Genomic DNA, 144,179 nt, shown 5'->3' on the forward strand with positions numbered 1-144,179 from the left:
CTAAAATCAGTTTCATTTAAAAGAAGTCAGCTATAGTAACATTACTTGTTTATGATAATTTTATTGAAGAATAAATAGGGGATAAAGAGGCGAAACAAGAGCCGTGTCACTGTAAGAGGTACAGAGGCGAGCGAGAGTGTCAGGGCTTACCTCAGTTCAGTACTACCAGCACCACGTCATCATAAGCTGCCTGCGCTTAACGTACAAAGGATTGCATCATAATCTAAGAGTGAAATTAAAAACTAATATAACTTTCGATAGCTTCATCAGTGTATGCTTAAGTACATTAATATTAACAATAAAACGTCTCAGAACGATTAAATGACTAAGTTAGGCAAAACATCTGATCTTAAAAAAATAAAAGGCTCTGAGTAGTACAATTAGAATTCTAAAAATTGACCAAATGTGTGTCATAATTAAAAGTTACAAGTGTCAACTTTATCAGAGCAAGATTTTGGTTAAAATCAGAGTTATTACGAAAAATTAAAGCCGTTAAATATTGGACTCAAAAAGCTGAAAATTCCTATGTAGCCTCAGTTTGATGAGAAAACATTAAGAATGTGACACAAATAAGCTACCTCTATTAGTTTTCAAGTTACTTACTAAGAATTACATTAGAATGAAAACGTCTTTATTCATGACAGAATATCATTTGTATTTGTAATACAAAGTTCTAATCACAGCAATCGGCTACATTCATGAAATAGTACAGTTGTATCAAGTCTCAAGACTATATTGTAAATAACGTTGGTTACGAGAAATCTTAAAGAGGCAGTTCAGAGGTAATGTTCTAGTTGTTAGAGTTTAAATACAGTCGAGCTAAGACTTTTTCAGTAACTAAAGCATGCATAACTCTATTTATATACAAATTAAGATTGTAAATTGCTAAATGATAGAGCTATTAATTAATATGTGTCCGAGAAAGGCGCTATTTAGATTCTGCTACCTGTGGTAGGGCGGTTGATAGCAGATGTAACTCCATACAAGTACACTCAGAGAGGCAATGGTAGGACACACTTCGCACCGACGTTTCCACTTGTATGAGTCAAACACCCATGTGCATTGTGCCTCGCATGGCGTCAGAGCTGGGCAGACTTGAATGGGTTTTCGGTAAAAGTAGGAAGTGAACTCGACTGTACTCCATCCTGAATCGCTAAGTTTTCGCAGAAGTGATTGTCTACGTACCGCCCTCAATGTTCACAAAGCCAATGAACTGTTCTACATCTACATCCATATTCCGCAAGCCACCTGACGGTGTATGGCGGAGGGTACCTTGAGTACCTCTGTCGGTTCTCCCTTCTATTCCAGTCTCGTATTGTTCGTCGAAAGAAGGATTGTCGGTATGCCTCTGTGTGGGCTCTAATCTCTCTGATTTTATTCTCAGGGTCTCTTCGCGAGATATACGCAGGAGAGAGCAATATACTGCTTGATTCCTCGGTGAAGGTATGTTCTCGAAACTTCAACAAAAGCCCGTACCGAGCTACTGAGAGTCTCTCCTGCAGAGTCTTCCACTGGAATTTATCTATCATCTCCGTAACGCTTTCGCGATTATTAAATGATCCTGTAACGAAGCGCGCCGCTCTCCGTTGGATCTTCTCTATCTCTTCTATCAACCCTATCTGGTACGAATCCCACACTGCTGAGCGGTATTCAAGCAGTGGGCGAATAAGCGTACTGTAACTACTTCCTTTGTTTTCGGATTGCATTTCCTTAGGATTCTTCCAATGAATCTCAGTCTGGCATCTGCTTTACCGACGATCAACTTTATATGATCATTCCACTTTAAATCACTCCTAATGCGTACTCCCAGATAATTTATGGAATTAACTGCTTCCAGTTGCTGACCTGCTATATTGTAGCTAAACGATAAGGGATCTTTCTTTCTATGTATTCGCAGCACATTACACTTGAGATTGTATTGCCATTCCCTGCACCACGCGTCAATTCGATGCAGATCCTCCTGCATTTCAGTACAATTTTCCATTGTTACAACCTCTCGATACACCACAGCATCATCCGCAAAAAGTCTCAGTGAACTTCCGATTTCATCCACAATGTCATTTATGTATATTGTGAACTGTTAATAGTACTGTCTCCGATTGGGATATTAGTTACAGTACTAAGAGATATTTTTTCGGTGTGTACTTTTATAGAATATATTAGTCAGCTAAACCTTAAAATTTTTATTTACAAGAAGTAAGAACATTTTTTTTCAGTAAGCGCAAAGAGTAATGGTGACTAGCAGACTGGAAATTATGGTGAGTATGTTCTGTATGGCTGTCTGGCTGACCGTAAAAATAGTTTTCAAGCTCTTGTAGATGGCAGAGGTAGATGGAAAGCACGCACAGACAATTAAAGAGTCTTTCCATTATGACATAACGAAGTAAAGACCATTTCATTATTACCTGCCGCCCCAGAAGCCCTACTGGTGACGTAAGGCACTAACGAAGTGTAACGGACCTGCACGTGGCAAGAATAATAGTTGTTGGTACTAGTCAATTAGACCATCGGGAAATGATATACAGAAAAAGGGTTTGGAATGTAGTAGGTACGGTTGTGCGAAACAATTCGCGTCCTCGATATGCACAAAGCTTCTTTAAAAGCTGACAGAGGAATCGCTGTATGACGATTAAGACACCAGATACCGTACCACGCACACTATATGTAGCAAATAAAAACAAATACGACTCGACGCAGAATCGAACTCTTGACCTCCCGCATGCTAACTCAAAACGTTATCCACTCCACAAACTCCACAGTACTACTCCTATATGCTGACCTAACTGATTACCGTACATGTGATGAATGTGTTGCGAGATTTCTAATCTTAATGTCAATTTCCTACCAGATATATATACTGCATTACGAAATTTCGTATTAGACATTTTTGTAATGCTAGTATGTGGGGAATCGTGCTGCGAAGTCCGAGTGGGCGAGTTTTTCTTCACCGTGTATAATATCACCCACATTTAAATATATCTCAGCTATACCTTTTTCGTATTTACACCGTACAATAAAGTGCTGGTCTGGTGACGAGTAGTATAGTACTATTAGTCCAATGTTTGTTATGTAACTAATTCATTAGTGATGTGTAAAATTGAATCGAGGTCATGTTTACTGTATGCGATAACGTGTCCCTTGACCACAAAAATGCAGCTGAGTAAAGAGTTGTAATAATTATCTGAAAAACAAAACATCGTACTAACTGTAATGTTACTTCATAACTATCAACACAGAACACGTTTCACAAGGGAAAAAAATTGGAAATTTGTGGTAAGGTCTTATGGGACCAAACTGCTTAGGTCATCGGTCCCTAAGCTTGCACGCTACTTAATCTAACTTATACCAACTTACGCTAAGGACGACACGCACACCCATGCCCGAAGGAGGACTCGAACCTCTGACGGGGGGAGGCGCGTGGACCGTCACAAGACGCCCTGGGCTGCGCGGCTAACCCGCGCAGCAAAACTGTGTGTCGGACCGAGACTCGAACTCGGGACCTTTGTCTTTCGCGGGCAAGTGCTCTACCATCTGAGCTACTCAATCACTTCACAAGAAACAGTTGTCAATCACGGAAGAGGCACAAGCTTTCAAATACGTTCCAGGACATAAAGACACAAATTAGCCGTCACAAACAGTTTTGCATCGAGTATTGGAAACGTTTTGTTGAACGTGCAGTCCACCATGCAGTGACGGGGCCGACCAGTGGTGGTTCTGACAAGTCGGGAGGAAAGGCGCATATAAGATGCTGGATGGACTGGAAGGTGACAGAGGGTGAGACTGTGACAGCCTTATTTACTGAAGTATAGATTAGAGCATGAAGTAAGTAGAAAGCTGCCTCAACCTTCAAATCTACCAATTAATTCTTGTTCATAAACAACTAGAATGAGTGTTAGCCTATTAATGTAAATAAGCGTTGATAAGTGGAGTAGTTATACTTAAATAGAGAATAGGAGACTGATCAACGACTAATTGTGCTGTGGTTTCGTAAATAGCAGATTAGGCCCATCCCTTTGCGGTAGAGGCGAGAACTTGCCCTCTTAAGGTCGTGAAAAGTGCCGGATTAAAGTGCAAGCATATATATATCCTGTCTGAAGTAGGACTGAAGCCACAAGAGCGATTCTTGGTGTTACTAGTAGAGTTCCATGTTGTATCTAGAGTGGGACTGTTTGACGTAACAATCAAAACTGAAGGAAAAGACAGTCTTTTTTACCTAAATGTATACATGTTTCTCCAAGTAGCTATGATTCATATCTTGTTACCATGGATACTTTTCCAGTTGCCTGAACACTTCTTCAGTGTAGAGTCGTAATTACTACAGAAATGTAATATCAGATTTGTAGACGAAGCATTTTAAATGATTCCGTACGGTACTAAAATTCGTGGAGCCTACGAAACGACAATAAAGGTAACCCTCTGCCTACTGCGAATGCCACCTGGATGAAAATGTGTAACAGTATCGCCATCAGGAATCCGAGAAAGTCCTAATTAATGTAAGGAAAAATTGGAGATGGTCGTGTGCAGACAGTAGGACATTATGTAACTATCATCTCCGCAAAAACGACTCTTTCATCTCTTTCATATGTTAGGCTAACCATCTCACTCGTAAAGTCACTTATTAAGTGTCCTCAGAAGTGTAAAAGTCATGTGCTGTTACTCAGCAAATGTGTACTACACTATCTTCATTTTGAACTCTTGCCACTTTAGTTTCTTCTTGACAACTGAAAAGTATGAGGCTGTAGTTAACACCATTTACTATCTCATCTGTATAGATAATGAACAGCAGTGGCGAAACGCTTACCGCAGTTAACCAATAGGAATATACTGTAAACAATACACTTGCCGATCGAAGTCAAACTACTCTCGAAAACTGAATAGTGAGTTTGTGTGTAGTGATATGTGAGATTCATTAAAGCACATACGAATAATATAAACGAGATTATACTTACAAGACTACTGTTAAACCATGTATGGAGACCGAGAGCATAATTTTTACATGTTTATTGCCTTATGTATTACAGAAACTACACTCTTACCTTAAACATGATCCTTGATTCATGCAGGCAAAAGATAGTGATGTGGGATAGTGATTTTATAGGTTCTTCCTGTTTTGCGTTGAGCCATTCTTCTTCTCATTCGTTTGTTTTTGAGGATCATTGTTGCATATTTTGGTTTTAATTTTGTAATGCTCGATTTCAGTATCCTAGTACAGGCAGTATCTGTATGCTATTCTCAGTACAGCTAAGGTCGTGTTTTTGAGCTGCAACAAATGCCGACGGATCTCACCCGTCGTAGTCACTGCAGGCTTCAAGCGTTGTACACATAATTGTACCAGAACGTAGCCCCCACTCTGCAGCGCAGCATACGCTATGATGTAACATCTTGAACTGGGACTGGGTTTCACAGTGGTGCTCTACCGATTGAACCATTCAAGCACTCCCAACAGTTTCAGTCTACCAGAGTACACTCCACTACGCCTCAAAGCTTCAATCTACCAGTATACATTGCAGAGTGGAAGATTCAGTCAAGGAAGTACCCTTCTTCTTTGTCGTTCACCACAACATATAGCTACCTGGAATATACTCTGTAGAGTTTCCTCAAAAGAGCAAGGGACCGTTTTGGACTGCCGGTTTTTATCTTTGTTTTCTTGGATTGTCTCATTTTGTTCGTAATTGTTCGTTGCATTTGTTCGGGGCGGACGTTCCGTGACACTCGTTCAAGTTCATAGTTGATCCAGTCACTCAGTTTTTTTATTCTTATTATTATAGAGGGTAGCTAATTCTTTGACCGAACACGCTGAGCTACCATGCCGGCGGTCAGTTACATAGTTTCAGTTTTATCGGAACTATAAAAGAAGGAGGAGTTACATGATAGTTTGGTTAGTAACATGAACGTGAAAAATGCTTTGGATAACGTGAAATGCAGATAAGTTGTTAATTATTGAGACAGCAAATAAAACGCCTCTTCACGTCGTCTATGTTTTTCCTTTATTTATTTTTGAAGGCGATCAACTACTGTGCGTTTTCTTTGATCCAGTCGACAAACACTGGGACCCTGGTGTAGACGCTCGGTGGTGTAAGGCCTGAACAGTACCGAGAAAAGGAAACTAGGCCCACAAGCTCCTCGTTCACATAAAGAGGTCCTCCAGAATCCCCCTGCAAACATATCAATGCATTATAAAATAGAAATAAACAACAGCAAACTTCAGTCTTATTCACATTATAAGAAAGCACTAATACACTGCGTATTTCGTGGTGCGCTTTGATTGCGTTAATGTTATGAGACCTTAAATTCGAGTATCTATTGAATACCTGTTACTGAGCGATGTACACAGTCAGATAACGCATTTTATCAAACATCTTTGTCGATCTCGACTGCTCATATTCAAACTTTGGCCTTTTTCAGGAGGATTACTACTACAAATTACGTACTGTAATACAAATTAGAACTTAAAAAGCCATATATACGTTGTTCGATATTCTCAAATTTGGAAATTTTTCGCTGTATTCCACCTGATAATATGCAACGACCGAGGGTTCACTTGTGGAAATAATAAATAAATAATTTTTACCGGTGTCTTCTTAACGATGTCTTTTAAAACGCAATCTATATTTTTCTTTTACTTTACTTTGCAAGAACCCCCACTCCTACTAAACCTCGGTTTTGCAGGTGAGTCCGTAGATGGTGGTATAAGGGGCATACAGTATGAGTGGCCACGATTCCCCACTCGAGTTTTGCGATAATTAAGCCACTCCGTCCTTGAACTGACTTAGTGAGCCGCCGCGTAGGAATTCTCCCTATCCGTTATGTGGAGATGCTCTCGTAGTTTTGTGTCCCCTTGCAGAGCCGTAGCAGCGCTGTCGGATTCCGGAAGTGCGATACTGCTGTCTATGTTTTACGTAATGAAGCGGGAAGGTTTTCTTTGAGCAAAAATTTTTTACACAGGATGCCACTATTGTTCGTTTATTTAAGAAACACCATAAAATGAACTTGTTCACACTAATCATAAACTATTAACGGTACGACAGCATGGTCTACCACATGACAAGGTCGAAAAACATCCTATCGACGACTGCCGAATATGACGCAATTCTGTAACACGAGTATACAACCGATATAGTTCACATAAGATCGTACGTCTTCGGTTATGACAAAGTTATTCATTTATTTATTAATGGCAACATTTCCTACCTATGTAAAATTACTGAAAGATAGTGTTTATCACCCCTGGACTCCTACGGTCTGCAAGCAAATTTTGTTAGCAAATATTTATTAATAACAATTACTTGATGTTGTTTACATAGTCCTGCGTAGTCAGTGCATACACAACTTTCCCACTAGAGCATGCCCCTCTAAGCGAAACAGCGCAGGCGCAGCGCTCGTCCCTCTCCGCACTACGAGATGGCGCTGCCTTAGAGATGGACCAAATTCTGCTTCCGCTGATCCACGTATCAATATGTAACGCAGCCAATGAGATTGCTGCTAACGTAAAACCTTTTCTCCTCGCGGATCACCCTCGCGCAGTGGTACCTGAACGCGCAAGGTATTATAACGGGTGTACAGACCTCCGATTAGTCAGTCTGCATTAGTCTGCATTTGTCTGTACCAGCTGATAGTCAAGTTTCAGTCTGTGTCTGGTAAGATTATCATATTCCTGTACATAGCCATGAAGATAAATGTACAGTCACTTTTGTCAAGTATCAGAGATATGTGAGAATAAGATTAACGTACCAAAACCAAAGGAACTTCAGATTGTCAATTGTAAATCGCATACAGAATCAAGTTACATAATGTTTATGCTTGTTATTATTTTAATAAATGTGTGTGAAAATTAATCAAGTTCTGTTTAAAGTTGGTCACTGTCAATCTGCTACTCTAACCGTGCAAATGGCATTTCTATCGTCTGACCTAACGGCAGAAGATAAACACGCCACGATAAGACCACGAGACATATTGCTGACACACGCCTACTTCGTTAGAGCGACAGGTCAAATAATCTGATGGTGTGTGTACCGAAGGTCTTACAGTACGCACACCACACTTGATTTCACGTCAGAATAAATGTACATCCCCTGAGTACCTCTTTGCTGACATCACCGATTTCTGCATTGCCGCCTCATACCACTGGCTCTGAAAGCGCCAGATGCCCAACTGCCTCTCCTAGCCTTACAGAGAAGAGAACTAATCCAATAGAAACTGATTACGATGTTGGTGGTGAACATCTGGAGCACATCACATCCTACAACCATTTAGGAATCATTGTAAGAATCGCTGTTGTCAGTATAAACAAGTAAACTCTGTATTGAGGAAAGGAAAGAGAAGGCTTCGAATAGTCTGAGGGTTCTGCAAGATGGCAACGCAAAAGCTCAGTTTAGATGAAGTAGTGAAGTAAAATGGAAAGAAGACAAGGATTACATTCGTTATGAGTAGGAAAGTAGGGCAGAGAGTGTGTTACTGTGAACAGTTCAGTGATAGGATTGTTCTCATCGGAATCGGTAGCAAACCAACACCGATAACGATATTTAAGGTATACATGTTGACGTCGCAAGCTAAATCTGAAGAGATAGGGAAAGTGTATGAGGATGTTGAAAAGGTAATACAGTACTCAATGGGGGACTGGAAAGCAGTTGTAGGGGAAGGAAAGTTTACAGGAGAATAATGGCTTGGGGTTCAGGAATGAGAGAGGACAAACACTAGTTGATTTCTGTAGTAAATTTCAACTAGTAATAGCAAATACTCTGTTGAAGAATCAGAAGAGTAGAAGGTATATTTGTAAAAGGCCAGGAGATATGGGAAGATTTCATATAGATTACATAATGGTCAGATAGAGAATTCGATATCAGATACTAGATTATAAAGCGTACCAAGGAGCAGATATAGATTCAGGGGAAGTTTAAGAGACTATCCAGGAAGACTCAGTAAGCAAAAAAGTACTACGGAATGACGGGATACGCTTCAAATTCTCGTAGGCTATGGATTCAGCAATAAGAATTTGTTCAGTAGGCAGTACAGTTGAAGAGGAATCGACATCTCTATAAAGGGCAATCGCAGAAGCTGGAAAGATAGACATAGGTACAAAGAAGGTAATTGCGAGGAAGCCACGGGAAAGAGAAGAAATGATTCAGTTGATCGGTGAAAAACGGAAATACAGAAGTGTTTAGGGAAATTAAGAAATTCAGAAATACAAGTCGCCGAGGGATGAAATAAATGGGAAAGGCAGAGAAGCTCAGACGAAATGTCTACATGAAAAGTGTGAAAAAATCGAAAAAGAAATGATTGTCGGACGGTTTGACTCAGGATACAGGAAAGTCAAAATAACCTTCGGTGAAATTAAAAGACAGAGTGTTAATATTAAGAGTGCAACAGGAATGCAACTGTGAAATGCAGAGGAAGAGCGGATGGGTGGAAAGAATACACTGAAGGCCCCTATGAGGGGGAAGATTTGTCTGATGTGATAGAAGAAGAAACAGGAGTCGATATAGAAGAGACAGTGGATCCAGTATTATTAGAATCATAATTTAAAAGGGCTTTGGGGAACTTGAGTTCATAAAAGGCTTAAAGGATAGATAATACACCATCATTATTTCTAAAATCATTTGGGGAAGTGCAAAAAAAAAAGGCTATTCACGTTACTGTGTAGAATGTATGAGCCTGGCGATATACCATCCTACTTTCGGAAAAATATTGTGCACACAATTCCGAAGACTGCAAGAGCTGGGAAGTGCGAGATTTATCACACAAATATCTTAACTGCACATGCATAGAAGTTGCAGACAAGAATAATATACAGAAGAATATAAAACAAATCGGGGATGTGTTACATGATGATCAGTTTGTCTTTAGGAAAGGTAAAAGCACTAGACAGCCAATTCTGAAGTTGCGTTGGTGCGTTGGTAATGGAAGCAAGACTTAAGAAAAATCAAGACACTTTCATAGGATTTGTCGACCTGGAAAAAGCGTTCGACAATGTAAAATGATGCTTTATGTTCGAAATTCTGAGAAAAATAGGGGTAAGCTATAGGGAGAGACGGGTAATATATAATGTGTAGAACAGCCAACAGGGAGTAACAAGAGTGGACAACCAAGAACGAGGTGTTCGGATTAAAAAGGGGGTAAGACGGGGTTATGGTCTTTCGCCCCTTATGTTCAATCAAAGAGGCAATGATGGAAATAAAAGGAAGTTTTTGGAGTGGAAGTAAAATTCAAGGTGGAAGAATAATAGTGATATGGTTCGCTGATGACATTGCTAACCTGAGTGAAAGTGAAGAAGAATTACATGATCTGCTGAATAGAATGAAGTCTAATGAGTACAGAGTATGGGTTGAAAGCAAATCGAAGAAAAGCGAAGGTACTGAGGAGTAGTAGAAATGAGAACAGCGAGAACATTAGCATCTGGAATGATGGTCCGCAGTAGCTGAAGTTAAGGAATTCTGTACCTAGGCAGTAAAATAACCAATGACGAACGGAGCAAGGAGGACTTCAAAAGCAGACTAGCACTGGCAAAAAGGGCATTCCTGGCCAAGAGAAGTCTACTAATATCAAATATCAGCCATAATTTTAGGAAGAAATTTCTGAGAATGTACGTCTGGAGTACAGCATTGTATTGTAGTGAAATATGGACTGTGGGAAAACCAGGACGGAAGAGAATCAAAGCATTTGAGATGTACTGCTACAGACGAATGCTGATAAGGTAAGAAATGAGGAGTGGAGGAGTGCCGCGCAGAATCGGAGAGGAAGGGAATATGTTCAAAATACTGACAAGGAGAAGGGACAGGATGATAGGACATCTGTTAAGACATCAGGGAATGACATCCATGGTACTGAAGGGAGCTGTAGAGGGCAGAAACTGTAGAGGAAGACAGAGACAGAAATACATCCAGCAAATAACTGACGACGCTGGTTGCTAGTGCTACTCTGAGATCAAGAGATTGGCTCAGGAGAGGAATTCTTGGCGGACCTCATCAAACCAGTCAGAATACTGATGACCAGAAAAAAAGTAAGACAGATGTGAAAGCTACAGACAGAAAAACTCATTTGGTAGGATGGCATTGAAAGGTTTGTGGATCTATATTAGATCTGTGATTGAATAGTGGACGTGAAGGATGAAATGGCAGGTAAGGAAGGTAACGCCTGAATAAACAGCTGGCCAGTTAATGCTATAAATGTTGGCAATATAAGTGCTTGTATGTCTGATACTTGTGTCCAGTCATTTACACACACGAACACATTTACACACACACACACACACACACACACACACACACAAATGCGCGCGCTAATCAAGAAATATAAATACAATATGCAGAAATAAGAGAAACATTCTGACGTTGATCTGAAGTTGTACAATAAATTACTTTTGTATCTTCCATTTGGTATCATTTGACAGGTATTTCCTTTGTGATGCCGTTGGACAGAAGTGGATGTAACGTAAAAATGAGACGTGTTAGAAAATCTCAGGAATACGATTTCCATGTATTTCTGTTTAGTTTTAACGAATGTTAGCAGATTATCTTTTAGTATAAACAGTAATTATTACTCCCGCAGTTGTCTAAAATATCCATATGGTTGATTATCAACGTAAAAAAATTGAAAATTACTTACACCACAAATCCCGGAATAACGGTCTCCCGCGCAAACGTGCTCTGGCAGGATGAGATTAAAACTGTAGTCTTTCTGACATTCCTGGTTGTTGACGATTGTTAAGTTGGTTTTCTGAAGCCATGGCGCCAGCGTGTCGTTCCCGTAATCACTCTGTAAAAAAATTTATTACTGGAATTCTGCATATAATTATGAAATATTTTCAAAGGCACTGTCATCATACGTCGTCCTAGAAGTAAAAGACTGCGCTTCTTGTGTAGAAACTGTAATTATATGTGAACACAATCCCATTTAGCTCAATTCTCATTGTTAGAAAGTTTCTGCAGTATGCTGACTCCCTCACTGAAGTGTAGATCGGCAATACTGTAAAATTTATAGCCACAGTTACCATAACCTAATGACTAGACCCAGAAACGGTGGCAACCACAAGCTGTTTAGATGTGGGCAGAGATGGAAGTCATAGGGATCGACATCGAGGTTTCTATGTGGATATTACCCCAATTCGTATTTTAAATTCCTTAGAGTTCTGTGAAAGAAGGGGACTAGCTTTTGACTTATCTCGCAGCTTAAGAGACATTTAAATCAAAACATCTTGATATATTCGCGCTTTTCAATTGTTAGTATTAGTACTCGTGCCATATATTTAATACATTGTATCAAGTAAAGGAGCATGATACGTGATATCATGATGTATAACATGACACATGTGTTCAAGTCATTCAGTATGGCATTTGTCATGTCGTGCAGTAGGACACAAATAGCCATTAAAATTTTGGATGCATGCATCCCCACTCTTGGATACTACCTATTGTAGATTCTTCTCACTCTCTAGAAGCACATAATTTTGTGTCTGCTCTCACACCACTAACAATACGTGTAACAGGGAGTGTATCTGGGGGTCCAAATAGTCTCCTCGCGGAAAACTTAACCATTCCCACCCAAAAAATAAAAAAAATTAGCGTTCCCCAGGAATATATCCACACCTAAATATTTCATCCTCGCAAAAAAACTTGTTTAGCTATTACATGTATGTATGCTCTTTATCCATATGATTTTGTACGAGGTTTGTCCGGAAAATACGTATAAAAGTTGAATAATGCTTTTATTTTACAGGTTGCAGTCACCGCCAGATGGGACTACTGCTGTAATCAATCCCATCAGCGCTCAGTTCGAGTCAGAGCACTGTGGGTGAAGGGGGAGTGTGCGGCAGCTTGTTGACAGTTACCCTTCTTCACCTGCCGTCGGCATGGTGCTCTCTCTGACTGAGAAACAGCGCATCAACATCAAGTTTCTTGCAAAGCTAGGCAAGAACGGTCGTGAGATTTTTGAGTGTTTGAAACAGGTTTACGGAGAAATTTCTCTGAAGGAACAAACCGTGAACAAGTGGTTGAAAAGGTTCCGGGATGGCCGAGAAGAAGTGAACGATGACCCTCGCCCAGGACGCCCGTCGACATCGAGTTCCGATGCAAATGTTGAACGAATTCGGGCTTGTGTTCTTAAAGATTGACAGTCAGAATGATTGCTGACGAGTTGTCAATCCCCAAAAAATCGTTCCCGAAATCCTGACACAAAAACTTGAAATGAAGGAATTGTGTGCGAAAATCGTACCGAAGGTCTTGACGACAGAACAGAAAGCAAAGAGGGTTGAGTGCTGTGAGGATTGGTTGGAAGCAGAGGAACGAGGGGACTTTCTCAACCGAGTCATCACTGGAGACAAGTCCTGGTTTTACGAATCCGATGTGGAGCTCAAATCTCAAAGCAAGGAATGGAAACTAGCAGGAGAACCGAGAACAAAAAGTCGCGAAAATCAAGGTCCAGTGTGAAGACAATGTTGATTGTTTTCTTTGATTCTAGAGGCATTGTTCACGAGGAATTTGTCCCTCCCGGCCAGAAAGTGAACGGAAATTTTTACGTTGAAATTCTGACACCTCTCAGAGCTCGTGTGGCGCGAGTTCGATCGGAGTAGGCAAAAGGGATCCTTCATCACGGCAATGCGCCCGCTCACACGTCGCTCGTAGTGCGCGAGTTTTTGGCCCGAAGCTCAATCACCGTGACAGACTACCCGCCTTATTCACCCGATTTAGCCCCGTGTGACTTCTTCATGTTTCCGAAATGCAGAATGGTGCTTCGGGGGCGGCACTTGGGAGATGTGGAAACCATCAAGTCGGAAACGACAGGGCAACTGAACATCACAACGGAAGACTTTCAGCAATGTTATCAACAGTGGAAACGGCGCTGGCAGAAGTGTATCGCGTCTCAGGGCGAGTACTTTGAAGGAGACCATATTGTAATACCTGAATAATTGTAAAATAAAGTTATTATTCAACTTTTATACGTATTTTCCGGGCGAACCTCGTATATTAGTTACTATGATTGGCAAATATTTTGAGCATCCCCCCCTCCCCCCCAGAAACCATGGACGTCGCAATCGACGATGAGGAGATTAGCATGCCTTAGCGATACGACGAAAGGGTACTTGTTGAGAGGCTAGACAAAAGTATGGATCCTGAAGAGCGGCAGCAGCCTTGACAGTAGTTACAGGGACAATAGTCTGGATGATAGACTGATCTGATCTGACATCAACCGAAACGGCATTGCTGTGCTGGTACTGCGAAACGGTTGAAAGCAACTTCAAACTACAGCCGTAATTTTCCTGAGGGCATACAGCTCTACTATATGGTTAAATGATGATGGTATCCCTCGGGTAAAATATCCCGGAGGTAAAGTTGTCCCCCATTCGGATCTCCGCGCGAGGATTACTCAGCAGGGTGTCGCAATCAGGTGAAACAAAACTGATGTTCTACGGATAAGAGGCTGGAATGTTAGATTACTTATTCAGGCAGGTAGGTTGGAAAATTTAAAAATGAAAATGGATAGGAGGAACTTCGAAATAGTGGGAGTTGGTGAAGATCGGTGGCAGGGGCAACAGAACTTCAGGTTAGGTGAGTACTGGGTCATAAATCTACAATCAAATACGAGTAATGCAGGGGTAGGTTTAATATCGAATAAGCTACTACGAACAGCATACTGAACGCATTATCGTACTCAAGACAGACAGAACAGTACAAATTTATACGCGAAATAGCTCCGCAGATGCGAAGAGATTGAAAAAAAGTGTGCTGAGATGAGAGAAATTATTTAGATAGTTAGGGGACACAAAAATTTAATAGTTATTCTGGACTGGAATTTGATAGTTGGAAAAGAAAGAGAAGTAAAAATATTAGGAGACTATGGACTTCGGGTAAAGGAATGAAAGAGGAAGCCGCCTGGTAGAATTTCGAAGAGAACGTAATCCTCGCCAACACTTGGCTTAAGGATTACGAAAGAAGTATACATGGAAGAGACCTAGAGACCCCGGAAGGTTCCAGATGGATTATACACTGAACGAAAGAAATTGCAACACCAAAGCCTAATTAATGTAGAGTAATAATATTTTGGGAACACATTTATCTAGGTAAACACTGCAAGATCGCAGGTTAATTTAAGAGAGAAATAAGCCCTTGCAAATGTGAAATATTGGTACATTAATAACTAGTGTAATTGCCAGTACGTAATGAAAGCATGCTAACGTGAGCACATTGTCTTGTATAGGCTCCGGATGTCACTTTGTGACATGCTGTTCCATACCTGTTACACTTGGTCAGTCAATACAGGGACAGTTAATGGTGTTTTATGGATGATTCTGGAGTTGTCATCCGCTGATGTCGCATTTGTGCTCGATTTTGGCAGATGGAGTAATCGAGCAGGCCAAGGCAACATCTCGACAGTCAGTAGAGCATATTGGGTTACAACGGCGGTATACTGGCGAGCGGTATTCTGTTAGCTAAACACTGCTGGAACATTGTTCATGAATGACAGCAGAACAGGTCAAATAAATAGATCACACTCCAAATCATAGCTCCAGGTACAGATGCAATGTGTACGCCACGCACGCAGGTTGGTTCCAGGCCTTCAAATAGCCTCTTTTCTAGCACATGACCAACACTGGCACCAAGGCAGAACGAGCTATCAACAGAAAACAAAACCGATCTCCAACCTTTCCTCCTATGCGCTCGCGCTTGAAGTCGCAAATGGTGGTGGTTTGGGGTCAGTGGAATGAGCGCTACAGGGTATCTGGCTCGGAGCTGTCCTTGAAGTAACAGATTCGTAACAGTTCGTTGCGTGACTGTGGGGCAAGCTGCTGGCCAAATAGCTGCTGCAAATGCAGTGCGATCCACCAGAGCCACACGCCGAACACGAGGATCTTCCCTGTCCGAAGTGCTACATGGGCGTCCAGAGCCTGTATCTCTCCCGACCGCACATTCCCGTCACTACCGCTGCCAGCCATCATGTGCAGTGGCTACATTCTCTCCTAGTCTTTCCACTATGTCACACAAAGAACAACCAGCATCTCGAAGACCTGTTTCACGACCTCATTCAAACTCAATAAGGTGTTCATAATGGTCTCCTCTTTGTCGTCTAAAAGTTATTCCTGATTAACATCAACTGAACACGTCAACTCTCAAACGTAACTAATGCTCACGACCGTTACAGCGCGTGTTTAAAGAAAACCTGATTTATATCCTCATAGCGGCGCTACTACCGCCACTGTTATGCGACTGGCGCGAAATCTGAGTGGATATAATCGTTCAAATGTAGAAATACGCCTACCAAATTTCATTTATATCGCACAGCTCTTTATTGGTGTTGCAGTTTTTATCCGTCAGTTTATAATGGTAAGACAAACTTTTCGGTACCAGATTTTAAACTCTAAGGCACATCCAGAGGGTTGTTAATTGTAAATTAAAACTGAACAAATTGGAAAAGGTACGGAAGACCTGGATAAGTTGGATGAACCAAAGATTACGATTCAAAAAGAAGTTTCAGAGGGAGCATTAGACAATAGTTGACTAGAACAAGGGAAGGAGGCAAAGTAGAATACGAGTGGGTAGCTTTCAAAGGAAATAGTGAAGGCAGTAGGGGATCAAATAGGTAGAAAGACAACGCCTAAAACCAAGCGTTGGATAATACAGGAGGTATTTCATTGAACCGACGAAAGGAGAAAATATAAAAATGCGGCAAATGAAGCAGGTGAAAGGGAATACAAACGCCTAAAAATGCGACTGGCAAGATGTGCATAATTTGTAAGCAAGAATGGCTAGATGACAAATGTAATGATTTAAAAGGATATATCACTAGATGAAAGGTAGATACCGTCTACAGACAATTAAAGGGGCCTTTGGAGAAAAGAGAAAAAGCTGCACGAACATCAAGAATTCAGCTGGGAAACCAGTTCTAGACGAAAAGGGAAAGCTGCAGGTTTGAAGGCGTGTACGGGAGGTCTACACACGGGTGATGTACTTTAAGGCAATATTATAGAAATGGAGAAGGATGTAAATGAAAATGAGAGGGGAGGTACGATATTACGAGAAGAATTTGACAGAACACCGAAAGACGTAAGCCGAAACAAGGTCCCTGAAGTAGAAGACACTCCACAAGAACTACTGATAGCGTTGAGAGAGTCAGCCATGGCAAATCTTCACGATCTGGTGCAAGACGAATGAGAGAGGAAAAATACCCTTACACTTCAAAAAGAATATAATAATTTCAAATTCAAAAGTAAGCAGGTGCTGAGGGATGTGTATATTACCGAACTACCATTTCAATGAGTCATGATTGCAAAATGCTAAGAAGAATGGAAAAACAGGTAGAAGACGACCTCAGGGAAGATCAATTTGGATTCCGGAAAAGTGCAGGAACACGAGAGGCAACACTGGCCCTAAGACATCACAAGAAAAGCCAAACCTACGTTTATAGTATTTGTAGGATTCAAGAAAGCTTTTGACAACGTTGACTGGAATGCACTCTTTGAAATTCTGAGGGTATCAGGGGTAAAATACAGCAAACGAAGGGTATTGACAGCTTGTACACAAACAAGACGGCTGTTACAAGGGCATGAGAAGGGAGAGAGACAGGGTTGTTGTTCAGATAACTGGTGGCTGAATTTATGTTTAGGTATACAGAGAGTGTATAATTATATTAAGAAGGCAACTGGTCTAATTGCCAGGAAAACAGCCCCTCTGAAGCCCAAGGCAAGTGAAGTCATTATTGATGTAGGGAGGAGGAGATAAGTGTTTAACGTCCCGTCGACAACGAGGTCATTAGAGACGGAGCGTAAGCTCTGGTTAGGGAAGGATTGGGAAGGACATCGGCCGTGCCCTTTCAAAGGAACCATCCCGGCATTTGCCTGAAGCGATTTAGGGAAATCACGGAAAACCTAAATCAGGATGGCCGGAGACGGGATTGAACCGTCGTTCTCCCGCATGCGAGTCCACTGCGCCACCTCGCTTGTTCCTATTGATGTGGGTCGTTTGCCTATGGCCTCCCGTCGGATAGACCGTAAGACGACGCAAGTCTTTTGATTTGACGCCACTTCGGTGACTTGCGCCTCGATGGGGATGAAATGATGATGATTAGGACAACACAACACCCAGTCCCTGAGCGGAGAAAATCTCCAACCCAGCCGGGAATCGAACCCGGGCACTTAGGATTGACATTCTGTCGCGCTGACCACTCAGCCTTAGGTAAGCAGATGGAACGCTGGGTTGAACACTACCTCGAGTTGTATGTAGCGGAGAATGAAGTTGTCAGGGATAAAACGCTTCAAATGGCTCTGAGCACTATGGGACTTAACATCTGAGGTCATCAGTCCCCTAGGACTTAGAACGACTTAAAACTAACTAACCTGAGGACATCACACACATCCATGCCCGAAGCAGGATTCGAACCTGCGACAGTAGCTGTCACGCGGTTCCAGACTGAAACGCCTAGAACCGCTCGGCCAAAACGGCCGGCTTTCAGGGATACAACTGACGCCATCACACAAATGGTACTTATAGAATAATTACATGCAATGGCTACTATGGAAAACTCAGTAAACCAATAGGTTCTCCTGCTAGTGGAAAGACTCTATGTGAACATGGGATCTCTGCAGATATTATTAAATAAAACAAGTCTGTCCCTCTCAGACACCTACACTTACGTCCCACAACCAGCCAGGAAGAAGGTTACAACTCAGTGAGTATGCGGAATTAGAAGATTTGTGTTCTGTATAAAAAAAAGAGAGCAGAAGTGATTGCAACAGTTACCGACGAACGACACTGCCAACTGTAGCTGGGAAAGAATAAGCAAGATCCATCTTAATATGATTACAGATCTTAGCTTCCAGAATCTATCCAGAATCTCTGTGCTGATTCATACCTGGCCGATCAAACGTGGATATCATCTCTCTACGTCAGCTGCAAGCGAGGAGCCGGGAGAAGCAGTGACGACTTGAAGAACAACGTACGCTACAATGGACTGCTCAAAATAAAAACTAAATTACATGTAAACAATACTTGTTATCAGCACTCTTCTCAATAGCTGTTAAACATGGGCATCCCTTGCTAAGCAAGAATCTCGGCTGAACAAATTCCACCTCCACTGTCTCCGAAGGATTCTTCAGATTACATGGAAGAGATACAGTACGCAACGCGGAAATCGTACAGCTCGCAAGAACAACCACCATTCAAGCCCTCCTGACCCATCGAAATCGAAGGTAATAGGGACATTTTACTATCAAAAACAGTCTTGATCACAATGAATTTTATTGCAGTGTTTTTAACACATTGATTACTGTTTACTCCCACAATGTATTCAAAAGTAATTAACTGGGACATGTCTACAACATGTATGCTGAGCGAATACCGAAAAAACTGCTGTGTGGGGTATTCCAGGAGGGTGCGAAGCCAGTCGGAAGATCGCACCTTCACTTCAAGGATTTCTGCAAGAGAGGCCTGACCAAAGCCGGTATTAATACAAATCACAGGGAGAGTGTCCGCCCGTGGTAGCTGACTGGTCGGCGCGAAGGAATGTCATGCCTAACGGCCCGGGTTCGATTCCCGGCTGGGTCGGAGATTTTCTTATCTCAGGGACTGGGTGTTGTGTTGTCCTTATCCTCCTTTCATCCCCTTCGACACGAAAGTCGCCGAAGTGGCGTTAACTCGAAATACATGCACCACGTGAACGGTGTAGCCGACGGGGGCCCTAGCCACACGGCATTTCCATTTTACCGGGCAAGTACTGCTGATCTGCTGATGATCGTGTCATGTGGCGACTAACTGCGTGAAATGGGGTCAAGCTTGCAGAGGACGAACGCACACATGAACAAATTAGGGAGAGGACAACACGGTAAGGGAGAGCGGCTTCTGTTCGAAGTCGCTCACGTTTCACGTCCTCAAACTGCAATGGGCAGTGACACTCTCGGATGGGACTTTTCAACCTCAGCTGATGCTGCAGTCTTTGAACCACGTATGCTACACCATCATCCTTCGAGGGTGGACGGATTCCACCACACTGAGCAAAGAGTAAAGAAACCGAAGAAGAATTTGGAATATGAATTAAAGTTAAGAGAGCAAAAATATCAACTTTGAGCTTTACCGATGACATTGTAACTGTGTCAGAGACAGCAAAGTACTTGGAAGAGCAGTTGAAAGAAATAGACGTCTTGAAAGGTGAATATAAGATAAACATCAGCAAAGGCAGAACAGGGATAACGAATGTAGTTGAATGAAATCTGGTGATGCTCAGGGAATACATTAACGAACGAGATATTTAAAGTAGTGTCTGAGTTTCACTCTTTGGCCGAAGTAGAGAGGATGTAAAATGTAGAGTGGCAATGTCAAGAAAAGCGTAACAGAAAAAATAAATAATACCAAACTTATAGTCAAGTGTTAGGAAGCCATTTGTGAAAGTATTAGTATGCATTGTTGCCATATATGGAAATGAAACATGGACGAGAGACAGTTTAGACAAGGAGAAAATAGAGGCTTTTAGCCTATAAATTACATGATGCAGGTGTACTAACACCTTGCTGCTTGGAGTACTCACTGTGCTGGGAAAATAGGTTAATTCGTAAAAAAGATCGAATACGTGAAGATGTTTTGTTTAAATAGTTTTGGTACAACCGGATAAGTCGAAAGCCTAGTTTCCTTCTTTAACATCCCGAACTGTGGGCAGGACATAGTCTCCATTTTTTGTGCTATAATGGGAGTATTTCTCATTCTCGGTTCCAACTTTCACTCTGCCGCGAAATGCTGCAACAAAACAGTTCGGATTTCGTATGAGTATGATTGGCTGAAACAATCGGAACTATGAAACAAATTACACACGACAAAATATCGTCAGCTTTTCAGACCTGTATGAAAACTGACGAAGTAAGCTTATCTTGTCTGAAAATAACTTTTCTACGAGACAGCATAGTATTTTTTGAAGATATTACGTGTATTTCATGTGTCACTTTAGACTGCTAATCGTGAGAACGGATGAAGATTTCACAAAACAACAGGGTGACCATTAATTGCATGTATTTGTCTACTTTCTCAGAAAATTTGAACTGATTCGCGCAAGTTTGAAACACAGAAGTGATGCGTGAAAGAATCCTCACGAAAAAATGTTTATTGCACGTAATATCCGAATTAAGCTGGATTTCTGAAAGCGTGTTTTTAATTTTATCGTAATAACGCATTTTTATTTATCTGATACACTTTAAATCGTTTCCGGGTATTTAGTTCACATACGAACGACATTTATGTACTTTGTTCATCTCAACTTTAAGCCATTATATCTGGACGAGGGATGAAGATTACTGGATAGAAAATTTCGTTTTGACTTTATCTCTGGGTCTACCTTCGTGCAAAGTCTGAACTGATTCCTATAAGTTTAAACTATGGAAGAGTATTTTTTTCATTCTGTTGTGCGTAAAATGTGGGTGGTAGCCGTAGTACAAACGGCGCCATTAGCTGAGCATCAATTTTAACACAATTAATATCTTTTGCAAAAGGAATTAATTGATTCGCACTGTTTCCCTTGGCACAATCTCCGGTTCAAGTTCAAACTTTGCTTAATAAAGGGTGTTACAAAAAGGTAAGGCCAAACTTTAAGGAAACATTCCTCACACACAAATAAAGAAAATATGTTATGTCGACATGTGTCCGGAAACGCTTAATTTCCATGTTAGAGCTCATTTTAGTTTTGTCAGTATGTACTGTGCTTCCTCGATTCACCGCCAGTTAGCCCAATTGAAGGAAGGTAATGTTGACTTCGGTGCTCACGTCATCAACACAGATTTTCTGTGAACGTTTGGGCAGGCATTGTTGGCGATGTCTTGATTGGGCCCCATGTTCTTCGACCTACGCTCAATGGAGCACGTTATCATGATTTCATACGGGATACTCTACCTGTGCTGCTAGAACATATGCCTTTACAAGTACGGCACTACATGCGCGATGGAGATCCTGCACATTTCAGTCGAAGTGTTCGTACGCTTCTCAACAACAGATTCGGTGACCGATGCATTGGTAGAGGCGGACAAATTCCATGGCCTCCACGCTCTCCTGTCCTCAACCCTCTTGACTTTCATTTATGGGGGCATTTGAAAGCTCTTGTCTACGCAACCCCGGTACCAAATGTAGAGACTCTTCGTGCTCGTATTGTGGACGGCTGTGATACAATACGCCATTCTCCAGGGCTGCATCAGCGCATCAGGGATTCCATGCGACGGAGGGTGGATGCATGTATCCTCGCTAACGGAGGACATTTTGAACATTTCCTGTAACAAAGTGTTTGAAGTCACGCTGGTACGTTCTGTTGCTGTGTGTTTCCATTCCATGATTAATGTGATTTGAAGAGAAGTAATAAAATGAGCTCTAACATCGAAAGTAAGCGTTTCCGGACACATGTCCACATAACATGTTTTCTTTCTTTGTGTGTGAGGAATGTTTCCTGAAAGTTTGGCGGTACCTTTTTGTAACACCCTGTATATCGTAACATAACTACAGCTAGACAGATATTCGAATGGCTACTAGATGGCGGCTGGTGAGAGCTAAACCAAATGTTCCTGGCTCAAATAAGAACCGAACACCAAGACTCCTACGAAACCTCGATTGTACGCGCGGCCTTTTCAGTCCTATTTGTTACAGTACGGATTCTGTACCGTTCGGTTACATATCTTTTTTCCGTTACTGTTAGTTGCACGTTATCAGTGAGACAGAGCGAAATATGGATATGTTCACTGTTGAAGAGTTTGTCGGTATGCAACTCGTGCACTGTTCATTAAAGCTACTGAAGAGCTTCGCATAGACGCTTTACTAAACTGATCCCACTGCGGTGGCAGTCATATCACAGTAGTTTTTTATCTGCTCATAGACACCTACAGGGAGCCGTATCCTTTTGTGTTAGAATGATTGGCATATTACACAGTTTATCGTTGTGTGAAGACATTTCCAAAGAAACGTAGGTAATCTGTGTAACAAACCGAGTAAATCGTAATTACACTGAAGACTATTTGTCACGTGTACGAAAATACCCAGAAAGTATCCCTCCGGCGCTCAAATATTTTACCGGTAGAGTTCAGCTTCATCCTGTATGGAAATGTCACTTAAAGTACCAACACACCAGAAGGTGGCGTATAGTGGCGTATGTCCAGCCAAACATTGTGACAAATATCACAGGCTTAACTGAAAGGTTAGTGTGCGAGTACCGGATGCTATATGAAGTACCTAAAAGAGTGTTTGTCGCATCTCACGATGAGGACGTTACTTTTCTGCGTATGGGGGACGTTACTGTAATCAGTACGAAAGCCATACTCTTATAGAAGTCATGTATTCTTCTGTATTACTTCTACGTAAAATTTAGCTACTTATTTATGGTGGCATTCCATGTCTACATAATTAGTATTAATTTGGATTTCGTGTTATGTTCCGTGTCGTTAAAATATTTTGATCTTATTCATACTGAAACACACCAACGAGGGTAAATTTCTTTTCCATAACTCTACAACATTCCAAAAGTTTTGTTTTATGTCTCAGTTGTTATTAATGAGGTTATAGAGTTCGTTACTCCTTTCATTGCATAAGGAGCTGAGACTGTTGTCCACACTTAAATCAGTGACTACTGCGCACGGAGTTATTTGTCGTGGACGACATGACCGAATTTAAATACACTAGAGAAGAAGTGTCGTGTCTCCCGTGATGTTTAAGTTGTGTGACCATTACGATATGGATTTATTACTGTACAACAGCTCTTAAGACTATGTAAACACAGAGCAAACCTTTAATGGTATCAACAATGATCAAACCAGAGGGCTGTGTGCTAATACACTTAATTCAAGACAGTAATTTACCTGCTTGATAACGTAAATATCACGAAGTAAAGGTAATTGGAAATGATTAATCCTCAAAACACGGGTAAATCGTCATTTATGTGAATTAGTAACTGTTACAATTCGTTATTTCATATCCAGTACGATCGTAAAAATTACGCTACAATTTTATTTGTAAAATATGTGCATCTAATTCGCCTCTGTTTCAAAAAGTCTTACATCAATAATTATTTTTGTCTTCAATCACTTGCTTACTCGTCGCGACCAGAGGAATGCAGGCTGGCTACGATGGGGAATGCTTCTGCGACAACTTAATACAGCTGCATGTCCACCAGTGTAGAAAACTACTCAGGTCGTGTCATTGGAGAAATGAGATGCTTCCATACGAAATCGATACCAGACAGGAATAAACAAAGTTAGGAGTGCCCCTGTCTTCCTATAAAGACATTTGCCAGTGGAGTATTAGTAGTATCGAACGAGTACAATTTCAAGAATTCTGTTCAGTAAACTTAATGAATAACCCGATGGGGAGATGTAAAAAAATTTGTAAATCAGTTTCCTTGTTCCGGCTGCTTCATGTTTCTTATCCCTTTAACTACCAACTAGCAGCAGAGGCCAGTCTGCCATTTTTTAGCTTTTCTATTAGCAGCTATACATTTCACTTGATCACTTCGCCTAATTTGTCTCGTCAGTCGAGAGTTCCGGAAAATAATTACCAAAATTTGATTATGGCTTTATGTTGACGTGTTGGTTCACGTTTCCACGCCAGCCTGTGTGGTTAGAAGCAATTTTTAAAAACCTGTATGCTCGTAACAGTCTGCTATTATATGTGGACTCTGCTCAAAGTTGCTATAAGAATTATATTATAAAAACACTTACTCAAGGGAGAGTCTTATGTATGGACCACGGCATCTCAGGCCGAAAGTGTTAAGTGATGAAAACACTTACTGTTGAATAAGAATAAACTACATGTCATTAAAAAGCCACCAGTAGAAATATGAAATGGCTTTTTAAAATGCAAAATTTAAACAATCAACGTAATTTTAAATTATTTGTACCTATAAGGTGGTCTACGTCATAAATAGTCAATATGTTTTCAGTTTTTGTCAATTTAAACAACACATGCCCGAGGGGCCCGAGCAGAGTGATATATGTGACGAAGGAAAATGTTATAATATTGTTTAAAAATTTTCTAACGAAGTGTTTAATCATTGTAATAACCTTTAATCTGACAATGATATGCTGTATGAGATTGTCAAAGCTATGTTAATAGCTGTTATAACAGGGAACAAAATAGAACTAATAAATGAAACTGGGAAAGCGAATATCGTCTTGCGTGATTCTCTCTATTGGAACTCCAAAGGAATGAAGATATAAAAAAGAAATGCAGGTGACAATTTTTAAACGACAGGAAACAGGAATAAAAGCAGTAAAAGCTAGTAGATGAGTATCCAGATGTGCAATCAGCTACTGACTCAAAGGAAACAATAGAAATAAAGCTGGGGGATCAGAGAGTGTAACATGGCGGCAAGTCACTTTCCATCGCTCCCAGTGTCGCTGGAGTCACCCTCCTGGTAAACTGTGGCTATGCTTACCGACAGTTTGCCCCATCCAGCAGCGACTGCATTCGCCCCGTCTTCTATCTCCTGTCCCTGAGCCGGCAGCTTCACTGTGGAAACGGTCACTCCATCCAGAGCTAGCGGAGGAGACACCTGCACACGAGATCACAGCTGTACTCAACTACGTGCGGGAAACAGTGTGTTCCACAGCAAGAAACTTTACGAGTGCACAGTTAATCACACATTAATTGGCAATTTCATGAATCTTTTAATCTTATCTACAACGATAATTACCAAAGAAGTCTGAATATTTGCGTCTACTTCAGACGCTCTCAGTATGAAACCCTTGACCAGTATTACAGACGTTAAGGCAGTGTTACATTTTAAACCGGTGTACTCAAGTGGGACAGGGATTTTGTACCTTTTAATTTATACATTATCGTAGCTCGTAATGTTTACCTTTTTCTGTATTTCTACTTCTACGGTTTTTCTTTTTCTTTCTCTCTATAAAGACAGTTTACTAGTAGTATTGGTTCCTTCTTATAATATAAACAGAGTAACATCAGCAATTTTTATTAATTCAAGCTCTTCTATGAGTTAGATTTAGCAGAATACAAACTGAAGTGCCAAAGAAACCGGTACACCCGCCTAATATCGCGTAAAGCCCCTACAAGCAGGCAGAAGTGCCGCAACACGACGTGGCATGGACTCAACTAATGCCTGAAGTAGTGGGAACTGACACCATGGATCCTGCAGGGCTGTCCATAAATCCGTAAGAGTACCAGGGGGTGGAGATCTCTTCTGAACAGCACGTTGCAAGGCATCTCAGATATGCTCAATAATGTTCATGTCTGGGAAGTTTGGCCAGTGGAAGTGTTTAAATTGAGCCACTGGAGCCACTGGACGTATGGGTGTCGCATTGTCCTGCCGGAATTGCCCAAGTCCGTCAGAATGCACAATGGATATGAACGGATGCAGGTGATCAAACAGGATGCTTACGTAGGTGTCATCTCTTAGAATCGTATCTAGACGTATCAAGGTCCCATATTATCTAGACGTATCAAGGTCCCACATCACTCCAACTGCACACACCACACACCATTACCACCAGCTTGAACAGACCCTTGCTGACAAGCAAGGCCCATGGATTCATGAGGTTGTCTCAATACCCTTACACGTACATCCGCTCGCTACAATATGAAACGAGACTCGCCCGACCAGGCACACGTTTCCAGTCATCAACAGTCCACAGTCGGTGTTGACAGTCCCAGGCGAGACGTAGAGCTTTGTATCGTACAGTCATCAGGGATACACATACCACTGATGTTATGTTGAATGGTTCGCACGCTGACACTTGTTGATGGCCCAGCATCGAAATCTTCAGAAATTCGTGGAAGGGTTGCACTTCTGTCACGTTGAACGATTCTCTTCAGTCGTCGTTGGACCCGTTCTTGCAGGATCTCTTCCGGTCGCAGCGATGTCGGAGATTTGATGTTCCACAGGATTCCTGATATCCACAGTACACTCGTGGAATGGACGTACGGGAAAATCCCCAGTTCATCACTACGTCGGAGATGCTGCGTCCCAACGCTCGTGTGCAGACAATAACACCACGTTTAAACTCACCCAGATCTTGATAACCTGTCATTGTAAGAGCAGTAACCGATCTAACAACTGCTCCAGACATATTTTGCCTTACATAGGCGTTGCCGACTGCAGTGCCTTATTCTGGCTGTTTACGTAGCTCTGTATTTGAAAACGCATGCCTATAACAGTTTATTTGACGCTTCAGTGTGTCTCCTCAGGCACAATACAAGAAATTTGAACACAGATATAACAGTTAATGTTTCCTACATTTTCCACAACTTCCAGATAGTTAACTGCTAATGAACTAACAGTATAAGCAGATAAAATATAGTTCACTCGTTTGGTTCTATCTTGTTGTCTTCTGATAATTTGCTTCGTATTCTAGCTAACTTATCTGTATTTCAGGCTCCCCAGTAAACATACTGTACCCATTCCTGAAATATTATACAATAACTATTTCACAATTCTGTTTTTGCTCATTTTTTCCACATTTAATAGAATGGTGCGTAGTAAAATGAGATTATATTTCCCGTTATTTTCTATTAAATTTATAATAAATAGAAATTCTGTGGTGAGTGTCAGCATACGGGACCGAAACGTTGCAAAATTTGTTGTTTTTCACTGTTTTAACTGAAAAACTTATTTTTCTTTCAGGTATGCGTAAAACCAGAAAATTTATTGATTGTGTGTTTGGAAGTGTAGTACTTAAGATATTTGTAGATTTCTGTTTTTTGTTTTTTACAAATATCTAAATGTTTTGAAACTCTGTTTAAAAAATATGGGTTTCTCAAACTTAAAGTTTTGCGGTATTTTACCATTTTTATCTAAAAAAGTCGTAACTGTTCTGCATCTTGAAATTGTGGGTAACAATGTCGAAAACTTATGCGCCACAAATGTATCCACTCGTATTCGTGAATTCAGACTATTAAGACCAGAACCGAGTGAGGTGGCGCAGTGGTTAGACACTGGACCCGCATTCGGGAGGACGACGGATCAATCCCGCGTCCAGTCATCCTGATTTAGGCTTTCCGTGATTTCCCTAAATCGCTCCAGGCAAATGCCGGGATGGTTCCTTTCAAAGGGCACGGCCGACTTCCTTCCCTAATCCAATGAGATCGATGACCTCGCTGTCTGGTCTCCTTCCCCAAAACAATCCAGTCCAATCCAAGACCAGACGAATAATGGTTATGGAATGACTGCAGGCAGAAGGTGCTGTATATATCCGTTATGAGACCACTCCATTGCTCTGGCAAACATCACTTTAGATATACTTGGATGTTTGTTGATTGATGGGGCAATTTTGAAAACAAATTTGTATTTTCTGTTCCCCGTCATTAGTTGTGACTGTACAAATATGTCTCTTGGTACAGAATAATTGGCCAAACATGTGTCATCTAGAAAAGGCACTAATTGTAATTACTTTTGGAAGAAGGAGGAAGACTCAATGGATTTTAACGATGATCATTACAAAAGGCCACAGTATCTGATTGTAAGAGGAATGGAAAGAGATGTCGCCCATGTATTTTTCAAAATGATCATCTAAACAATTAACATGGGCAGTTTATTGAAGCCATTGAATACTAAACGTGAATAACCTGATGGTGATTTGAATAACCACCATCTCATATGTACGTCCACTGAGAACAGTTACAGGAAAGACGAAAGGCAGATCCACACTGCACTATTTTAATAGTTACTGCTAACTGACAATAAAATGGCGAGACTTAAATTTAGCTTTTGCATTTTGGTCTCGAAACAGTGAGTGATCTGCGACATTTCTCCTGCGTATGTGAATACTACAACGGAATGTAAAGAATTATATGAAATCCATCATATTTGTAAACTCACCCTCAGCAAAGCTATATCTGCAGATGAGTCCACCATACCAGTATAGTTCACGTGTACGATGTTCTGCTCCACTCGGTGGATGGAGCCTCCACTCGTCTGTGAGTTTGTGCCGGCCAATATGTACTGCTCAGACGGTGCGCTGGAAACGATCATATTAATTGGCAGAACGAGATATCTGACAGCACACTGCACCCACTTATGCACTAAGAAAACACATTGTCCATAACAAGTGTCTCCAACGATTCACAGTTACTAACTGTTAATATGTATTTATTTACTTTTTTTTTTTTTTTTTTTAGGAAATGCGGAGAGCAGATAGTTAACATATGACCAATCTGATACATACGTTTAAATTTCTCCCGCGGGTCAGCTTCACTGGAGTGAGGAGTTAGACGCCATAGAGAAATGACGCGCCCCGCGATCTGGAGTAGTTTTAAGTAGCGCACAAGCGTGGAAAAGGGGCCTTGTTTCGACTTTCGAGAAGGGAGTGGAGCGTTTGGTGGTCACTGAAGGTAGCCTGCGCTTGTCGGTGTCACGTGCTGGTTTCCACGCACGAGACGGCCGGCAGCGAGGGGCAGGCAGTCATGTAACCGCCGGTGATCGGAACAACACGCGAGAGTGCAGCATGCTGTTGCTGGCCCAACGGGTTGTGGTGCAGGGCGTGTGCAGCCGCACCGTGGGAGCTCGCCAGAAACTCCATTTCGAGTCAAGTTTCTTTAGGTCGACTGAACTGTTAAATGTCATTCAATTTTCACCTTAGGTAACTGAATGTTGACTAAATGCACCAAAGAGTTTTCTTATTGCATGTCTGGAGCAGCTGTGTAGAGTTCTTTTATAAAAACAAATTTTTTGTGACTGTTCCAATTCTTAACTGTTTTAGAGGCCACGATCCATTGTTCCTTCTTAAGATTGGTTTGAACAGTTTTTGCAACTGTTTAAATTATTAATTATTTGAGGGCCAAAACCGGCTGCCTTGTCAAAGGAGATGTTTGAAAATACTAACGATCAAGTGAACCAGCTCCATGATTAAATTCCGCCATTCCACAATATTTCCAGTTACAAACATAAATAACCATAATATTCTAAGAATATTACATATGAAGACAGCACTTGAAAAGATTTTATATGCAAATGGAAACATATTATAACATGCTTGTACGTCGCTCCTTGGAGCCCATTGTGTCGTTGTAAATATTTTGAAACTACATGCACGGGTTTGTTTCATGGCTAGGAGAGTCTTTGTCACTTCTGTTGGGAAACACCGCTCTAAGCGAAAACACAGTGATTGTTGCTTCCTTTTAAGAATGATACGCCGTGTAGGTTGTAGATTATATGTTACAACTGTGTGTCAGAACATCAACACCTGGTTAACCGCCTTTAGAAAGAGAACACTGCTGTCTGTCCATATTCCACAGCGTCGTGGAGAAGTGCGTAAGGACGTTTGGCGGAACTGAGATAAGCCTTCGCTAGGTTGTTGCTTTGAGCTAGTCTCGTGAGGCATTTACGACATGTGCAGCAGGTAACGCATTATGCTCATAGGGCAGCTATACAGGTTCGAGTCATATTCTGGAAACGGCCCGCTATCAAAAGTTACAAATAGAAGTACTTAATTCACTACTAATGGATGACGACACATCTGAAGGTACTAATAGGAAAGCAGCGATACTAGCATCACCTAATGGTCTGATAAATGTGTTACACCTGCTACGGTGAAGCACACGAACAAACCAAGAGAATAATGTAGATAGTCCAGTTTCAAGCAGATCCGTCAATAATCCATAGTACAGCAATCCAAAACATAGTCCAGTTAACGGGCAGGTCACGAAAGTAAGATGTAAGTGAGGTAGAGACTATAGCATAAAATGTTTCGTAGTGACTCGCAGCCGCCCGGTGGCCGGGTTTTATCTCATGTCCGACGTCCATGGCCAGGAATACACAACCACTTGCTGGCCTCTTTTACCAGCCGGCGGTGGTGAAGTTTATAGCGGAGGTCGTTGTATATCGATCTCACTGACGGATGACAGGGATACAGCATCCCTCTCCCTCCCTTTAATCGGCGCTTAGGGCCAGAAGTAGCTCGGTCGATATCGTGATCAGCGTATGGGAAGGGTGGCCAAGTCATCTAAATTTTCACAGGCAATCTCGGCATCTCGACATGTGGAGTCGCTGAGACCTCAGTTGGGCCAGCGGTGGTGGCCGAGCGGTTCTAGGTACTTCAGTCCGGAACAGCGCGACTGCTACAGTCGCAGGTTCGAATCCTGACTCGGGCATGAATGTGTGTGATGTCCTTAGGTTAGTTAGGTTTAAGTAGTTCTAAGTTCTAGGGGACTGATGACCTCAGATGTTAAGTCCCATAGTGCTCAGAGCCATTTGAACCATTTGAACCTCGGTTGGCGGCAGGGAGAGCAGTGTTGATCCTGGAGTACGGGGGAAAGGGGTTTTGAGACGGTGGTGGTTGTGTCGAGGTAGAAGCCGTTAAGTGTAGGCTCAGCTGGTTTTAACATGAGACTGACAGCCTCTTCCGCATCTGCACTTTAATGGTGAGAACTAACCACTCGGCTTTGCAATTTGAGGCTGGCTACAACGACGGCACTGTCAAGAGCACTATGACTTTACCAGAGCGAAACACCAGAAAGATACTGGATAAAAATTGAGGAACGTTGTCCGAAACGATTGTTTCTAGGATCTATTCAATGACAAATATATTCTGCAGTGCACTTTATAGTCTCCTTTTATGTAGTATTTAACGTTCTAACGTGAGGAAATTTGAGTAATAGGTTTATGACGAGGAGTGGCAACCGGGCGAAGAGATCGCCAGCTGGATTCACATGGACGGGATAGTTAGAGCTGGAACCATTGCAGGGGTGCTGATTGGGTTGACGTACAGGACTTGCAAGGGCAGACTGTTCTCTCGATGATTTTCCAGCCTTTAATGGAGCGTATTTGTCATACAGTTGAGTTTAGTAAAGCCGTGAGGATTTTCATTTACTCCTGAGAGAGGAATCGAACGAGGCAGCGCAATGGTTAGCACACTGGACTTGCATTTGGGAGGACAACGATTCAAGCCCGTGTACGGCCATACCGATTTGGGGTTTTCCGTGATTTCCATACATCACTTAAGGCAAATGCTGCGATGGTTCCTCTTAGAGTTCAGAGCCACTTTCCTTCAGCATCCCTTCCTGATCCGAACTAGAGCTCCGTCTTTAATGATTTCTTTGACAACGGGACGTCAAGCGCTAATCTCCTCCTCTTCACCTCCTGAGAGAGTAATAGCAAAAGCCCACAAACTGTTTTCCTCGCTCAGTTACAAGTTCAGGTAAATTAATGTGTCTTAAGTATCGGTATATAGTCAGTTGCAGTTTCTTTCTGGCACATTCTAGCGCATACCAATCACTCTCTTTGGGGATTCCGTTGTAAATATATCTATGAGAGAGTGTGACTGCTGTTCGTATGATGGGCAGGAGAAAGCTGAAGTAGCAACACGTTTTAAAAAGAAAGCACCGACTTAAATTTCATACTGGATGGACTAGTGTATAAATGATTTACGTTAGTGTTACCAGCTGTAATTATATGCTAATATGTCCATCTGAGACTTGAAAGAGCAGTTTCGAAGCAAGCAAACTCGTCCAGTTTAGGCGGTTTGTAGATAGAGCTGTAAAAGAAGGGAACTAGGTACTTGGCTTCTCTGGCTGCTTCAAAGACATTTAAACCAGTATAGCTGGACATATTCGCGCTTTTTTACAAGTTAAACCTACCTTCTCAGCGCACTGAGCTCTCTTAGTTCCAACGTGTTGGTACACCTGCATCTTGCAGTTTGTAGGCTAAAGTCCCTGAAGTTGTTGTTGTTTTGGTCTTTAGTTCGAGGAACTTTTTGATGTAGCTCTCCATGCTACGCTATCTTGTGGATGTCTATTTATCACCGAATAACCATTGTACCGTACATCCTGAATCTGATTTCTATATTCATCTCTTAGTCTCTGCGTACGATTTTTAACCCATCATACTTCCCTCTAATACTAAATTGGTGATCCCTTGACGTCTCAGAATGGGTCCCATCAACCCATAGCTTCTTTCAATAAGATAATGCCACGAACATCTTTCCGCCCCGTTCTAATTAGTATATTTTCATAAGTTACGTACCCTACCCATCTAACCCTCACCACTGTTCTATAACACCACATTTCAAAAGTTTCTATTCCCTTGTTGCCTAAACTCTTTATCGTCCCTGTTTCATATTAATATGTGGATACACTCCATAAAAATATTTTCAGAAAAGGTTTCCTGACGCTTAAATTTGTATTAGATGCTAACAAATTTCTCTTCTTCATTCTCTTCTTTCATTGCCATTCTACATTTTATATCCACTCCACTTCGGCCATCGTCAGTTACTTTGCTGCTCAAATAGCAGTAATTAGCTACTACCTTCAGAGTCTCGTCTCGTAATCTAATTCCCTTGGCATTACGTAATTTAATTAGACTACCTTCGATTATCCTTATTTTTCTGTTGTTTATGTCCATCTTACATCCTCCTTTCAAGACACTATCCAGTCTGTTGAACTGATCTTCCCAGTCCTTTGTTGTCTCTGACAGTATTTCAATATGACAGGCAGATCTCACTTTTTCCTTTTCTCCTTGACCTTTAATTCCTACTCCAAATTTTTCTTTTGTTTGTTTTACTGCTTGCTCGGTGTGTGACCGAAAAACATTAGGGATCGGATGCAACCCTGTCTCACTTCCTTCGCAACCACTGATTCCTTATCAAGCCCCTCGACTCTCATAACTGACGTTTGGTTTCTGTAAAAGTCGTAAAAGCATTTCGCTCCTTGTTTTCTAACGCTGCTGCTCTCAGATCTTCCAAGAGAGTATTTCAGGCAACATTGTCAAAAGCTTACTCTAAGTCTGCAAATGTTATAAAGGTAGATTTTTCTTTCCTTAACCTGTCTTCTTAGCGACCTCGTAGGGTCAGTATTGCCTCGCGTATTCCTACAGTTCTTCAGAATCCGAACTGATCTTCCCGAACGTCGGCTTATACCACTTTCTCCATTTTTATGTAAGGATTTCGTGTTCGCATTTTGGAACCATGACTTACTAAACTGATAGTTCAGCAATATTCACACCTGACTCCACTTGCTTTCCTTGGAAATGGCATTGTTATATTCTTCTTGAACGCCGAGGGTATTTCACCTGTCTCATACAATTTGCTCACCAGGTGAAAGATTGTTGTCATGGTTGGCTGGTTCTCCCAAGGCTAACAGTCATTCTGAAGGAATGTCGTCTCCTCTCAGGGCGGTTTCGACTTCTCTTTTGTGCTCTGTCAAATTCTCCTCGCAGTCTTATATTCCACATCATGTTTACCTACGTCCTCATACAACTTTTCTTTGGAGATGTCTTTAATTCTCCTTTATGCGGTATCTATCTTTTCCCTGGTGATATGCGTCTAACTCCTTACACTTTTCCTGTAGCCGTTCATGCTTAGGCATTTTTCGTTTCCTGTCAATCTGACTTTTAGAAGTTTGTATTCCATATTGCCTGCTTCATTTGTTTCATTTTTATATTTTTTTCATTTCATCAATCAAATTTAGTATCTCCTGCGTTATCCAAGGACATCTACTAGGCCTTGTCCTTTTAAGTACTTGATCCTTCACTATTTTATGTCGCAGAGCTATCCATTCTGCTGTATTTCCTGCCCCTGTTCTAGTCAATTGTTGCTTGGTACTCCCTCTGAAACTATCAACATCCTCTGGTTTATTCAACTTATCCTGCTCCCAGCTCCTAAATTTCCTACCTTTTTGCAGTTTTTAGTTTTAATTTAAAGTTCATAACCAATAAATTGTGATGAGAGTTGACACCTACCCATGGAAATTACTGTTTAAAATCTGGTTCAATAATCTCTGTCTTACTATTAAATAGTCAATATGGATCCTTCATCTGTCTTCAGGTCTTTTCCACGTATTAAACCAATTGTTAGCTGAGATTAAACTGTGCTTTGTGCAAATCTACCAGGTGGTTTCCTCTGTATTTAATTTGCTACAACCCATATTTATCTTTTATTTTTCCTTCTCTTCCTTTCCTGCAATCGAATTTTAGTCACTTGTCACGATTAAATTTTCGTATCCCTTAACTATTTGAGTAATTTCTTTTATCTCATCATTCATTTCTTCAATTTCTTCATGTTGAAAGCATCTAATCAAAATTGTTTCCTTTTTTATTAGTGAAAGTATCAATGATAAGATTGTTCCAAATTAATTATTCAACAAACCTGCATCTGACGACGTCTGTGAACTTGTTTCTTGTACTCCTCCATTTTGCCAAAAATGCAACATGTATTTGACTCAGCAATCAAGTTTAAGAGAATAATGTCATTCGTGCAATGGCATTAAGATGGCCCCGAAAAATTAACTTTTGGCCCTGATGTTTACTTGGTGAAATTATATCTTGGCTGGCATTGTTTTGTCTCTGGTTATGACTTGGATATTATCATTACGATTTGAAAAATTCTGTTGAGTGTTCTGACGAGTGGGTGGGCCATCAAAGGTTTGTCGTCGTTGGTAGTAATCATAGGCTCCGTATGGTTGATGGCGGCTCTGGTGCCACATTTGGTTTCTTTGTAAAAAAGATGTGTTGGAATTATTCCACTAATTCTCCCAGTTTTTCTGGTTGTTACTGTACTGCCGATTATTTTGTGGGATATTGCCATATTGACCATTGCGGAACGACATTGATGGAAGGGGATGATAATTTTGATTCATGAATGGGTAGGCATTCACATCATTCTAACATTCTGCTGTTACTGGGGTTATGGAAGAAAGCGTCTTGAATTTCCATATTGAGGTCTATTATTCGGAAACTGCCTGCCGTTATTACGGAAACGGTTGTGTCTATTCTTTGGGTTTCCGGGAAAGAATGTGACTAGATCGTGGATTGTGTGTTTCACCCAGTTCAAGAAGCCGTAAAACACCACGAAAAGTGTTCAAGTTTTCTGTGCGATTCCCTGTCAGCAACGGAACCTTCAATGATCTAGGTAATTTTGAAATACAAAGCTGAATGAGACCGGAAGGGCTGTAAGGTTCAGTTAAATGATGATACTGTTGAATCATGTGGTCAAAATATTGTGTCAAAGTGCCAAATTGTGAGTTATAAAAATGTGGCATATTTAGCAACTGATCTTTCACATCACGCTGTGAAGTAGGATTCCAGTAAGGATCAAGAAATTGTTGTTGGTATGACTGGAAAGACAAACATTGGCGTGCAATGTATCACATATGTGTTGCAGGTTCGCCTTCCAAGAAACTACAGACAAGTTCTAATTGATGTGCCACTGGCCAATTTGGAGGAAAAGCGAATGTAAATTGCTGAATCCAATCAAGAGGATGTAAATCATTCGGGTTATTCCTGAACATTTTAAATTTCTTGATTGACAGGAAGTGTTTGTAATCTACATTGTCTTGGGTGGAAAAGATGGAGCATCATGGGGCAAAGAAAATTTGCCTGGGAAGGAATTACTATGTACAGGATAATATTGTGCAAATGGAGCCTGTGAAGATGAGATTTGGGGCTGTTGTTGCTGGTATGCAAACGGATTTTGCTGCTGTTCTGGGACAAAATTACGAGGCGCACTGTCGTCCTGTAATTATTGCTGAATATCACAAAGTTTACTATGAATTGAGTTGAGTTCTCGTTTTTGTTGTTCATTAATAGTGATTTGTTTACTCTTAAATTTAGCTAGCGCTTGGTATTCAGTTGTTTCTGAAAAAGGATCTGGGGTTGTCTGATCTAAATCATTTTCTGCATGAGTTTCCAAAGCTGCTACTCTTTCCGTTATGTTTTCTAATTGTGAGTGGAATTGCTCACCCTGTTCTGTGACCTTTGTTTTGAGTGACGTCAGATGTCAGGGATTGGGTACGTGATTCTAAGGCCTGTGTGTGCTCAGAATGAGCAGCGGAAGTTTGTTCCAACTTTTCAATAGACTCAGGTGGAAGTACCACCTTGACTCTGTCCCTAAGGTTAGTAACGTCGCGCTTATGCGTTTCAATTATATCCTGTAATTTATTGTCAGTTATTTCTTTAAATGTGTCGATAGTTTGAGTTAATTTCTGAATGTTACCGGTAAGATATTCGTCACGTTTTGCGTTCTGTTCATCACGCTTAGCACACTCTGCACAGTATTGACCAAATTGTTCATCACGTTTAGCATTGTCTGCACGGCTCATCATGCTTTGCGTCACGTTCTAATTTATCTTCAACTAGAGCTGGGGGTGTCACATCGGAATTTGGGTGTTGCAACTCATATTGCTGGGGAGGGCTGCTAAAAACTGTTTGAGAATTCTCAGATGAAACAATTTCTCTGTCTGTGGAAGAATATTGCAAGAGAAATTGGTTGTCGGAATCAACCACATGACTTTGTGAAGGTTGAATTAACATGAACGAGTCATGGAAAACTGTTTCTAATTGGCTTACTACGTTCTAAGAATCCGAAGGCAGAAGAGGAACCCAGGCAGAATTTTGTGATTTTGTGGCGTCATTACTTGCCACAACTTTGTTATGAAATTCCAGATCACTTTGTGATGTAGGAGGGTTAGCTGACAAAACTAGGTCGTTGTCCGGTAGTTGTTGCTTACGCGATTTTGAGGAACTGCGTAATTGTACTTTATCACCCTGTCGATTTGTTTTGGACATCTTGAGGGAGACAATATGGCGGACAAAATCTCAAAATGGTCGTAATTCACAAGACGATATTTTGTACACAAAAAGTAAAAGAATTAGAATGGACACATAAAATCAGTATAAACAGAAGCTAGAGCTAAAATAAATATTCACAAGCATAGCAGCAAACTCAATATTACGCAACTTGCAATGAGCGCACAGCTGAAACTGTGGTGTAGCAGCAAATGCAATATTACGCAACTAGCAACGCAGCGCACAGCTGAAACAGTGTTGGGGAAAGGAATGCTCGAAAACAAAGTCCACAGTTACGGAAAATATATCCAAGTACGTCACCACAGAGGATGTCGCCAAGTGAAAGTATGTAACCAAAATTGTATCCTTTTTTTTATTAGTGAAAGTATCAACGATGATTGTTCCAAGTTAATTATTCAACAAACCTGCAACGTCTGTGAACTTGTTTGTTATACTCCTCCATTTTGCCAGAAATGCAACATGTATTTGACTCAGCAATCAAGTTTAAGAGAATAATGCCATTAGTGCAAGGGCATTAAGATGGCTCTGAAAAATTAACTTTTAGCCCTGATGTTTACTTAATGCAGTTATATCTTGACTTGAATAATGCCAGTTGTGCAATGGCATAAAATTAGTTATTTGAAATAACTTTGCTTTGATAACATTAGTTATACCAAAATCGATTTCAAACCGTCAACTGCGCATCTATATTGCATAGAGTCCTCATTTTCTTTACATTCTTTCATTGGTGATTAACTTCACTTTACCTCTCATTTTCATATTCAATACAAGCAAAGGATGTGGATTATGATTCAGGCTGTCAGATTTAAACACAATGTTGATATCTCTCTCTCTCTCTCTCCCTTAAGTCATACACAAAACCTACCATTTCCAACACTTTTGTAGTACGAATCACTCTTACAATAAATTTTACAAAACGCGTACTGTGTCATACCTTGGACATACAAATCCTAACTCTGAACATTATCTAACAAAAACCATTTTGAAATCATTATGTATCTTCTGTCATTGACGTGCTAAAGTTTTCTTAGGTAACTGCACAATGAACGCAACTCCTACCTTAAAGTTGTCCGCACACGTCTGCTCCTTCGGGGCATCTAGTGGCGACTCTCGAGTTTTTTACTGAGCGGGCCCGGCTCTCTTAACCATCAAAGATCCTCCTATTCAAAGATATTATACTTTTTTCACCTTGCGGTTGGCAACTAGCGACTTTATTTTCTGGATCTACCCTGATCAGACCTTAGCACATACCTTTCAATGTCTGCGGAGCTGGTAGGCACATAAACTTGTGCTACTGTGGTTGATGTTGGATTCGTGTCTATCTTACCTATGATAATGCATTCACTATGCTGTTCATAGCAGCTTACACACATTCATATTTTCCATTATTAATTCTACTATTGCATTACGCCTATTTGATTTTGTATTCATATCCCTGTTTACTGGTGACCAGAAATTCTGTTCCTCTTGCCACTGAACCGGTAATTCTTACTGTATCGAACTTCAAGTGATCCAGTTTCCTCTTTCAATTTTGTAACCTACCTACCTGATTAAGGGATCTAAGATTCCACACTCCAATCCAATGAACGCCAGTTTTATTTACCCTTATGACAACATCCTCCTGAGTTTTCCCTGCCTTGAAATCCAAATTGGGGCCTATTTTACCACCGGAATATTTTACACAAGAGGATGCCATCATCATTCAACCGAAAATGCTCTGGAGAAAAATTACAGCTATAGTTCCCCTTGCTTTCAGCCATTCACAGTACCAGCACAGCAGAGCCGTTTTGGTTGATGTTACAATGCCACATCAGTCAATCATCCAGAGCGTTGCCCCTGAAACTACTGAAAAGGCTGCTGCCCATCTTTGTAAACCACACGTTTGTCTGGCCTCGCATGTTGTGTATGGCTATCAGCGTCAAGGAGGCAAGCAAACCACCCCACCAGACGCAAGGCCCGTTGTTTATGGGGTGAAATATTGTACTGTAAAGAATGGATGCCCATCATCACTTTTGTGAGAAAGTTTGGCGCCGATGCCATAGTGAGACATGCTGGTAGTCAGGATAAAACGTTTTGTGTGTCACAGTTGTTAGCATATTGGACCCGCATTCGGGATGACGTTGGTTGAAACCCACGTCCGGATGTCCAGGTTGAGGTTTTCCATGATTTTCTTAAATAGATTCAGGCAAATGTTAGGATGGTTCCTTTGAAAGGCCACGGCCGATTTCCATCCCCATCCATGAAAATATCTCAGCCTGTGCTCCGTCTCTAGCGGCCTCTATGTCGACAGGACGTTAAACCCAGTCTTCCTTCCTTGATAGATCATAGGTCGCTAATGAGCTTATTTCAGATAATGTTTTAACTTGTGAAAAGTTCCGTGACACCGCTTCGGACATTCATATTTTGCACGTTTCTTGCTTAGATTATCAAGGGGTCGATGATGTGAGAGACACTTGTAAATTTTACATAATAATTTCTGTATTTTTTCTGCGGCATCCACATGTTGCTTAGTCGGGTGAAGTGCTTTTACCACTTAATGTGCAGTCTAATTACACCATTTAGTCTTGAACGAACTCGAAACATTCGTAGGTTGCTGTTCAGTTCATTTTATTGTGGTGTTTGGAACAGTAGACATCATTTCGCAAAGTATTGCCCACTCATATCAACACTTAATAACGTATCATCCAGATGATTAACTGTATTCAGAAAGTTATCGATCATCTATTTTTAAAAAAATCTTTGGAATATCTTTGGTGCAACAACAATTCGGAAACACAACCTATTGTGCCTGTACAGTCCAGCCGGCCAGAGTGGCTGAGCAGCTCTAGGCGGTGCAGTCTGGAACCACGCGGCCGCTAAGGGTCGCAGGTTCGAATGCTGCCTCGGACATGTGTGTGTGATCTCCTTAGGTTAGTTAGGTTTAATTAGTTCTAAGTTCTCGGGGACTGATGACCTCAGCAGTTAAGTCCCATAGTGCTCAGAGCCCCTCCTTTTGTACAGTCTAGATGAAGTGTTGGTGACCATGAACTGGCCCTTAGCAGCAATTGTAAATAAGCTTCGGATCTACCAATACTAGAGACTTACTGTCCACCTGATAATCCTGACATAAGCTCTTCTGGCCTTGGAATGGGTAGACGTTAATTTCTGATTGTACATTAATTCACCACCAAGACGCAGGGAGCCATTTGCTCTTCGTAACACTACCTGGCATGTTGTCTATTGATGGGATGTAAGGGGAACAGTATATCTTGTAGCACCAGACTATTTAACTTGGACTTGACGTCATCTCGCAACAATGCTGTCACTGGTCTAACTCTAAAGTAGAGAAGTGTTGCGGAAGCCGTAGCTATATGTGAGCTCCGTAACTGTATGCACATCTTCAGCTCAGTGAAAATAAATATAAAATTTGTTACACAGTGGCTGTAGGTCATCGAATGTACAGCAGCTGATAGAGTATTGATATTGTCTACTATTTTCAAACAACAGATGTAAAAGTGTCCAACCCAAAAACGTTTTGTGCCTGACATTGATGGTACAACTAATAAATTAATCGGGCCGATGACAGTTTAATACAACGCCGTTAGTTTGCATTTAACATGCAAAGTTATGCACTGCTTGCTGTAGGATTGTAATCTTTGTGATGTCGGCTGATGAGACAGAGAATTGATCTGTGTACAGTTTTCTTCACTTTTAATAGACCTAGTGAATAGGCATGAACAAGGAATTTTATTAATTGGTTGTTGACCGACAAGTCTGTTTGCATGGCCATCATTTTATGTATCAGGATCGTTAGTGGCACAGAAAGATTTTTCGGCTGCTCTATTATAGATTTTAGATTCAGTTTTCGTTCCATAGATACAAAAAATGAGAAGATTCTCGTGGGTGTGGAACATGTCAGAAAGTATAACGTAAAACATTTGAATATAATACTTACTCCCCTGATCATTTGTCAGGAGATTGCCGAAACAGGTGAATACAATGCAGTAAACTGGGAAACCTAATACTTACAGAATTAACATGCTGTTAGAATGAAACATTGTTATGCCTATTAATAAATTTATCAGATAAAAAATACCTAATCTTGACTGTGATGACTAATTGTAAGTCTGTCAAAACTGAAATCTAACAGACATTTTTACTTAAGCTGGCTTAATAGTCTCTGTTAAGACGTAGAGTAGAAGGAGTTGCCTATCAAAAAGTCTTTCAAACTCTGTTTAAGGTGTGCTTTATCTGAAACCAAGTTATTAATGGTGTCTGGAAATTGATTGAAATTTGTGTTACTGAAAGGTAAGTGATTTTAGGTCTTTATGTAGATTGTTCTTACTCCTAGTATGGACACTATGAATTGAGCTATTGGTTGGAAATAAAGATATATTACTTGTAACAAATTTCATTAAGGAATAAATATACTGAGAAGCAGTGGTTAGAATACCAAGTTCCTTGAACAGGTTTCTACATGATGTTCTGGAATTTACAGCACAAATTACTCTTATCACACGCTTTTGCATCCTAATAGCTTTTGCTCGGTTTGATGAGTTACCCCAGAATATGATTCTGTATGACGTAATAGAATGAAACTAAGCTAAGTATGCAACTTTTTTTATATTTATATCTCCTAATCTGACATAATTCTCAATGAAAGTACAGACTTAGGCACTTAAGCAATTCTGTTGTATGCCGTTCCAAACTGAATTTATTATCGAGTTGTAATACCAGAAATTTAACATTGTCAACCTCTTCGATCTGCATGACTTCATACGTTATACACATGATTGAAGGAAATGTCTTACAGGTTCTGAACTGCATATAGTGGGTCTTCTCAAAGTTTAATGACAGTGAATTAGCTTTAAACCATTTAATAATGCCACTGAAAATTTGATTAGCAACTATTTCTCAATCTGTACTTGGCTTGCTACTTATTGCAATGTTTGTCTCATCTGCAAACAAAACAAACTTAGCATCTGACAATGTAACAGACGAGGGGTCATTAATGTAAACAAGAAAAAGCAGTGGACCCAAGATGGAACCTTGAGGATCGTCACATGTAATTATTTCCCAATTAGATGAGGACTGGCTGCTTACTGCACAGGTATTTTGCAATGACACCCTTTCTTTCCTGTTAGATAGACAAGACTCAAACCATTCCGCAGCATTGCCGGTGACACAATAATATTCTGCTTGTAATTTACTTAAGAGATTTCTGTGGCTCACACAGTCATAAGCTTTTGACAGGTCACAGAAAATCAGAAAATGCCAGTATCCTCTAATTTATTATCTAATGAATTAAGTACATTCACATTGTAAGTGTAAACAGCTTTCTCAATATCAGTACAGGTAAGAAATCTAAACTCTGACTTGGACAATATATTATTTGCAGTCAGATGCTTAAGGAGACGCTTGAACACCTTTTCAAATATATTTGAGAAAGCCGGCAAAAGTGAAATTGGCCGATAGTTTGATGGTATCTCTTTATCTCCCTTCTTGTAAAGAGGCTTAACTTCAGAATATTTTAACCAGTCTGGAAATGTTTGATTGATAAGAGATTGATTTACAAATAATTTAAGATAGAACTCAACTTGCATGAGCACTCTTTGATTAACTTCCTTGATATTTTATCATACCTAGTGGAATACTTAGATTTTAATTATTTTATGGTGGATGCCACTTCTTTGGGAGACGTGAGTGTCATTTCCATTTTACTGAAGTTATTTTTAAAGATTGATCTCAGATACTCCATTGCACTGTTCACCGAACCTGATGACCCCCAGCTGTCAGTAACAGAAATGAAATACCTGTTTATGAGGTTTGCAACACTACATATATTTGTCGTCAAACTCTCATTTATTTTTAGAGCTATCTGTTCCTTTTCGTGTTTGGCCCCACCTGTCTCTGTCTTCACTATATCCCATACAGTTTTTATTTTTTTGCCTGATGTAATTATCTTTTTCTCATAATAAAGCTGCTTCGATTTCTGTGGGTGTGACATGTTTATGCTGCTGCGGCGTTGCCGGTACGCCACATATCCTTGTTCACACCACTGCGCACAGCGCATTTTCCTTTGAGGTCACTGAATGTGTGTTTAGGCAGCGTCTTGGTATCGTTTCACCGAGATTGGGCAGTAGGGAGACTATGCTAAGACTATAGGCCAATACGCGCCACTGCCGATTTGTTGTTTGGGCTTGGTCCCCAAATGGATGACAAGGTTTCAAATTTTATTAGGACGATGAATAAGAGCTTGAGATCCGAATACGCTACCTGTAGTGTGACTTCTCACACACTCTACCTTACTTTCATCAAAGTTTTGCTGTACTGCATGCGACACTTTAAGCGGTCTTACAGATGACACGGTTCTTTCCACAACATAGTGCTGAGCTGCATTTCGTATTTCAGAATTTTTTGTTATTCTTTAAATTTCTTCGAGAGTGCACGAACTACTTTGTCGGTTAAATACTTAATTAATAAATCACACACTAACGAGTCAGCATAAACCTGTTTGTAACTCTCATTTTTGCAAAAAAAAACTGACATTCGTCTACCTAGGTCACTTTCCCAGGCAGCATGTGACTAACATCACTTCTTGTGATAATGAAAAATTCTAGCATGGACGGCACAGGATGTGGTTGCTGTTCGCAATGCTTAGAGAGTAAATTGTACTCTAGCTAATCTCAAGACTCGGGAGTTTCGAGAGGACGTAACTCTGCAATCGGTGCCACAGTTCCTTGAATTTCGGCTTCATGATTGCGTATCCCAGTGGCTGTGTCCTCACACACACCTTAAGTTAGAATCCTCGTCGCCAACGTTACAGGTCACTTAATAGAAGGTGACAATCACTGAACTATAAGAAATAAAATCGTCATGACCTCTGAACTGTTAGCGCTAGGACGTTCAAACTGCAATGTTGACCGCGGGGTACGATGAAAATTAGTATGCGCATGCGCCTTGTGGTTTAGCGAAGCACAGTTTCATTTGGACGAGTTCGTCAATAAACAAAATTGGCGCATCTGGTGGACTGAGAACCTGCATTTCGCGATACAGTCTCTCTCTTCACCCCCAACGTTTGATATGTGGTGCGCAATGTCCAATCACGGAATAATCTATTCGATATTCCTTGACGGCACGGTGAGTACCGAACGGTACATGAAGGTTTTGGAAGATGATTTCATCCCCATTATCCAGAGTGACCATGATTTTTACAAAATGTGATTGTTGCGAGACGGAGCTTTACCCCATCGAAGCAGGAGAGTGATGTCCTGGAGGAGCACTCTGAGGACAGCATTCTCGCTCTGTGGCCTCGACTGGCCGCCATATTCTCCGGATCTGAACACAAGCGACTGTTTTTTGTGGGGCTATATGAAGGACAACGTGTACAGCGATAACCCCGAAACCATTGCTCAGCTGAAAACAGCCATCGGGAGGTCATCGATGACATCGATATTCCGACACTAGCGGGTAGTGCAGGATTTCGCTACTCGTATGCGTCAGATCACTGCCAAGGATAGCAGGAATATCGAACATGTCGTAATCTAAATCCGAATGTCTGTGGTAACGTTTAGATGTCGAGAAAAGTGTGAGCTCGCCGTAGTTTGTAACTAATTTACATTTTTTCTTATAGTTCAATCTCTGTATTTCAAAACTCCACGCTGCGTCGTCGTAATTTGAAAGCCAAGAGATCGAGATATTCGGGCTTCAAACAAATCCATAAAGTATTTCAACTTAAATCTAGTAAACAGCCATGTCACAACATTACGGAATAAGCAAGACAGAGACTTCGGCACAACACGATTCAAAGTGTCTTCCAGTTATCTGGTGGCCAGGTCTTAACTTTGACTTGACTTCAGCAGGCAGGCCAATATGATGGCTTTTTGATGCTGCCGGAGAATTCGTTGATAGCGGAATCGACCTCACTGTCGAATGACAGAGCTATAGCTATGAGGATTGGAAGATCCACTTTTTATGCTTCAAAACGGTGGAGCAACTACATTGAAAATGTGTATTTAGAGCTACATGAGCTTGTTCTCCCGTATTCAGTCCTCCAAGAGGACGCTGATAGCTGAAAGACAGCCCAGTCTTTCACATACCTACAAAAAACGCAAGTCGTTACGTAGGACAACATTCATTCATGTGCATCTATGGCTAACTGTCATGAAGTCCACACAATTCTTTAAACAGAGCACTTTCTCGACGAACGTAATGTTTGTACAGAGCAATGAATGTATAAGGCAGACCAAATTTTAGTTTTAATGGATAACTATAATTACATGGTAGGAAAACGAAGAGAAGGTGAAATACAAGGAGAACTGGTGAATTTTGCACAGAACTCAGGTTAATAAAAGCAAACATTTGTTTAACAATCACGAAAGAAGGTTGTGTATGTGGTTGAGATCGAGAGACTCTGGAACGTTTCAGAATGATGATGTGATGGTAAGCCAGAGGTTTCAAAATCCCATTTTAAACTCGTGTTGTGGTGTAACGGAAATTCGCGGCAATTTACAGCAGGTTTCTGTCCATCCCGTTGTATGCAGATGAGGAGGTAAATGTACGATAGCTATTAAGTCATTGGATTCCGAAATGGTTTTCTTATTTAAATATGATGTTTTGGTAATTTTTCTACATAAATATTTTTTTCTATTTGTTTCATATCGTCATCGTGTGGCTCTGCCATCATCTCTGGCAGCATCTTCGTCGCTGACGCCGGAGACAATAAGTCGACCACTGTCACACAAAACCCGACGGCCAGCGCAGAGAAGAATATCCTACTTACGACTGTTACTCTCTGCCTTCAACTGAATTACTTACGAAAAACGTTGTAAGTGAAAAGTAAATGAATGTCGTTGTATTCATTGACTAACGTGTAACGTGATTATGTAGCAGTATGCGTGTTAATGTCTTGCTGTCAAGAGTTGTCACAAACTTGTGTATGCTACGATGTAATAAAGTCAGCTAGAAGTGAAGATGATTGTGTTCGACTTCTCATTCAAAAAGCAAACAGTAATCATTTATTTTGCAAGATCCTGCGGTAAAATCACTTCCCTGTTTTGAGTGATGCTTTTGATATTTGAGAATAGTTTGAGATAGATAATGCACGAAAATCTGCCAGTTCAGCTATAATTTGTTCACGGAGCTGTCCATTCCAGAGATAGGCTTTATTATTGGGAATTTTCGATGAAGTTAATGTTTTTACTAGGTCAACGGAGAGTGTTTATGCTCAAGCTAGAGCCTCTGAACAATAGAATCTGAAAATTCCTTTCCACGAAACAAAAATATAGTTAAGGCCTACACACTGGGTAACCGAACACGGTCAAGAAAGATTAAATCAAATACTTACTTGAGTGCAAAGCTTATTAACTGAAAACACAACTTCTGCAATACTTATTCAGCGGAATCAGAGGCTGCAACGCAGCAACTCAGACCCTCATAATAATTTATTGATTATTCATTGCAAATTAAATGTACAGGAATCGTAAGAAGTAAAAAGTTTGGATGATGTGTGGTTAAGATAAGAGAACCAGACGTAGTTCAAAGTTTTATATGAAGCATTATGCAACGACTGACAGAAACAGGAAGAGAAACGCAACATAAAATGGATGGGAAACGTTCAAAGATGATGTGATGAAGGCAGAAGAGTAACAAAGGATAAAAATCAAGTCCCAGTAGAAGTTGTTCGGTAACATGCGAGATACGGAATGTAACTGACGAGAAGAGAAAATATAAAAATGAAGCACATGAAACAGGCAAAATGGATCACAGATCTCTAATAATTGAGATTGACAGCTTAAAGCTGGAAATTATATATAGAAGAGCTTTAGAAAAAAAATGAATTTGCTGATCTAAGTCGAAATAAGGCACCTGGAGTAGACCAAATTAATATCTCTGGGAGAATCAATCATGACAAAAAAATTCCACCTGGCATGCAAGATATATGGCACAGGCGTATAAGCCTCAAACTGCAAGAGGCATTCAGTAATAACAGTTCCAGATATCGAAGATACTGGTAGTTCCTTCAGTTCAATAAATAGTAGTTGCAAAATGAATAAACTATGTACTTACAGGAAAGCAGAAGCACTAGTAGAAACTGCCGTCGTGGATGATCGGTTTACATTCCTGAGATAAGTTGGAACATGCGAAGCGGTGATGATCCCACGACTTATGTTAGACAGTTGAATGAAGACTGGTGGACTTAAGTTTGTAGTGCTTCTAGAGCCAGAGAAACCGTTTGGTAGTGTTGAATGTAATAGACTGTGTGATATTCTGAAGGTAGCAGGGATTAATTACAGGGAGGGTAATTCTATCTGTAACTCGTATGCAACCCAGACTGTAGTCATATTTGTTGAAACGTATGACAGGGAAGCAGGAGTTAAGAAGACCGCGACACGGAGTTGTATCTTACCCACGTTATTCAGTCCATACACTGACCCACCATTAATATTTCCTGGAGCAGCTGTGGACTTCGACCACCATTTGTTAGTTATTGCAGGTCAAAACTAAAGAAATTGCAGGAAAGTAGGAAATTAAGATGGGACCCGGATGAGTTGAAAGAACTAGATGTTGAGAGTTTCAAACCATGATTTAGGCAACTGATATAGGGGAAAGAAATATAATGGAAGAGGAACAGGTAACTTTGTGTGATGACGTGGAGAAGGAGGAAATTGAAGAGAAGGGACTTCGATATGTTGAGAGAACCAAAGTTCCTTTACATGTTTACACAGAGTATCAAGCAACGATTGGCTGAAACAGAAGTAACGAATACTAAAGATGGAAGGATAGGTCAACGAGAAGACATAACGAGAGCAGCAGAGGATCGAATAGGTCAAAAGACAAGGTCTAGTAGAAATCCTGGTTTGTAAGATACATCAACCGTGGTAAAATTCAACAGTTTGTGTTAGAGCATAATAACATGAGGAACTAAATTTAACTGTTTACAGGAGAAATAAAAATGCAGCTAATAAAACAGCAAGTGACAATACAGATATCTAAAAAACTAAAATTGATGGGAAGTGCAAAACGACAAAGCAGTAATGGCTAGAGGAGAAATGCACAGCTGTTGAAGTACGCATGGCAATGGGATAGGTAAATGCTGCCTACACGAAAATAAAATAAACGTTTAGAGAAGAATGAGAAAGGTGTGTGAATACCAAGGGCTCAAATGGCACGCGAATGCTACGTGAAGAACGGAAATCCGAAATTTAGAAGGGCAGTAGAAATGAAAGGAACTTAAAGCGAATAGGATTGTTTGTGGTATCCAATGAACACATTTGCCCTGCTCTTTTCAATTAGCTGTGAAGCTTGGTAGCAGCCTCTGTACCCCGGATGTATATTAATAAACGACAGGAACAACTCTCCATCACCCGATACCAATTTCAGGCCCCCGATCTAACGGCTCCCAAACCCACAAAAAAAAATTTCCTCATATTTCAAGCAATTATCGATTAAATATAAAATTTTAAAATTCTGTATACGTGCAGAGACTATATATCTCACGACACATAAATTGTCCAGAGTATATTCATCCATTATTTGAGAACAAAAGCACTTTCAAGCAGCAACAAATTTTACATATAATTTCCATTCTTTCCGAAGTTTTCATGTCGGGATGCTGTTTATGTTTGCGTGCGGCCAACTAGATGGAAACTGCCGAGAGGCAGCACTGTTACATCAAAACAAGACATCAACCACAACATTTCAGGTCCTTTTTGGACGTCTGTGTGATCATGGGTCCTTTCAGACAGACGAACGTGCCGGGAGCGGCTTACTGTGCGTACAACTGATTTGGAACTCGTACGCGAGTTCATCTCAGAATCGTTAGAACACGGTCCTCCGAATCTGGTTTACTCATAGTTCGCCGCCTCCCTGCACATTCGTGTGTTTGAAAGGGTCTATGATCACACAGACGGCCAAAAAGAGCTTGAAATTATGAATAATGTGGTTGGTGATTGATAGGGTATTTGCTCTGGTGTAACCTCTCGAAACTTCCCATCTGCTTGGCCGTATACAAACATCATCTCGGCTTGTTCGTGACATGAATACAGGACCATCCTACTGCTTACAGTATGCTCGCAGCGTCAATCAAGCAGCCTAGGCGCTACAGTCTGGAACCGCGCGACCGCTACGGTCGCAGGTTCGAATCCTGCCTCGGGCATGGATGTGTGTGATGGGTTAGTTAGGTTTAAGTAGTTCTAAGTCCTGGGGGACTAATGACCTAAGTCCCATAGAGCTCAGAGCTATTTGAACCAAGCAGCCTATAACACGCAAGGAACAAACAGCACTTGACCAGAGGAACTTTCATTTGCCAGAGCCATCTACCGTGGCAATGATGCGTTTCCAGACACAGGTTCGTAGGACCTTTTCCCATTTCCAGTCAGGAATCCGTTCCTGCAGTTTGTCGATTTTATTAATGTTCACGCTGTATAAATAAGCAGAGTCCGGCGTCACTGGGCGTTCTCTCGCTCAGGGGCCGTGACGTAACACTTCACGACTATGACCACTTCATGCAGAGCTGTCACCTGTCTCTCCGGGACGCAGTTTACCAAGTCAACGAGAGCGCCCTGACTGCTAGCCGTCAGAGGCAGCAGATCTGCGGGTAGCTGACACTTACATCGCGATGTGATGAGTATGGCACCATTTTCTGGTTTGTGTTTATATCTCACATGAGGTCAACGCCCTTTGACCCGGACAGAAAATGTTCCAGTGATGATGAAAATTGCAGCAATGGATTAGACACTGAATAATGATCAATATAACTTTAGTGATCGGAGGCGTACATCGCGAACCAGGGGCTCAATTATGCAACAGATGGCTCTGAGCACTATGGGACTCAACTGCTGTGGTCATAAGTCCCCTAGAACTTAGAACTACTTAAACCTAACTAACCTAAGGACAGCACACAACACCCAGCCATCACGAGGCAGAGAAAATCCCTGACCCCGCCGGGAATCGAACCCGGGAACCCGGGCGTGGGAAGCGAGAACGCTACCGCACGACGCAACAGATGGCGCTTTGCGCTTCTCTAACTAGCAAATGGCAAGCGTGCTGCTAAAGAGACTACAGCACGCGTACGGGATTGCCATTTCGTGCAAAATGTTTTTCTCTAATTTCGGAAAACTAAAACCGGCGTATCCTATTAAAATACTCTAACTAAGCCAAAAACGAAATTGCAACATCATATCATGAAAAATGAGAATATTTCAAGCATTTTGTGGTTTGAATACGGTAAATGTGTACATGTAGTACAGATAAACAAATCATTAGTTACTCAGAAAAATTGGATGATTTGTTCTATAGAAAGAGCTTCAGAAATTGAGCAAGTCAGTAACGCATTGGTCCTTGTTTGCCTCTTATGCAAGCAGTTATTCAGTTTTGCATTGATTTATAATGTTGTTGAGTGTCCTCCTGAGCGATATCGTGCCCAGTTTTCTCCACTAGACACATTAAATCGTCAAAATCCACGGATGGGTGAGGGCTCTGCCCATAATGCTCCAAATACTATCAATTTGGAAGAGATCAGGTGACCTTGCTGACCAGGACAAGCACGAAGACAAGCAGTAGAACCTCTTGGCGCGTGCGGGCGGGAATTTTCTATCTGAAATGTACGACCAGGATGGCTTTCCATTAAGGTCAACAAAGCATGGCGTAGAATGTCATCAACGTCGTAGTTGTCTCGGACTGTATGGTGAGTGACAGCCGGATTGGTATCCCACCACTCTTCGGGGCATTTCCAGACACGTCTTCCCTGGTCGTAGTGCGAAGCGGGATTCGTGAAGACAACTGTACTCCAGTCAATGAGATTAGAGGCAGAATGTGCCACACAATACTACAAATATGCTGATTGCTGTGCACAGGTCAATGGCAGTCGGCGCAAGACGCACTTCTCTACGACGAGGAGCTTGAGGATGGCCTCCCAGATCGACCACCGTCATGTGTCGAATCGCTGCCAGGACAACTTGGTGCATCATTTCACTACGATGGTTATCAACAGACATGCTGCCCCATACACGTTCTTGATGCTAAGGATATTTTCCCTTCGGGTGCCCAAAGGAGAATAAGAAGAGCTTAATGGTCCTTCCGGCCACTGATCTATCATTTGCACGTCAGATCGATGGTAAAGATGCGTCTGGGACTGTAATTGTCGCTCTGGCGATTACTAGGCGCTCTCGTTCCGTCGCTTGTACAGGTCGACCGCTTCGTTCTTGACGCTGTATGCGACCATGGTTCAGCCATTCTTTCCATAAACCTGCCTGCCACTTTAGGAAAATAAAATAGATGAATTGTTTAGGAAATTTAAAAAGGCTTATAATTCATGTGTAACTTGTCGCCTTAAAGGAATTTTCTTTGTAATTCAAAACCTGATCTCAAATTTTACTGTTCTATAGTATTTTCGAATTTACGGATAACTTAAATGGCTCTGAGCACTATGGGACTCAACTGCTGAGGTCATTAGTCCCCTAGAACTTAGAACTAGTTAAACCTAACTAACCTAAGGACATCACAAACATCCATGCCCGAGGCAGGATTCGAACCTGCGACCGTAGCGGTCCTGCGGTTCCAGACTGCAGCGCCTTTAACCGCACGGCCACTTCGGCCGGCACGGATAACTTAAATTAGCATTTATATTTCAATTATACTAAGTTAGCTCATATGTTTTGGCCTCTTTTGTATGTGTATAACGTGATATTTTGTCTTATAGCATATGCTGAATGAATGTTACTTTTCAAAACAGTTATTTAGTTCGCTTTTAATATTGCAGAGCAGTAGCTTCTACATCTAGGTCTACATTTATACTCCGCAAGCCACCCAACGGTGTGTGGCGGAGGGTAGTTTACGTGCCACTGTCATTACCTCCCTTTTCTGTTCCAGTCGCGTACGGCTCGCGGGAAGAACGACTGTCTGAAAGCCTCCGTCCGTGCGCGCTCGAGTCTCTCTAATTTTACATTCGTGATCTCCTCGGGAGGTATAAGTAGGGGGAAGCAATATATCTTTTGTTAATTAGCGACAACGCTTTCACATTACCCAAATGAGAGGGTCCCCGAATCAGTCCTATGACTCTGGTATGGTCTAAAGTAGTTATCGATCCTCAGTTCACGGTACTTAAGATTGGGGTCATGTATTAAACCGATTTTAACACTCGAAATATGGATTTCTTATAGGAACGCAATGTAGCGCGACTCCGATGCGGTTATGTAAGCACCGACGTAAAGGCAAGGGATTAGTGTGGCATTCGTGTCTTTCCGACTTGCGTACGGTAAAAGCGGAAACGTAAACTATGGCGACGTTATTACCAAATGAATCTGTACAGGAGCAACGACTTATTCTCTTTTGGGCTGCCGAAGGGCAAAATCCTTAGAGAATCAAGAACGTGTATGGGGCATCATGTCTGTTGATAACCATCGTAGTGAAATGATGCACCAAGTTGTGCTGGCAGCGATTCGACATATGACGGTGGTCGATCTGGGAGGCCATCCTCATGCTCCTCGTCGTGGAGAAGTTTCGCTAACTCAAGTGCGAGACACTCGGAGCACCTGTCCTATAGTATTGATATCTCTCTCGGCGATTATCACACCTTCGGTCACTTAAACGCCTTGGAGATTAGATAATACTCGTCGGAAGAGGATGCGCAGCAGGCAGTTACGAAATTCGTCATGCAGCAGGACATGGCGTTTTACTAAACGCTGATGCTTCGGTGGAATGATTTCTTCAGTTCGCACAGCGGTTTTGCCTGATTGGCTTATCGATTCTGCTGTGGATAACCTTCGTACGGAAACTTTTTCAAAGCTCTTACACATTTTCTGGAGTACTGTATCGGATGAATGGAATCACCATGCAATCAGGAACGTTATGTTGTTGCCATAAATGCGTCTTAAGTATAAAAATTAAGTGAAAGAATTTCATATATATTTTGTAAAGGGTCAAAGATATTGTTGTTAGGTGATGCGAATGGCTTTGTTTTTATAATGGGAAATCGGTAGTGAAATTATATCACATAGAATATAAAGTATAAGAAAGCGTATTTTTCCGACTGGACAGGGTTATAAGAGCGGCTGGGCACACAATTCGCAGACGCGGTGGCTGCTTTACCTGGTGGTGACGCAGTGCGCGGCGGTGACCAGCCAGTTCTCGGAGAGCACGTTGGCGCCGCAGTAGTGGCTGCCGTTCACGTGCAGAGACGCCAGCGCCGGGAACTCGTGGTCCGCCGCCGGTTTGCCGTTCACGATGCGGCCCCCGTGTCCGGACACTGCATCGCGACAGACAACTCTGAATGTCTATCACAACACGTAGTGAATAGTACCTACTACTCATGTGTAAGATGGCCTTTGACTTACTACCCATTAAATGTACATGCTGTTACGCGACGTCCCACTAGCACTGAAATCAAGTGAGATGTTGCGAGATTGGGAGCCACACCATTTAGTAAACTTCGGTGACGATTTCGTGGCTAAATATCGTTCCTTTTTCCGTCCTCTTCTCAAGGAAAGTTCCTGCGCTCAAATTATTCTTGGGACTAGCTGAAACCCGGAGTAGAAAGCTCTGAAACATTTAGCCGGTCATGCAACGTGTATCGGAGAGACAAATTAGATGCAATAGCAGTGGGAGTGTTCATTGCAGCTGAAAAGAATAGTTTTTCGTTGAGGCAGAATTTGAGTGTGACAGTGAAGTTATCTGGTCGCGTATAAAAGTCTACGTAAAACCAAGTAAATTATTGAATTTTTTTACCGACCACCCGATTCAACTATGAAAGTTTTAGAGTCACTTACGGAAAGTCAACGATTAGTAGCACGGAAATGCCCAGGCTATATAATATTAGTTGGAAGCGACTTAAGACTACGTCAGTGGATTGATTACGGGGGACAGAGACTCTTGCGAAGTACTTTGAACACTTTTTTCCCACAGCTAGTTCGACAGCCAACATGCAGTGGAAATGTTTGAGACCTTGTAGCTACAAACAGCCCTGACTTTGTCGACTGCGTCAGAATAGAGCCGGGCATTTTTGATCATGATGTCATGATAGCCACTATTTCGATGAAGCTAATGAATCTATCAAGAAAGCTAGGAGAGTATTTCTGCTAGAAAGAGCAGATAAGGACATGTCAGCATCTCAATTAGGCAATGGATTGGCATCATTTAGTTCAAGTATGATGAAGGTAGAGAAATTATTGGCAAAGTCTGAACGGATTGTAAATCGTGCTCTGTAGAAATATATACATAGTAAGTAGATTAAGGACAGAACTGTGGTTGAGCAAGGAAATTCGGAAAACACGAAGAAGCAAAGGCTGTTGCAATCTCGTTCCATAATACAACGCACAAATGACGACAGCTAAAGGTTAGTAGAAATTAGTTCTTCTGTAAAAAGTCTATGTACTAAGCATACAGATACTACCGTCGTACCTTATCAAAAGATCTGGCCGAGACTCCGAGAACATTTTGGTCCTATGTCAAATCACTAAGCGGCTCTAAGGCTTTTATCAGTTACTCGCTGACCAGTCTTGTGTGACGATAGAAGATATCAAAAGGAAAGCCGATGTTTTAAATTTTGCGTTTGATAAGTCGTTCACGCAGGAGTAAAAGCATGCAGTCGTTTGACTTTCGCGGAGACTCCCGGGGAATGGATGACACAGAAGAGAAACAGCTGAAAAGGTTGAAAACAGATAAGTCGCCAGGTCCAGGTGGAATCCCAGTTCGGTTTTACAAAGAGTGCTCTACTTCAATGGCCTCTTACTTATCTTGCATTTATGGCGAATATCCCGCCCAGCGCAGAGTCCCAAGCGACTGACAAAAAGCGCAGGTGAGTCCTGTTCATAAGAAGAATAAAAGAATGTACCATAAAAATTATAGTCGAATATCTTTAACAACACTTTACTGCAGAATTCTTGAACAAGTTCTCAGTCGAATACAACAAATTTCCGTGAGACGGAAAAGCCTCTGTCCATAATTTAGGGCGGTTTTAGAAAATATCGCTGGTGCGAAACTCAGATTCCCCTTTTCTTACGCGATATATTGAGAGCCGTAGAAGCAGGGCAACAGGCAGGTTCCATACTTCTAGATTTCCGAAAAGCATTTAACACGGTACCGCACTGCAGGCTCTTAAGAAAGGATACGAGTACGTGGTTTCCCAGACATGGAGTGCCCCGGGGAAGGATGATAGGACCATTATTGTTTTCTATACACATAAAATATCTGTCGGACAGGGTAGCATCAATCCGATGCTATTTGTCGATGATGCTGTGATGTAGTGGAAAGTATCACCATTTGGCGAATGTAGGAGGATACTTAGACAAAATTTCTTGTTCATGTGACGAATGGATGTCAGCTATAAATGTATAAAAATGTAATTCAATGCGGATGAGTAGGAACAACAAACCTGTAATGTCCGAATACAGCATTAGGAGTTTGTTGCTTGACACAGCCACCACGATTAGAAACCTAGGCGTAACATTGTAAAGCGATAAGAAATGGAATGAGCATGTAAGGTTTTTAATAGGGAGACCTTTAGAATTGTGTGGTTCATCCGCAAAGGAGACCGCATCTAGGACACTAGTGCGACCTTTTCTTGAGTACTGCTCGAGTGTTTGGGATCGGTGCTTCTTCGGATTGAAGGAATACCCTGAGGCAGTTCAGAGGCGTGCTGCTGTATTCGTTATCGGTAGGTTCGAACAACATCCAGGTATTACAGAGATGCTTCTGGACTCAACCTGGAGACCCTGGCGTGCAGTCGACGTTGTTTTCGAGGGACACTGCTGAGAACATTTACACAAACTGTATTTGAAGTCGACTGCAGAACTGTACTGCTACAGCCAACGTACACTTTGCGTAAGGACCATGAAGATAAAGAGAAATTAGGGCTCATATGGAGGGATACAGACAGTCGTTTTCCCCTTGCATGTGAAACGAAAAAGGATATGACTAGTAAGTGGTACAGGGTAGCCTCCGGTATGCACTGTACACTGGCTTGCTGAGAAAGTATGTAGATATAGATATAAAAGATTGTATCGTCGTTGGAGAAAGAAAGTTTTAACGTTATCCGATGCTCTCACGACGCACTTAAATAACAACACGGAGTAACAGCAATGGAGTAATATATTATATCTGTCTACTGTGAAAATGCTGAATATTATATGCTTACCGTCAGAACTGAGAAGTGGTAACACACTGCGCAACGAAATCGTAGTATTCATATCGTGCATGTACGAATTCCACGAAGAGCTCTGAAACTGATCATTCATCACGTCTTCTGGTATGTAATATGTTCTCGGTTGTTTAACTGGTTGGTTCAAATGGCTCTGAGCACTATGAGACTTAACTTCTGAGGTCATCAGTCGCCTAGAACTTAGAACTAATTAAACCTAACTAACCTAAGGACATCACACACATCCATGCCCGAGGCAGGATTCGAACCTGCGACCGCACCGGTAACTCGGCTGCAGACTGTAGCGCCTAGAACTACACGGTCACACCGGCCGGCGTTTAACTGGTATTATTCTTGGAGCAGCCAAATAGTAGCTCTAATAAATCTTCATATTATATCACACATGATGCACGCGATTTCCGATGTAGTCTATTCTTGTGGCTACTTGATGCATGTTCATCAAAGATAAGATTCAACATTGTTCTAATGGCAATGCGCACGATAGAACTGTACGTTCGTGTATCACTTACCATCATACTGTAAACTGGATCACGAGCTCCACTACAGTTCACAGCAACATCTCCCACATAGAAGTAGGTGTCCCATCAGCCGGAATGTTATCTGTCGGCAAACGTGATTGTTCGCTCTGATTTTTGACGTACTTCGTCGTTTAGCAATGTGTACTGCAAATCACCAGCAGTCTAAGCCACCCGTTTTGATGTTTCAAGCGCCCACTGGTGCGTTCCAGCGTTACTACTAATGCCTGTATACAGTGACGTATGTCTCGCACGGGGGTTTCTGTATACCATAGGGAGCTGTCAGCTTAAAACTACTAGTTCTTCACTCTTCAGTCTTTGCTAATAGTGACTAATGAATTGACAATTGATCTGCTGAAACGATTAAACGCCGAAAGCCCTGTGCCTGTGTAACTTCTAACATGATGTTTCATGCATCTGGAAAGCACATACCAAAATACATTTATACCGGACATGATGTCCATCACGTCACGGTGACGAGCAGTAAAACCTCTCACGAAATCTCTGTCACGCTACTTACAGAATCACACTGAAAGAAATGGGAAATGAAGAACACTTCGACAGAGTGAGAGCTAGCTAATACTTCAGTATTTCCAACGATTTGACATACGTTCATTAAAAGCTCATCCTCACCAGAGCTTTTTTTCATCCAGAAAATAATCATTCCTGCCGATGAAAAATGGTATCATTACGTGACTTTCGGGCGTATTTAACGTTGCTGATACTTTCTATGAGAATGATGCCCTTGTGCAGGTTACAATAATCTTTCGGATTTTGTAAAAGGTGGAATCATTGGAATTAATGTCATAGGAGCATCAGACCGACAAATCACAATGATTGTTGGCCAGTAGCGAAATAACGAACGATGAACTTACGACAACAGTGTGGGAGGAAGAGAAGATACAAAGGTCTTTACAGAAGGACTACAGCACGAGATGATCGTAGGAGTCTTCGAGTGGCTCTTAGGGGTAGACGGACGACAACAGCTCAAATCGGGAAAAATGTCACAAACAGAAGGTCATAGTTGGAAACATTAATGAAAGCTGAGTCGAGTTCTCAAGTTCCTGGATGGCGTTTACCGCGGACTCTATACCATGAACTACAGAGACTTGCATGACATGGTGAAGAGTCACATGAACAGCGATCCTCCAGACTCATACCTCTCCAACTCCTCCTGTAGACGGGTGCCACGGGAAATTCCAAGAGGATTGACAGTTGTTGTCATACCCTCCGGGAACAGGGTAATAAACGGCGTATTGTAGCAGGCTACAGCAGTACCATACACTGAAGTTCACACCACAAATACAGTGAGGAATGCTAGGATCACTGACCGATGTGTTGTCACCCTTTATGTGTCATCCGTAGAGAATGTCTGAGGTGCTGCAGGAAGACAACTTTCATAACAGCCTCCTAACAACTTTCATGAACTGAGAAAGTGTTCCAAGTAGACAAGAAATTCTTTCTAGATGACCTTCAAAGGGTTTTTTGTTACATGTCTAAATGAATGCAAGACCGTTTTCGTGACCATGTGGGCTACACCTCATACCGATGTTAATAATCGACATCGCTTCCAAACCAAATAAAAGATTGTAAACTGAACGTCTCCACAAAGCTTGAAAAATAATAGGCAGGTGCTTCTTTTCCGCCAATTTCATTCGTTCTGTAGGCAGTGGAGCTGTCACTCTGACACAACAGCTGAACAGCTGCTTGTTATTCAGTGTCTGGATGCACTTTAGTTTTCTGTTAGTAAATAAAATAAAATATATATTACAACATAAAATCGTTACATGTCATGATATGTGTAGAATGTATTGTGGCGTAGCCTGGTTAGTCACCCCTCTGCTGCGAATGGCGTATAGTATAGAAAAATAAAGCGACGATAAATCGGTAGCAGAAAATGCTGTATGGGGGTGAAAGTTATGACTGTACCTAAACTCAGCTCACGTCAGCACCGATGAGAAAAGCTAGAGTAGTCTCGTACAGAAAACACGCTATCAAACTAGAGTTCCAAATCGAAGTACAGAAAAGCGAGATAACGTCTTAGAGAAGAGGCGAATGCAGGATTCAATATCGAGATACGAGTTGCCAATCTGCCCTATAGCTCAGCTATTTACTTTCATGTGACGTCTTTACCGCGAACAGTAGAGACATAATTGAATGCTTAGAGCAAATTTTTCCTTTTTCTTCCGTGGTGCGTTGGGTATCTGAGCGGTCAGCATGGCATTCAGTCACGTAGAGGACGCGACCAGACTTCCTGGTACTCCACGAGATTGATATCTCGATGGGACGCCTGGCAAGGGTTCACCTCAGCCTCGTTATACTGTCTGAAGAGCTACTTGAATGAGAAGTGGCGGCTCCAAGACTTCAAAGCCGACAGCGTCCGCGAGAGCTAAGTGCTGACCCCACATTAATCCACAGCGCATCAAAATGACGCCATTGACTGAGGATGATATGGCGATCGTTCACTCCCGTCCGACTCGTCTGAGGCCAGAGCGGTGCAACTTTGCTTTCCTCCATCAGTCTTCTGCCCAACACTCTTTCCTCTCCTGTGCCAACCCCTTCATTTCAGAGTAGTACACCCACCCATTGTCCTCACTATTTCTTTTATGTATTCCAATCTCTGTCTTCCCCGTCGGCTGTTACCCTGTGCAGATCTCCCTAGAGCATCAAGGAAACTATTCCCTCATTTCTTACCTTATCAGTCCACTTATTTTCAACATTTTCTTGTAGTACAATATGTCATCGTTTCAGTTCTCTTCTTTTCCAGTTCTTCCACAATCAATTATTCACTTCCAAACAACTCCGAGTTCATTCATGAATTTCTTCTTTAAATTAGACGCCATATTTGATACTACTAGACTTCTTTGTTCAGCATTATACGGCGTGCAAATAATATCGTCAGCTTTCTGCGAATTTGTCTCTATATAGCTGGGGCAGCGATGTATTAGAGCAAGAAGCAACATACTGAGAGTAACCCCTGAGATGTCTGTAGTACACTGGTAATTTACATTGTTAAGACATTTAATTTCTAACACAGCAAATACTTTGTGTTGTTTAACGATGATCCTTCAAAAAGAGCCTGAGTCTCAAAGAATTATTTTTAATTCTATCTGGAACGCCCTATTTGCTCAGTAAATGTGTTAATGTTATCGTGTGTACGACGAGTTTAGGATAACATGAAAAGCAGCAAGAAATGGTATAAAAAGAGCGGGATTCCTTATGAATAGAACAGTAAAACGGAGAGTGAGTTACCACAAACAGCTCAGTGATAGTGTGATTTTCATTGGAATCGGCAATCCAACGCCAGAGGCAAGAGTTCTGGTGTACTTACCGACGTGCAGCAGACGATGTACGAAATATGTAAGGATATTGAACCAGTAAGTCAGTGTGTAGAAGTAGATAGTCTAATAATGAAAGGGGTCTGAAATGTGGTGGTAGGCGAAGGAATAGCATAAGGAGTAACGGGAGAAAACGGCATTGCAGTAGCAATGATAGTGGAAGAGTATCGGGTGTCCATTAAATTTCAACTAATAATAGTGTATACTCAGAAGAAGAGGTGATATACCAGGAAAAGGCCGTGAAACACAGATTCCGATAACAGATACTGACTGTAAAGCTTACACAGGGATTCTGATCAGAACAGAAATGACTAACAATAGACTGAAGTTTAAGAGAATGTTAGGGAACCGTCAATGTGCAAAGAAATAAGATATAGAGGTACTGTGGAATGATGAGGCAAATTAGAAGTTCTTTATGTATGTAAATACTGAGACAGTAAACACGGTAGTAGGCAGTTAAGTTGGAGAGAACTGGCTTTACTAAAAGAGACAGTCACATAAGTTGAAAAACATAGGTGCAAGGAAGTTAACATGCAGCTTGAACACACCCTTTATTACAAAATTTGCTGATGACATTGCTGGTGAGTGAAGAAGTGCCACGTTGGTAGCAAATTAACACGTAACAACGTAGCAAGGACATAAGAAGCACACTGGCACTAGCTTAGGTAAAGAGGGAATTTCTGGCCAATAGAAGTCTGCTAGTATCGAACTTAGGCACAATTTGAGGAAGAAATTTCTGAGACTGTATGTTTGGAGCACTGTATCGTATGGCAGTGAATCAAGGACTACGTTAAAACTGGAGAAGAACTGAAGCGTTTTAGTTGTGGTACTATAAAATGATGTTAAAAATTAAGTGTACTGATGAGATACTGAATGTGGAGATTCTCCGAAGAATCGGTGAAGATAGGAAGACACGAGAAACACCGACAAGGGAAAGGGACATAATGATAGGACATATGTTAAGACATCAGGAAATAACCTCCGCGGTGCTAGAGGGATCCGTCACCGAAGTTAAGCGCTGTCAGGCTGGGTTAGCACTTGAATGGATGACCATCCGGTCTGCAGAGCGCTGTTGGCAAAGGGGCAGCAATCAGCCCTGTGAGGCAAACTGACAAGCTACTTGATTGACAAGTAGCGTCCCTGATCCCATAAACTGACATACGGGCGGGAGAGCGGATAGCGGTGTACTGACCACATGCCCCTCCATATTCGCATCCAGTGATGCCTGTGGACTGGGGATGACACGGCGGCCGGTCTGTTCCGTTGGGCCTTCCATGACCTGTTCGCGCGGCGTTTAGTTTAGTTTTGGAGGGATCAATAGAGGGAAAAAACTATAGAGGAATGAAGAGACTGGAATACATCCAACAAATAATTGAGGACATTGGGTGTAAGAGTTACCATAGACGAAGAGGCTGGCGTAGGCGATATATTCGCTGCGGACCGGTTCAAAGCAGTCTGATGACTAAAAATATCATTTGTAAACAGTACTACTAAAATTTTGATGTCGAATGTCAACGAATATCTCCTGGCGTTTTAGCGCGTGTGAAGAAGTACGGAATTAAATTTGTTGATCTACTGCTCATTGTGACGAGCAGAAAGTTATGCAATTGACGTTCTCAAGAGAATATTTCCATCCTATTAAGCAACATTGCCAGATTGGCAAGAACAAAATTCACTATCAAAAGAACAGCGCACTTGTGTACTGTAAAAATCAGCATGGAGGAAATACGTCATCTATCCTATGATTAATGAAAATGATGGGAACATACAATCTCCTTTAAATGGAATTGAGCATGTAAGAGCTGGTGATGGTATGACACGTCTGATTTCAGCTACCAATTTTTGCTGACGCTCAATTGACCTGGAACGTCGCGGTGGAGTCACAGAGAAGGTTTCTTTAAAGTTTTTTTTTTAGGTTTCACCTTTCTGTAGTTCAGCTTGTACTCACAACTGGTAAGTACATATGTAACGTCTCCTTTTAAATCACGTTACTCATACCTGACAGGTTCAAAACAATAAGGCAGCAAGTTTAACAAATTTTGATAATTTCCCCTTTATTAAAATCTTCCCAAGTTTTGTAAACGTGTATGATAACTTCACCGTCCGTGTTCGAGCTTCCACGCTTCATTTTCATATTAATACATTATTTTTCGATCCATAGATCTATTTTTCCTCCATTTGTCTGTATTTTTTGATTTATTTGGATTTTTTTCTTTCCAGATAGATGTTCAGCTGCATCAGCTCGATCAGTCTTCACATCCTCCTATGTGCTTCTAAAGCATTTCGTATCATATAATCTCCATCGTCATTTATCTTGAAACTACATCTCCATTCTCTTTTAAAGCAACCATTCCGGCATTTGTCTGGAGCGATTTGGGGAAATCGCTGGATGCCTAAATCTGAATTTGAACCGTCATCCCCCCTTCCCCCCTCCTCCTTCCCCCTCCCCCTCCCTCTGCCCATCACCATCCCCCCTCTCCCCCCTCCCACAATTCGAGTCCAGTCTGCTAATCATTGAGTTACCTCACTTAGATCCTTATTTTAAGAAAAATTTCTATTCCCTCCACCACTTTCGTTACTTTACGTTTGTGCAGTTCATGCAGATCGTGCAACGATTCACTAATACTAAGCTCTTTGTGCTTGGACCCTTTTAAATGTGCAACAAAGTGGAGGAGTTACTGTCACTTATCGTCGTGTGTTCTTTGAACCATCTTCTCTCTTTGACCAATATAAAACATAAATCATTTCCACAATTAATTTTATGTATCATGGGAAAAGCCCCGGTTTACGTGGCGCGTGTCTCAACAAACTCTGCAAATTGTTATCGTTCCTCTGACTGGTTCTCACAATCGTATTCTTAAAGCAACGAGCTATTTTATCGGAAAAAGTGCCTATATAAGGAGAAATATAAATTTTGATTTCCTTCTTTTCCCCTGCATCCCTAATCAAAGTAACGGGATTGAGACGCATTTGGTTGGTTTTCTAAATAACGTGTGAGCTACCTGCTTAGTAAAATCGTTATTTACAGCTATTTTCCGCAGCATTTGTAGTAAATTTTTTTTCCAGTGGTAGATTCAGCATCCTATGAATCATAGAGTAAGCTGATGCAAGGTTATGTGCCTTCTGGTGACGGTTCTATCTGTGAATAATAACGTACGTTGTGGAGGGGCTACGAAATATATCGAATGTATCTTCAAATTTCACATTCGAAAATTTGAGATAAGAAAAGCTGACGTTTTCTCATTTTCTCTGGTTCCACTGCGAATTTAATCTGATGACACAACCTTCTGAAATGTGAAAGTTTAATACTACCCATTTGTTGTACAATAAAATTAGATTAATATGTCGTCGACACACATACCGCAATGAACTATTTTCTCGGTTTTCCAGTGAACCCGCAAAAATATTTCCTAGTAAATTATTAATAAACATGTCACCTAATGTGCCCGCGAGGAAAAACCCAACACCACTCCATCCTCTTGGATACAAATTTCGTTCTAGAACGAGAAATAGTTGTATGCAGTTAAGAACTCTAGTAGATATACTATTCATAAACTTATCTAGACGTTTCTTTTAATACTTAAGGAGGTAAGTTTTAATGGTTTAAATAGTCTCTGCTGGCGTAATTTTTTTATGAGGGTTTGATATGTCGAGTGACACAAATTTCTCGCTATCGCGAATCTATTTTAATTTGGTATTGACATGGCAAAAATTATTTGTGATGAACGGTACTTATTCTCATTTGTGTAACGTTCCTTAAGGAGGGATCACGTGGCTGTACAATGAACACTGCATTTCACGTACACTGCCTGACATTAAAATGAAGCACCTAAAAGGAAGCTTTTCTGTATACACACTGACTGTCAAGGAAGGGAAAGTGTCTAGAACAGGAGGAAACGAAACTTCGAGGTTTGAGAGGGCATGTGACGTAATTTTAGTGATTACAAAATCGAATCAAATTTATGATGAACTTTGCAGTATGAGATCACGTTGCACCTGTGGTCTGGATGCATGCACTGAATCGGTTGAGAAGGATGTCATGTATAGGGGACAGGCAAAATATTGTGAACAGCGGTAGTAACGGAGTGGTTTTGTTTGATGGTCAGTAAAGCAAGTAAGGCTCGTGTCTTGCTGGACTGTGCGTTCAAATGGTTCAAATGGCTCTGAGCACTATGGGACTTAACATCTATGGTCATCAGTCCCCTAGAACTTAGAACTACTTAAACCTAACTAACCTAAGGACATCACACAACACCCAGTCATCACGAGGCAGAGAAAATCCCTGACCCCGCCGGGAATCGAACCCGTGAACCCGGGCGCGGGAAGCGAGAACGCTACCGCACGACCACGAGCTGCGGACGGACTGTGCGTGTTCAGTACTGACTAGCCATCAGTATAGGTTGTTTACGAGTAGTGCAAACTTCGTATTTGCATTCAGAGGACGAGCTCGACGTGCAATGAATGACCTAAAAGAGTTCCAAAGAGGGCAGGTTGTGGGAGCCCGATTAGCTGAAGTATCAATAACCAAAACAGCCAACTTACTGAACCTTTCAAAAGCAACTGTTTCAACAGGCCTGACAGCTTACACAAAACATGGGAAAACATCATCGTGTAAAGATAATAGTGGGCGCAAATCAAAAGTAAATGACAGAGATCGTCGTACGCTAACACGAATTGTGTGAAAACAACATAAACCTACGCCGGTTAAAGTAACTGCAGAGCTGAAAGCCATCTTCGGGACCTCTTATGTAGCAACACTGTCCACCGAGAACTTCATAAACGGAATATTTATGGACGAACTGATATACTGAAACCGTTAGTGACGACAACCAATGCAAAGAAGCCTAAAAAATGGTGTCAGAAGCATGAAACCTGGACGGCTGATCAGTGGAAACACGTCATATGGCCCGACTAGTCAACGGTTTCGTTATTTCCAACATTTGGCTGGGTTTACGTCTGGAGAACGCCGAAAAAAAAGAAAAGAACAACTACAATCTTGGTTTCTTGATTCCAACGGTTGAGCATGGAGGTGGAATTGTAAAGGTTCGGGCAGCCGTATTATGGTATTCTTCTGGTCCCATCATTACTCTCAAAGACCGTATTACAGCCAAGGATTATGTGAACATTTTAAGTGATCAGGTGCACCCCATTATTCAAATTCTATTCCTCAACAATGATGCCATATCTCAGGACGATAATGAGCCCATTTACCCAAGAAGGACAGTATAATCGTGGTATGAGGAGCACGCAACTGAATTGCAGTGTATTCCCTGGCCAGCACAGTCCACAGACTTGAAATTATCGAACCTTTGTGGGCAGTACTGGAATGCAGATTCCGGAGCAGATTTTCGCCTCCCTCGTCACTACGGGCGTTAGAAGAGGCTTTGATCGAAGAGTGGCATAACATTCCACTGGAGACTATACAACCATTATATGCCACTGTTCCAAGAAGAACCGCAGCTTTATTACGGGCAAATGGGGCTCCAACCTCTTATTAATAAACCATTCTCAAGTAAGTGCAGGTGTTCACATTATTTTGCCTATCCCCTGTAGTAATCGTATCCTCTCCTCAGGCAAGCTGGCCCACAGCTGTATTAAGTATATTTGATACATGGGATAGTGGGAATGGGATTGAGTTGAGCGAGCGTTTCCTACCTATGTTATATCGGGATCAGATCTGGGCATCTTGCTGGCCTTCAAAATACCTCTACATCGCGCAGACACTTCATAGAGAAGCGTGCCATGTGTGGACAAGTATTGTCCTCTTGAATAGGTGTACCGCACCACAGTCGCATGCGAGGTTCCACATGAGGATGCACGATGTCCTCGCCGTACTTTTGCGCCGTCAGAGTTCCCGCAGTCACTAACAGGCGTGACCTGAACTCTTACCCGATGGCTCTTCACACCATGCCATGAGTATTGTCCCTGCGCATATCCGAAACACTGAAAGAAAAGGAGCTCTCTGAAGGTCGCCGCCATACTCGACACCCACTGACGACGGTCAGCCTGCTAGTGCAGAACTGTGAGTCATCGTCGAAGCCAATGTGACGTCATTCAACAGCATTCCATGCATCCAGTTATCGCGTCCCTCGAATAGCACCCTTGTGTGCTGCGGTATTAATGGCATCTTACTACGCTTAGGACAGTAATTCCCTCTCCTGGCTGCAATTAGTCTCCGGCTAATGATATTGCGCAGAATATTTTTTTTTTATTTGAGACAACCGCATTCAACAGTCTTAGCTCTCATCTTCAGGTCATAAACATTTTTTGTAATAACACATGTTCATTTCACTTTGAACCTCATGCAAAAGATGACACGCTAATAAAACTCAGTTCTGGTGAAACCAGATGTCTTCAATAAAAAATATATTTTTTGCGATCTTGGCTTTTGGACGATGTTTAACAATTAATGCAGATCCCTTTCAATGAGAAAACTCAGTGACTCAAAATGTTGCAAGGAGTCTCGGAATGCATGCGAAGCTTTGTAGGGTTTAGATGTGCCTGGTGCATAACACGGTGGTGCTCCTTTGTGGTGGTCAGACGTGGTGGACCGGAAACTTGATAACGAGTTTGCTCGGCTCTACGTTGCCATTACGTCCAGCATCAGGCCACTGTCATTTACGAATGAGCCACGTATCTGGATATTGCATGATTATACCAGACGGCCATACGGAGACCCACAGCGAGGCCCTTCCCCGGGCCTGACAACACTGTCGCAAGAGTATGCAGCACCTCCGCCTCCTTCGCAGTAGTCGCTCCATATCTGACGCTGTTCACGCCATATATACCCCACCAGGTCTGGTAACAACGCTAAACACGAACAGCACTAATGCATCCTAGTGGTCGTTCAGCCTGTCATAGGGAACTTCAACTTAAATCATTTACATACCCACCGATGTTGTAGGCATGTACGAAGTTACATTAACATCCGACCATGCTTTTTGAGTGCTTCACTTTAGTTGTCAGGCAACCTTACTGAGCCTGTTTTATCACTCTTCAGTACACATGAATCAAAACACTCGAGCGCTTCGTATTTGTACGTCTTCTTGATATGTCTGTGTGTACTTTAACAAAAGATCCTGATAACACTATATCAGTATCCCCATGCCAACATTAGGATGCGTGTATGCTGAGTGCGATGATACGTGTGATATACAAGAGCATGCTGAAAAGTAATGCATCCGACATTTTTATGTCAAAGATCTTAAAGATTTTCACACAGAACAATCGTTATTAACTCTCTACAGCTTTGTTCTTTATGTCCACGTATCTGCAGCCCTCTGCTGCTACAGGTCTGAGAATTGTTGTGTGTAACATGGACGTGTATAAATTAACTACGCCGCTGTGCGAGAAATGGAGTGCTGTAATTGTGTTTCGAATTCTATGAGCTCGACCACACATGCGTACCCTCTCCATCAGCACGACGAGTCCAAAACACACACGGGCGCTGCAACATATGAGAAAGTCCGACGCTTGCGTTCCCTGACGTCGATCATCCCCCACGAAGTCCCGACATGGCGCCATCCGATTTTCATCTCTTTCTAAAACTTGAAGAACAACTTCGAGGACTTGAATTTGGTAGTGCTGAAGAGGTGCAAGCACAGGTGAGGTTGTGGCTCGGACAACAAAGTCAGACATTCTACAGTGACGGTATCAACAAACTGGTCACTCGATAGGAGAAATGTGTTCGTCATCTGGGTGACTATGCTGAGAAAACTGTACAGACATGTAAAGATGTGCAATGTTAAAAACAAAGGTTTACAAATCTTTAACAGTATTCACTTAAAAATTTGGGGCACTGGTATAATTTTGAAAACTGTAAGGCGCAAACATACTAACGGAGCTACTCCATTCAATTTTATGATGACTGTGCTACCTGCATACGTAAGTGCATTGACGGTGGATGATATTTAAAATAATAAGCACAGAGACAGAGACTTGTATGCCATACAAGTGACAAAGAGCCACGGGATAGGGATATGCACATATGGAGATGGCGGTAGTATCGCATACACAAGGAAAAAAGACCAGTGCATCGGTGGAGCTGTCATTTGTAATCAGGTGATTCATGTGAAAAGATTCCGACGTGAGAATGACCACACGGCCGGAATTAAGAGATTTGGAACGTGTATTGGTAGCAGGAGCTACACGCATCGGACATTCCATTTCGGAAATCCACAGTCTCAAGAGCGAGCCGAGAATACCACATTTGAGGCGTTACCACTCACCAAGGACAACGCAGTGCCCGACAGCCTGCGCTTAACGACCGAGAGCAGTGGTGTTTACGTAGAGTTGTTAGTGTTAACAGACAAGCAGCATTGCGTGAAATAACCGCAGAAACCAACGTGGGACGTACGAAGAACGTATCCGTCATGACAGCGCGGTGAAAGTTGGCATTACTGGGCTGTGGTAGCAGATGACCCACAGGAGTGCATCGCCTTCCTTGGGCTTGTGACCACATCGGGTTGGCCCTAGACGGGGAAAACCGTGGCCTGGTCATATGAGTCCAGATTTCAGTTCCTAGGATTCGAGTGTGGCGCAGATCCCACGAAGCCTTGGATGAAAGTTGTCAAGAAGGCACTGTGGAAGCTGGTGGTGGTATCATCGTGGCGTGGGCAGCGTTTATATGGAGAGGACCGATTCTCTGGTCCAGCTCAACCGATCGTTGGCTGGTATGGTTATTTTTGTCCTTTTGGAGACCATTTGCAGCGATTCGTGGACTTCATGTTCCCAAACAAAGATTGAATTTTTATGCTTAGCAGTGCGCCATGTCACCGATTTGAAGAACATTCTGGACAATTAGAGCGAATGGTTTGGCCACCCAGATCGCCCGCCAAAAATGAGTCTCAGTGAAAATTTACCGAACCTAATAGAGAATTCAGTTCGAGCAAAAAATTCTGCACCGGCAACAGTTTCGCAATTATGGACGACTGTAGAGGCAGTATGGCTTAGTGTTTATGCAGGTGACTTCCAACGACTTTTTGAGCCCATGCTACATCTAGTTAGTGAGTTATGTCGGGAAAAAGCACATACAACACGATATGAGGAGGTGTTCCATGACCTTTGTCACCTCAGTGTAATGTGCTATCGATAATTGGGTGTGAAGTAAGGTTGAACTTCTTACTATGTCTAACACTTAATTGACTGCGGATACAGGGGATTTATATTGCCCCTATTTAATAGGACACTTGATAATCGTTTAAGACCGAACGTGCGCAATCGTACAAAGAATAAAAGGAAGAACGACACCTGCAGGCGGCATTGAATCATTTTCAGGTACTGACAACGCTGTATCACAAGAGTACGCAGCATCTCAGCCTCCTTCTAAGTGATCCCTCACCATCGTAGGCTGTCACGCCTCATATACCGCACCAGGCCTGGTAACTTGTATCCGTAAAGCGCGGAACAGCAAAGACTGGAAGCGTTAGTGGAAAAACAAGTTCAATCTCTCAACTGAAGTTCACGCAAGATCTGAAAAGAAACACTGTCAGCCGGAATTGTGCACTGAGTCCCTATCACTATCATACATCACTGTCACTTCGACTCTGTATATGTCTGCAGTTACAAGCGCTGCGTCTAAGAGCGCAGTGCTGTTCGTGGCGGAGCGTGTGCTTTTAGCTAGTCGGGGCATGCAGGAGTGAACAGACCCCCGGTGAGCCCGCTGTAGAGTAGTATGGCGTGATTCGCCTGTAGTTGGTAGGGAGCTATTTTCCCTGTGTACGGCGGCCGGCGTTGCCGGTGTTAACATTGAAGCGGCTCAGGGGTGGTTAAGCTTGCTTTGTATTGCGGCGGTGGTGCTACTGCCTGTCGGCCGCGAACTGAACGCCGTCTGATTCCTGGCCTCGAAACGCAGTGCGCCACGGTGCGGTCATAGATGACACGGCAGCAGCCGGCCGCGGTGGCCGAGTGGTACTAGGCGCTTCAGTCCGGAACCGCGTGACCGCTACGGACGCAGGTTCGAATCCTGCCTTGGGCATGGATGTGTGTGATGTCCTTAGGTTAGTTAGGTTTAAGTAGTTCTATGTTCTAGGGGACCTATGACCTCAGATGTTAAGTCCCATAGTGCTCAGAGCCATTTGAACCATTTGAACACTGGAGTAACAACACCAAACACGTTAGCTGCGTACTCAGCGTCAATGACCAACATAATGAAGAACTGCGTTATTACTGTCTCCATCACATCACATCATAAACACCATCGCGTTTCAACACGTTTCAAATGTTGTGACACCATTTCTCGTCTCTGTCGCCGTCTGCTCCTCTGTGGTCTTGATACATGCCTTTTCAGGTATCATAAATTGTAATATTACTTTACAGTTTGAGTTACCAAGTTCTGAGTGTCGAAGTTTTCTCCAATTCTACTTTAACTAGCAAGACAGTGATAATGACAAGTTATTTAATAACAGCAGCATTACAATAGACATTTCCCGTATGCGCTTTTGCAGCCTGTACCCGCATTCTTCATTGTAGTTACCCTAGCTAGTCACCGGTTACTGCTTTTCAAAGTAGATTTTTCTGTTGTCTTGTATACGGGGTAGTCAAATGAAAACAAGTCAGGTGAAAAATGTAAGTAAACTCTTTATTATTTCAAACGTAATCTCCGTAACTGTTAACACATTTGTCTCATTGTGAGGTAAGTAGGTCATCACCCGGCTAGCTGCACGTTCTAACGCGCTGCCTCCCTAGCGTGAAAGTGTGCCGGGTCCCCGGCACGAAGCCGCCCTGCGGATTCATGTCGAGGTCCGGTGTGCCAGCCAGCCTGTGGATTGTTTTTAAGGAGGTTTTCCATCTGCCTCGGCGAATGTGGGCTGGTTCGCCTTATTCCGCCTCAGTTACACTATGCCGGCGATTGCTACGCACACACTGTCTCCAAGTAAGCCTACATGATAATTACTATACCACACGAACATTTGAGGTACACTCGTATGGTATGAGACGTTCCCAGAGGGGTCCACTGGGGGCCGCAGCGCACAATAACCCTGGGTTCCGTGTGGGGTGGCGGTGGGGTGGGTGGACTGCTGTGGCCTCTTGTGGGGCTGTCAGCCACTGAGAGCTATGGCGCGACGAAGCCTCTACATCGTTTCTAGGTCCGCGGTTCAATATACATTAAACAATACACAAGTGGGTCATTGTCTTCATGGAAAAAGTTCGCTGTTGCCTGCGGAACAATGATTGTACCCATGCGTGCACTTCTTCGTTCGAAGCAAATCGACGGGCACAGATGACTCTCTTCAGGGCTCTAAAAATATGTAAATCACATAGGGAGAGATCAGGACCATGTGGAGGATGTGTAAGGGCTTCCCAGCGAAACCTCCGCAGCGTGCTCCAAGCAGCATTGGCAACATGTGGTCGGGCGATAACTTTTAAAATAGTTAACACTTTACTTACTTTTTTTCCTTCCGTATTGTTTTCATTTGACTGCCTCTTATACTACCCAAGTTTCAAGCTATGCTGACACTCTAAGAGTTCGAATCCCTTTCTTAAGCATTCAGTAAGTGCATAAGCCTGCCAATACCGCCAATTTGGTTGGTTGGTTGGTTTTGGGGGAAGGAGACCAGACAGCGTGGTCATCGGTCTCATCGGATTAGGGAAGGATGGAGAAGGAAGTCGGCCGTGCCCTTTCAGAGGAACCATCCCGGCATTTGCCTGGAGTGATTTAGGGAAATCACGGAAAACCTAAATCAGGATGGCCGGACGTGGGATTGAACCGTCGTCCTCCCGAATGCGAGTCCAGAGTCAAACCACTGGGCTACCTCGCTCGGTACTGCCAATTTCACAGGCTCAGATGTCGGATCTCGACAGCGGTGCTTCAAATATTTGTGTCAGTAGCGCTATCGCTGGGTTGGAATCATCACTTCGCACTGGAAGTCCTCAGGCGGGCAACATGATTTCTACAGCACCAGAAATTACTGTCTAGTTTACATACCCAATCGTATTTAACCAACAGGCAGACATAAACTCAGATTGATCTCACACTACGATATCGTATCTCTCAAGTCAATCATTCATCAACATATTTAGAAAAGTACTGCCTCGTTGACTGCGACGTAACGTAAACAAACACTGAAAAGCAGCTTAAAAAGTGTGGAAATGTCTTACGCCGGTAATTTGTCTATTATATCCATATTAGACTCCCCGACATGAAGATTATGAAACAAAAATCTTCATGAACTACAACACACAACATTACTAGCACTTTTGATAATAACCTCCAACTACATAAAGTACATCTGAGGTTACATCGGGAATACCAAACATTCAAGTTTTACCTCCTTCGTAGAGGCGATAACGAATATCAAGGAATTTGAAGAATGAGAATACTAAATTGGGTCATTGGAGCTCCATAAAAGCAATTAATAAAGAAAATAAGTAAATATGCTTTTCGAATGATGCTGCATAATTTATTGATTTTTTGTGTTCAACTTGTGTAACTTGTTTCATCTGTTTCGAAGCCAAGCTAAGAACTTCATCAACAAAAATTCAGCGTTTGTGTGAGGTAAACCTTATTCTAAAGCAGAAAATCGACCGTAAAACCCACTTACCTGAGGCCGTCGCTCCCAAGATAATACAAATCAGGAAGCTCTTCATTTTCGTCAACACTTCGCTCTGACAAGACATCAGATGAATTCCCCTTTTATACACTAAGTTTTGCTGCAATTTCAGAATTACCCGTGGCAACCTTATCTTCTGCGTAACTTCATATCTTTCTGATGACACACCACTTGTACACTCCGTAATTCATGTCATGATTTATATAATCTCTTGTTAGCTGGTGCAACTTATCTTGAAAGTATCTAGCCGTCGAAGTGGCCGTGCGGTTAAAGGCGCTGCAGTCTGGAACCGCAAGACCGCTACGGTCGCAGGTTCGAATCCTGCCTCGGGCATGGATGTTTGTGACGTCCTTAGGTTAGTTAGGTTTAACTAGTTCTAAGTTCTAGGGGACTAATGATCTCCGAAGTTGAGTACCATAGTGCTCAAAGCCATTTGAACCATTTTTTGAAAGTATCTACTAATTACTCTGTCTTCCACCTTTATACTGCTCACTGAAAAATTAATCTGGACACAGGACTTCAATGTTCCCATTCTCCCTGTATATTCATTTCCTTGTAGCAGCAGCTATTCATGCTGTTCTCACACCTGAAATTCTGCTAGAGTAGTAGCGTCATATGCTGTGACAATACAACAAAGAAGGTATTTTCTTTAACAATCTAAATAGCTGTATTTAAATTGGCTAGAAAGTTTAAACTATTTGAAATTTTTCTTATCTCGTCTTCCTTTCTAGCATCTTTGAGAAGTTAAAACTCAGACTGAAAAACCGTGGTCCGATCGTGATTCCATCCCACGCTTTATCAAATGGTTCAAATGGCTCTACGTACTACGGGACTTAACATCTGAGGCCATCAGTTCCCTAGACTTAGAACTACTTAAACCTAACTAACGTAAAGACATCACACACATCCCTGCCGAGGCAGGATTCGAACCTGCGACTGTAGCAGCCGCGTGGTTCCGGACTGAAGAGCGTAGAACCGCTCGACCACAGCGGCCGGCCACGCTTTATCGTTAGATCACCAGTTCCGACTATGGTTGAAAACTGGTTTATATCAACCTACTAGCTGAGTACCGACATTGCCCTGGTTTTCATTCATCCCAACAAGAAATCGACTGTCTCTTAATAACATTTTCAATTTAACTTTTAAGTAATAAGCCTTATCATTAGGACGAGAAGACCACCTCCTCCTTCTCTTTCTCTGTCCATATCCCTCATTCCTTCTATCTGTACGTCTCCACCCCCAACTGTCCATCTCCTCCTGCCCCTTCACTCTCCTTCTCCCCTTCTCTCTCTGTCAGTCTGCTCCTTCCCCCTTTGTACATCTTCTCTTCCACACTCCATTTCCTCCTCCCCCTCTATTTGTTAATCTCCTCCTACTGGACTCTCTACCCATCGCCTTCTCCCACCCTCTGTCCATTTCCTCCTCCCACCTCTCCCTTTTCGGCTCCACCTCTTTCCTCTGACGTCTCTCTGTGTATCTCCTCCTCTTTCCCTTCTCTGGACATTTCCTCTTGCCCCTCTGTCTGTCCATATCCCTCTCCCCTTCTGTTCGACTACTCCTTCCCCATCTCTCCGCCTACCTCTTCTTCCTCATATCTCTGTCCACCTCCATTCCTTTCACTATCCATCTCCTTATCTCCCCTCCCTCTGTCCAGTTCCCCCTCCCCTAACTCTGTCCATCTCACACTCGTCGTATCTATGCCTCTCTCCTTCCCCCTTGCTGTCTGTTCATATCCTCGTCCTTCCTTCTTTCTCCAATTTACCACGCTTACTCCAATAGGAGGGTAGCGTTTCTTACCACTTCGGTATTTCTTTCCATATATGTGTACCAAATCTGACCGGAATTTTTCCAGGAATTAAGGATGAGCTTCTTCCCCTTGACTGCCCCTGTGGACTCATATCAAACATACAGACTGATTTTTTCCACATTGTACAAACGTTAGGGATTGATTGATGAGAGGACACGGAACAAAAAATGTCTAATGATGTCCGCACATGCATGGTTTCCATGCTAGAGACCATTTATTCAATCATATTTTGTCACAGAGACTGCGGTGTAACACACGTAGTGTGTGCGTGGTTTCCTCCTAGAGAGTGGTAACTGTTCCTCATACGTCATGCCCTAGCGTCCTCTCCTGCCACAGTAATTGGTAATGTTGTGTCCCATTTCTCTTGCTGACTCACCTTGTAGTAGATCTGATACAGAGTTGTACACAACGCTTCCGTGTTCGAGTTGATAGCTTGCCGACAAGGTGTTTACGTACGGCAAGGGAAATGACAATAGGCGACGGGCAGCAAGGTTGTATCAGGAGACCTATCCCCGCCGACAAAAACCACAACATTCAATGTTTGCAACAATTTTTCGGTGTTTGTCTGAGACACGGTCGTTTCAGGAAGCACAAAATCATAAAGGACGTATCCAAAATGTTCGGACACCAGAGGAATATGTAATTAACGCTGTGGAAGGCGACCGACACGTCAGTACCAGGCATTTCGCTCGCCAGTACAAGGTAAGCCAGACAATCGTGTGGAACACTCTGCATGACAATTGTTACTACCTTATCACTTACAGCGTGTGCCGGGCTTACTAGCGACAGACTTTCCCCATCAGGAGCAATTTTGTCACTGGTTTCTTGATCAGGCAACCGCGATTCCGGGATCTGCGTCATCCACAGAGGCATGGCCTGCTCGTTCACCGCCACTACTACGCGGCGACGAATCTTCGACTTTCATAACAGTCATGTATGGGATAGTATGCAGAACCCCCTTGATAAGGTGATAGCGAATCATTAGCATCGATGCAGCCGGAATGTATCGGCCGGGATAATTGGTGACCGTATTTTGTGACCACTCTTCCTTCCACGTCGCCTAACAGGCCGGAACTATCGGCTTTTCTTGTGGATGACTTTGTCTCCCCTGGAAGAAGTGGCGTTGATGATTTGAAAGGTTATGTGACCCCTACGTGATGGTGCTCCAGCCGATTTTGCCGGCCACATCCAAATCGTATCTTCCCTGGTCAATGGATAGGACGAAGGAGTCCAGTTGCCAGTTGCAGGGCCTGCTCGTTCACCATATCTTAACCCGTGCGATTTCTGGTTATACGGGCCAACTCAAAAGTATCGTGTATGCAGAGGCCATTCCAGATATGTATACGCTGGAGCAGCTTATTCATGCTGCCTTTGACACTTTTCGGATGCAACCTTGCCGATGTGAACGTGTGGGACAGACTGTGCTATAGCGCGTACACGCATGCATTGAGACACATGGATACCATTTTCAACACATACCGTAACTGTGTCTGCATGGCCGGCCGTTGTGACCGAGCGGTTCTAGGCGCTTCAGTCTGGAACCGCACTGCTGCTGTGGTCGCAGGTTCGAATCCTGCCTCGGGCATGGATGTGTGTGATGTCCTTACGTTAGTTAGGTTTAAGTAGTTCTAAGTCTAGGGAACTGATGGCCTCAGATGTTAAGTCCCATAGTACGTAGAGCCATTTGAACCATTTGATAAAGCGTGGGATGGAATCACGATCGGACCACGGCTTTTCAGTCTGAGTTTTAACTTCTCAAAGATGTAAAGAGGAGCCAGAAACTTGTTCTAATTCAACGTCAAACTGTAGGTGTCTTTTATCTAGCTAGTTAACAACTACCAGTCAAGGACACGCAAGTTGGCGAGCTGGATGTGTAGCTACGCCTGCTCGGTAACGGTGTGGCCATCCTCTGTTATAAAAGAACTGATTGAAGTTCTCATCCATGAAATTTAAAGATTGTCATGCGACATTCGCACACAACTGATGTAGGCAAAACGTCGGAGATACAGATGGATAAAAAAAGTGGTGTTTCATTGAAAGACATGCGCCGTACCATTGGGCCGCACGATATTAGTACACCAATTTTGTTTCCGAGAATACATTTCCATTAAAAGCTTATTTTTCTCCTTAGCAGAGATAAGAATTAACTTAAGCTGCTAGAAAGATGCTTCTGGACAAATTGAGTGTAGGAAAATTCAGTAGAGCTTGAGTTGATGAACGCATTTTTTTTTTTTTTCGCGAGCTTAGGGCGAGACTGAAGACTGTAAGGACTTCCACAAAATATATTACCGTGGCCAGTGACGCACGCCGTGCCGAGGCTCTTGCCTCAAAAATGGCCGTTTCTAATCATGGTAGGAAAAATACTCAACAAATCAGTATTAGACCGGCGAGAGGAGAAGCGATGTTGGTGTAAAATTACTGAACATCAGACTCTATGCTAGTGTTCTGAGTTAAATTCCATTTCATATGTCACAATGTTGGTGCTGATCTTTCGATCGCATTGAGACGTTAAATTCGGCGATGAGCAACAGGACGAGGTTCCTGAAAATCTTTGACACCGTCGACACTTCTCTGACGATCCAATCCTTCTCTAAGGACGTCGTACGGTTGCAGCTCCAATGAACGTTTCCTGACCTCTCTGCACTATAATGAGACCTCAGTCCTTACGCTAGTACACAGAGTCGAACCACTAACGTCGTTCAAAACTGTTCGACGAAATGTGAAAGCTATCTGAAGCAGCAAGGGGTGTTTAGACACTCTTGTGGCGTAGGTGACAGCGATTTGGGGGGGGGGGGGGGGGGGGACGGGGGGGGGGGGCAGAGAGGGGATAGCGAACGGGTTCAACATTTACATATTGTATGAACGAAACAGAGTCCCCCTAAGACGTTATAGTTCGGCAATACCGCCGGTACAATCCTCATAGGTTTGTTGAGGACTCAAAAATTCACCTGTGTAGAGACAACCCTGGACCGATATATGGGCTGCTGCGAGTAAGCAATCCCTTAGACACCCCTTAGATTCTGTAGGGAGTCGGAGTGGTTGTCTCCCATAGGTGCCTAAGAATCAGTCAAGCATTGTCACTTTGCAGGTACATATTTAAAGTGTGAAATAAAGATGCATGGGAAAAATATTTCAATACACAAAATTGCATAAATTAGTTTTTATTAGCAACAACCGGTTTAGACGATTGACCCTTTCATCTCCTGGTCTGTAGCGTAATCCATATACAGGGAAAATTTCTCGTATCACGATCTATGAAAAAATATTTGAGAACATTACAAACACGGAACTCGAAACTGCACGTTTAATACCTTCAAAAAATTTTGGATATAAAACGTGTTCGATATTGAGTTATCACCTCATGCCATCGTGGTGTCACAACATGACATGCTGTGTAGCACCTCTTATAACAATTATTTTTTAAGGATATGCGAATGTATATTTTCCATTTTCGTATTTGTAATGTGAAACGAATCTTTTTCCTCAAATATATTTTCCTAAATCGTAGTAGGAGGTATTTTCCAGGTATATGCACTATGTTATTGAGCAGAGGAAGACATATACAACCGTCTGAACCAGTTGTCATCAATAAAGACTAATTTACACCATCTTTGACACAAAGTCTTTTCGCAAGTAAAAACATAGATTTCTCCATCAAAGATCACAGTATGAGAAAATTCAGTCAAAGGTGCATTGGTGGCTGTCTAATTCATGCACATGTCATTGTCGCATTTCTCCCACCTCCTCCCCCTCCCCCCCCCCTCCCCCCCCCCCCCCCCTCCCCACCGACGCTATCTCTAAAGTGAGCAGATAAAAGAGGGCGTGAGACAGAAGGGATGAAAAAGCATAAACACCCTTTGCTGCTTCGTATCACGTTCAAATTTCGTCGAATGATATTGAACGGCCTCTAGAAATTCCACCTTCTATACTACAGCAAAACTGCAGTCACACTACACAATAAGAGGTGCGATCGCGTTCACTGGGACTGGAGCCCTACGAAATGCTTAGAGAAGGACTGAACCAACTATCAGTCTATTGCACGTCATTTACAACTGTGAAATGTGTCTAAATGAAAGCCCCAAGGGAAGGGGTAGATTTAATGACACAGCTTATGCCTTTCCGCGTCGTTTTTGAGCGGCGGTGTGTTTGAGATGTTCTCCTTCGCCACTCATAAGAAAACCTTCTCATCGTGTGACACGTCCACGGTGGCATTGGGTAGAATTTTGATGAAATTTGGTGTCACTGTGACCTCGGTAGCCCACTTTACACCTCTCATGAACTTCTAAGCTCTTACCGTTTATCTTAGGTGTTGACACATTGGTGTCTGAAGTATCGCCGAGCCCTAGGTTCTGGGCGCCACGCTTTTGTACTGTTGCAGATGAAGGGTGTACAAATCTTTGAGCCAAGAGTCACAGTCCTGCGTCACAGTGGGGTAAAATGAGGGGGCTTCAAAAAAGTGACCCTTTCACTGCGTATTTAACTGATCATTTGAGTACTTCCACAACTGATTATTACTAACTTAAATATCCGCTGGAAATTAGTTATTATAGCAATCTTATCTTGCGTCTGCAATCATCTATCTCGTGCTTTTTGCTTTTAGTATATTAATGTCTTGCCAATACCCAAACATTTCACACTTGAGAAAAAGGTTAGGTGTGTTAATGGATCACTGACGCAAATTATTCTTGTTAATTAATTATATCTACAGGGAGTAAACATATATCACGTGTTGCAATTACGTCAGCGGCATATATTTGTCCACTATGAATGAACTTTGTAGTTACAACTCACACAATCAAACTGCCTCTAATACTAATGGAATTTTTATCTCTTCATGCGTCATTCTTGCTTTTATCTACACCGCTACCACAGTCGCTTGTTGAGAAACGGTGCAGTAGTACTGACTCCTGTATGAAGACAATTCACGCACTCAGACTGCCTCTAATACTGATGAGATTGTCCACAGCTCGCGGTCTAGTGGCTAGCGTTGCTGGCTGTGGATCACGGGGTCCCGGGTTCGATTCCCGGCCGGCTTGTGGATATTTTCTGCCCGGGGGCTGGGTGTTTGTATTGTCCTCATTATTTCATCATCATCATCATCACCATCACCATTCGTGACAGTGGCTAGAATGGACTGCGTAAAAATTGGACTGTGTCAAAATTGGGACTTTGTACGGGCGTTGATGACCGCGCAGATGAGTGCCCCACAAACCAAACATCATCATTAAGTAATTGGATTTTTATCTCTTCATGCGTCATTCTTGCCTTTAATGACACCGCTACCACAGCCGCTTGTTGAGAAACGATTCAGTAATACTGATATGTTAAGCTGACTCTCAACGTCGAGAATATATCCGTCTCAGACCCATGCGTCCAACTAAGCTGGCAATGGGCGGTTTACCGTTCATGAAGACCAAACGGTGTCGTTCTGTCTCGCATTAATTTTTTGACATCGTCACTGCTCTCTTTATACATTGACGGAAAAAATATGTAGAGTAATTAAATTTCGGGAATGCATTTCTTTAGGTAACACGTACAAGTGATTAACTTTGCAAGATCAAAGGTTAAAGTAAGTGCGAGCTAAGTCATTGCAAATGTGGAATCCTGCAACGTTCAGAACCAATGTAACAGCTGGAGTGTTGAATGCAATCAGGCAAACGTTCATGCGTTTTGTTGTACAGGTGCCAGATTTTAGTTTCTGGGTTGGAGTTGCATGCCTGCTGCATTTGGTCGGACAGCGCCACGACGGCTAACGCTACGTGTGGATGACGCTCGAGTTGTCGTCCCATGATATTCTATATGTGCTCGATTGCAGACAGATCTTATGATCTTGCAAGCCAAGACAACATGTCGACACTCTGTTCAGCATGTTGGGCTACAACAGTGATACGTAGAAGAGAGTTATTCTGTTGGTTAACACCACCTGGATTACTGTCCTCCTGCTTAGCAAGGTGGTAACGTGCTCTCCACCCATGCAAGTGGGCCCGGGTTCGATCAGACTGGGTGCTTCTATTTCTCCGCTCGGGGACGGTGTTGTGTTGTCCTCGTCATCATTTCATCCTTTATCACCGTCTCGGAAGACGCACAATGTGGCGTCGAATGAATAAGACTTGCACTTGCTTCTCCGAATAGCGGCCTCCCGGCCAACGATGCCATACGCCCATTCCATTTTTTACCTGGAATACTGTTCATGAATGGCAGCACAACGGGTCGAATCACTAGATTGCAGTCAGGGTGTGTGGGATAAAAATGAGTGCGCTCCTGCTGTCATACGAGATCGCACCATACCGTGGCGCCATGTGTGTGTCCATTGTGTGTAGCACGCAGACAGAATGGTCGCAGGCCCTCAAATGGCTTCCTCCTAATCAACACACAGCCCTCAGTGGTACGGAGGCAGAACCAGCTTTCATCAGAAAACACAACAGTCCTCCTCCACCCCGCCCTCCAGTGAGCTCTCGCTTGACACCACTGAGTCGAAAATTGTGGTGGTTTCGGATCAGTGGAATCCCCTATAGTGCGTCTGACCCGAAGCTGTCCTTGAAGTAACCGATTTGTGAGATTTGTTGTGTCGCTGTTGTGTCAACTGCTGCTGCAGATGCAGTACGATGTGCCAGAGCTATACACCGACATAATGGTTTTTCCTCTCTGAAATGCCACATGGTCGTCCAGACCCTGGTCTTCTTGTGTCCGTGCGAGTACATTTCCGAGACCATCGCTGCCATCCATCACGTACAGTGGCTACATTCCTGCCAGAGCTTTCTGCGGTATCGCGGAGCGATCATCCAATTTCTCGTAGCCCTATTATACGAACTCATTCAAACTTAGTTGTAAGTAGGCTGTTTAGGTTTTTATGTTCATAACGTCAACTAGCGCTCTGTATGAAAATCACTGGCTCTGCTGTGTGCAGTCTGTGGCTGGTTGGAATTGTTGGAATATTCGCCATTGTGGTGTTGGGCAGTTGGATGTGAACAGCAGCGCATAGCGTTGCGCAGTTGGAGGTGAGCCGCCAGCAGTGGTGGATGTGCGGAGAGAAATGGCAGAATTTTGAGAGCGGACGATCTGGACGTGTGTCCATCAGAAAGAATACATTTGCAATATTGGATATCATGGACTGACTATGCCTATCAGTAGTTAGAGCCTTCAGTAGTTAGAATCTTTTATTTAGCTGGCAGTAGTGGCGCTCGCTGTATTGCAGTAGTTCGAGTAACGAAGACTTTTGTGAGGTAAGTGATTCATGAAAGGTATAGGTTATTGTTAGTCAGGGCCATTCCTTTGTAGGGATTTTTTAAAGTCAGATTGCGTTGCGCTAGAAATATTGTGTGTCAGTTTAGTGTTGATCAGAGTAAGTGAAGAGAGAAGTGTCTCAGTACGTTCAGTTTTGCTCAACTGTTTGAAAATCAAATAACGTAGCACAGTCATTCATAAATTTTTCTAAGGGGACGTTTCACAGTGATGTGCTGAAATGGCATCTTTGTCTCCTAAAAGGCATTCTTGACTAAAGTCAACTCACCACGTCCAGTGACAAAGGTAACTAAACCTTACGAGTACACCGTGTGTTTGACGCAATCCTAATTTGCATCTTACTGGTGGCGCCACTAGCGCCAGTCTAACGCGACTGGTGCGAAATTTGAATAGACATCGTCTTTCAGCTGTAGAAACATGCCCACCAACTTTTGCTTACGTCGCACAACTACTTTTTGGTAGTGAGACTTTTATCCGTTCCTGTAGTTAGGATATGATAGCTGAGTCAAACTTGATCAAAAACTTTCGTGCATATTGTCACACATCGAATCACAAACAAAATACTGTATTTGTGATATTCTTTATGTCAACAAACGGTAGCGCACTTTAATTTCATTTTACTGAATAATGTGGAACGTGCATTTAAGTGTCCCTGTGGGAATGTGTGAGCCAAGAGGAAAGAGCGGCAAGACCACGCTACTTGCGTGGGCTGCAGTACGTAGTCAACGATGGCCACTTTTTACTTGCCACTGTCGCAACGTGTGGTTCAAAAGTTCTTAGGCGATTTCTGGTAATGTACGATGAGATAATGTTTTCTTATATCTTGTGAGTGCCACGAATCAGCACTTTGCTGCGACATGGAATGCATGTGTGGAAGAATAATATATGCGCATTACTGTATGAGATTCCTGAGAGTCTCACTGAATGGTTAACTTTTTCTTTATTTTGTCAACTATAATTAAAAGAGAAAAATATCGGTTGTTGATTTTTTGTACATAGCAACATGCAATTTTCGGAATATCTTTCCTTAACGTATAGGGTTTTCCAAATAAACTGATCTGAACGACGCTCAGAAATTATCCTAGATCTTTGAGACTTCCTATTCCTACTGATTCTCTTATGCAGGAACGTGACAACATATAAGGGGACGAGGTGAAATATCCTCGGTCCCCGTGGAACGCTGGATCTCTTAGGAGAAGGACGGCGTATTTCACGGGGTAACTGCCAGTCAGATAAACGCAATTTGTGCAACGTTTTTCCAACAAGTAAATTTCATCCCTGATATGTTATTCGGGAAATGTCTACAAATTCCTATATACTTGTACCACTACCTCGCTTTTGGACATAAAACGTTTGCTAGAAGGATTTCAAACTAGGCGAGAATTGAAGATCTTTCAAATATTCATACTTCAAGTCCCACGGATATCACAGAACCAAAGTACGTTTGCGGGCTGGTTCACTATCCTAAGCAGCAAAGTCAACTATTATTGCAGTGCAGGTTGTCAATAAGAAGTCAAAACATCTCAATCTCACAAACACTTCCTATAAGCTTTCCCTTAAATGAACGCAACTTTCCTTTTTTCCGTGATGGGTCACCGGATTTCATTTTGGTAGCTGTTTCGTTTCTAATGTGAAGTGGTGTAACCATGACTGACCTATTGTAACAAAGCAGCTCGCAAAATTAGCTTTCCGTTCAAATATTCCGAATGTTTCTAACAAACACAGTTTCATATTTGTTTCTAGTTAGTATTAAAAAGAACTGAAATTTATTTTGCACGTAACTTGTTTGCAGTTAATTCTTTATTTCTAATATTTAGTACTTCTTCTTCTGAAAAGTCGAGGACATTAGCTCTTTCGTACGTGTTCAGTCACTCATAAGTCATTGACATACGAAGAACATTCCTGGCGTTTTTATTAGTGGCTGCAATTTGTGAATGCAGCCACCTTTAAATTCCTTAAATACCTTTAAATTTTGTAACTATTGAAGACTAAGATATTTCACTTAACCCAACTGAATAAAATGCGATAGTTTACTATTAGGGCAAATATCAATTAATAACATTATGTTGTATTCTTGTTGTCTTCTACCAAGCCTCTCTGCCCAGGGTAACCTCCTCGCGTACACTGCAAGGCCCCACTGTTTCGCTGATATCATTTGTCCAAGAACATGGTCGTCTGTCACGTTTCCATTTGCCATCTTCTTATTTTTGCTGGAAATGTTCTTGTCCCACCAAAAAAAAATGTTCCTACATCCTATAGAGGCCAGCAATGGTTGGACTCTACGGTGGGCATTGGAGCTGAGCTGTCAGATGTCAGGAAGTCAGTACACCTCCTTGAGTGTGATGACTGTGAAGCGGCGAGTAAAGGCTTTTGCGTCATCCGACGTTTCGTCATGAAAACACTTTTGATAAAAGTATTTATTTTTCTTCTCAGCATACCACAACAGTGGCGATGGTGCTCGGGAAAGGAACGCCCCCAAAGTGTAAACTGTATGCAGACGGCGAGAAAGTGCTATCGTGCGAGTGGCTTGTACTCCTGTCCACCTGTGACGCCGCTCTGTCAGTGAAATAATGACGGCCGCGACTCTGGAAAGGACGCTGACTCCAGCAGCGGGCAGCAGCTAGAGTTGTAAAACCACCGTAGGCTACCGTAGAGTATCGGAAGTAAGCGTAGAATAAAGTCATTTTCCGAGCAGCCTTTGTCAGTTAAGATCGCAGACACGTTACTTGTACTTTATGTGTGTTGCATATTTGTCGGGAGTTACCTCATTTCGATCCCATTTCTTTGCGTATGCGATGAGTGTCTTACTAGATTCCCCTACAAACCGGAAGCAATGAACCGTCTAGAAAGTAAGTAAGGATATACACACATAAAAAAAAGTTTTGCATCACACCACTTCCCAGAACTCTTAAAGATAGACGTTGACCGTGTATATTTTATCACACATAGTCCCTTTGACTGTTCAGAGATATCACTAAACCCGTCCAAAGATGTAAACAACCATTCATGAGCAGTTCCTATTTGACGGAGAGGTACGACAGCCGATCAGTCAGGAAGGAGGTACATGGCTCACGTTGTCTGTAGTTCAACAATGACTAGACGGTCAGTACCGCGGTTCGATCGCGTCCGGATTGTTACTTTGTGCCACGAGGGGCTCTCAACAAGGGGAGTGTCCAGGCGTCTCGGACTGAACCAAACCGATGTTGTTCGGACATGGAGGTGACACAGCGAGACAGGAACTGTCGATGACATGCCTCGCTCAGGCCACACAAGGGTTACTACTGCAGTGGATGACCGCTACCTACGGATTATGGCTCTTAAGAACCCTGACAGCAACGCGAGCATGTTGAATAATGCTTTTCGCGCAGTCACAGGACGTCGTGTTACGACTCAAACTGTGAGCAATAGGCTGCATGACGCGCAAATTCACTCCCGACGTCCATGGCAAGGTCCTTCTTTGCAACCACGACACCATGCAGCGCGGTACAGATGGGCCGAACAACACGCGGAATCGACCGCTTAGGATTGGCATCACGTTCTCTTCATCGATGAGTGGCGCATATGCCTTCAACCAGACGATTGTCGAAGACGTGTTTGGAAGCAACCCGGTCAGGCTAAACGCCTTAGACACACTGTCCAGCGAGCGGAGCAAGGTGAAGGTTCCCTGCTGTTTTGGGGTGGCATCATGTGGGGCCGTCATAGGCCGCTAGTGATCATGGAAGGCCCGTAACGCCTGTGCGACACGTGAATGCCATCCTCCGACCGATAGTGCAACCATATTGGTATCATATTGGCGAGGCATTCGGCGTCATGGACGACAATTCGTGCCACCATCATGCCCAGCTTGTGAATGACTTCCTTCAGGATAACGACATCGCTCGAATAGAGTGTCCAGCATGTTCTCCAGACATGAACCCTATTCAAAATGCCTGGGATGGATTGGAAAAGACAGTTTATGGACTACATGACACACCAACCACTCTGAGAGATCTACGCCGAATCGCCATTGACTAGTGGGACAATCTGGGCCCACAGAGCCTTGATGAACTTGTGGATAGTACGCCACGACAAATACAGGCATTCGTCAATGGAAGAGGACATGCTACTGATTATTAGAGGTACCGGAGTGTACAGAAATCTGGACCACCACTTCTGAAGGTCTTGCTGTATAGTGGTACGACATGCAATGTGTGGTTTTCATGAGCATAAAGGGCATACATGATGTTTTGTTGATATCTATTCCAATTTTCGGTACAGGTCACGGAATTCTCGGAACCGAGTTGATGCAAAACATTCTTTTTGATGTGTCTATGATGAGCCACGTAACCTAGAAACATTTTTATTCCACACAGTTATTCTCGTGTCCTCTTACTTAAAAATAAGCAGCATTTACAGCAAAATTGAAATTGTCAACGTTCAATTCATATTTTAATCTAGAACTATTGATTTGCAACGGGAAACGGAGGGATGTCGTATTAAAAATAAAGAAGTAGAGATTTGTCATACAATATTAGAAAACGCAATTGCGTCAAGTAGAGATAAAATTTAGAAAGATAGCGAAACAAAAAGAGATCAAACTCCACTTCAGTATTTCGTGCAGCTTATATAACACATGTTTCTGGTCCGCAGCTCGTGGTCGTGCGGTAGCGTTCTCGCTTCCCACGCCCGGGTTCCCGGCTTCGATTCCCGGCGGGGTCAGGGATTTTCTCTGCCTCGTGATGACTGGGTGTTGTGTGCTGTCTTTAGATTAGTTAGGTTTAAGTAGTTCTAAGTTCTAGGGGACTGATGACCATAGATGTTAAGTCCCATAGTGCTCAGAGCCATTTGAATTTTTGAACATGTTTCTGCTACTCATAAACAACTTCGAAGTTATCGGTGATAACTAGAAACTCTTGCCTTTCATCACCATGTGCAACATTCTATTTAGTTCAAAATAACAATATGTTCTATGTTTGTGCATGTAAACTGTGTTGTATCAAAAGTAATTGCATGGATATATAATATCGCAGAAGTTACGCAATCAGGTAATTTTTATTACTAATAAATTGCTTTTCATATATTGTAAAAACATAAATACGCAATGGACTAACGTTGATCTTATGCGGTTCTGATTATGATCAAAACAAACAAAAAAACAACGAGGAGAAGTCGTCTACTCTCATTTTGTCCCTCAGACATTCATTTAGATTTCTTTTCCTGACACAGCTAAGAATATTACCACTAACCGTACCATTTAATACACAATGTGATCAAAATTATCCGGACATCCCAAGAAACATACATTTTTCATATAAGATGCATTGTGCTGCCACCTACTGCCAGGCACTCCACATCAGCTACCTCACTATTAAGGTAAATACAGTGCTTCTTCTGTATCAAAATCTTTCATTTGCTAACTATGCCTATCAGTAGGTAGTGACTTCAGTAGTTAGAATCTTTTATTTAGCTGGCAGTATTGGCGCTCCCTGTATTGCAGTATTTCGAGTAATGAAGATTTTTGTGAGGTAAGTGATTCATGATAGGTATAGGTTATTGTTAGTCAGGGACATTCTTTTGCAGGGATTATTAAAAGTCAGACTGGGTTGCGCCAAAAATATTGTGTGTCAGTTTAGTGATGATTAGAATAAGTAAAGAGAGAAATGTCTGAGTACGTTCAGTTTTGCTCAGCTGTTTGAAAATCAAGTAACGTAAGGGGTTTAGCAGCACAATCATTCAATAATTTTTCCAAGGGGACGTTTCAAGGGTCGTAATGTGTAATAGGCAGACATCTATCCAGACTGTTACACAGGAATTCCAAACTGCGTCAGGATCCTCTGCAAGTACGCAGGTGAGAAAACTTGGATTTCATGGTTGAGCAACTTCTCATAAGCCACACATCACGCCAGTAAATGCCAACTGACGCCTCTATTGGCGTAAATAGCGTACACATTGGTCGATTGAACATTAGGAAAACGTTGTGTTGAGTGATGAATCACTGTACACAATGTGGCGATCCGATGGCAGGGTGTGTGTATGACGAATGCCGGTGAACGTCATCTGCCAGCGTGTGTAGTGCCAACAGTAAAATTCGGAGGCGGTGGTGTTACGGTGTGGTCGTGTTTTTCATGGAGGGTGCTTGCATCCCTTGTTGTTTTGCGTGGTAACACGATCGAGCACCTGTTCATAATGTGCGGCCTGTGGCGGAGTGGTTACACAACAATAACATCCCTTTAATGGACTGGCCTGCACACAGTCCTGACCTGAATCCTGTAGAATGCCTTTGGGTGTTTTGGAACGCCGACTTCGTACCAGGCCTCCACGACCGACATTGATACCTCTCCTCAGTGCAGCATTCCGTGAAGAATGGACTGCTATTCCCCAAGAAACCTTCCAGCACCTGGCTGAACGTATGCCACCACGAGCGGAAGCTGTAATCAAGACCAAGGGTGGGCCAACACCATACTGAATTCTAGCATTACCGATGGAGGGCGCCACGAATTTGCAAGTAATTTTCAGCCAGGTGTCCGGATACTTTTGATCACATAGTGTAAGTCATTTGTGCACTGTACCAAAACTACCGAACCGTAGTTTCGGTAGAGCACAGCGGCTACCACTCAGACTGAACGCAGCGCATGACGGCAGCACACAGATAAAAAGCAGCTGAGCAGCTTGGGGCAAGACGCGCCATTGCATGCAGATTCACGCTCTCTGCAACAGTGCCTGGCCACACAAAAGGAGGCAGACAGACAGGCGATAGCCTGCACAGGCGATAGCCTGCACAGGCGATGTCGAGTGAACAGTTCCATTGCCCCAGGCTCAAACTGTGGACCACCAACGTAGGTCACAGCTGTAGGAGGCCTGCAGTGGCTGAAGTAGGCCAGCAGGTGGTCCACTGGTTCGAGGGCGCTAAGATTGTGTTAGCGTGAAGAGCAGGACTGCAGCTAGTAGCGGCAGAGTACGGTCGTTGCAGCTTGCAGGCGCCTGTCGACTCCTCCTCGCCTCGAAGATGGCAGCTTGCAGTCTGCATACTATAAACGAGATTTATACTGAAACTTCCTGGCAGATTAAAACTGTGTGCCGTACCGAGACTCGAACTCGGGACCTTTGCCTTTCGCGGGCAAGTTTGGAAGGTAGGAGGCGAGGTACTGGCGGAAGTAAAGCTGTGGGGACGGGGAGTGAGTCGTGCTTGGGTAGCTCAGTTGGTAGAGCACTTGCCCGCGAAAGGCAAAGGTCCCGAGCTCGAGTCCCGGTCCGGCACACTGTTTTAATCTGCCAGGAAGTTTCACATCAGTGCACACTCCGCTGCAGATTGAAAATCTCATTCTGGATGTCTATACTGTCTTTTCCCATCCTTGACAAGGCATCGATTTCCATCAAATCAGCCAAAACCGAATCATAGCCTTTCTGCTGCGTCGACGCTATCACGACACTTGTTCCTCTGCTGGGACAGGCTATGTGGTAACTACTCGAGGCGTGGAGACCGTAGGTATCGTATCACCAGGTCACTCCTGATGTAAGCGCCTGGCCAACCTTTGGTCTTTCCCGCTTCCATGGGACTCTTACATTAACCATAACGGTTTCTTTATTTTATTTATTTGTGCCCAGAAGACTAGCCTTGTAGCACGCCTTTCTTCTTAAGAAAATAAGGGTCACTGAGTCAAGCTTACAGAAAGCTGATAGGCATGATCCATTAGTATCTATTTTTTTTCTTTCTCCTTTGACAGGAATGCAGCATGTAAGATGATGTGATTTCTAAAGTTACGTCGTATTTACTGTCTGAGTTAATTCTATGCCACACTATATCTGCAGGTTCATGCAACTATATAATTCTGTGAGGTAATAGAATTGTGCTTTTGATTTTGATGCATATATGCCATGTGGCTAAATGGGTAGACTATTTTACAATTTTGAAGTGTGACAATGCCATTAAATATGTAGAGATAAATTTCTTGTTTTAAAATGCTAGTAGTGTTGATTATTATTATTATTATTCTGTACTCTGCAGAGAGTGGCTAAATTTAATTGTCTTGAACTCTTTTGGGTAAAGTCATGGGTGTTGTGGTAATCTGAGTGAAGACTTGTTTTATTCAGGTGCACCATTAGGAATAGTATCTTGAAATTTCATAGTGCAAACCAAACGCATGTGTATGTTAAACATAGAATTCTTATGTCAGTACATCGTGGACTATGGCCCATACCTCATTTTCTAGGCATTTGTCAGGTGCTGTGTTAGTACAGTCCAACTTGTCTTGCTTTTGTACATACGTTCTGAACAATGGATCAGGATTCGATGTGAAAGCTAGACAGGTAGTGATCATAGGTGCTGGGTAAGATACTCAATGTCTGTCAAATTTCAAGGAATAATTTTTTTAGAATAGAAGTCACTGCTATGGACAGTCTTATTCCACATAAAGGTATTTTTTTTTTCAAGTAGGGGGATTAACTTCCCAATAAATTATGTAACTTTAAATTGTGTTTGACGTGGGTTGATGTTCTAATGTTCTACGACTGATGATTTGTTATGTTCAACACAGAAATGTGAAACATTAAAAAGATCAGGAGTATGTTCAGTGAACTGTGTTGTAAATAATTATCAGAATCTGATAAAATTAGGCATTGTTAGGTTAGTAGTCGTAGGTTTCAATGAATTTTATTATTTCAATAAGCAGTATGAATTTTTTATCAATGGTATATCAATCTTCTAGGCTTCTATGTGCACAGGTTGGTTTGTGTGAACAATTAGCAAATAGTATGGAAGGCATTTACGTTTGTGATCATGAATTGTGTATTGACCAAATAACAAGATGTATATATTTCTGATTTCCACTCTTATTTTGGTCCTCATGCTACTCGATTGTGTCATCATTCAAATCTGTTTGTAACTCTGATTACCTGCATTTATCCAGAGTACTGCATTATTATATCTCATTGGAACTTGAGTTGTGTAAACACTCATGCTTAACCCTATTTGGGTACCCCTGGTCATAGAAACTGTGTGTGTGTGTGTGTGTGTGTGTGTGTGTGTGTGTGTGTGTATGTGTGTGTTTGGATGTACTCAAGAAGAATGTGCAACTGTTGACTGTGGCTAGATGATTCCTCTACATTTTCTTTACATACGATTGAACTTATTGATAAATGATTATGAACATTATTCATTTTGTTGTGTTGAATAATTTCTGATGCTGTGTACCCAGTGTGGTTGTGATTCATGGGTCGGTCCTAATATTTTTCATTACTTTCTCTTTTCGTGAGTCAACGTATCCTTACATACTCGGGTTTATGTGGCTGATTGTTTTAGTGCTATACTCCTACTTCGGATTGAGTATATTTTATTCTGGTCAGTACCCACTGTTGTGAGTTCTTCGAGTCTGCTCACTTGTGGTGCACTTAGGCTCTGAATTTCTTTTCTTATCTTTTGACGATTTTAAAGGTGTGATTTAATAGATATAAACTTTCAATTTGTAATTGTAGTACTTTACATTGCCTCTGCATTTATTCCTATAATTTAGTGTTGTAATGTTGTAGTTTTAACTTTGTATCATTTGTTTTGAGACAGAACGTTCCACAGATCTGAAAAAGTGAATGCCATATTGTCATATATGTATAGTTCTCACTTGCATAGTGGATATTTTTCTTACGTTTTCTGTAATATATATATATATATATATATATATATATATATATATATATATATATCAAATACTTCTATACATTTGAATGCATCTTTACGCTGCTTAATATGCACACACCTGTTTTATTTGCTGTGCTTGTCGGAACAATATTTCACTTCTGCACTATGTTCAATTACATTATGTTATTACAGTAACATTTTTCTATAATATTTTATTGTTCATTAAAAGGTAAAACTAACAGACACTTAAACTTCTTTCATTACAGTGCTGAAAGAAACTCAAAAATTACACTAGACTGGACTATTCTGTATGAAGATAGATATGTTAGAGCAATTTCATGCGAATTTTGTCCATAAATTTGGAAATTTGCATCTTACGTTAATTTTATCATTTCACTACTCATGTTCCACACTTATCTGGACTATAGACAAATTGTAAGCAAGAATCTGTTGTAATCAGAAATTTGTCAGAGGATATGTATTTCTCTCTATACCACTTGCAGTTTTTTGTAAGCTAACCTATACTCATGTTCATAGGGAAGTGATGATCATACAACCTAAAATTTTCTTATAATTGTGGAATTTAATTTCGACGACTTTTGGCATCATTTTGAACAGCGTTTGGCAAACCTTATAGTAGGTCGCAAAATATGAAATTATGAATTGTTGGCACACTTAAAATTTCTATTGTTGTTGTTGTGGTCTTCAGTCCTGAGACTGGTTTGATGCAGCTCTCCATGCTACTCTATGCTGTGCAAGCTCTTTCATCTCCCAGTACCTACTGCAACCTACATCTTCTGAATCCGCTTAGTGTATTCATCTCTTGGTCTCCCTCTACGATTTTTACCCTCCACGCTGCCCGCCAATACTAAATTGGTGATCCCTTGATGCCTCAGATCATGTCCTACCAACCGATCCCTTCTTTTGGTCAAGTACGCCACAAACTTCTCTTCTCCCCAATCCTATTCAATACTTCCTCATTAGTTATGTCATCTACCCATCTTATCTTCAGCATTCTTCTGTAGCACCACATTTCGAAAGGTTCTATTCTCTTCTTGTCCAAACTATTTATCGTCCATGTTTCACTTCCATACATGGCTACACTCCATACAAATACTTTCAGAAATGACTTCCTGACACTTAAATATATACTCGATGTTAACAAATTTCTCTTCTTCAGAAACGCTTTCCTTGCCATTGCCAGTCTACATTTGATATCCTCTCTACTTCGACCATCATCAGTTATTTTGCTCCCCAAATAGCAAAACTCCTTTACTACTTTGAGTGTCTCATTTCCTAATCTAATTCCCTCAGCATCACCCGACTTAATTAGACTACATTCCATTATCCTTGTTTTGCTTTTGTTGATGTTCATCTTATATCCTCCTTTCAAGACACTGTCCATTCCATTCAACTGCTCTTCCAAGTCCTTTGCTGTCTCTGACAGAATTACAATGTCATCGGCGAACCTCAAAGTTTTTATTTCTTCTCCACGAATTTTAATACCTACTCCGAATTTTTCTTTTGTTTCCTTTACTGCTTGCTCAATATACAGATTGAACAACATCGGGGAGAGGCTAGAACCCTGTCTCTCTCCCTTCCCAACCACTGCTTCCCTTTCATGTCCCTCGAATCTCATAACTGCCATCTGGTTTCTGTACAAATTGTAAATAGCCTTTCGCTCCCTGTATTTTACCCCTGTCACCTTTAGAATTTGAAAGAGAGTATTCCAGTCAACATTGTCAAAAGCTTTCTCTAAGTCTACAAATGCTATAAACGTAGGTTTGCATTTCCTTAATCTTTCTTCTAAGATAAGTCGTAAGGTCAGTATTGCCTCACGTGTTCCAACATTTCTACGGAATCCAAACTGATCTTCCCCGCGGTCGGCTTCTACTAGTTTCTCCATTCGTTTGTAAAGAATTCGCGTTAGTATTTTGCAGCTTTGACTTATTAAACTGATAGTTCGATAATTTTCACATCTGTCAACTTCTGCTTTCCTTGGGATTGGAATTATTATATTCTTCTTGAAGTGTGAGGGTATTTCGCCTGTTTCATACATCTTGCTGAACAGATATAGAATGAGATTTTCACTCTGCAGCGGAGTGTGCGCTGATATGAAACTTCCTGGCAGATTAAAACTGTGTGCCCGACCGAGACTCGAACTCGGGACCTTTGCCTTTCGCGGGCAAGTGCTCTGCCAACTGAGCTACCGAAGCACGACGCAGGCCCAGTACTCACAGCTTTACTTCTGCCAGTACCTCGCCTCCTACCTTCCAAACTTTACAGAAGCTCTCCTGCGAACCTTGCCCGCGAAAGGCAAAGGTCCCGAGTTCGAGTCTCGGTCGGGCACACAGTTTTAATCTGCCAGGAAGTTTCAGATGGTAGAATTTTGTCAGGACTGGCTCTCCCAAGGCCATCAGTAGTTCTAATGGAATGTTGTCTACTCCCAGGACCTTGTTTCGACTCAGGTCTTTCAGTGCTCTGTCAAACTCTTCACGCAGTATCATATCTCCCATTTCATCTTCAACTAGATCCTCTTCCATTTCCATAAAATTGTCCTCAAGTACATCGCCCTTGTGTAGACCCTCTATATGCTCCTTACACCTTTCTGCTTTCCCTTCTTTGCTTAGCACTGGGTTTCGATCTGAGCCCTTGATATTCATACAACTGGTTCTCTTTTCTCCAAAGGTCTCTTTAATTTTCCTGTAGGCAGTATCTATCTTACCCCTAGTGAGACAGGCCTCTACATCCTTACATTTGTCCTCTAGCCATCCCTGCTTAGCCATTTTGCACTTCCTGTCGATCTCATTTTTGAGACGTTTGTATTCCTTTTTGCCTGCTTCATTTACTGCATTTTTATATTTTCTCCTTTCATCAATTAAATTCAATACTTCTTCTGTTAGCCAAGGATTTCTACTAGCCCTCGTCTTTTTACCTACTTGATTCTCTGCTGCCTTCGCTACTTCATCCCTCAAAGCTACCCATTCTTCTTCTACTGTATTTCTTTCCCCCATTCCAGTCAATTCTTCCCTTATGCTCTCCCTGAAACTCTGTACAATCTCTGGTTCTTTCAGTTTATCCAGGTCGCATCTCCTTAAATTCCCACCTTTTTGCAGTTTCTTCAGTTTTAATCTACAGGTCATAACCAATAGATTGTGGTCAGAGTCCACATCTGCCCCTGGAAATGTCTTACAATTTAAAACCTGGTTCCTAAATCTCTGTCTTACCATTATATATCTATCTGATACCTTTTAGTATCTCCAGGGTTCTTCCATGTATACAACCTTCTTTCATGATTCTTAAACCAAGTGTTAGCTATGATTATGTTGTGCTCTGTGCAAAATTCTACAAGGCGGCTTCCTCTTTCATTTCTTAGCCCCAATACATATTCACCTATTATGTTTCCTTCTCTCCCTTTTCCTACACTCGAATTCCAGTCACCCATGACTATTAAATTTTCGTCTCCCTTCACAATCTGAATAATTTCTTTTATTTCATCATATATTTCTTCAATTTCTTCGTCATCTGCAGAGCTAGTTGGCATATGAACTTGTACTACAGTAGTAGGTGTGGGCTTCGTATCTATCTTGGCCACAATAATGCGTTCACTATGCTGTTTGTAGTAGCTTACCCGCATTCCTATTTTCCTATTCATTATTAAACCTACTCCTGCATTACCCCTATTTGATTTTGTGTTTATAACCCTGTAGTCACCTGACCAGAAGTCTTGTTCCTCCTGCCACCGAACTTCACTAATTCCCACTATATCTAACTTCAACCTATCCATTTCCCTTTTTAAATTTTCTAACCTACCTGCCCGATTAAGGGATCTGACATTCCACGCTCCGATCCGTAGAACGCCAGTTTTCTTTCTCCTGATAACGACATCCTCTTGAGCAGTCCCCGCCCGGAGATCTGAATGGGGGACTATTTTACCTCCAGAATATTTTACCCAAGAGGACGCCATCATCATTTAATCATACAGTAAAGCTGCATGCCCTCGGGAAAAATTACGGCTGTAGTTTCCCCTTGCTTTCAGCCGTTCGCAGTACCAGCACAGCAAGGCCGTTTTGGTTATTGTTACAAGGCCAGATCAGTCAATCATCCAGACTGTTGCCCTTGCAACTATTGAAAAGGCTGCTGCCCCTCTTCAGGAACCACACGTTTGTCTGGCCTCTCAACAGATACCCCTCCGTTGTGGTTGCACCTACGGTACGGCTATCTGTATCGCTGAGGCACGCAAGCGTCCCCACCAACGGCAAGGTCCATGGTTCATATTCACTTATGGAATAATAATCGAACGTAACAGATACTGGTGCGTAGTGGTTAGCACACTGGACTCGCATTCGGGAGGACGACGGTTCAATCCCGAGTCCGGCCATTCTGATTTAGGTTTTCCGTGATTTCCCTAAATCGCTCCAGGCAAATGCCGGGATGGTTCCTTTGAAAGGGCACGGCCGACTTCCTCCCCCATCCTTCCCTAATCCGATGAGACCGATGACTTCGCTGTCTGGTCTCTTCCCCCAAACAACCCAACAGATACTAGTTAAGAAACATTGTAAGCCTTTTGGAATATTATTATTTCAGCAGAGTGTGAGATAGTCGCAGGCTTGGCAGACGTGTTTTTGTATTCTGTGCGAAAAATGTAATTTCGGCTTTGTTAATGTGAAAAATCAAAATACCGTATACATACCAAAATGTGAGAAAATATATTTACGTAAAAACAAAAGTTCTGCAACAATAATTCTTAAAATTATTTAATGCAATGTATCCGTAAAGACCTAAAATGCGACATTTTGAGCTTCAACAACCAGACCCCTTGACAAGAAGATCTGGAACCAACTCCAGCTAAGTAAACTAGAAAATCTTCATAAAAGCCTGGATAGTGGGAATTACGAAGGAGAGCGGAGATTACAAAGTGAAAAGACAGTTGTTTCAAACTGTTATGTTATATTACATTCAGTGTTTCAGACTTCATTATTCAACAAGTCACAAAGACAAGTAAACCTTTTTCAATTCATTTGTGTGACTTTGTTACTAATTTGTTGGAGTGTTGTAGAACCTTCGTTTCTGCCACGCGGACTGGCGACGCGGTTAGAGGTGCCATGTCATGGATTGCGCGGCCCCTCTCGTGCAGGGGTGTGTGTGTTGTTTTTAGCATAAGCTAGTTTAAGTTAGTTTAAGTAGTGTGTAAGTTTAGGGACCGATGACCTCTGCAGTTTGGTCCCTTAAAAAAGTAATAAAAATAAAACAAGAGACTGATAGGGAGAAATTGTTTCACGAATTCGCAAATTCGGCCTACTGTAACATCAGTTGAAACTCGGCCTCCACAGCAGTAGAGACGAGGCCTCTACAAAACTGGTGACGTGGATTTACAAAATTACTGCATTCGAACCTTCTGCATAATTTTTCGGCTCTCTTAACTACGTGAATAATTCCATTTATCTCATGAAATATTCTTTTAATCTTTTCATAGTATCAGTAGCTAGTAGGCATATAAAATTGTACTACTGCCTTGCTTGTTCTGTCCTGGCTACCACAATGTGTTCACTACGCTGTTCACGATAGCTTGCACGCATTACCGGTTTCTTATTCAATAATAGAGCTACATCTACATTGTATTTGATATCGTATTTATAGCTCTGTATCCACCTCACCAGAAGTCTCTTTCTTACTGCCACCACACATCATAAATTTACATTACATGTATCTTCCACCTATACATTTCCCTTTTTAAATTCTGTGCACTACACACCCGATTAAGGAATTACACAAAAATGGTTCAAATGGCTCTGCACTATGGGACTTAACGTCTAAGGTCATCAGTTCCCTATAGAACTACTTAAACCTAACTAACCTAAGGACATCACACACGTCCATGCCCGAGGCAGGATTCGAACCTGCGTCCGCAGTGGTCGCGCGGTTGCAGACTGTAGCGCCTAGAACCGCTCGGCCACCCCGGCCGGCTGAATTACACAATCCGATCCACAGAGCACCAGTTTTTTTACTGGTAACATCTTTTTGGTTAGTCCTCGCCCGAAGATACTAATGGGGGGCTACTTTATTTCCATCATATTTTACCCAAGAGGATTTCATCATCTTTAAGCGATATAGTAGAGCTGCATGGCTGCAAGAAAATAACGGCTACAAGGAGTACAAAAGTGGAAGGCAGAGTAATCAGTAGATATTTTCAAGATAAACTATGGCAAATAAATGCAGAAATGATTTACGGAGTGTGCAAGTGATACGTTATCAGGAAGACGTGAAGTTAAGCAGAAGATAAGGTTGCCGAGGGAGACACCGAAATTATATATATATATAAGGGTAAGACAGCTGATGTATTGCCAGAGAGAGATTTTGACCAAAATGACGAGATTCTTGATAATTTGTATCTTCTTGAGAGCGACGGCCATAGGTAAGTGAGTTTAATGGATCACTTCCTGCTTCAGAATAAGGTTTATCTGAAATTGACGCTGAAATTTTTTGTTCAAGTTTTAAGTTGGGCTCCGATGATGGCAGTAGCTAAAACATGTTCTTGTAATACTGTAATACAAAAAAAATCTGTAAGCTCTCTAGGCAGGATTATTCGTGAAGTAGATTTATTTATTTCCTTTATTAATAACTTGTATGGTGCCCAGTGGCCCTATTTAGTATTTCCATTGTTCAAGTTAATTGACATTTCACTAGTGTCTGAACGATGGAGATAAAATTTGAATGACTGATATTTCTGGGGTAACATCCGACTACTTGTCGCGTGGTCGGAAGTCATTGTCAAAGGTGCTACTGAGCCTGTGACGTTTCCACAATTTTTTGAGCTACTATTGTTTGTTTACATTTCGAGGGTGCGAACGATACTTGTTTCTGAATATGTTAGTAAATGACTGCGTTGAGTGATACGCTGTTGTAGTATGAATGTACATCTGGGTGTAAAAATGGTTGGCTATGGAAACTCAACTGCCTTTGCTGGTGTGGGCGAAATCATGCTGCCCCGTTTCACAAGGCTTCACGACTTTCTGTGCAAAGCAATAACAACATCACGGTAGTGAAGTGACTGGCGCGAATGGTTAAAATACCGCTCCACAGCAACTCACATCTGAGCGTGTGAAACTTTCGGTATTGTCAGGATTATTTATTTATTTATTTATTTATTTATGCATTTATTTTACCTGGCAAGATTAGGGCCTTCAGGCCCTCTCTTACACCTAACCAGGCATACTCAGATTCAACAAATTTCAGTGTCTACAGAAAATTAGGACATATAACATGTTATACAGTATTAATGTTAAAGAAAAAAAATAGAGATTATAAAAGTAGTACAATGATAATTATAACAATCAAAAAATAATTATAACAATCAAGAATAATAAAAATAATAATGATAATGATAATAATAATAATAATAATGACTATGTATATAAAAGTAAACATATTTTTCTTATATGAGTGTCAGTCCTATTGCTAGTTGGGAATTTTCTCGTTATATTCTTGCAGCTTGTAAGTTATTCTCATCAAGCAGAGACATAAGACGATGGAATGGGGTGAAAGAGATATAGAAGAGGTAGATAGGTTAGAGGAAGAGAAATAGAATGGTAAAATTCGAAGCTGTGATGGAGAGGAGAAAGAAAAAGATGAGGGGGGGGGGGGGGGGGGGCACAACAATGGTGGCTATACCGTCCCTAATATGTAAGTCTTAAGTTCCCTCTTGAATGTTGAGTGGTTTTGGATAAGACGCAGATCACAGGGGAGCGCGTTCCATAGTCGTATGGCTGAGATGGAGAAAGACACGGAGAAAGATTTTGTTTTATGTAAAGGTACAGCCAAGATGCTAGACGTATCCGATCTGGTATTGCGGTTGTGGAATGATGATAGGTGTTTAATGTGAGAAGATAAGTATTGGGGGCACCAGTGGCTAAGAAATCGATGAAGTAAGCACATCGTGTGGAGATCGCGTGCCTTATGTGGGCGTATCCAACCTAGCTGGGAGTATGAAGGACTGATATGATCATACAACCGTATGTTGCATACGTATCTAACACAAGCATTCATCACTAGCTCGAGGCATCTCGAATTTTCACTATTTGTGCCATGTTGAACTACATCACAGTAGTAAAGATTAGGCAAGACTAGTGTTTGGACTAATTTTTGTTTAACATGGGATGGAAATATTTTTCTAAACTTTTGAATTGCATGTAGGGAGGAGAGCGATTTCCGGCAAGCTGTGACTGTTTGTTCTTCCCAGTTTAGGTGTTCATCCAAGATTATTCCAAGGTCTTTTACTGTTTTTTGGTATGGTAGTTGGGTACCATTGAGGAGTATTTGAGGGACTGTTTCGCGAAAGTACCGACTGATTAACTTTGGATGAGATATAAGTATGACCTGGGATTTCTTGGGGTTTAGTTTCAGACCTAGGTTCTGTGCCCATCGAGAAACAGAGCAAAGATCTGCGTTCATACTCGCTACTGCGTCAGCAATGTTCTTGGGGCTTGCACTTATGTACAGTTGGATGTCGTCGGCATATAGATGGTAGTTGCAGGAGTGAATCACTGAAGAAATATCATTAATGTACAGTGAGAAGAGTAATGGGCCAAGGACGGAGCCTTGGGGAACTCCAGAGCGCACGTGTTTCCATGATGACTTTTCCGACCCACAAATGACTTGTTGACTTCTGTTTTTGAGGTAGCTGTCGAACCAGTGTATTGCGCTGTTTGAGAAATTCAACTGCTTCATTTTAATTAGTAATATATCAAAGTCAACTGTATCAAAAGCCTTGCTAAAGTCAAGCAGTGTTAGGATGGTAGCTTCACGTCTGTCCATAGCATGTTTAATGTCATCAGTTACTTTGATTAATGCAGTTGCTGTACTATGGTGCTTTCGAAAACCTGACTGATATTTGTCGTGGATGTTATGAGTTTTGAGGTAATCTGTCAGCTGTTCATGGACGATGTGTTCTAGGGCTTTAGATATTGCAGGAAGTATGCTGATCGGCCTGTAGTCACCTGGCGACTTAGGGTTGTCAGTCTTGGGTATAGGTTGAATTAAGCTTTGCTTCCACTCAGTAGGATATGTACTACTGACAAGAGACAGGTTGAAGATGTCTGTGATAACTGGAGTAATAGTGTTTACGACGTTCTTAATCATGCCAATGCTCACTCCATCATTTCCTACTGCCTCGGAAGAGATTCTCATAATTGCCTTGTGTACTGTGCCGGTAGTGACATGTTTTAGGAAAAACTTGTCTCTCGAGAGATTGATATCTTGGGGCTGGTAATTTGTCGCTGCGTGGCAGTTTACGGCTGTTGAGAAGAAATCGTTTAATTCTTCTGCAGACGCTTGATAAACAGCGTCAGATCTTCGCTTCCCTATACCGAAACTGCGCAGCTTTTTCCACAGTGCGGCAGGTTTTGATATGCCGCATACGACAGAGCGGGCATGTCTGATTTTGGCATTCCTCACGCTTTGCTTGGTTCTATTTCGGAGTTTCCTATAAGCTTCGTACGCCTCGGGAGTTGGGTTACGCTTGAAGGCCCTATGTGCAGCATCACGTTCATTCATTAACTGGCGTAATGCAGTGGTGAGCCACGGAGCGGGAGCTCTCTTTACCTTGACAGTGCGTTGAGGAGCATGTTTATCATACAGTGCAATAATTTTGCGACATAATTCCCGAATTTTTCCGTCTAAAGTCGGTTCATTGCTTATATCATGCCAAGGGATGTCTGAGCAATCCTTTTGAAGAGCGTCATGGTTAACATTTTTTAGGTTTCTGTAGGTTACCAGGTGAGATTTTTCTTTGGTAGTATGTACTGAGTAATTTAAGAAAATCACGTCATGAGCAGAGAGTCCTGGAGCGGATGTCTGATTGGCGCGAATTATTTTATCTGGTCGCTTTGTTGCTATTATATCTATGAGTGTATGGCTGTGTGGCGTGTGATGAGTTGGGTCCAGTGGTGCTAAACTCATATCATTGGAGTGGAACAGTCTCCTAAGTTTTTCTGCAGAGGGAGATTTTAACTGTAAGTCGATGTTTGTGTCGCCCATAATGATTATGTGTTCATACAGTGTCACGAGCGAGGACAGGGCAGACTGAAAGGAGGACATAGCACCGACGTTTGGAGGTTTATAGATTACTCCAATTAGCAGTTTCTGATTTGATGTATTTATTTCGAAAAACAAGAACTCTGCTTCTCCTTCGCCCTTTGCATCCGATGTGCATAGTATAGTAGGTCTCAGATCAGAGCGAATATAGGCACCCACACCACCCCCGCGTCGTGTTTCACGATCTGCCCTTAGGAGAGAGTAACCAGTGATTCGGATAGCGTCGGAAGAAATGTTTGGTTTCAACCAAGTTTCAGAGACGAGGATAATATGGAACAGCGATTGGCAGAACAGGTCACAGAACTCGTCGAAGTGAGCCGTTAGCGACTGAGCGTTCGCGTGGGCCACAAAGAGCCCGCCGCCGGAACCGGTCCGTCCCATTGTGGCCGCCTGTAGGACCGAGCGCGCTCCGTCTACCTGCTGGCCGGAAGAGGGACAAAAGCTGGATTTCGCGGGGGAAGACATATTTACAGGTGTGTCCAAGGTCGTGACTGACTCAAGCGTCTGTGGGCTAAAGGTGAAAGAGGCTGGTGGTATCGGAGAAGGGAGCGAAAAGAAAGATGGAAAGTGGCAGTAGTGGTTACGATAAAGATAATAGTAGTAGTAGTGGTAGTGACGAGGATGAAAATAACAGATATAGAAAGGCGGTTTTAAGGAGATTCCTGTTAATGGAGAATGTTAATTCCCGTTTGACTGACAATATGAATATAAATGAGCACTTATGATAGGCAACTAAAGAAGCAATATTTATGTGAAACAATTGACTGATTTTAAATAGAGTACTTATGGTACATATAGAAATAACGAAGCAATATTTACGTAAAAAAAAATGAAAAGAAAGAATAAAAATTAACTTATATTAGACAGAGTAAAATATGAGACTTACAAAATGCTTAAAAAGAGGATTCAGACACTAAGAGGATCATTGAAGCGAGGAACGTAAATAGTATAAGGAGCATTGAGATGAAAACGAGGCAGATGGGAAAAAGGAGGTAAGCTATTAATCTTCCGCCCACATATTGGCAAAGGTGCTTAGAGTACCCTGCAGAAGTTTCGCTGGGAAGCCCTTATACATCCTCCACACTCTCCCGATCTATCGCCATGAGATTTTCACATTTTTGAAACCTTGGGAGACGAGGTGCACGCGTGCGTCAGTCATGGTTCCGTAGGCAATCGAAAACTGTTTCCATTCAGGCAATGACCGGTTTAACTCACAATAAGAGAAATAAATTAACAGTTGCGACGATTATAATTTTGAAATAATAAACTGTTTACTTACTTTCTTTTTGGCCTGTCTCGCTTTCATTTGACTACCCCTTATACAAGTCAACAGAAAACTTGATTTGAAAGGCAGCAACAGGTGATTAGCTAGCATAATCACAGTTAAGAACGTCGGTAAGCGCCACAAAAGCACATACGAGAAATGTTTAATGTACTGCTGCTGATATTAAATAATTTCTCATTTTCATTGACGTCCTAGTGGAACTGAATTTGGGAAGAATTGCGATATTTGGAACTCGGTGACTTAAATGTGAAGTAATCCTACAGTTGTGTGATACCTGTAAAGGTATGTATGAAGGACCATAGAGTAGCAGGTAGAGACAGAGACAAGAAATTCTATCTTAGATCATTTGAGATGGGTTGGAACGCGATGGAGATGTGACGGAGGTAGTAATAATAACAGTTTAATATTTTGATGTTCATTGAGGCGAGTCCGCTGCTACGGTGTTTACTGTTATCTGATGTTCCGACGTAACGACAAGCGCTGGCACGAAGATCGAGAACAATACAGCAGAGAGGGCTGTGAGACGACGTCAGCCACTTGTACGCTGATTAGGACGTCACCTATACAGGAGTGGTTTCTACACGAAGGGAATAAAAGCTACACGCCGCATAGCCGCTGCCGCCCTAGCAGACCCGTACTAGAAGAGAGACACTAGGAACCGCGCATAAGAAGAGAAGCACTGGAAGAGCCGTGAATTGTCATCATAAAAAAAAGGCTCAAATGTCTCTGAGCACTATGGGACTTAACATCTGAGGTCATCAGTCCCCTAGAGCTTAGAACTACTTGAACCGAACTAACCTAAGAACGTCACACACATCCATGCCCGAGGCAGGATTCGAACCTGCGACCGTAGCGGCCGCGTGGTTCCAGACTGAAGCGCCTAGAACCGCTCGGCCACACCGGCCAGCAATTGTGATCCAATTGAACTTGTGATATAAATTTGCATGGGCATTGTATGTAGCGAAGGACATTGATTATTTGCATGTCGCCAACTGCTTGCAACCCAGAGTTAAGTATTGTCAATCTACTTTAGTGCAATGAAAACCAGTAATGTGAACTGCTTGAATTGTTGTTTAGATATCCAAGAAAGCAGCATCCTAGGCACCCTATATTACACGAGTGGGCAGGACACCACATTAGCAGGCCTGGTGGTGTATATGAGGCGTGAAGATATTATGGGATTGCTGTAAAGGAGGCAGAAATGCCGCTTACTCCTGTGGTACATTGTTTTCAGCTTCTGAAAATTATTCAATGCGGACTGCATCTGTCCTTATTTCCTTTATTCTTACTGCGATTGACAATTTCGCTCATAACAATTATCACGGGTCGTATTAAATGGAGGCAATACGCATCCCTTGTATTAGCTGAATCATCCCCTTAGAAAAATTAATGAATTACTGTGCTGGTAAACCCCTAGCGTTATTTGATTTTCAACAGCTGAGCAGAACTGAACGTACTCAGACACTTCTCTCTTTACTTATTCCGATCAACACTAAACTCATGCCGGCCGGTGTGACCGAGCGGTTATAAGCGCTACAGTCTGGAACCACGCGACCCCTACGGTTGCAGGTTCGAATCCTGCCTTGGGCATGTATGTGTGTGATGTCCTTAGGTTAGTTAGGTTTAAGTAGTTCTAATTTCTAGGGGACTGATGACCTCAGAAGTTAAGTCCCACGGTGCTCAGAGCCATTTGAACCATTTGAATGACTTTGCTACGTTATTTGATTTTCAAACAGTTGAGCAAAACTGAAGGTACTGAGACACTTCTCTCTTCACTTACTCTGATCAACACTAAACTGACACACAATATTTTTAGCGCAACGCGACCTGACTTTCAATAATCCCTACAAAAGAATGGCCCTGACTAACAATAACCTATTCTTTTCATGAATCACTTACCTCACAAAAATCTTCGTTACCCGAACTACTGCAATACAGCGAGCGCCAATAGTGCCAGCTAAATAAAAGATTCTAACTACTGAAGGCACTAACTACTGATAGGCATAGTTAGCAAAAGAAAGATTTTGATAGAGAACAAACAATGTATTTACCTTAATAATGTTCAAAAGTCATCATATATATATATATATATATATATATATATATATATATATATATATATATATATATATCAGTTCATGATATCCAGTATCACAAATTTACTCTTTCTGATGGACACACGTCCAGATCGTCCGCTCTCAAAATTCTGCCATCTCTCTCCCAACATCCACCACTGCTGGCAGCTCACCTTCAACTGCACAACGCTACGCGCTGTTCACATCCAACTGCCCAACACTTCAATAGCGAATATTCCAACAATGCCAACCAGCCACAGACTGCACACAGCACAGCCCGTGATTTTCAGTCAGAGCGCTACGTGACGTTACCAACATAAAAACCTAGACAGCCTACTTACATAGCAATCAGTCAAATCTTAAACATAGTAAGAAGTCCGGCCTTATTTCACACAAATTTATCGATATCATGTTACGCTGAGGTGGAAAAGACCAATATCTAATAATATGGCTCTTGGGTCTAAGCACTTGGGCACGTAACACCTGAAGTCACCAGTCCACTAGACTTAGAACTACTTAATCCTAACTTACCTAAGGACATCACACACATCCATGCCCGAGGCAGGATTCGAACCTGCGACCGTAGCAGCAGCATGGTTTCGGACTGAAATGCCTAGAACCACTTGGCCACAGCGGCCGCCCTCGTAATATCTCTGACCGCTTTTTCCTGTCGTAGCGCAGCAACTCGACGTTGCATGGACTCAACAAGACGCTGGAAGTTCCCATCAGAAATACCTGGCCACGCTGCCTCTATGACCATCCCCAATTGTGAAAGTATTGGCAGTGCACGGATTGTTCACCAACTAACCTCTAGATTATCTTCCATAAAAGTTCGATGGGATATATATCGGATGATCTGGATGCCCATATCATTCTCTCGAATTGTTCAGAATGTCCTTTTAACCGATGACATGGTCCACTGCCATCCATAAAATTTCCATCGTTATTTGGGAACTTGAAATCCAGGAATAGCTGCAATTGCTCTCCAACTAGCTTTACATTAACATTTCCAGTCACTGATCGGTTCAGTTGGACGAGAGGTCCAGTCCATTCCATTAAGAAGAGTCCACACCATTATGGAGCCATCAGCAGCTTTCAAAGTGCCTTGTTGAAAACTTAGGTTCATGCATTCGTGTGGTTTGAGTCACACTCGAATACTACCATCAGATATTACCAGCTGAAATAGGATTCACCTACAATGCAATGTTTTTCCAGTCGTCTAGGATCCAACCGTTACGGTCACGTGTCCAGTAGCCGCAGGCGATGTCATGCAATTAGCAGGGGTACTCGAGTCGGTAGTATGCTCCCATAGCCCATTAACGGCAAATGTAGCCATACTGTCCTGACGGATAGATTCGTTGTACCTCGCACTTTGATACATACAGTTGTTTCACGCTGTGCTGCTGGTTTGGTAGCACTGACGACTCTACATAAACACCGAGCGTCTCGGTCGTTAAGTGTAGAACGTTGGTCATTAAGTTGATCTCGGTATACTGAATTCCGTAAAGATTTCTGAAATTTAATGTCGCATGCGTCGAGCTCCAACCACCATTCTGTTATCAGTGTGTCTTAATTCCCGTCGTACGGCCAAAATGACGTCGGAAGCCTTTTCACATGAATCGCGTGAGTACAGATGACATCACCGCCAATGCACTGATGTTATATATCTCGTGTACTTGATAGTACCCGCATCTGTACGTGTTCATATATCTATATCAGGACTTTTGTCACCTCAGTGTATGCCACACAACTCTATCTGTGCATATTTAGATATCGTCCACCGTCAACGTGAATACGAATGCTGATGACATAGTCGTCATAAAATTGAAATCACTAACACCGTTGGCTCGGATGAACGCCACCATTTTCAAAATCATACAAAAGAGTGCAGAAAATTAGTGCTTCCGAAATTTTTAAGTGAATGCTCTGAAAGATTTTTTAATTAAAACTAATTTTATTTATCGCAATGATATACCAGTTTGTAGAAACCATCAGTGCAGTGTGTTTGACTTTGTTGGCGGAGCCACAGTCTTACCTCTGCTTGCACCGCTTCATAACTATGAACGTGGAGTTCTCGAAGGTATTCTTTAAGGTTTGGAAATAGATGAAAATCGGATTGGACCATGTCGGTACTTCATGGAGGATGATCGATGACAGTGAACCCAAGGCAGATGTTGCCTAACTCGTGTGTGGTCTGGACTCGTCATGCCGATAGGGAGGGTTTGTTTTATTTTAAAAGCCGCAAGACCTTTCACATCAAAATTTCAGAGGCTTAATTTTCAATTAACAATTACCATTGCACACAGCATACATGTATGGCAGCACAATGTTTAACGTAGGCTTGCGGCTACGGAGTTAGCGTCATCAGGATGTTCTGTTAAAGTACGCAGACATACCAAGGCAATGTACATATACGAAGCGTACGGATGTTTTTCTACACGTGGGCTGTAGAGTGAGAAGACTAGTTTAATTTCACTTCCTGGCAAGAAAAGTGAAAGACACAAAAAGCAAGCTCCGATGCAAATGTAACTCCGCACGTGAAAACACCATTGGCGGGTATGTAAATGATTTAAGTTGTAATTTTCTGTGACAGGTAGAACGCCCACCGTAGTGTATTAGTGTTGATCATGTTTAGTGTTGTTATTGGGCATGGTGGGAAGTATGAGGCGTGAACAGCAACTGCTGTTAAGAGATCACAGTGAAAGGGGCGCAGATGCCGCGTACTCTTGTGATACAGTGTTATCAGGCCCTGAAAAGGCCCTCGTTGTGGGCCTACGTATCGTGCAATATCCAGATACATGGTTCATTCGCGTGTGACAGTGGCCCGATATTGGACAGCTTGGGAATGTAACGGCGAGCACACTCTTTGTCAAGGTTATGGTTGAACTCGTTTGACCACCATAATGGCCGTATTCCACACCAGGTACATAGTAATCCCTTCAAAGCCGCCCACGCCATCCAAGAACAAGTGATACACTCTTACAATATTCCGTGTCATCTACACCATTAGCCGGAGACTAGCTGCAGCCAGGTTACGGGGTTGCTGCCCCACTCGTAGTAGGCCGACGTTAACAACGCAGCACAAACGGTTCCGATTTGAGTTGTACCATAACCGGGAAGCGTGCACTGCTGATGAATGTCATCGCATTGGGTTCAGCGATGCACAGCAGTTCTGAATTAGCAGGATGACCTTTGACCTTTGTCAGCGAATAGGCTATGAAGTATGTTTTCGAAATGCAAAACGGTGTTACCCAATGCAGTTGGGGAGCCATCGGGTATGACTTCAGGTCACAGCTGGTAGTGACTGCGGAAACTCTGATGGCACAACAGCATGCACATATACAGATGGCGGTAGCATCGCGTACACAAGGTACGTGGTGTCTCTCCGCAGTGCCTTATGATTGTTAGCCGCGTGTACCGTATGCCGCAGTGAATATACCGAAATGAAACTCAGTGAAATATAAGTTATTAATTTAATGAATATTCATTTTTACTTACAAATTTTCACATTAAATGTTGAAGGTGTCCCCCCTGTTGTTGAATACACAATTCAGTTCGTCTAATCATGTTTCCAAACACAAGCTGTAACATTTCCACTGTGACAGAAGCAGTGAAAGTGGATATTGCAGTTTTCAATTTATCGATGGATTTAGGACGGTTTTTATAGACAGTTGCTTTCGCCGCACCCCAGAATAAAAAGTCAGGCGATCGGGGAGGCCAAAGTCCCTGTGAAATTATGCGATTACCAAAAACTTCAGCAAGCAGTGACATAGAAACGCGAGCTGTATGCGCGGTTGCATCATATTGTTGAAAATAACCGATCAGTATTTCACTTAACACAATTTCCTCTATGAAAGGGTAGAGAATATCACTACAATATCGTTGTGCGTTTATTGTTTCGTTGAACAATATGGAACCCATAATTCGACGCCTCGAAATTGCAATCCAAACTCCTTTTTTCACAGAATGAAGTGGTTCTTCATGAATACACAATCGATTTGCAGTAGTCCACATAGAAGAATTTTGCGAGTTCATGTACCCGGATAAATGAAACCACGCCTCATCAGTGAAAAACGTTCGCCGGCCGCGTTGGTCTAGTGGTTCTAGGCGCTCAGTCCGTAACCGCGCGACTGCTACGGTCGCAGGTTCGAATCCTGCCTCGGGCAAGGATGTGTGTGATGTCCTTAGGTTAGTTAGGATTAAGTAGTTCTAAGTTCTAGGGGACTGATGACCACAGATGTTAAGTCCCATAGTGCTCAGAGCCATTTGAACCAAGTGAAAAACGTTCCGTTGAGAATATCCCTTCCATTTTGTTGAACGAAATTTTGGAACCAATGAACAATAATGCAGTCTCTTGCCATGATCAGTATTTTTCAGTCCTTGCACCACTGTCACTTTGTATGGGAAAAGTTCTAATTTTTTCCTTGTAGTTGTGTGGGCCGCTCCGACACTAACATCGATTTCGTGGGCGAGTTTTCTTACTGACTTGTTCGGACTCATAGACATTTCATCGGAAATATCGAGTAAATTATCCTCAGACAAAACGCTAGAACGACCACCTCTCGGTCGATCTGTCACTGAACCCGAACTTCGAAATTTGTTAATCAAATCTCACACATTATCGCGATATGGGAGTGTTGTCTCCAGGAAAAGTCAATCAAATGTTTGACGAACTGAAACCGTGTATTTATCGCCAGCTTTCAACACTTGTTCGACTAAAAACACACGTTCTTCAATGGTTAGGATTTTAACAGTGACGAAAACGAAACAGACGAACAAAGAACTAAACTTAAACGTTCACGTCAACATAAAACGACACACGCCAACGATGCTACTGACGCTGGCTGAGGTAAACGAAACAGTGGAATGTTGGGAGAGTCCACTTGAAGGGAAGTAACCCAGGCAGGCGAACAATCATACGCCAAGCGCAGCCAACAATCTTACGGCACTGCGGAGAGACCTTTTGAACACCCCGCAGTGCACTGGCATAGCTGTCATTTGTACTCGGGTCATTCGTGTGGAAAGGTTTCCGACGTGATTATGCCTGGACGACTGGAATTGACGGACTTGGAACTTGAATTCGTAGTAGGAGTTAGATAAATAGGACATTCCATTTAGGAATGGGTAGCTTTGGAAATGAAATAGTGCAGGCAGCAGAGCACCAAGTGGGTAAAAAGACGAGGACTAGTAGAAATCCTTGGGTAACATAAGAGATATTGAATTTAACTGATGAAAGGAAGAAGTATAAAAATGCAGTAAATGAAAGAAGCAACAACGAATACTAACATCTCAAAAATGAGATCGACAGGAAGTGCAAAATAGCTAAGCAGGGATGGCTACAGGACAAATAAAAGGATGCAGAGGCATATATTACTAGGGGTACTGCCTACAGGAAAATTAGAGAGACCGTTGGAGAAAACCACTTGTATGAATATCAAGAGCTCAGATAGAAAACCAGTTCTAAGCAAAGAAGGGAAGGCCGAAACGTGGAAGGAGTATATAGAGGGTCTATACAAGGGCTATGTAATTGGAAATATTATAGAAATGGAAGAGGACGTAGATGAAGATGAAATGAGAGATATTATACTGCATAAAGAGTTTGACAGAGCACTAAAAGACGTAACTAGAAACAAGATCCCAAGATTAGACAACATTCCATTACGACTACTGATAGCCTTGGGAGAGCCACCACTGACAAAACTCTACTATCTGGTGAACAAGATATATCAGACAGGCGAAATGCAGACTTCAAGAAGAATATAATAATTCCAATTCTAAAGAAAGTATTGTTGACAGGTGTGAAAATTACCAAACTATCAGTTTAATAAATCACGACTGCAAAATACTAACATGAATTATTTACAGGTGAATGGAAAAACTGATAGAAGCCGACCTCGGGGAAGGTCAGTTTGGATTCCTTAGAAATGTTGGAACACGTGAGTCGATACTGACCCTACGACTTATCTTAGAAGATAGATTAAGGAAAGGTAAACCTACGTTTCTAGCATTTGTACACTTAGAGAAGGCTTTTGACAAAGTTGACAGAAATACTCTCTCCCAAATTTTGAAGGTGGCAGGGATCAAATGCAGGGTGTGGAAAGCTATTTACAATGTTTAATGAGACCAGATGGCAGTTATAAGAGTCGAGGAGCACGAAATCAAGGAATTGTTGAGAAGGGAGTAAGGCAGAGTTGTAACCCATCTGCGATGTTATTCAATCTGTATATCGAACAAGCAGTAAAGGCAACAAAAGAAAAACTTGGAGAAGGGATTATAATCTATGCAGAAGGCATGAAAACTTCGAGGTTTGCCGACGACATTGTAATTGTGTCAGAGACAGCATAGGACTTTGAAGAGCAGTTGAACGGAATGGATAGTGTCTTGAAAGGAGGTTATGAAATGAACATCAACAAAAGCAAAACGAGGATAATGAAATGTAGTCGAATTAAATCAGGTGATGCTGAGGGAATTAGATCTGGAAATGAGAGACTTAAAGTAGTAGATGAGTTTTGCTATTTGGTGAGCAAAATAACTGATGGTGCTCGAAATAGAGAGGATATAAAACGTAGACTGGCAATGTCAAGGAAAGCGTTTCCGAAGAAGGAAAATAACAGTTATCATCGAATATAGATTTAAGTGTCATGAAGTCTTTTCTGGAAGTATTTGTATGGAGTGTGGCCACGTATGGAAGTGAAACATGGACGATAATACTTTGGACAAGAAGAGAATAGAAGCTTTCGAAATGTGGTGCTACAGAAGAATGCTGAAGATTAGATGGGTAGATCACTTAACTAATAAGGAGGTACTGAACAGAATTGAGGAGGAGAGAAATTTGTGGCACAACCTGACTAGAAAAAGGGATTGGTTGGTAGGGCACGTTCCGAGGCATCAAGGGAAGCGCGGAGGGTAAAAATCGTAGAGGGAGACCAAAGAATGAATACACTAAACAGATTCAGAAGGATTTAGGTTGTAGTAGTTATTCGGAGATGAAGAAGCTTGCTCAGGATAGAGTAGCATGGAGAGCTGTAATAAAGGAGTCTCTGGACTGAAGACCACAACAACAACAACACGGATGAAAAATGGTGTCAGCACCTAATTACTGGGTGTTTTTAAAGTTGCTGGTGTTTTACAGATGGAGGATATACACGTGCAACTTACAATTATCTTGCGTACGTTGTAGAGGGTAGAATCACTGTCCTTAAGCACATAGTAGAGTCAGGCCAACAAATCATACCGATAGTCGGCTAGTAGTAGTGAAACCACCGAAGATGAACTCAGGACAGCAGTGTGGTATGAAGAACAGGTACATTTTTTTGTGGAAGGGCTACATCCCGAGAAGAACGTACGTTTGTTCCACTAGCTCTGACAAGTAGGCAGGCGAAAACAGCAAAAAATTGGGAAGATGTTATGAAGAGAATGTGACGACGAACCGTTGGAAACGGATAAGTGTAAGCTGAGTTCCCGAGTTGCTGTGTCGTTTACCGCGGGAATTATACCACAGACAACAGGCATTTGCGTAATGTAGTACCGCATCGACACCGTACATGACGTGGTGAAATGTCACATGAAGCAGCGATTCTCGAGATCCGTACCTCTCCAACTCCTGGAAGCATGTAGCCACTATGCTCTGGAAAATGACAACAGGGCTGGTAGTTGTTGACATATCCCTAATGACCAAGTATTAAATGGCATATTCCAGCAGGATAGTGCAGTACCCTACACTTTGTTTCGCACCACGAACTCACTGAGAAATTTAAGGATCACTGACTGGCTCGTCATCTCCCTTGATCTGTCAAACACAGAGAATGACTGAGGTGCTGGGAGAAGACGTAACTTTCACACCACCTACCAGCAACTTTCATGACCCGAGACTATGTGTTTCCGGCTGACAAGAAATTGGTTAAGATGACCTTCATAGGGTGTCTTGTTCCACATCTAAATGAATAAAAGACTACTGTTGTGCCCAGGACCGGGAACGCTTTGATTATTCATCAAAGACGCTGTCCCTAAACCACAGAATAGGCGTAACAGCAACCGGGGAATAAGGGCTTGGTATTAGGAATGATGGAGAGAAAAAATATAAGTTCTGCAATAAATTTCAGCTAGTAATATCGAATACACAGTTCAGAAATCACAGGAGGAGGAGGTACACCGGGATACGACCGTGAGACATGAGATGACTCCAGCAAGATTACTCAGTGATCACACAGAAATTCCGAAACAACATATAAGATTGTGAGGTACACGCAGGAGAAGATATACATTCGAGTCATAATTTAGTAATGACGAAGAGTAGACTGAATTTTAAGAGAATCGTGCAGAACCATCAAAGTGGGGAGAAAAGAGACGCTGAAATACTGTGAACGATGTGACACATATGAAGTTTTCTGCGTCTGTAAATACTGCGATAATGAACACCGTAGTAGGCAGTTCAGTCGAAGAGAATCAACGTTACAAAACAGGGCACTCACAGAAGTTGGATAAACATACATACAATAAATATAACTGCGAAGAAAAACTGTAATTGATTGTCTCAAGAAGAAAGATCCAGTCAGGACAGGAGTACAGCAACATACTTCATTTAGCAATGAAACATGTAAGATCTGCGGAGAATCCAGGGAAGCGTGGCTGCAAGGAAAACGAATAGAAAACGGAACAGGAATAATCGTCCAAGGAAGCTACTCGGCATAGAGAAAAGTCAAAAAGCCTTCGGTGAAATTAAAAGCAACGGACTCTACAATGAGAGTTCAATGGAAAATCCACTGTAGAAAATAAAGGTGAGAACGAATAGGTGGAAAGAGTACAATGCAGATCTCTACCAGAGGAAGAAACTCCCTGGTAACGTGATACAAGTAAAGATGGGAGCAATATGGAACAATGTATGGGACACATTATTAGAGTCGAATTTTAACAGAGTTTCGGAGGACTAGTGATAAAATAAGTGGGAAGGGAGGGATAACATTCCTTCGGAATAATTAAAATCACTGGGGGGGGGGGGGGGGGGGAACTGTTAATCGAATGGCTAGCTGGTTTGGAGACATACTACCGGACTTTCGAATAAATTCATCCCCACAGTCCCGAAGACAGCAAGGGCAGATAACTGTGAGAACCATACCACGGTCAGCCTGACATCTTATTCATCCGAGTTGCAGACAATAAATACAGAAGAATTTAAAAGAAAACTGAACATCGTCTAAATGACGGTCAGTTTGGCTTTGGAAAAAGTAAAGATAACGAAGAGGCAGTTCCGACAATGTAAAGAGTTATAAGATGTTCGAAATTGTGAGAACAATAGCTGCAGGGAAATACGGATGAATACATAGCATGTATAAGGAGCAAGGGGTGCAACTAAGAATGGGAGAGCAAGAATGAAGCGCTTGGATTACAAACAATGTAAGGGAGGGATGCAGCCTTTCGCTCCTATTATTCAGTGTATACTGAGTTGACAAAGGTCATGAGATACCTTTTAATACCTCGTCGGACCTCTTGTTGCTCGGTGCAAGACTGCAACTGGACGTGGCATGGACTCAACGTTATTGGAAGTCCCATGCAAAAATATTGAGCCTTACTCCATCTATAGCCATTCATAATTTCGAAAGCGTTCCCATTGCAGTACTCAGTGCACGAACTGACTCTCGACTGTGTCCCATAAATGTTCGGAGGGATTGATGCCGGGCGATGTCGGTGGCCAAAATATTCGAACTGTCCAGAATGTTCTTCAAATCAATCGCAAACAATTGTGGCAGAATGACATAGCACACTAACATCCATAAAAACTCCATCGGCATTTGGAAACATGAAGCCAATGAATGGCCCCGGATCGTCTTCAAATAGCAGAATATAATCATTTCCAATCAATGATCGGTTCCGTTGGACCAAATAAATCAGTCCATTCCATCTAAACATAGCCCACATTATTATGGAGCCGCCACCAACTAGCACAGTGCCTTGTTCACAACTTGGTTTCATTGCATCGCGGGGTGTGGCTACACTCGAACCCTACAACCCGCTGCTACCAACTGAAATCGGGACCCACCTGATCATGCCACAGTTTCCCAGTTGTCCAGGGCCCAAGGGCTATGGTCACAGGCCCAGGAGAGGTGCTGCAGACCATATCATGCTGTTAGCAAAGACACTGGCATCGGTCGTCTTCTGCTGTAGTCCATTAACGGCAAATGTAGCCGTACTGTCCTAATGATTACGTTCGCCGTATGTCGCAAATAGATTTCTGCGCTTATCCCAAGCAGTGTTGCTTGTCAGCAGTAACAACTCTACACAAACGCCGGTGCTTTCGGTCCATAACTGAAGGCCGTCGGCCACTGTGTTGTCCGTGGTGGGAGGTAATTTCTGATATTTGGTATTTTCGGCACATTTTTGACACTGTGAATCTTGAAATAGTCCTTAACATGCTATGTATTTCTTTCCACCGTTCTTGTCAACCGTTCCCTAAAGCTCTCTCTGAAACACTCTACTACGTTTAGTTCTTTCAGTTTATCCAGATCCCATCTCCTTGAACTCCCCCTCTTTCGCTGTTTTTTCAGTTTTAATCTACAGATCACAACTAAAAAATTGTGCTCAGAGTCCACATCTGCCCCTGGAAATGTCTTACATTTTAAAACCTGCTTCCTACATCTCTGTCTTGCCATTATATAATCTATCTGAAACCTTCCTGTGTCTCCAGGCCTCATCCACATATACAATCTTATTTCATGATTCTTAAAGGAAGTGTTAGCTATGATTTAGTTATGCTCTGTGCAGAAGCCCACCAAGCGACTTCGTCTTCTTCCCTTTTAATCCGTAGGAACGGAATTTTTCTGGTTGAAAATAAGCTCTGATAAGATTGAAATTTTAATCAAAATATGTTAGAGCGTTGGAAATACTGATATATTAGTTTGATCTCATTCTGTCAGAGTGTTCTTCACTTTGAGTTTCCGTCAATGTGGCTCCGTGAGTAGCGTGACGTGGGTTGCGTGAAGCCTTTTACCGATCGTCGGCGTGACAGGATAGGCTTTATGTTTGGTACCAAAGTATTTCCATCAGTTTTTGCTTGTCATATGCATAGGATATCAGGTGCGAGGTTACACAGGTGCAGGGCTTTCGTCGTTACAAAGTATCAGCAATCGTTTGTCAATTCACCTTGAGCTAACTGCTCCCTCCGACGTGCAGAAGGCCACGTCGTGGAGATAATTCGCAGCACGCAAGAACAACACCAGTGGGCGCTTGAAGCATTAAACCAGGTGGCCTGGATTACTGATTTACGGTACACGTTGGTACATGCTGAAGTACGTCGAAAACCAAAGCGACCAAACGTGCTTGTCGACGGATACCATTCAGGTTAATGGGGCAGTTATTTCCACGTGGGAGATCTTCGCATGGATTGAAAAGTGGCTAATGACAGGTCCTACGTTGTACTGTCATGAGCAGCAACGCATGAAAATACAGTTCTGTCTTGTGGATTGCCTGTAGAGCACTGGTCAATCTTATGTGTCTTTTGGAACATGCAGTGAATAGCCACAACTATGGACTACGTCGGCAAATGTGTACTTAGTGTATGGTGTAACATGAAGAGTCATTAGCAGAAAGAGCTTGCCTCCTCAAAACTTGTAGCAGTTAAACAACAGAAAACATCTTACATACCAGGTGATCTGACGGATCATCAGTTTCAAAGCTCTTCGTGGAATTAGCACATGTGCATTGTCAACAAACGAATGCTTCGCTTTCGTTTCCAACGTGTTAACACTGATGATCTGCAGCCGTATGCGTGTAACATTCAGTATGTTCACACTAGACAGACATATCTACGATGTCATTGCTGCCACACCGTGTTCTTATGTAACTGCGTCATGCAAGGTTAAAACTTTCTCACTCCAACGACGGTGGAAGCTTCTACATCTGGATCCTGATCTAGATGCATACTCAGCGAGTTCGTGGCGGAGAGTACCATGTTTCACTTATTACTCATTTACTTTCCCGTTCGATTGACAAATAGAGGCAGCGGAAAACAACTCTCTCTATACCTCTGTATGAGCCCTAATCACCCTTATCATCGTGCGTCCTTATGTGAAATGCACGTTGGTGCAAGCAGGATCTTTCTGCAGTCATGTTCAAATAGTGGTTCTCTAATTTCTTATCTAAATTTCCGAAGCATCTCCGTAATAACTGCGTGTTGTTCGAACCTACCGATAACAAATCGAGCAGCTTGACTTTCCCAGTGCGACATATTCTTCAGTATCTTCCTTTAATAACATCTGCAGCGTTAAGAGATGGTACCTCTGCACATAAAGCACAACGAAGCATACTTTCTTCTTCATTTTTTGTTGATCCAAATAAATTATTCCATGTTATGTTCATTTCTTTGGCTAATTCTTCCCATTTCCCTGATTTAGCTTCTTTAATTTCTTCTTGAAAATGTTTTCTTGCTTCTTTTGTGATTTTGAGCATGCATGCGTTACATTTAATCAAATTGTCTGTTTGGTTTTTATTACAGAGAAGTTTGATTTTAGTCAGGTAATGATCAGAGTCAAATTTTCGGTTCCCTGTTATTTTGACGGGACTGCTACGGTCGCAGGTTCGAATCCTGCCTCGGGCATGGGTGTGTGTGATGTCCTTAGGTTAGTTAGGTTTAGGTAGTTCTAAGTTCTAGGGGACTTATGACCTAAGATGTTGAGACCCATAGTGCTCAGAGCACTTTGAACCATTTTTTTGTTATTTTGACAGTCGTGATTTCTTCAATATTGTTTTGAGAGATAGCCACGTGATCTAACTGCAAGGTCCTTTACGTACAAACCGCAGTGTCCTAAAATTCTCCCAATAACCCTTAATCGACCGTTCATCTACAACAATCCTTACATGCTTGTTCCATTTTATATTGATTTGCAATCATACGCTCAGATTTTTAAACGACGTGACTGTATCAAGCAACACACTGCTAATTCTGTATTCGAATAGTACGGGTTTGTTTTTCCGACTCATCTGTATTAAACTACGTTTGTATACATTTAAATCTAGCTGTCAGTCAATACACTAACTACAAAAAAATGGTTCAAATGGCTCTGAGGACTATGGGACTTAAAATCTGTGGTCATCAGTCCCCTAGAGCTTAGGACTACTTAAACCTAACTAACCTAAGGACATCACACACATCCATGCCCGAGGCAGGATTCGAACCTGTGACCGTAGCGGTCACACGGCTCCAGACTGAAGCGCCTAGAACCGCACGGCCACACCGGCCGGCACACTAACTACAGATTTTGTCTAAGTCACCCAATGACTATACCTTGCCATAAACCACAGCATCGTCAGCAAAGGGCCACACACTGCTGCCTCACCCTGTCCGTCAGATCATTCACATATAAAGAAAATAATAGCGGACTTGCCACACTTCCCTGGGTCACTCCTGACGATAGCCTTGTCTGTGATGGACACTCGCTGTCGAGGACTACATAATGGGTTCTCTTATTTAATAAGTTTTAGAGCCACTCACATATCTGGGAACGAATTCAATATGCTCGTACCTTCGTTAACAGTATGCAGTGGAGCACCAAGTCATACGGTTTTCGGAAATTTAGAAATATGGAATCTGACTATTTCCTTCTTACAGTCCCTTGCATTTTGCGCTGGGTGAGAGATTTACGAATAATGCAAGTTATGTGAGGAGCCAGTGCCGTAGAGTAATCTTTATACAACCGAATTGTGATTCCTTCTAGACCTGGAAAATTGTTCGTTTTCAACTCAGTCAATTGTTTCTCTACGCTGGGGTTGCCCATTATTATGTCGTCCATGCGGCAATCGGTGTGATGGTCAGACGACGGGGTATTTGCGTGATTCTCCTGTGTAAAATACCTCTCAAACGCGAAATTTAAAACTTCGGCTTCATTTTACTATTTTGTACTGCCACATCAGACTGGTCAAAGAATGACTGGACAGAAGCCCCTTAGCGATTCTACGTAAGACAAGAATTGTTTTCAGATTCTCGGACATATCCTTTATTAGTAAGACGTTGGTAGCCTCGCGCATAGAACTTAGAGACGCAAGAATCTCTACTAACCTTTGCCTGTCGTAATTTGCACGTTCCCTTTTGAAACGAGAGTGCAGAAGCCTGTGCTTCCTCAGCGAGTTCGGAATTTCGTTGTTAAACCATGGCGGGTTTTTTCCGTCCCTTAATCCACTTACTTTGCTCATAATTCTCCAGAGCACGATGTTCAACCCATTTAAACTTTGAACATGGTTCCTCTACGCCCATCATAATAAAACTACATGACATTAGTTTGTCGTCTAAGAGAGATGCCATTAACTCTTTATAGCAAAAATACTCTCCCAGCCTTCTTGGTGATTTATTAACTTTAGTTACCATAGTTACCCCCCCCCCCCCATGAACCGTGGACCTTGCCGTTGGTGGGGAGGCTTGCGTGCCTCAGCGATACAGATGGCCGTACCGTAGGTGCAACCACAACGGAGGGGTATCTGTTGAGAGGCCAGACAAACGCGTGGTTCCTGAAGAGGGGCAGCAGCCTTTTCAGTAGTTGCAGGGGCAACAGTCTGATTGACTGATCTGGCCTTGTAACATTAACCAAAACGGCCTTGCTGTTGTGGTACTGCGAACGGCTGAAAGCAAGGGGAAACTACAGCCGTAATTTCTCCCGAGGACATGCAGCTTTACTGTATGATTAAATGATGATGGCGTCCTCTTGGGTAAAATATTCCGGAGGTAAAATAGTCCCCCATTCGGATCTCCGGGCGGGGACTACTCAGGAGGACGTCGTTATCAGGAGAAAGAAAACTGGCATTCTACGGATCGGAGCGTGGAATGTCAGATCCCTTAATCGGGCAGGTAGGTTAGAAAATTTAAAAAGGGAAATGGATAGGTTAAAGTTAGATATAGTGGGAATTAGTGAAGTTCGGTAGCAGGAGGAACAAGACTTTTGGTCTGGTGATTACGGGGTTATAAATACAAAATCAAATAGGGGTAATGCAGGAGTAGGTTTAATAATGAATAAAAAAATAGGAGTGCGGGTTAGCTACTACAAACAGCATAGTGAACGCATTATTGTGGCCAAGATAGACACAACGCCCATGCCTACTACAGTAGTACAAGTTTATATGCCAACTAGCTCTGCAGATGATGAAGAAATTGATGAAATGTATCACGAGATAAAAGAAATTATTCAGGTAGTGAAAGGAGACGAAAATTTAATAGTCATGGGTGACTGGAATTCGTCAGTAGGAAAAGGGAGAGAAGGAAACATAGTAGGTGAATATGGATTGGGGGGAAGAAATGAAAGAGGAAGCCGCCTTGTAGAATTTTGCACAGAGCATAACTTAATCATAGCTAACACTTGGTTCAAGAATCATGAAAGAAGGTTGTATACCTGGAAGAATCCTGGAGATACTAAAAGGTATCAGATAGATTACATAATGGTAAGACGGAGATTTAGGAACCAGGTTTTAAATTGTAAGACATTTCCAGGGGCAGATGTGGATTCTGACCACAATCTATTGGTTATGAACTGCAGATTGAAACTGAAGAAACTGCAAAAAGGCGGGAATTTAAGGAGATGGGACCTGGATAAACTGAAAGAACCAGAGGTTGTACAGAGTTTCAGGGAGAGCATAAGGGAACAATTGACAGGAATGGGGGAAAGAAATACAGTAGAAGAAGAATGGGTAGCTCTGAGGAATGAAGTAGTGAAGGTAGCAGAGGATCAAGTAGGTAAAAAGATGAGGGCTAATAGAAATCCTTGGCTAACAGAAGAAATATTGAATTTAATTGATGAAAGGAGAAAATATAAAAATGCAGTAAATGAAGCAGGCAAAAAGGAATAAAAACGTCTCAAAAATGAGATCGACAGGAAGTGCAAAATGGCTGAGCAGGGGTGGCTAGAGGACAAATGTAAGGATGTAGAGGCTTGTCTCATTAGGGGTAAGATAGATACTGCCTACAGAAAAATTAAAGAGACCTTTGGAGAGAAGAGAACCACTTGTATGAATATCAAGAGCTCAGATGGCAACCCAGTTCTAAGCAAAGAAGGGAAGGCAGAGAGGTGGAAGGAGTATATAGAGGGTTTATACAAGGGCGATGTAGTTGAGGACAATATCATGGAAATGGAAGAGGATGTAGATGAAGATGAAATGGGAGATAAGATACTGCGTGAAGAGTTTGACAGAGCACTGAAAGACCTGAGTCGAAACAAGGCCCCGGGAGTAGACAACATTCCATTAGAACTACTGATGGCCTTGGGAGAGCCAGTCATGACAAAACTCTACCATCTGGTGAGCAAGATGTATGAGACAGGCGAAATACCCACAGACTTCAAGAAGAATATAATAATTCCAATCCCAAAGAAAGCAGGTGTTGACAGATGTGAAATTTACCGAACTATCAGTTTAATAAGTCACAGCTGCAAAATACTAACGCGAATTCTTTACAGACGAATGGAAAAACTGGTAGAAGCGGACCTCGGGGAAGATCAGTTTGCATTCCGTAGGAATGTTGGAACACGTGAGGCAATACTAACCTTACGACTTATCTTAGAAGAAAGATTGAGAAAAGGCAAACCTACGTTTCTAGCATTTGTAGACTTAGAGAAAGCTTTTGACAACGTTAACTGGAATACTCTCTTTCAAATTCTGAAGGTGGCAGGGGTAAAATACAGGGAGCGATAGGCTATTTACAATTTGTACAAAACCCAGATGGCAGTTATAAGAGTCGAGGGGCGTGAAAGGGAAGCAGTGGTTGGGAAAGGAGTGAGACGGGGTTGTAGCCTCTCCCCGATGTTATTCAATCTGTATATTGAGCAAGCAGTAAAGGAAACAAAAGAAAAGTTCGGAGTAGGTATTAAAATTCATGGAGAAGAAGTAAAAACTTTGAGGTTCGCCGATGACATTGTAATTCTGTCAGAGACAGCAAAGGACTTGGAAGAGCAGTTGAACGGAATGGACAGTGTCTTGAAAGGAGGATATAAGATGAACATCAACAAAAGCAAAACGAGGATAATGGAACGTAGTCAAATTAAATCGGGTGATGCTGAGGGAATTAGATTAGGAAATGAGACACTTAAAGTAGTAAAGGAGTTTTGCTATTTAGGGAGTAAAATAACTGATGATGGTTGAAGTAGAGAGGATATAAAATGTAGACTGGCAATGGCAAGGAAATCGTTTCTGAAGAAGGGAAATTTGTTAACATCGAGTATAGATTTAAGTGTCTGGAAGTCGTTTCTGAAAGTATTTGTATGGAGTGTAGCCATGTATGGAAGTGAAACATGGGCGATAACCAGTTTGGACAAGAAGAGAATAGAAGCTTTCGAAATGTGGTGCTACAGAAGGATGCTAAAGATAAGGTGGGTAGATCACGTAACTAATGAGGAGGTATTGAATAGGATTGGGGAGAAGAGAAGTTTGTGGCACAACTTGACTAGAAGAAGGGATCGGTTGGTAGGACATGTTTTGAGGCATCAAGGGATCACAAATTTAGCATTGGAGGGCAGCGTGGAGGGTAAAAATCGTAGAGGGAGACCAAGAGATGAATCCACTAAGCAGATTCAGAAGGATGTAGGTTGCAGTAGGTACTGGGAGATGAAGAAGCTTGCACAGGATAGAGTAGCATGGAGAGCTGCATCAAAATGGTTCAAATGGCTCTGAGCAGTATGGGACTCAACTGCTGAGGTCATTAGTCCCCTAGAACTTAGAACTAGTTTAACCTAACTAACCTAAGGACATCACAAACATCCATGCCCGAGGCAGGATTCGAACCTGCGACCGTAGCGGTCTTGCGGTTCCAGACTGCAGCGCCTTTAACCGCACGGCCACTTCGGCCGGCAGAGCTGCATCAAACCAGTCTCAGGACTAAAGACCACAACAACAATACCATAGTGACTATTCCACGATCGCTAGTCCCCGTCGCTATACTGACGCCATCGGTAAGGTCAGGCCTGTTTGTAGCTACAAAAAAATGGTTCAAATGGCTCTGAGCACTATGGAACTCAACTGCTGAGGTCATTAGTCCCCTAGAACTTAGAACTAGTTAAACCTAACTAACCTAAGGACATCACAAACATCCATGCCCGAGGCAGGATTCGAACCTGCGACCGTAGCGGTCTTGCGGTTCCAGACTGCAGCGCCTTTAACCGCACGGCCACTTCGGCCGGCTGTAGCTACAAGGTCTAAAAGACTTCCATTGCATGTGGGTTGTCGAACTAGCTGCTCAAGACAGTTTTCGGAAAACGATTTCAAAAACTTTGCAAGATTCTGCCTCTGTCTATACCCTCTGCAATGAATCCATGGAAGTACCATTCTATATTCAGAGGGTTAAGATGGCTTCGAACTAGCGTTTGCATGGTCTGTGTATTTACGCACTACTGGCCATAGACGTTCTTTGAATGACTCTAAAACTGTCACAGTGGAATCGGGTGGGCGGGGAAAACATCCAACAAGTAACTTGGTTTCACGTGGAGCCGCTATACGTGACCAGATAATTTCACTGTCTCTCACAAATTCGGCCTGAATATAGAAAAAAAAATTGTCAGCCCCCTCCTATGTAGTCTACGTTTGCGATACACGTTCTGTAACCCGCTAAATATCTCAGGGCTTCCTGCTTGAGTTTTCATACAGCTGTTGGTACCGAGAACAATCTGAGCACGACAACTTTCTTGGAGGGAAAGAAGAGGGGAAGGTGAATTATATTTAGCCACGAAATCGTCACAGAATTTCATGAAAAGAAGTGGCATATCTCACTTCGTTTTAGTGTTTGCGGGACGTCGCGTAATAGGATTTGCATTCACAGGATAGTAAGTCCGAAGGCTGTCTTGCACGTGGTGATAGGTGGCTACACTGAGCCACAGCGCCAGAGATTGCGCCAAAGAGTATTATTCAGCCGCCTCCACTGGCAGTGCTTGTCGAGAACTCGTAGTAGTCAGTGCTTGCTGAGATGTCGTAGTGAAAAGTTCTTGTCGAGAAGTCGTAGTGGAGAGTGCTTGTTCCATGTTTTATGCAGTTGTTTGATGGGCTAGTCAGCAGATGTTGTTCGAATGGAGATATCGTAATGATCAGAGTGCTTTTCGTCAATATATATGAAGGTAAAATATTCCCTGTTTTTTTCATTATTTCAGTGTCTTAAATAATGCGTCATTACAGGTTGAGTTAACAAAGCATGTGGCTCCTGTTCTTGTATTAGAGAGTAATTCTGGTTTCCTTACGCAATTATTGTTTTTATTTTTTTTAATTGCTTCAGTATAAATGATATTTAAAATTTCTTGCCTTATTGAAGAAAACCCGCCTGTTTCTATAGATACGTTGACGATACCTTCGTTGTTTGGCCTCACGGTAGGGAGAATTTGAATGTCTTTCTAGAACATCTGAACTCGATCCACCCGAACATTCGTTTTACGATGGAGGTGGAAAAGGATGGTTGCCTTCCCTTTCTCGACGTGTTGGTTAGGAGGAAGGATGATGGATCATTGGGACATGCAGTCTACAGGAAACGTACTCACAACGACTTGTACTTACAAGCTAATAGTTGTCACCATTCGGCTCAGCGTGAAGGGGTACTTCGTACCTTGGTACACAGGGCACATATCGTTTCTGACGCTGAGACTTTGCCAGCTGAGCTGTCCCATCTTGAAGTTACATTTCGTCAAAATGGTTACAGTGATAGACAGATTGAACGTGCGTTGCGCTATCGACCAACTGTACATCAGGTGATTGATGATAATTCTGAGTCAACACCTAAGTCTACTGCCTTCTTGCCTTACGTAGGAAACACGTCCAATACGATCGGTCGTATTTTACGGAAATACGATGTGAAATGTGTTTTCCGACCTCCATCTAAAATTAGAGCACTTTTGAGTTCCGTTAAGGATGATCTTGGACTGCGTAAGGCGGGTGTATATCGTGTCCCTTGTAGCTGCGGCATGGCATATATTGGTCAAACTATCAGGACCGTGGAGGACAGATGTACTGAGCATAAACGGCACACACGATTACAGCAGCCAAATAGATCTGCTATTGCCGAACATTGCTTGGATACTGGTCACTCCATGTTATATAATAACACCGAGATATTGGCATGCACGTCCAGCTATTGGGACAGTGTGATTCGGGAGGCAGTTGAGATTAAATTAGCGAGCAACCTTGTTAACAGGGATGGAGGTTTCTGTTTAAACTCTGTTTGGAATCCGGCTCTCTCCCTTGTCAAGAAACAGAGGGACAGACTCAATGCTACCTCACCTGCGAATTCATAGTCTCACTATCGATAGCTCTGACTTTGGCCATCTTTGGTGGCACTAGTGTTCAGTGTGTGTGTGTTATCTTTCCTGCTTGGGTCTGAGAACCGAGGTATTAAATTTGCATGTACGCCGCCTGTCCGTTGCAGTTTGCCTTGAAAATGGCGGGGTGTTCTCCCGCCGAAATATCGGCGGTCGCTGAAAGTGTTACCTGGCTGAATTCCCGGAAGTTATTTGAAAGTTGTATACGCCAGGAGAAACTCAGGTCTCAGTAGTATTGTTGTAGTAATTTGTAGTTTAGTAATTGTAGTCTATTTTGCATGTGTAGATTTGGTAATTGTCATTCTTCTAATGGTATTTTTTCTCATAATTTAATTTTGTTGTCTTGTATACGCGTTTGACAATTTAGTGCAATTATTTCAATTGTTCGTTAACCGTGTTTGAGGGAAACATTTCGTGTGAATGGTATTGTTGGAGATAAAGAGTCACTGTGTGTAATTTTCGTACAGTGGCGAGTTTTGTATGATTTGTAAATGATTACGCGATCGATGAAAAAGGCAAAAATGATGGATAGTGAGAATGACGAAATTGTTGACATGGTGAACTCGCCAACACAGGAGAACAGTATGATGAATAATGAAGTGGAAAACAATTTAATAAGTCCGGAAAATAGTCCGGAACCATTTCAAAATTTTTCTCAATCAGAAAATTCACAGAATACGAGATTAACGATAGAAGACTCTGGAATGGTAACGAACACAGATAGCTTTATGGCTATGCCGAAGGAAGTTAGTTTTGCGGGAAATGTTAGGGGCGAAAAGAATTTCGAACCGGCTAATATGGAGCAGTTGATGGGTGCTATAATAAATTTGGGAGCACAAATGGAAACACAGTTTAGATCTGAATTAAAAACACAAATAGGAACAATTAAAACTGAGATAGGAACAATGGAAACACGGTTAGACTCACTGGGATCACAGTTAGGATCTGAATTAAAAACAGAGATGGGAACTTTGGCAACACGGTTAGACTCACAAATCGGAACAATTAAAACAGAGATAGGAACAATTACAACTGGTATGGGAACAATGGAAACACGGTTAGACTCAGTGGGATCACAAATAATAACAATTAGAACTGAGATGGGAACAATGGAAACACGGTTAGACTCACGAATAGGGACATGTTTCAAAAATATGAAAGATGAATTAAAGATAGAAATCAGAGAAGAAGTACAACCAATTTTGAATTCTCACAATAATAGGTTAATTGCAGTAGAGATTAGACAAAAGGAACAGGATAGAGAACAGGAAGAAAGAGATCGCGTATTAGTACAAAAATTTTCAGAGTTAAATTTACAACGTGCACATGATAAGGAAGAAATATTTGAGAGAATCGAGGAATCCGTACCAAATGACAGAATAAATAACCTAACACAACAATATGAACAGTTAACTACTAAATGTGTCAATACTGAAACCCGGATCGTGACACTTACGGAAGACGTAAATGAACAGGAAGAACAATTAGGTGACTTATCGGAAAGAGTTGAGGAGATTTCAGATAAATTGACAAGTCTTAGTTTAAATGGGGACAGAGATTCAGATGATACAGCACCTTTGCCATTTGCAGAAACTGAAGAGTACCAGAACATAAATAAGCATGTTGAAAAACAGGGAAAATTTAATGAACGCGTCAAAAGGGAATTTGAGGCATTACGAAAGCAAGTCAAACAAATTGAAGGCGAAATCGTAGGAAAAACAGCAGAAGAAATTTAGAATCACAGATAGCAGAGGGGTTTGAAGAAAATAATTTGTTTCATTTACGGGATGCAACAAGAGAGCGCCAGGCGCGTGAACTTGACAATAATCGGCATTCGGACTGGAACAGTCGCGGTAGGTCTTAGTCGCCACGAGGAGAAAACTTTGACTATAAACACTTCTTGACTGTTCGGAAATTTAAGATCTTTCGTAATTCTAAGAATGACACACATCCATGTTCATGGTTAGATCAATTTATGTACGCACTTTCACCAAATTGGCCACTAAGTCACAAACTGGAAATTATGTGCGGCTATTAATGTCCTCAGGGGATTCACTACACTAAGTGAACATGTGCCGTAGCGTGCATAGGGCCCCGAGCTGTAGTGGTGCTATTTCCCTTTTAGTTTTCTGCACCGCTGCCTACTCTTTTACTATTCTTTGCATCTGTCAAACCAACTCTTCGACTATCAATCTATCTAGAGAGAATGTAAACAATAACCGGATATGACTATTTACCCAAAAGTGATTTCGGAAATTACCATGTGGACTTACTGTACCTTCAGCAGCATTCATTCGTAGTTTAAACGAAATTTTACCTGTTTATCTTCATGACAATATTACTTCATATGTTGCCGATATTCTTATTGCTAAACATTCTTGGAGTGAGCATAACAAAATTTTGGATTCATTATTACGTATCTTTGCAAGAGTTGGCATTACAGTGAACTTGGAAAAATCTGAATTTGGTCGTTCTCAGGTGAAATTTCTTGGTCACATTATTTATACAGAAGGTATTCTTCCTGATCCAGAGAAACTAGACGCTATTCGTAACTACGCTGTTCCTACCACAAAACGTGATGTTCGTAGTTTCCTTGGTGTCTCTAATTTTCTTAGACGCTTGTTAGATTGGACGATTTGGCCACACCCCGTTTTTGCGAACTATCTGGAAAGTTCTTTTTAAATGTAAATCGGTTGACAACTCCGTTTGGTTAGTTTGTATTCCTGATGAGTGGGTTAATAAACTGATTTGGTGTGTACACATTTCAGTTATGCACACTTTGGTCCCAGAAAATGCTTTCATGAATTACGAGAAAATTGCTACTTCAGTAATATGGAAAAACGTATTCGATCTGTTCTTGCCAAATGCAAATTATGTCAAAAGGCTAAGCCGCCAACTATTTCTCACACAGCACCGTTATTTCCTATCATTCCAGCGAAATTAAAGGACATGGCTGCAGTCGATTTGTTCAGTCCAGTGGTTCGTTCTACTAATGGTTTTGCGTACATTTTGGTAGCAGTGGAATTGACATCAAAATATGCGTGTTTTACACCTTTACGCAAAGCACCAGCTCGTTCAGTATCTAACGCTTTCATCAAACATTTTCTTAAAGAAGTTGGTCATGTTGGTAAGGTTATATCAGATAATGAATCACAGTTTCGCTCTAAAATTTGGCTTCGTACTCTACGGCGTCGTAAGATTAAACCAATTTTCATTTCACTTTTTCACCCTCAATCTAATGCTTCAGAGAGATGGATGAAGGAAATCAATAAATTGTGTCGTCATTATTGTCATCAGAATCACAGAACGTGGGATCAGTATCTTCATATTTTTCAAAACATTCTGAATGAACTCCCTAATGATTCAACTTCTTTACCACCTATACTGATATTAAAAAATAAAGCACCGACAAATCGCATTTCTGAAATCGTTCCTTTTCCGCCTACATGGAAACTGCGGCATTCTGAAGTTGTGAACCTGGTTCTGCAAAATATTGCATTTGCGGCTGCTAGAAGAGAGAAATCAGCTAAACGTCCTGGTCGTTTAAAAACCTTGTCAGTTGGTCAAAAAGTGTTAATTAAGTCTCACTGTTTGTCTTATAAAGGAAAAGGCTTGTGTCGCACATTTTTCTGCTTCATAACGGTCCATATAGAGTTCGCAAAATTATTCATGATAACACTGTCGAAGTAGAAACTCTTAAATCTCGACGCTCTAAGGCAGTACATCATATATCTAACGTTAAAATTTTTGTGGAATGACATACTTTCGAGAAACCAACAGTTATACATAAACATGCAGAGAATACAAGGATACCGCGCTGTGTTTTGGCGGCGGCACATACTCAAAGCAACAGTCAAGTCTGCGAGCCGCACAAGGTAGTCGTTGACCGCAAGCAATTACTTCCTACGTCACGCGCCTACAGCTGATCGAGCGCTCAGTGCGAATGAACTGACAGCCGTAAACAAATACACAGTCTAATTTCTCCGATTAAATTCAGTATAAAGCTATAGTGACTTGATGAATTATGTTATTAACATTCAGTATTTTTCAGGATACGGTTGTATGAAATATTTAAGAACTTCAGGTTAATTCTGTGTGTGTCTGACGTTGAGAGGACTTCCTATCGAGAAAAATTCAAGAAGGATGTAATTTACAAGAAGAAACTAATAAACTAAAAAGGTAACGATTAATTGAGTTTATTTTTCAGGTAACATATTCCACTTAGGTACGTACTTTAGACGTAATATGCTGCTCGTGATGACGTGATTCATACTTTGTGCTAAATTTCATGTTCTATGAATTTACTTGTGAAGCGACGTGCTTGCGTACGTTAACTGATTTTGACAAGGATTTATTAATGAACAGGGTTGTTATTTGTATATATTATGCATCGCTTGGCTGCACTGCTTCTTCACTGATGTCATATTTTTCTATTATGTGGCAGCTGTGCTTATTTATTTAAATTATAATTGTCACATGATTAATTGTGCTGATATAATTATGTATGTAAGTTATACTTTGTGATTTATCTGCTTGCGCCTTCATGTTTACTTATTAAGATTACATATGAACATTTATTTGCTTATGCTTATATGATGCTAATGACCTGTTTATAATGTTAGACAACATATTTGCTGCCTTGCTTATGGATTGCATATTTACACATTTCTGTTTTGTTGTCATAACTACTCTTTAATTTGGTATATAGAAATGCTGATGTACTGTGTACGAACATAGAGTGCAGGTCACACTATTGTATTAATTATAGATTGTTCGCTTGGCAGAGCCTCGTTGTAAGAATTGTGCTGCATCCATTTGTTGACATTGTGTTCTCTACTGGTATATTTACTCGCTATTGCATGTTTTGCTTACGCTCAGTGCCTTATATTTTTAAGATAAGAAAATGAACTGCTATAATTTGACGAACGACATTAGTACAAGAAACTTTATAGAAGTCACATGAGCTGAGGTTTTATGGAAACTGTATAAATTTATGCTAATAGGAAGGAAGCTAACGACATGACATACCAACACTAGGGTTAGACCATTGACAGTTATTACACTGCATTCTTCGTGAGCAATTGAAATAGGAAGTGACACTTGACACAAGAAATACTCCACATGTATGTTTCTGATTTGCCATGATTCTTGAAGTGGTGTACACACTATGAAATATTACTATCATTCATACTACGTAATCGTACTTAATTACTGAGAGTTATTCGAACTAAAGTCTGTTAGAGGTCATGTATGCATTTTTTTTATTTAATGATGGACAAGGTAACCAAAATGTACTTTATAATTCATAATGAGCAGAAGATTTGGCTCAGATGGATTACACAAAGGTTGCGTGTGGACATTGTGTCTTCGGATTGCATGGGATGATGAATTGAAGTTTGCACTAGGGTTTTATCTGTACTTGTTCGAGGAGACTGACTAGAGGAAAGAGTTCTTATGGAAGTGAAATGATACTGGCGATAAGGTTTAGATGTATCGTTGTATTGAAGAGGTATTATTGAGGTATTGAGATTATGTGAAGTTGATGATTATTGGAGTTTTGGTGGACAAGAGGTAAGGTAAATGATATTGATGATAAGGTTTCTATGTATCGACGTAAGAGGTATTATTGAAGTATTGAGATTATGTGAAGTTGATGATTATTGGAGTTTTGGTGGACAAGAGGTAAGGTAAATGATATTGATGATAAGGTTTATATGTATCGACGTAAGAGGTATTATTGAAGTATTAAAATTATGTGATGCTGATGATTATTGGAGTTTTGGTGAATAAGAGGCAAAGTAAGTGAGGAGCAAATTTTTTTTGTTGGTTTATATGGAATAAGGAAGATGAAGTTGGCAGACTAGAACACTCAAGTAGAAGGAAGATTGTCTACACACACACTTTGTTAAATCAATAAGCAGTACATATATTTTTTTTTTTTTGGAGAGAGGAAGTAATTGCATATCTTGGCTCACTGACAGTTGTTCAGCAACCGTACATTTTGATCTGGCTTGGCAAACATTGGTCTTGACATGATGACTATGACGTTGACTAGCTATTATTGACTGTTATACATTGCTGCCACTACTACTTGATATACATGTCGAACATCAAACCTTTGACAGAATTGCATTTACACAGTTAACACTATTCAATTACACAGTAGTACTTAATGTGGATGAAAGATGAGTGAGTGTGTTTTGTGTGTTTTCCCTTCCTAATCCCAGATAAGTGGTACCGACTTACCTCCTAAATATTATTTTACTTGTTTGTTGTGGCTTGCACTGACACCCATAAATATTATAGGTTTACTGATATTTGTGTATTCGTAATAGTTAATATGACAATTATCTGATATCATTGGTGTGTTTCTTATAATTTGTATGTTTAGTGTAAGAGCATTGATAATAATTTTGTAAAAGCAATTGTGTGTGCATTCAAACTGTTGTTCACACCTGCACCTGTTCAACATTGATGTGTGACACTTAGAAATGTTTAATTTCTGCTGATGAACTGTGTGATTAGTGATAGTGAATATTATGGACTGTTACCTGCACTTTTTCAACATAATGGGTGCCATTTAGAAATGATTAATTTCTGCTGATGAACTGTGTGATTATGATAGTGAATATTATGGACTGTTACTTGCACTTTTTCTACATGATTGGTGCCACTAGGACATGTTTAATTTCTGCTTATAAACTCCGATGAACAGTGTGATTAGTGATAGTGAATATTATGGACTGCTGTCTGGACCTGCTCATCACTGCTAGGTGCCACTAATGGAACTGCTTCTGCTGAATGATGTCACTTGTCGGTGTCTGCACCTGTTCAACATTGCTGGGTGCCACTGATGGAACTGCTTCTACTGACATAATGTCATTTGTTGGTGTCTGTACCTGTTCGACAATACTGGGTGCCACTGATGGAACTGCATCTACTGAAATGATATCACTTGTTGGTGTCTGCACCTGTTCAACATTGCTGGGTGCCACTGTTGGAACTGCTTCTACTGAGATGATGTCACTTGTTGGTGTCTGCACCTGTTCAACATTGCTGGGTGCCACAGATGGAACTGCTTCTACTGACATAATGTCACTTGTTGGTGTCTGCACTTGTTCAACATTGCTGGGTGCCACTAATGGAACTGCTTCTACTGAAATTATGTCACTTGTTGCTGTTTGCACCTGTTGACCATTGCTGGGTGCTACTGCTGGAACTATCAACTACTTGTTTTTTTTAATCATTGAAAGCATTTTATGTGAACATTTGTATAAACTGATTTTTTTGTGTATTGTGTAAACTATTATGTAAAGTCACATGTATGAAAGAATTTGTATTGCTTACTGTATTTTATATATTAGGTTACTGAAAGGTCAGTGCAAAGCCAAAATTTTATCTAATTATGTGATATTTACGTATTAATATTATCTTTTATTTTTGTCTGTATTTTTGTGGACGAATTTGGTGGTATTTTCACCACCAATGCTGGCAAAAATACCATCAAATTCTGGCCCATGGAGGAAGGGCATACGAAAGGTGGCTACACTGAGCCACAGCGCCAGAGGTTGCGCCAAAGAGTATTATTCAGCCGCCTCCACTGGCAGTGCTTGTCGAGAACTCGTAGTAGTCAGTGCTTGCTGAGATGTCGTAGTGAAAAGTTCTTGTCGAGAAGTCGTAGTGGAAAGTGCTTGTTCCATGTTTTATGCAGTTGTTTGATGGGCTAGTCAGCAGATGTTGTTCGAATGGAGATATCGTAATGATCAGAGTGCTTTTCGTCAATATATATGAAGGTAAAATATTCCCTGTTTTTTTCATTATTTCAGTGTCTTAAATAATGCGTCATTACAGGTTCAGTCAACAAAGCATCTGGCTCCTGTTCTTGTATTAGAGTGTAATTCTGGTTTCCTTACGCAGTTATAGTATTTATATCTTTTTTAATTACTTCAGCATAAATAATATTTAAAATTTCTTGCCTTGTTGAAGAAGAACCGTGCCAGATGTGTACGTTGAATCACACTTCCACACGCAGAACAGTTACACTTGTGCTTTGTTGTTGCGTTGGTTTTATAGCTGCTGGGGACTTAATTAATTAATTGTGTTAACGGAAAATTTCATTCCATTCTTTGTTGTTATTCTATGCAGTCAGATTGCCTACTAAAACTAGTCTGGGCCAACCGTTTACGAGACCACCGTAATCGGACATGCAGCTACTAAAACTTAAAAAAGTATTTGCATATTTAAATAATTAAGCCCCCATGCACGTGGCGACCACTGCTTCGGATCGTTCCTTGGAATTCTTCTGATTGTAAAAATAGTAGACAGTAGTATTGTTGTAGTAATTTGTAGTTTAGTAATTGTAGTCTATTTTGCATGTGTAGATTTGGTAATTGTCATTCTTCTAATGGTATTTTTTCTCATAATTTAATTTTGTTGTCTTGTATACGCGTTTGACAATTTAGTGCAATTATTTCAATTGTTCGTTAACCGTGTTTGAGGGAAACATTTCGTGTGAATGGTATTGTTGGAGATAAAGAGTCATTGTGTGTAATTTTCGTACAGTGGCGAGTTTTGTATGATTTGTAAATGATTACGCGATCGATGAAAAAGGCAAAAATGATGGATAGTGAGAATGACGAAATTGTTGATATGGCGAACTCGCCAACACAGGAGAACAGTATGATGAATAATGAAGTGGAAAACAATTTAATAAGTCCGGAAAATAGTCCGGAACCATTTCAAAATTTTTCTCAATCAGAAAATTCACAGAATACGAGATTAACGATAGAAGACTCTGGAATGGTAACGAACACAGATAGCTTTATGGCTATGCCGAAGGAAGTTAGTTTTGCGGGAAATGTTAGGGGCGAAAAGAATTTCGAACCGGCTAATATGGAGCAGTTGATGGGTGCTATAATAAATTTGGGAGCACAAATGGAAACACAGTTTAGATCTGAATTAAAAACACAAATAGGAACAATTAAAACTGAGATAGGAACAATGGAAACACGGTTAGACTCACTGGGATCACAGTTAGGATCTGAATTAAAAACAGAGATGGGAACTTTGGCAACACGGTTAGACTCACAAATCGGAACAATTAAAACAGAGATAGGAACAATTACAACAGGTATGGGAACAATGGAAACACGGTTAGACTCAGTGGGATCACAAATAAGAACAATAGTAGGCACTATGGCCTATGTGTGTAGTGATAGACATTCAGAATTGTCTGTTCCGATGCAGTGTCTGGACACGGGGGCCGCATCGTGAACGGCAAACCGGCGGCCGGCCACGAGTTCCCGGCGCTGGCGTCTCTGCACGTGAACGGCAGCCACTACTGCGGCGCCAACGTGCTCTCCGAGAACTGGCTGGTCACCGCCGCGCACTGCGTCAGAACCAGGTAAACTAGCTGTCGCATCTGCGAACTGCATAACCCAGCTGCTCTTACAATGCTTTCCAGTCGCAAAAATAAATTTTCGTATAGATTGTGATACTATAACATAAATATCCATCATCAAAGCAAAGTCATTCGCAATACTTAACAACAAATGTTAAGCAACGAATTCGCGAAACAGGCGTATGTATTGAAAAGTTATTTTATTTAGACAACCGATCTCTATATCTCATTGATATCTGCATTTTAAAACGAGTATACATATAGTGTGTATCAACGTACATTACAGATGGCTTCACAGTACATGAAGAGTAACAATCAACGTCCTGAAAACATACAAAATGCAAATTGAAGCGTTAAGAGATGGTACCTGCGCACATATAGCACATCGAAGAAGACTTCCTTCTTCGCTTTTTGTTGATCCAAATAATTCTTCCATGTCCTGTTGATTTATTTGTCAAATTCTTCCCATTTCCCTGTTTTAGCTATTTTAATTTCTTCTTGAAAATGTTTTCTTGCTTCATTTGTGATTTTGAGCATGTATGCGTTACATTTAATCAATTTCTTTGTCTGTTTGGCTTTGACTACAGAGAAGTTTAATTTTAGTCAGATAATGATCAGAGTCAAATTTTCGGTTCCCTGTTATTTTGACAGTCGTGATTTCTTCAATATCTTTTGAGATATAGCCACGTGATCTAACTGCAAGTCTCATGGCATTATATTTGCAGATATCCACGTTTCTGCTTTACTTGGCATTTATTTTAAGGAAGTTGACATTAATTGTGCTATTTTTGTTCGTTCTGTTATGGACTGGATATTCTCCTTCAATTTTTGAAAACTATTTTCCCTCCCTATTTGTGTGTTAAAATCCTCCAATAAAATCAGAACATTTATTTTGGAATTACGATATTTCGTCTTCCAAAAGTTCCGAGAATACTTCTCCGTTACTCGGATTTTTCTTATTGTCATCATTAATTGGAGCCTACGAAATTAACAAAGGTACACTGTTTATTAGTGCGTTTCACTGTGAGAAGACAGAGTCTTTCTGGAACATGAATCGAATTCTGTAACGATATCTACTAAATTTTTATGAATATAGAAGGCAGCACCATACTGTGCTCTAGAGACAGTCGGCTTTTGGCCATGGTCGCCGGTCAGGGCGGCACACCACGATCCGTTCGGATACTGAAGTCATGGACGGCCGGAATCTGTTGTTAATGGCGCGCGCCCGGAAAATGCAAGTACGCGGTCTCACGTTTGGTTGATTCGGAACGCAGGAACTTTCCTATGAGCCTCTGAAACCCGGTGGATTCAAGTGTGCAGGTGGACCTGTTTGCTGGTCTGCCAAACGAATTTGACTCCGTTCCACGACTATGCGTGACGGAATGTGTCAAATGTTTGGACGGCCGACTCAAGACAAATAAGTACACCCACGCATTATTCGTTGTGTGCGTGATGCTAGAAGCAGTACCTCTGATGTTTCAGAAGGTGACTGGCTAGTGGCACACTAGCAAAGGACACAGGTCTCACCGTTTAGGTAGAGACCTGCAGTTCTTTACCATCGAAGCGCCAGTACAAGAGTGTTCTCATCTCTCCCTACCTGCTTTCCTGCTCAGCTCGGTAGCAAAGCACATTTTAGCTCTTAGACTTCCCCCACTTTAGCACAAGCCAATCACGAGCTGAAGCGCGGTGTTCGAAGCTCGGAGAGCGCCCCTTGCTCTGCATACACCGATTTGACCAATCGGAAAGTTAATTGGGAGAAAAGGAAAAAGGATTCAACTTCGTGAACTCTTTCCGTCGCGGCTACACCGTGTCTTTTGCTAACAACATGACCAGGATGGAACTACAGCCCTCCATAAAAGTTTGTTATCTCCTGTTTTCGTCCATTTCAAATTTTCCAAAGAACGGCGATAAACTCACTAAATGTTTTGTTACAGAGTCAGGACGTCTGGGCGCCAGTGGCCCTGTCCCACGTAAGTTCACAGAACGCTCAAAGTTGTTTTGTCGGCTTCTTGCCTAACAAGGGCCCATCCTCTGCTTTATTGCCGGTCTACAATGCGCCGGCCATTGCAGCGGCGACTTCTCGGGGATGATCAGTCTGGTGCCAGGAGAAATATAGCAACGAGTGAGGCAATGCTGATCCTACGACTTATCTTGGAAGAAAGGTTAAGTAAAGGCAAACCTACGTTTATAGCTTGTATGGACTTATAGAAAACTTTTGACACGTTTGACTGGAATACTCTCTTTGAAATTGTGAATGCAGCAGGGATAAAACGCAGAGAGTAAAAGGATATTTACAGCTTATACATTTATAACTTGTACAGTTATAATGGTGGAGCGGCTTGAAAGGGAAGCAGTGGTTGAGTAGGGAGTGAGACACGATTGTACCCTATCCCCGACGTTATTCACCCTGTACATTGACAATTACTGCAGTTCTGTCAAGGACAGCAAATGACTTCCAAGAGCAGTTGAACGGAATACACAATGTCCTGAAAGGAGGTTGTAAGATGAAGATCAACAAAAGTAAAACAAGGATGATAGAATGTAGTAGAATTAAATCAGGTGATGCTCAGGGGATTAGGTTAGGAAACGAGACTCTGAAAGAAGTAGATGAGTCTTGCTGTTTGAGCAGCAAAATAACAGACGATGGCCATAGTAGAGAGGATATAGAACGTAGACTGGCAATGGCAAAGAAAGTGTTTCTGAAGGAGAGAAATTCTTTAGCATTGAATATTGGTTTAAGCTTTAGGAACTCCTTTCTAAGAGTATTTTTATAGAGTGTTGCCATGTGTGGATTTGGAAAAAGGACAATAAAGTAGCTTTTGAGGTGTGGTACTAAAGAAAAATGCTGAAGATTAGATGGGTAGATCACGTAAGTAATGAGGCGCTACTGAAAAGAACTGGGGAGAAGAAAAGTGTTTGGCACAACCAGACGAGAAGAAGGGCTAGGTTGATCGTACACATTCTGAGACATCAAGGGATTAGCGATCTAATACTGAGGGGAAGCGTGGGGTGTAAAAATCATAGGGGAGACGAAGATATGAATGCACCAAAAAGATTCACAAAGGGTAGGTTGCAATAGTTTTTCGGAGACGAAAAGGCGTACACAGGATACGGTAGCATGGAGAGATTAATTTGACTGAAGAACACAGCAGCAGCAACAACAACAATAACATAACATAACGCACGTGCGAGAATCCTGTGGAGAGGGGCTAGTGATATATTAGTGTTTGATTCTGAATATCTGTAAGGAATTGCATTTAAAATGAATAACTGTCAAGCAACTAGCAGCATCGCTAACGTCCAGACCGGAGCCGTGCCGACACTATTTTTTTCCTGTAACCAAATATTTATTTAAGAAATAAACAATAAACAAAAGCATCTCAATGGTACTGGGAGCTGCTGTCGCACCGCCCTGCATCCACAACGTCGCTTCGCCGCGCTCGTGAACGCTTAGGAGAGTTGGGCGCTCAAGCCGCAAGACGCGCTCTGGATCGTCCATAGGCCCACACTTACGTTGTCGCAGTGACGGCTAAAATACAGAGAAGTATGTAGACGAATGCGAGCGAAGGTGAGGGTAAGCCATGAATGCTCGAATCCAAGCTGATCTAACGTGAACAATATTTTATCGACGAATAAGCGACCAGTCGTGTTTGAGAGAAGCTAGGACCGCAGGTGACACTGAATGACATAGATAGAAGTTACAGATCAGGGCATAAGAAGCCAGGATCTTACAAACCTCGACTCCTAATAGTGAAGTTTGTGTCATTCAGCAACAGAGGCGAAATCTTTAGATCGAAGAATGTGGTGTCGTCCAGTGCCGAGAGCGGTGCAAGAAGTGTCAACCGCAGAGATACTGCACAGTAAAGCGGTATCACGAGGCGCCAGTGAGGTGCTAGGTAGAAGCTGTGCCTCCCGTAGTTCCGAGGCGCGCCTCTGCCATGAAATAGCGTCCCCAGAGGCCAGGAGGCGAGTTCGGTTCGAGGCCGGATGCTGCCCACTTCTAGGAACTTCCTGCCGGAGTACCATCGTTGTGCAACTTACGCGCCGTGGCACAACTCGTGTCAACCATCGTCTGCTGTGAACTCTGCCTACGTGCCAATTCTATCACAAGTGTGTCAACAGATGTCTACGAACTTGTGTTTTTTAGTGACTGTAGGGAAATCATAATACAGCCATTCCGAACTTGTATCAATTCGCCATTCAGTAATCGTGGCTCATTTAGTGTGTCCCTGGTAGCTGAGTGGTCAGCACGACAGAATGTCAGTCCTAAGGGACCCGGGTTCCGATTCCCGGCTGGCTCGGAGATATTCTTCACCCAGGGACTGGGTGTTGTGTTGACCTAATCATCATCATTTCATCTCCATCGACGCCCAAGTCGCCGAAGTGGCGTCAAATCGAAAGAATTGCACCCGGCGAACGGTCTACCCGACTCGAGGCCCTAGTCACACGACGTTTACATTTATTTAGTGTGTTCTGAACCGCAAGTCCACGTGTGCAGTTTCATAGCTACTGCCGTTCCTGGCTACAAAGATAAGTTTTGTTGTAATCAATAAAGCATTACTTATTCAGAGAGTTGTAACTAACAGAGTTATTACTAGCCACATCAGCGTCCAAGAAGTCGGACACAACAAAGAAGAAACTCGTAAACTCAGGTCTCACAAGACGCGAGGGTCTCGCTTCTGAAAGACTGAAGATTTCGAACAGTGCGATCTCGAGCTTTGGGCCACTGAACTTGTGAACAAATGATGGCATTCTAATAGTGAAGACCGGAAATACGGTGCATATGAACTCGAATGCCTGTGCTTTAGAAGCTAAAAACATATTAACCCTTGCCGCTTCCAGTTTGTGTGTTCATTTTTGTGTCTTTGTTTTGTAAAGAAGCAAATAATTTTTGTAATACTCTCCTTACAGCAGTTTCGTGTTATTATTTGTTTGTTTAGATTTACATTTAGGGCCAATTTTAAATTTTCTGTTCAGTTCTTATACTTATATAGTGCGTTATTTCGATATTATTTCTTTGTTCTCGCACGTGGCTTAGTCAGACGATTAATTTACCGTCTTCCTTCCATTTTCATTTAGCAATTTATTATCATATTGTTGCTGTTACTCATCATCAGAACCATGAATAATACGCTCTGTTTTTATTCGGCCCGTCTTGCTTTTAGTGCTGTTAAGCACGGATTATTGTAAAGCCTTCTCCTGTCTCCAGTCCATTGTTGAACGACCAGCTGGTCTTGGCCACAATTCCTCCCCCCTCTCTGAAGACACGTGTCACTTTTCACTTCCTCCGACCCATATTTCCCAGAGCTGTCCCGTGTGCTTTGTTGCTCGCCCTAACTGGTACAGAGTCGCTAACATCCATCAACAGCGTCCTTCCGAGCTTTGCGCCCGAAAGCACTAAGCCACACATTTCACAGACAGGTTTCCAGTCTCTGCCAACTCATTTTAGCGAGTTCGGTCATATCGGCAAATGTAGACGGCTACATGTATCTAAGACACGACAGATGTAACCGACCATGAGATGGAGTAGGATCGTATATACGCTCTGATTTATCAGATACTCTGTCATAAACACCCAACAATAATTGAGATAATAAACTAATGGAACGTATGTTGATAGAGATCAAATCGAATTACAGAAACTCCTAATAGATGTCAAAAACAAACCTCTGAAAGTTCATGGATTTGTCTGCTTCGAAACTATTCTTTCAAGTCTTAAAAAAAAATTACGATCATATAATTACAGCTGGAATACAAATTATCTACACAGTAGTCCATCCAGCGTGAAATTTAAGCTAATGCTTTCTTCTTCTAATGTGTCGATACTTCAACTTGCTCCTACCCATTATACCAACAGTAGCCACACTCTCACGAATATCTCTGCAACGTAATCTCCAAACAGAGTAATTGGTACTTCTCAAACATCTGCACCTGATATGTCCACCCATGACATAATTTTCATGGCGTACTCTCTAGAATGTTGCAGGAAGGAACTGCAGTTGACGATGAACCGAGACTTTAAAAGCATCAGTTTATTTGAACTTGCAACCGAGTCACAAAAATGGTTTGTGGGACATCTTCTATTCCTCTCTCGGACATAAATCAAAGGTTTCATGGGTTTAATAACAAACTTACTGAACTACATGACAAATATGCTCCATTAAAGACTGGAAAAGTAAAACAGATACTTGCATCTCGGCTAACTGAAGAACTAAAACAGCTCGTGAGTCTAAGAGACGCTGCACATGGGATTTGTAAACTACATCTAGAGTCTGAAAATAATCGAGAGGACAGACTGCTGCCGCAAGACCTGCTCCTCAACCCAGTCAGCACTCCAGCAACGGTTCCACGTCTGATCAGCCCCACAGCGCACGCTGGAGCTCGTCCATGTGGACTCAGCTGGACCTCTCCTAACATAAATATCAGCCCTCGTGACAGACCTATTATCCACATTTCCTCACGTAGCTAGAAAGTCAAATACCATAACAAGGGAGACTCTACATCGCCTTACAGTAAAAATTCGTCATTCAAAAGAACCTAGAAACAATCGTTTCGGACAACGTGCTCCAGTTGCTATCCAGTATGTTTCAGGATTTTTGCTGTCGCAACGTCATATTGCACTTGACAAGGTGGCTCTAATGGCGAAGCCAAGTGGTTCGTCCGCACCTTTTAACTGCGGATGCGGAAATTGCTTCAGTCTCATGCCAGCAAACTGAGCCAACATTTACCTGCTTCTACCTCGACACAGACACCATCACCCCAAAAGCTATCTTTGATATAACTTCAGACATCATAAATCTCCGCACCCGCAGGTTCAACGCCATTGTAGCTGAAAACACAGTGAAATCGGATCCTTTTCGCCCTCCGGTAACTCTGACTTCCAGCACAAACCTGGAGACCAGAACACCAGTTCCCGCCTTCCCCACGATCAGCACTGCTCCCCATGTCACAGCAGAGGGCACAACTTTCCTTCGAGTCGAGATGGCCTGGGAACATTTGGACTTCTTGCCCAGCCACACCTCCCCCTTCCTGTACAGCGATCGCGGTATCGACCGGAGTATTTCTAGTCCTAAGCTCTGGCCGGCCAGGGTGGCCAAGTGGTTCTACACGCTTCAGTCGGGAACCACGCGACCGCTACGGTCGCAGGTTCGAATCCTGCCTCGGGCATGGATGTGTGTGATGTCCTTAGGTTAGTTAGGTTTAAGTAGTTCTAAGTTCTAGGGGACTGATGACCTCAGAAGTTAAGTCCCATAGTGCTCAGAGCCATTTGAACCATATTTTTACCAAGCTCTGTCATCTGAACGTGTGGTCGAGTCGCAACGATACCTGCTGACAACACCGGCGGCCGCTAAGAGACTCCAGCAGGCAGTAGTATACGTCTGGCCACTGAGGTCAGACCTTGAAAAAAAAAGGCCGTCTGGCGGCTGCAAGGTACTACGAGGCATGCTCTGCTCAAGTCTCCATCCCGTTTACACAATACTTTTGTAACCTTACTGGACTACGTTCTAGATTACTGTTCTATGGATTATTGACAGATTTGCTTGAACCTCGACTACCTGCATTATTCTCTTGGTTTCTTGTGCAGTTTACGACGATCTGGCGCTGAATGGAACTGTAAAAATCAGGTAATTACGGATTTTCTATATTTTCTGTAAAACAAAGAGTGTGTTGCACCATAGCAAGTGAGATATATTTATCAGACCGTTAGGTGAATATAGTATTGCTGCTTTCCCTCTAGTACCTTCAGATGTGTCGTTCTTCACTACTAAATCCTTTAATTTGTAAGTTTTGGTAGCGGTCCGTTTGGCAGAATCTGACTCGAACATGGATAACTGTCCTTTGGGGACAATGTAAGCAGCTGATTCTTTTATTGAACATTTTATTTTGCCAAAAAGACAAGGCTAAAATATTGCACACATTGGTACTTGAAGAAACAATAACATTCGATTGTTAATATTCTCAAACAAATATAGTGACAGGCCAATGGGCTTTGCTTCTCAAAAAGTTAATAATTCAAATAATTATAAAAGTGTTCAAACAAGTCTCAGGAAGGGACAACGGGCTTTGGGCCCTAAAACTGTTAAGATCACTAAACAATTGATTTCATAAATGAACTCTTCACATCTATTCCAAGCTTGCAATAACAAAACTATTTGAAGCATTAAGTCGAAATTCAATTATCTAAGCTGAAATCGAGTGGTATCCCATTACTCAAAACTTTGAAACCCCAAGTTCTAATTAGCACGCTACTCCGTAAGGAATTCAGAACTATAATACACGGCTTGCAGCCACCATTTGCTTAACACTGTCTGATTAAGTTTCGCCAGTTTTAAGAAAACATTAAACCAAAACCCTAGTAACTAACAACAACGGGTAAAATAAAAATACAGAGACTCGGAGGAATAGTTGTTGTTGTTGTTGTGGTCTTCAGTCCGGAGACTGGTTTCATGCAGCTTTGTGCAAGATTCTTCATCTCTCAGTACGTACTGCAACCTACATCCTTCTGGATCTGCTTAGTGTATTCATCTCTTGGTCTTCCTCAACGATTTTTGCCTTCCACGCTGCCCTCCAATACTAAAATTCTGATCCCTTGATGCCTCAGAATATTCCCTACCAACCGATCCCGTCTTCTAGTCAAGTTGTGACACAAATTTCTCTTCTCCCCAATCCTATTCAACACCTCCTCATTAATTATGTGATCTACCCATCTAATCTTCAGCATTCTTCTGTAGCACCACATTTCGAAAGCTTTTATTCTCTTCTTCTCCAAACTATTTATCGTCCATGTTTCACTTCCATACAAATACTTTCAGAAACGACTTCCTGACACTTAAATCTATTCTCGATGTTAACAACTTTCTCTTCTTCAGAAACGCTTTCCTTGCCAATGTCACTCTACATATTATATCCTCTCTACTTCGACCATCATCAGTTATTTTGCTCCCCAAATAGCAAAACTCCTCTACTACTTTAAGTGTCTCATTTCCTAATCTAATTCCCGCAGCATCACCCGATTTAATTCGACTACATTCGATTATCCTCGTTTTGCTTTTGTTGATGTTCATCTTATATCCTCCTTTCAAGACACGGTCCATTCCATTCAGCTGCTCTTCCAGGTCCTTTGCTGTCTCTCACAGAATTGCAAAGTCATCGGCGAACCTCAAAGTTTTTATTTCTTCTCCATGGATTTTAATTGCATCTCCGAATTTTTCTTTTGTTTCCTTTACTGCTTGCTCAATATACACATTGAATAACATTGGGGATATGCTACAACCCTGTCTCACTCCCTTCCCAACCACTGCTTCCCTTTCGTGCCCCTCGACTCTTATAACTGCCATCTGGTTTCTGTACAAATTGTAAATAGCCTTTCGCTCCCTGTATTTTAACCCTGTCACCTTCAGAAT

General features: G+C 41.9%; 2 protein-coding genes across 2 annotated transcripts in view; one reads left to right on the forward strand and one right to left on the reverse strand.

Moving 5' to 3' along the window:
* Positions 1 to 5,964: 5,964 nt before the first annotated feature.
* LOC124580275 (trypsin-1-like) lies at positions 5,965 to 73,058 on the reverse strand. Its single transcript, XM_047131283.1, has 6 exons — positions 72,998 to 73,058; positions 53,536 to 53,692; positions 28,771 to 28,909; positions 25,372 to 25,488; positions 11,602 to 11,751; positions 5,965 to 6,155 (listed from the first exon to the last, which is right to left on the reverse strand). Exons 1-6 carry the CDS (start codon positions 73,041 to 73,043, stop codon positions 6,012 to 6,014), a joined length of 753 nt encoding a protein of 250 aa, XP_046987239.1. The 5' UTR covers positions 73,044 to 73,058; the 3' UTR covers positions 5,965 to 6,011.
* Positions 73,059 to 98,031: 24,973 nt separating this feature from the next.
* Positions 98,032 to 144,179, forward strand: part of LOC124594120 (complement factor D-like) — a 47,463-nt gene continuing 1,315 nt past the window's right edge. The window contains exons 1-2 of the mRNA XM_047132480.1: positions 98,032 to 98,080; positions 134,622 to 134,778. Coding sequence (XP_046988436.1) covers positions 98,032 to 98,080; positions 134,622 to 134,778 — 206 coding nt within the window. The remainder of the gene's footprint in view (positions 98,081 to 134,621; positions 134,779 to 144,179) is intronic.

This window comes from Schistocerca americana, chromosome 1 (genome assembly GCF_021461395.2).
Source record: "Schistocerca americana isolate TAMUIC-IGC-003095 chromosome 1, iqSchAmer2.1, whole genome shotgun sequence".
NCBI lineage: Eukaryota > Metazoa > Arthropoda > Insecta > Orthoptera > Acrididae > Schistocerca > Schistocerca americana.

Bases quoted from the DNA above. Each gene is read 5' to 3' on its own strand.
- LOC124580275 (XM_047131283.1), bottom strand. From the start codon at position 73,043: ATGAAGAGCTTCCTGATTTGTATTATCTTGGGAGCGACGGCCTCAG. The intron at 11,752-25,371 runs GTAAGCATAGCC...ATTTTTTTACAG, and splicing joins CTGGATGGGGCAAACTGTCG to AGTGATTACGGGAACGACAC. The intron at 6,156-11,601 runs GTAAGTAATTTT...ATATGTTTGCAG, and splicing joins GTTATTCCGGGATTTGTGGT to GGGGATTCTGGAGGACCTCT.